Below are 144,179 nucleotides of genomic sequence, written 5' to 3' on the forward strand. Positions count from 1 at the left end.
CATATTGCTCATATTCTAAAATAATATTTTGGATATATTGGGTTATTAAATGGTTAGAATGAATTTCACCTGTTTCTTCTTTCTTCTTAACTACTAGAAAATTTAGAATTCACACATGGCTCACATTTTATTTCAGAGGGTTGCCTTACAAGGCAAATGCCGTCTGAGGAGGGCCTGGGTCAGCTCAGGGAGGAAGCTCTGCCTGAAAAGGCTTAGGGTTCACTCTACATTCAGCCCAGCATCTGAGCACGTCTTCTGTCAATCAAGGCCTGAGGGGGTGGGGCCCTAAACATTATCCAATCAGGGACGCTGGGCTGGGACCCGTCCAATCAGGCACTCAGTTAGAGCAGACAGGACGGCTTCCGGGTTTGGCGGGGCCTTTGTCTCTGGCTGCAGCCGGAGCTCCTAGTGTAGTCTTCACTGGTCTGCGTCTTCTGCTCCTGGAGGCCCAGCCTCTGTGGCCCCGTTACCTGCAGGTATTGGGAGATTCACAGCTAAGACGCCAGGACGCCCTGGAAGCCTAGAAATGGTGAGAGTGCCGGGTCCGACATCCCGAGAGAGGGGGCGGGGCTGGTTGGAACTGGTGGGAAGTGGCTGTGCCGGGACTCTGGCCTCCCGGCAGTTGGCTCCAAAATCCGCGGCCCCGAGTTCTCCTTGGCGCAGCTCGGCCCTCAGTCCCCTTCAGCCATAGGATGGCGGCCGGGCTGACAGCTTGGACCCCGGGCGTCCTGTCTCCTCTCTGCGCAGTGACTGTGCCTTGGCCTGGAGTCCTCTGTGGGCAGCTGTGCCCCCACTGCCGCATCTCTCCCCGATTGTGCAGGGACCACGGGACGGTCGTCAGGGGAGAATACTGACTCGGGCTGCAGAGTTCATGAATGGGAAGAGCTTTGGTCTGCGGGGTTCCCAGTCCCCCTTTTTTTCTATTAAAAATTTGTGGAAGTCTCCGCAAAAATATTAAAGAATTTAATTAAAGAGTAATTCAGGAATTGTGGAGCACCAAGCTATGTTTTGTAGTTTGTGGTTTATGGAAGGGCCTTGAAGAAAACACTTTTATAACGTGCATGACAAAGGAAAGCAAATTCAATAATTGGTTAGGTAAAGTTATGTAGTTTCTTAACTTGTACGATCAAGGTAGAAACCTGGTCATGTAATGAGAGGTTAATTGGCAGTTTATAGTTGGTTAAGCCTGAGTTTTATTTTCCCCCAATGTAATACTTTAGAAAAAAAAGCATTCGAGTTAGATTTTTTTGAAAGTAGCAACCCCAGGACTGGAGCCACCTCAGTCTAATTGCCTGCCACTTAATTATTTTCACACTCCATCGGGCACTGATTTTCCCCTGCATTTTTCGCTTCTGTCTCAAGCAGGGTCTCAAGACTCCTCCCCATTTCCCATTCCTCCAGCCTAACTCTGGCTTGCAGTAAAATACTAAATTTCCAGTTCCTTCTGACATTCCCAAATGCCAATTTCCCCTCCCTAATTCAAGTTATCAATTGTTTGTCCTTTAATGTACACTTTAGTGAACATTTTAGGTACCATATTTTAATTAATCATTTTTTGACAAAGCATTGGCTGGCATTTTAAAAAAGATTTGTTTTCTGTTTGTAAATATTTCCCAAGAGAAGAAAGAATAATCCCCTGACACTGTATTGTAAAAAATGTTCTGTGCCTCCTTTCCTTTTATTGCCTCTAGGCACAGAAACCTTATCAGAATATTTTTGGGTCAGAGTTTCCCTTTGGAAACTTTGTAAGGTAATGTGTCCTCAGCCACCCTTCAGTTTTTTCCCTGGTTCTGGGTTTCAGTACTGTCTGGGGATAAATCAAGATATCCACTGTGGCTGTGTATGCTAGAATGTCTAGTAAATTTCAGCTCCTGGCCTGGAATGAAACTTCGCATATCTGGGAATGGGAGACAGGACAGCCTGAAGTTGGAGTGTAGCCTCTCAAGGGAGCAGGTGGATGCCCTGGGGCTGAGAGGAGTCTCCTGGGGTACTCTTCCTTTGAAAAGCAAACCCTTAGAGAAGTTAAGATTGTCTTCAAGCAACCCGGCTTCCATTTCTCGAAGACACATTGCTGGTCAGCCAATCAGATAGTGGTACTGAGGGAAAAACACAAATAATTACTGCCACCTGGATTCTCCAAGAATTGTGAAAGAGAAAAATAGTATCCCAAAAGACAAAAAAAAAAAAAAAAAAAAAAAAAAAAATCAAACCTGGCCCCAGTGAGATGGTGCAACAACTTGCAAAGTGAAATGCACTTTGGGGCACTCACTGGGGCCTAGTACAGTGTCTCTGGAGAGGGTGGTCACTGAGCACTTAAGTGAGCAGGATGGGAGTGGGAGAATCTCTCAAGGGATTGGGTGGCCTGACTTGACACATGAGTCAGACACACCTGTTTTTTAATGAGCACCGCCGCTCCCTGGGTTCGTCACCTTGAAATGATTTTTTCACTTATTTTGACTACAGTTTTTTAACTGTAACTTGCATTTTATTAGTAGGGCTTAAAAGGTAAGAAAATATTTACAAAGGGCATAAAAGAGGTGGGGCTCAGAAGAAAATCAATGTCTAATCCTATATTCCATTCTTAAGAATACTCATTTAAGGAAGACTCTGTCTCAAAAACAAAAACAAAACACATTTACCTTTTTTTTTCTCAGACCGAGTTTAGAGAATTTTCTCAGGTGTGTATTTTTATTTTTTGTTTTGTTTTGTTTTGTTTTGTTTTGAGACGGAGTTTTGCTCTTGTGGCCCAGGCTGGAGTGCAATGGCTCAGTATCGGCTCATTGAAACCTGTGCCTTCCGAGTTCAAGCGATTCTCCTACCTCAGCCTCCCAAGTAGCTGGGATTACTGGCATGCGCCACCATGCACCAGCTAATTTTTTGTATTTTTAGTGGAGATAGGGTTTTTCCATGTTGGTCAGGCTGGTCTTGAACTCCCCGCCTCAGGTGATCTGCCCGATCTGCCCGCCTTAGCCTCCCAAAGTGCTGGGATTACAGGCGTGAGCTACCGCGCCCATCCAGGTGTGTTTTAATGACTAGGTGACATCCAACAGAATTCCAAGGCTTAGTTTTTAGAGTGCTACAAAGGAAAAGAATAGGGAAAATCTGTCTTCCATTTTGGCTGTAGAAAATGAATACATTTCCATAAGAAAATGTGGTAGATAATTGGTGAGTTACATTCATGAAAACATCAGTTCCTCTTTTTGCAGGGTGCATTTGTTACAGGGAATACCTCTGTTCTATACTCTATCATCTTGATATGTGATGTTAATGCTAAATTTTATGAGAGGAAACTTGGTATCTCCTAGAAGTGCTCCCATATGACTAATTGTTTATACATGATTTTTAATGGAAATAATAATATATTGTCTTAAAGGAATAAATGCTTTTGTATTTGTTATTGAGGTATGATATGTAAGTACCTTAAAATTTCCTTCCCTTATATAAACAATGTGTTTGAGTAATTTTTCTGAATTTTTCAGTTTCAAAAACCAAGTGAATAACTATGACATGGAAATTAAAGCTTGTGCTCAGTGACCCCAAGCTAATGCTAATATTGAGCCTGCAAAAAGCGGGGAGGTTCTTTCTTTCTTTTTCTTTTTTCTTGGCAGAGCCTTGCTCTGTTGCCCAGGCTGGAGTGCAGTGGTGAGATCTTGGATCACTGCAGCCTCTGCCTCCCGGTTCCAGCAATTCTCTTGCCTCAGCCTCCCAGGTAGCTGGGATTACAGGCAGGTGCCACCACACCCAGCTAATTTTTGTATTTTTAGTAGAGATGAGGTTTCACCATGTTATCCAGGCTGGTCTCGAACTCCTGACCTCAGGTGATCCTTGGTATCCCAAAATGTTGGGGTTACAGGTGTGAGCCACTGCGCCCAGCCGGGGAGGGAGGATATTAAAGGCCCAGTTCGTTCTTTCCAGGAAACCTTCCCTGCAGATGTCCCAGCCTGCTCACTCTAGCCATGGAAGAAGCCTTTATACTGAGAGAAGCTACAGAGCCCTGGAAAGCTGGGGACCCACAGGCAGATGCAGTTAACATTAAGATGGAATGGGATTGCGAGGGTCTTACTGAAGATGAAATTGTTACTGTTTTGAGGCAGTTTCTAGACTTTGTAAAATGAGCTAAATTAGGTTTATGGAAAAAAAAATTGAATTCTAAAAGAGTTGCAACAGAAGGAAGTACCAACTATAAAAGTTTTAAGGATTGCAAAGTTTAAACAGATAAAGGCTTTCTTTCTTAGGGAGGAGCAAAAAAGATTAGGTCAGAGGGGAATAGCAAATGGAGGATGAAAAAATCAGATTTTAGATCAGAAATCGTTTTACCATGAAGTCAGCAAGTTTTTAGGAGGAACATAAAATGGGGTTGTATGTTGGCTCAGACTGAGAGTAGCTCAAAGTTCAGGAGCCTGTGGAAAGGAGATAAACTTAAGTAAAGTTTGATTAAGAAGTATTTTAGGCTGGGCACGATGGCTCACGCCTGTAATCCCAGCACTTTGGGAGGCCAAGGCGGGTGGATCACTTGAGGTCGGGAGTTCGAGAACAACCTGGCCAACATGACGAAACTCCTTCTCTACTAAAAAAAAAATATAAAAATTAGCCAGGCATGGTTGCATGTGCCTGTTATCCCACCTACTGTGGAGGTTGAGGCAGGAGAATTGCTTGAACCTTGGAGGCAGAGGTTTCAGTGACCCAAGATCATGCCACTACACTCTAGTCTGGGCGACAGAGTGAGACTCCATCTCAAAAAACAAACAAACAAAAAAGCATTTTATTTTGACCACTGAAGGCAAATTTAGCTAATTTTTTAATACAAAAAAGAAGAAAATGTGCAGAGTCAGTGTCTGGTTATGTGATAAATCGGACAAGAGAGCACCATCTAAGTCATAGTGGAAGGATGTTTCTTTCCATAAACTGTTCCTGGAGAACACAAAGGATAGAGAATTTTATTAACGCTATTTACCAGGATTATCTATGTGCTTCATCTTTCCCCACGTCTTTTCTTTGTCCTATACATTTCTTCCACTTGAGTTTTCTGGGTTGTATTTTGTATAATAAATGGGTAAACATAACTATAATGTTTTGCTGAGTTCTGTGAGTACTCTATAAAATTATTGAACTTGAGAGATTTATGGGAGTCCTGAATTTTTAAACAGTAGCTCAAAAGCATGGATGGACCCATAGGGTTTGTGACTGGCGTCTGCAGTGAAGACAGTGTTGTGAGATTGAGCCCTGGATCAGGGTCTGTGCTGACTCTTGAGTGGGGTCATAATTCAAATTTTAGACAATGTGTTGGTTTTGAAGAATTGCTTGGTGTTCAGCAAGCATTACAATTTTGGTGCCAGAAGAAAGACATCTCAGAGGCCTGGCCTGGAATGGAACTCTGGGTATCTGGAAATGAGAGACTCTGCTCTCCTGTACGCAGGCTGTCACACTGCCCATTGTCCTGGGATTTGAGGTCTCCTCCCACTCCCACTGTGAGAGAGGACTGAAAACTTAGAGGAAAGGAGCTCTTATAACAGACCCCCTTTTCCCACTGCTGCCACCTCAGGATTTCCACCCACTCACAAACATACCCACGAGACATTGATGTGTTCACACCCCTCCCAGGACTAGGCACCACCTTAGGAATTTCACCACAGCATTTTTCATCCTGGTGTTTCTTGCCAAAAACCCACAAAAGTGTCTACAAGTCTCCTGACATATCCCTATTCCCAGACACCGAATCTGCAGTAGCAGCCTGCTCTCTCCACCAATCTAGAGTTCTGGACCACCTGTTCATAATCTCATCTGCCTGCATGGACACAGAAATAAGTCAGAGGACAATCCCACCTGGGCCACTATCTGTAGCACAAACCAGTCCTTACACATACATTATGCTATCCCCCACCCAGGAATTTTTTATTTTTGGTTCAGGGGTACACATGCAGGTTTGTTATGTGGGTGAAATTGTGTCACGGGGGGCTTGGCATGCAGATTATTTTGTCACTGAGGTACTAAGCATAGCACCAAACAGGTATTCTTTGATCCTTTTTGTCCTTTCACCCTCCACCCTAAACTAGGCCTCAGTGACTGTTGTTTCTCTCTTTGTGTCCATGTGTTCTTATTATTTAGCTCTTACTTAGAAATGAGAACATGCATTTGGTCTTCTGTTTCTGCATTAGTTCTATAAGGATAGTTGTCTCCAACTCTGTCCATGTTTCTGCAAAGGACACAATCTTCTTTTTTATGACCACACAGTATTCATTGTATTTATGTACCGTATTTTGTTTTTATTAAATATTTTATTTTATTTTATTTTATTCATTTTTGGAGACAGGGTCTCACTCTGTCACCCAGGCTGAAGTGCAGTGATGTGATCTTGGCTCACTGCAGCCTCAATCTCCCTGGTGCAAACAATCCTTCTACCTCAGCGCCCCCCAAGTTGCTGGGACTGCAAGTGCATACAATTATGCGTGGCTAATTTTTCTTTTTGTACTTTTTGTAGAGATGTGGTTTTGCCACGTTGCCCAGGCTGGTTTCAAACTTATGACCTCAGGCAATCCACATGCCTTGGCCTATGAAAGTGCTGTGATTGGCCAGATGCAGTGGCTCACGCCTGTAATCCCAACACTTTGGGAGGCCGAGGCGGGCAGATCACGAGGTCAGGAGATCGAGACCATCCTGGCTAACACGATGACACCCCATCTCTACTAAAAATACAAAAAATTAGCCGGGCATGGTGGCAGGCGCCTGTAGTCCCAGCTACTCGGGAGGCTGAGGCAGGAGAATGGCATGAACCCGGGAGGCGGAGCTTGCAGTGAGCAGAGATTGCGCCACTGCACTCCAGCCTGGGCAACAGAGTGAGACTCCATCTCAAAAAAAAAAAGAAAGTGCTTTGATTACAGGCATGAGCCACCGTGCCATACCATACTTTCTTTATCCAGTCTACCATTGATAGGTGTTTATGGTGATTCCATGTCTTTGCTATTGTGAGTAGTGCTGCAGTGAATAATTTATATTTTTTTGGGTATAAACCCAATTATGAGGTGCCTGGGTCAAATGGTAATTCTGTTTTTAGTTCTGTAATTGCCACAGTTCTTTTCACAATGGTTGAATTAAGTTATACTCCTACAGGCAGTGTATATGAGGCAGGAAATATAAAAGGAAAAATAAGTAAAGGGAAAACAAGTCCTTCCCTGATCAGTCTGACTTACTCCAAAGTCCTGCTGGAGCTATGATAACATTATCTGCAAGGCCAGGCAGGGACCCCGAAAGAATGGGCTCCAGGAGCAGGGATGAGAAAAACAAGTTCTCCTTATCAGTTTCCCCCTTTGAAATTCTTTCCCCATGCCATTATTCTTTGTTCTGCTCTCACAACTATTTTTGTAACTATTTCTGCAAGTTTGTAAAGATTTCATAAGTTCCTGTTTTTCTTTCTGTAGCACAGCAAGGTCACAAGACATGTTTAAGTAAGATAGGGTCATGTTACAAATCCTGTTGTAAAACCAGTCACAGTATGATTAACTGCCTTTGTTCTGCTTCTGTAAGACTGCTTTCCCGCCTCACAGGTTTCATGCCAAAAACCTGACCCGCCGCTGTTGGTTGCATGTATAAAAGTCAAGCCCTGTCTTTGTTCAGGGCTCAGCCTTTGGATGTTCATCTGCTGGGCCAGTGGTCACCTAAATAAAATCCTCCTATTCCACCAAGTGGTCTCTCCAGCCTCCTGATTCCCGCAACATTTTGGCGAGCCAGCCAGGAGGGGAGACTACAGGTTTACTGTCTCTTTTGGCTGTGGGACTGGAGCCCCGGGCCGGGGAAGACCCATGACCCAAGGCACCATTGGGAGACCTTCAACCCGGAGGGGAGATTGGCTCTCCCACGACCCAGCGCCCCTCTCTGACAGTGCAATGGAACCTAAGGGGCTACAGGACGATTCTAGGACTTCACGCTACAGGACTGCAGTAAGATTTGGGCCCAAGGCAGGACCGGTCCCATAAGGGTGGAAGGGGAGCCTGATCACCTCCTGGGGTGTACCTAGTAATCCGACTGAGGACGTGAGAGGGGCTGGCAAAGTCGGAAGAAACTTACACCCTAACTGACCCGGGACATGAGAGTGGCTCGCTAAGTTGGTTAAGAAAGGAAACTGGAAGTGGGGACGTGTGTGAATAAATGTGAAAGAGATGGTTCCAAAAGGAACCAACATGCTGAGTGACGTGTGTGGAGCTACAGGTCTCTTAGCATAGACTGTGCCATCTCAGCGAAGTGTGGAACCGACCGAGACTAGTGGCAAACATCCTTGGAGGCTATGGCATATGGCTTAGGGAGGTGCCCCACAATTTATAGATTGTGGTGGTCCGGGTTCAGGACTCATACGAACCCTCCATTAAAGCTAAGCAGTGTCTGAAATACTCCCGCAAGAGACACGGTCTAATCAGTCTGAAGTGAAAGGAAGAGGGAGTGGGTTGTGCCATAACTGGGAGGAAAGTCGTCGAAACCCATCCCATTAGAATGTGTGTTAAGGAACTTTAAGTAAGATTATACAGGGGATTATGAGATCAAGTTGACCCCCCAGAGGTTGAGAACTCTCTGTGAAATAGAATGGCCCTTTTTCAGCGTTGGATGGCCGGCCGAAGGAACTATAGATAGATAGGGAAAAAATTGGCCATGTATTTAAGGTGGTGACTGGGGTCGGAGGACAGCCAGGGCATCCAGACCAATTTCCTTATATTGACTCATGGCTAAATAAAGTCCAAACTCGACCTGCATGGCTGCAGCCTTGCCAGGCTTCTTCTTGCAAAACACTCATAGCACGAGACAAGCCTAAAGTAAAAGAAAAATTAGCTTCACTGTCAGCTAAAGAGACAAAAGGAAAGCCACAAGAAAAACCAGTTTTGCAGGAACCACCAGAGGAGATAGAAACCCCTCTTCCCTATGTGCCAATCTATCCCCCTTTACCAAGGACAGCCCCTGAGCAGCCAGACTCAGATGGTGACACACCCCAGGCTACACCTCAAAGGGGGAAGTCTGAGCCCCCGCCTCAGGAGGTCAAGAAGGAAAGTCAGGATGATCAAGCAGGCCGCCTTCGATCTGGCCACACCAGAGTGTTGCAGATGCCCCTCCGTGAAACACGGGGACCTATGTATTATGATGAACAGGGGCAGGTCCAAGCGGGGGCAACCGACTTCTATTTACCAGCCTTTTTCAACCACTGATCTCCTAAACTGGAAACACCACACTCCCTCCTACACGGAGAAGCCCCAAGCCCTCACAGATCTGATGCAGTCCATTTTTCAGACACAAAATCCAACTTGGCCAGATTGCAAACAGCTCCTCCTGACGCTGTTTAACACCAAGGAACGCTGAAGGGTGACCCAGGCAGGCCTTCACTGGCGAGAACACAATGCACCAGAAGGCACACTTAATGTCCAGGCATATGCTCAGGGCCAATTCCCAGAAGCCAACCTACACTGGGACCCAAATGGTGCAGCCCAATTACAGTACCTACAGAGGTACTGGGAGGCACTCCTACAAGGGCTAAAGGAAGGTGGGAAAAAGGCAGTCAACATGGGGAAAATCTTGGAAGTGCTGCAGGAGACTAATTAAAGTCCTAGTCAGTTTTATGAGAGACTCTGTAAAGCATTCTGGCTTTACACCCTGTTTGACCCTGAGGCTACTGAGAACCAGCGCATGGTGAACGCAGCGTTTGTAGGGCAGGCCCAAGGAGACATCAGGCGAAAGCTGCAAAAGCTAGAAGGTTTCATGGGCATGAATGCCACTCAGCTTTTAGAAGTGGCCACCAAGGTGTACGTTAACCATAACCAGGAGACAGAGAGGCTGATCCGACTTAAGAAAAAGGCCAATCTGCTAGTGGCAGCCCTCACAGGAAGGGAAACTAGCATCGCGAGAGGGTGCAGACATAGCCACGGACATGGAGGGGTTCAGGCCAGGCAGATACCTGAAAGCCAGCCAAGACTATGTAGGAATCAATGTGCACAATGCAAAAAGAGGGGACACTGGAAAGGTGAATGTCCAGAGGGCAATGAAGAAAATGACAGAGACTATAAAACTGGAAAACTGCCAGCCAAGGGCTATCGTGTCCCAAGGGAGTCAGATACCCTCTTGATCAGGCTGGCAGGAACTGAAGAATATGAAGACTAGGCCAGACTGGCCTCCTTCTCTTTAGGCCCCCAGGAGCCCATGGTCACATTAGAAGTAGGGGGCCAGCTAATGAACTTTATGGTAGACACTGGGCTGAACACTCGGTAGTGACCCAGCCCATAAGGCCATTATCCAAAGATCATACAACTATTATTGGGGCTACAGGGGTCCCAGGGAAGAGGCCCTTTTGTCAGCCAAGGAGGTGTGTCATTGGAGGATGAGAGGTCCAACATAAATTCCTATATCTCCCCAATTATCCAGTGCCTCTACTAGGAAGAGAGCTCCAAAAATTGCATACACAGATTACCTTTGGGTCACAAGGAGATATTACTTTAAGCCTAACTCAACCGAAGGCCATGGTGTTAACCTTCATCATCCCGCAGGCTGAGGAATGGAGACTATACACGAAGTACAGGCACCAGTGCAGCCTTGTACGCAGGAGGAAGATAAATTATTATTTAAGCTAATTGATAAAATTCCTGGAGTATGGGCTGAAGACAACCCACCTGGGCTGGCTGTAAATCAGGCACTGGTAGTAGAATTAAAACCAGGAGCAACTCCAGTTCGGGTTTGTCAGTACCCACTTTCCCAAGAGGATATTTGGGGCGTTTATAAGTATTTAAAGTGGCTCTATGACCATGGGATCATAATCCAATGCCAGTCACCCTGGAACACTCTACTTTCGCTGGTACGAAAACCATTGCCTGGACCATGATCTGATGAGTATAGACTGGTGCAAGACTTGCATGCTGTAAACGAAGCCACGGTGACCATACATCCAGTAGTACCAAACCTGTATACTTTAATGGGACTTACTCTAGCAAGTGCCACCTGGTTTACAGTCCTGGACTTAAAGGATGCTTTCTTCTGTCTCTGCCTGGTACCAGTTAGTCAGCCCATCCTTGCATTTTAATGGGACGATTCAGTTACAGGCACGGGGAGACAGCTCAACCTGGACTAGACTCCCACAAGGGTTCAAGAATTATCCCACAATCTTTGGGGAAGCACTGGCCTCAGACCTCAAGGCATACACCCACCAAATGACAACTGTGCCTTGTTGCAGTACATAACCTTCTTTTGGCAGCCCCAACCCAAGAGGACTGTTAGTGGGGAACCCAGGACCTCTTCCATCTCTTAAGGAAAGCAGGGTATAGGGTATCCAAAAAGAAGGCCCAAATTTGCCATGAAAAGGTTAAATATTTAGGCTTCATAGTAAGCCAAGGGGAATGCCAGCTTGGCCATGGATGAAAGCAAGCCGTTTGTGCACTTCCAGCTCCAACCAGCTGGCACCAAATAGGGGAATTCTTACGGGCAGCAGCGTTCTGCCATATCTGGATCCCAAATTTCTCACTTATGGCCAGGCCCTTATATGAAGCCACAAAGGAGGGTGAAAAGGAACCCCTCCTCTGAAAGGCTGACCAGGAGAAGGTGTTTAAACAAAGCAAAGAAGCCCTAACTCAGGCTCCAGCCTTAGGACTGCCAGATACAACTAAGCCTTTCTTTCTATATGTCCATGAATTAAAGGGAATGGCTATAGGGGTCCTGACTCAAGTCACAGGATCATGCCATTGCCCAGTGGTGTACTCATCCGAACAGTTGGACTCTGTGGTGCTAGGGTGGCCTCCTTGCTGTAAAGCAGTAGCCGCTACTGCCCTATTGACACAAGAAGCTGACAAACGGACCCTGGGGCAACAACTGACCATCCAGGTACCACACTCGGTTATAACTTTAATGGATCAGAGAGAGCAGCATTGGTTATCAAACCCAAGGATGACTTGATACCAAGGGCTCCTATGTGAAAATCCCCGCATAACTTTAGAAACAGTGAACACCCTTAACCCAGCTACCCTGCTCCCAGTCGAACCGGGAATCACCTTCCATGACTGTAGCAACAGTGGACGAGGTATTCTCCAGTCGAGGAGACCTTACAGACTAGCCTCTCAAGGACCCAGATGTAGAATACTTCACAGATGGAAGCAGTTTTGTGCTGGAAGGGATCTGCTGGGCTGGGTATGCAGTGTTGACCTTAGACTCAATGGTGGAGGCTTAGCCTCTGCCTGCTGGAACATCAGCCCAGAAGGCAGAGCTAGCAGCCCTAACGAGGGTTCTCCAGCTGGCAGAAGACAAAAAGGTCAATGTTTACACGGATTCCAAATATGCTTTTGCCATACTGCGTGTTCATGGAGCTATATATAAAGAAAGAGGACTTTTAACTGCCATGGGCAAAGAAATAAAATAGAAAGAATGAATTCTTCAGCTCTTAGATGCTGTATGGGTCTCAGAGAAAGTAGCAGCTATGCAATGCAGGGGACACCAGAGGGCAGGGACGTCAGAGGCAAAAGGAAACAAAAAGGCAGACAGGGAGGCAAAATGGGCAGCAATGGTTACATCTCATTTTAAAAAAGAAGCCTTAGCTATGCCCCTCCTCCCAGAGCCTCCCCTCCAGGAGGTCTCAAGTTACGCTCCGAATGAGAAGGCCTGTTTTGCCCCAAAAAACTGGAAAATATATTGAAGGAGGATGGTGGAAATTTTCTGATGGGAGATTGGCCATTCCCAAAATGGTGGCCCCCAAATTTGTAAAGCAATTCCATCACGGAACTCATATGGGAAAAATGGCACTAGAAACACTACTAGGACGCCATTTCTACATGCCGCAACTCACTGCTACCACCCAAGCTGTTTGTGAACAATATTTAACCTGTGCCCAGAACAACCCATGACAAGGGCCCACTCGGCCCCCAGGAATTCAGGAAATAGGAACCATGCCCTGTGAAAACCTCCTTATAGACTTTACCAAGTTGCCCCAGGCAGGGAGCTATCGGTACATGTTAGTACTTGTCTACACCTTTTCAGGATGGGCCGAGGCTTTCCCCACCAGAAGCGAGAACTCATGAGAAGTGACTAAAATACTATCAAGAAACATTATCCCCAGATTTGGACTGTCCCTCACTCTAGGGTCAGACAACGGACTGGCATTTCTAGCTGAAATAATTCAGGAACTAACACGACTGTTAAAAATAAAATGGAAATTACACACAGCCTACCGGCCGCAGAGCTCAGGAAAAGTAAAGTGCATGAACCGGACACTCAAACAGCTACTGAAGAAATATTGCCAAGAAACCCCTCTGAGATGGGATCAAGTCCTGCCCATGGTCCTCCTTTGAGTTAGGTGCACCCCCACCAAACAAACTGGGTATTCGCCCTATGAAATACTGTTCGGCCAGCCACCCCCAATCATAAGTCAAATTAAGGGTAATCTCAGTGAACTAGGGGAATTAACTTTAAGGAGGCAAATGCAGGCTTTAGGGACAGCCATGTGACGTGTCCATGGCTGGGTACAGGAAAGAATGCCCAGAAGCCTGATAGATCCAATACACCCCTTTAAACCCAGGGACTCTCTTTGGGTCAAAAAATAAAACTGAACCACTCTGGGACCCATATGGGATGGGCTCCATACTGTAATCTTGTCTATTCCCACTGTTGTTAAAGTTGCAGGAATTGTGCCTTGGATCCATCCATCCAGTCAGCTGAAACCATCAGCCCAGGACAAGTGGACCAGCCAACAGGACCTAGACCATGCAACCCAGCTGATCCTACGACGGAACCAAGGTGCCAGTGAGATGACAACAGCCCTGCTCTGGTCACTCCGGAAGCTGACCAGTCCACGCACGGCTGAAGCTTGAGGAGACAACAGCCCTGCTCTAGTCACCCCGGAAGCTGACTAGTCTACGCACGGCCGAAGCTTGAGTCATCATCAGGGAAGTAAATGTGGTTAGAAATCTGAAGTCCAGTAATTTTCCTTGTAATATTGATTATTTTGCTATTAAGCTGTCACTTTGCTCAGCCTTCTCCCCCTGGGAAAAAGCCTTTTCTGTCCATGCTGGGTATGAACATGCTACTCATCACTTTGTTCTTGCTACTCCCCTTATCCATGTTAAAAGGAGAACCCTGGGAGGGATGCCTCCACTGCACCCACACTACATGGTCAGGGAACATCATGACTAAAACCCTGTTGTATCACACTTATTATGAGTGTGCTGGGACCTGCCTAGGAACTTGTACTCACAACCAGACGACCTACTCAGTCTGTGACCCAGGAAGGGGCCAGCCTTATGTGTGTTATGACCCTAAGTCTTCACCTGGGACCTGGTTTGAAATTCATGTCAGGTCAAAGGAAGGGGATCTTCTAAACCAAACCAGGGTCTTTCCCTCTGGCAAGGGTGTCATATCCTTATACTTTGATGTTTGCCAGATAGTATCCATGGGCTCACTCTTTCCCGTAATCTTCAGTTCCATGGAGTACTATAGTAGCTGCCATAAAAATAGATGTGCATCCCCTGCTTGTTCCACCGATTCCCCAGTAACAACTTGCTGGGACTGCACAACGTGGTCCACTAACCAACAATCACTAGGGCCAATTATGCTTACCAAAATACCATTAGAACCAGATTGTAAAACAAGTACTTGTAATTCTGTAAATCTTACCATCTTAGAGCCAGATCAGCCCATATGGACAACAGGTTTAAAAGCACCGCTAGGGGCACGAGTCAGCGGTAAAGAAATTGGGCCAGGAGCCTATGTCTATCTATATATAATAAAGAAAACTCGGACCCGCTCAACCCAACAATTCCGAGTTTTTGAGTCATTCTATGAGCATGTTAACCAGAAATTGCCTGAGCCCCCTCTCTTGGCCAGAAACTTATTTGCCCAACTGGCTGAAAACATAGCCAGCAGCCTGCACGTCGCTTCATGTTATGTCTGTGGGGGAACGAACATGGGAGACCAATGGCCATGGGAAGCAAGGGAGCTAATGCCCCAAGATAATTTCACTCTAACCGCCTCTTACCTGGAACCTGCACTGTCAAGTCAGAGCATCTGGTTCTTAAAAACCTCCATTATTGGAAAATTCTGTATTGCTCGCTGGGGAAAGGCCTTTACAGACCCAGTAGGAGAGTTAACTTGCCTAGGACAACAATATTACAATGAGACACTAGGAAAGACTTTATGGAGGGGCAAAAGCAATAATTCTGAATCACCGCACCCAAGCCCATTCTCTCGTTTCCCATCTTTAAACCATTCTTGGTACGAACTTGAAGCTCCAAATACCTGGCAGGCGCCCTCTGGCCTCTACTGGATCTGTGGGCCACAGGCATATCAACAACTGCCAGCTAAATGGTCAGGGGCCTGTGTACTGGGGACAATTAGGCCATCCTTCTTCCTAATCCCCCTAAAACAGGGAGAAGCCTTAGGATACCCCATCTATGATGAAACTAAAAGGAAAAGCAAAAGAGGCATAACTGTAGGAGATTGGAAGGACAATGAATGGCCTCCTGAAAGAATAATTCAATATTATGGCCCAGCTACCTGGGCAGAAGGTGGAATGTGGGGATACCGCACCCCAATTTACATGCTTAACCGCATTATAAGATTGCAGGCAGTACTAGAAATCATTACCAATGAAACTGCAGGGGCCTTGAATCTGCTTGCCCAGCAAGCCACAAAAATGAGAAATGCCATTTATCAAAATAGACTGGCCTTAGACTACCTCCTAGCCCAGGAAGAGGGAGTATGTGGAAAGTTCAACCTAACTAACTGCTGCCTGGAAATTGATGACAAAGGAAAGGTCATCGAAGAAATAACTGCTAAAATCCAAAAGTTAGCCCACATCCCAGTTCAGACTTGGAAAGGATAGTCTCCAGATTCCCTCTTCAGAGGTTGGTTCTCATCCCTTGGAGGATTTAAAACCTTAGTACAAATAGTTCTAGCCATATTGGGAGTTTGCCTTATACTCCCTTGTCTCTTACCTCTCATTGTCAAAAATATCCAAACAGCCATAGAGGCTCTTGTGGACAGACAGACTACCACATGACTAATGGCCCTAAGTATTAACCCCTGCCAAGAAAAGAGCTACTTCCTCTTGAAGAACTGAATGAAGATAGTGATGCTTTCTATTAAACTTTACTTATAAAAAGCATCAAAGTGGGGAATGAAGCAGGAAATATAAAAGGGAAAACAAGTCCTTTCCTGACCAGTCTGACTCACTCCAAAGTCCTGCTGGAGCTATGATAATTATCTGCAAGGCCAGGCAGGGGCTCCAAAGGAACGGGCTCCAGGAGCAGGGATGAGAAAAACAAGTTCTCCTTATCAGTTTCCCCCTTTGAAATTCTCTCCCCATACCATTATTCTTTGTTCTGCTCTCACAACTATTTTTGTAACTATTTCTGCAAGTCTGTAAAGATTTTGTAAGTTTTTGTTTTTCTTTCTGTAGCATGGCAAGGTCACAAGACATGTTTAAGTAAGGTAGGCTCATGTTGCAAAGCCTGTTGTAAAACCTGTCACGGTATGATTAACTGCCTTTGTTCTGCTTCTGTAAGACGGCTTTTTCACCTCACAGGTTTTGTGCCAAAAACCTGACTTGCCCCTGCCTGATGCATGTATAAAAGTCAAGCCCTGTCTTTGTTCAGGACTCAGCCTTTGGATGTTAATCCGCTGGGCTGGTGGCCACTTAAATAAAATCTTCCTGTTCCACCCAGTGATCTCTCCAGCCTCCTGATTCCCACAACATATAAGCATTCCTTTTTCTCTGCAACCTAGCCCTCATCTGTCATTGACTTTTTAACAATAGGCATTCTGACTGGATGAGACGGTATCTCATTGTGGTTTTTCTCTGCATTTTTCTAATAATTAACAATGTGAATTTTGTTTTCATATGCTTGTTAGCCACATGTATGTCTTCTTTTGAAAAGTATCTGTTCATGTTTTTGCTTACTTTTTAATTAGGTTTTTGGTTTTCTTGTTGCTATTGTTGTTGTTTTCTGAGACAGTCTTGCTCTGTCACCAGGCTGGAGTGCAGTGGCATGATCTCGACTCACTGCAACCTCCGCCTCCCAGGTTCAAGTGATTCTCCTGCTTCAGTCTCCTGAGTAGCTGGGATCACAGGCGTGCACCACAAAACCCAGCTAATTTTTGTATTTTTACTAGAGATGGGGTTTCACCATGTTGGCCAGGATGGTCTTGATCTCTTGACCTCGTGATCCATCCACCTCAGCCTCCAAAGTGCTGGGATTACAAGCGTGAGCCACTGCTCCTGGCTTCTTCTCCTTTTTTTTTTTTTTTTTTTTTTAATAAATGTGTTTAAGTTTCTAATGGATGCTGGATATTAGACCTTTGTCAGAAGCATAGTTTGCAAATATTTTCTTCTAGTCTGTAGGTTGTCTGTTTACTCAGTTGATTGTTCCCATTGCTGCGAAATAGCTCTTAATTAGGTCCCATTTGTCAATTTTTGCTTCTATTGCAATTGCTTTTGGTATCTTCATCATAAAATTTTTGCCAGTTTTTATGTCTAGAATTTTCTAGGTTATTTTCTAGATTATTTTCAGGTTTTTTATATATATATAATTTTAAGTTCTATGTTTAAGTCTTCATCTTGAATTGATTTTTATATATCGTGTAAGGAAGGCATCCAGTTTCAATCTTCTACATAGTGCTAGCTAGTTATTCCTGTCTCATTTATTAAGTAGGGAATTGTTCCCTCATTGCTGTTGTCAGCTTTGTTGAAGATCAGATGGTTGCAGGTGTGTGGCATTGTGGCATTATTTATTGGCTATCTATTCTGTTTCTTGTTCTATGAGTCTTTTACATATGTGTGTGTGTGTGTGTGTGTATGTGTATGTGTGTGTGTGTGTGTATTGCCTTGGGTATTCGGGCTCTTTGTTGGTTCTATATGAATTTTAAAATAGTTGTTTTTAGTTCTGTTAAGAATGTTTTGGTAGTTTGATAGGAATGACATTAGATCTGTAAATTTCTTTTGGCAGTATGGCCATTTTAATGATATTGATCTTTTTTATCCATGAGCATAAAATAAATCTCCATTTATTTGTGTCATATATGATTTATTTAAGCAGTGTTTTGTAATTCTTGTTGTAGAGGTCTTTCACCTCCCTGGTTAGCTGTATTTCTAGACGTTTTATTCTTTTTGTGGCAGTTGTGAAGGGGATTGTGTTTTTGATTTGGCTTTCAGCTTGGATGTTATTAATGTACAGGGATGCTACTAATTTTTGTACATTTGCTTTGTATTGTGAAATTTTGCTTCAGTTTTTCAGTTTAAGGAGCTTTTCTGCGGAGACTGTAGGGTTTTCTATATATAGAATTACGTCTGCAAAAAATGGGAAGTTTGACTTCCTTTCTTCCTATTTGGATGCCTTTTATTTTGTCTCTTGTCTGATTGCTCTGGTGAGGACTGCCAATTCTATGTTGAATAGGAGTGGTGAGAGAAAACATCCTTGTCTTGTGCCAGTTTTCATGGAGAAATGCTTCCAGCTTGTGTCCATTCAGTATGTTTGTTGTGGGTTTGTCATAGAGAACTCATTATTTTGAAGTATGTACCTTCTATGCCTAGTTTGTTGCAGGTTTTTAACGTGAAAGATGTTAAATGTTCTTGAAAGCTTTTTCTGCATCTATTGAGATAATCTGGTGGTTTTTATCCTTATTTTTGTTTTTGTGATGAATCACATATATTAATTTGTGTATGTTGAACCAGCCTCATATCCCAGGGATAAAGCCTACTTGATCATAGTGGATTTGCTTTTTGATGTGCTGTTGAATTTAATTTGCCAATATTTTGTTGAAGATTTTTGCATCAATGGTCATCAAGGATATTGGCCTAAAGTTTTCTTTTTTTATTATATCTATGTCAGGTTTTGGTGTCAGAATGATGGCGTTCTTATATAATGAGTTGAAGGAGTGTTTTTTTCTCAATTTTTTGGAATAGTTTTAGAAGGAATGGTACCAGCTCTTCTTTGTACGTCTGGTAGAATTCAGTTGTGAATCTCTCTCATCCTGGGCTTTTTTTGGTTGCTGGCTATTCATTACTAATTCAGTTTTGGAGTTTGTTATTGGTCTACTCAGAAATTCAATTTCTTTCTTGTTCAGTCTTGGGAGGATATATTTGTCCACGAATTTACTATTTCTTTTTTTTGTCTTTTATTTTTTTTTCCTTTTTTTGGAGAACAGGATCTCACTATATTGCCCAGGCAGGTCTCGAACTCCTGGGCTCAAGCTATCCTCCCACCTCTTGCCTCCCTGAGAGCTGGGATTACAGGCGTGAGCCACCACACCTGGCTGAATTTACTATTTCAGATTTTTTAGTTTGTGTTCATAGAAGTGTTTATAGTAGACTTCAACAGTTATTTGTATCCTTGTGGGGTCAGGGTTAACGTTCCTTTTGTCATTTCTAATTGTGTTTATTTGAGTCTTCTTTCTTTATGAATCTGGCTAGTGGTTTATTTAGCTTATTAACTTTTTCCAAAGATTTAACTCCTGGATTTCTTGATCTTTTGTATAGTTTTTCACATCTAAATCTCCTTCAGTACAGATCAGATTAGTTATTTTTTGCCCTCTGCTAGTTAGGGATTGGTTTTGTCTTGCATCTCTCATTTTATTTATGATATTAGGTTGTTAAATTGAGATCTTTTTAACTTTTTTATGTGAGCATTTAGTGCTATAAATTCTTCTTTTAACACTGCCTTAGCTGTGTTGCAGAGATTCTGGTATGTTGTACTTTGTTCTCATTTGTTTCAAAGAACTCTTTGATTTCTGCCATAATTTTATTATTTACCCAAAAGTTATTCAGATGCAGGTTGTTTAATTTCCACGTAATTGTATGGTTTCAAGTGGTTTTCTTTGTATTGATTTATATTTTTATCAAGTTGTGGTCAGAGTGTGTGGTTGGTATAATTTTGGGATGTTTGAATTTGGTGATGATTGTTTTATTTCTGATTGTGTGGTCAATTTTAGAGTATGGGCCACGTGGTGATGAGAAGAATGTATATTATATTGCTTTTAGATGGAGAGTTTTGTAGATGTCTATTACGATTATTTGGTCAAGTATTGAGTTTAGGTCCTAATATCTTTGTTAATTTTCTGCCTCAAAAATGTGTATAATAGTTTCTGTGGGGTGTTGTAGTCTCCCAAAATTAGTCTGTCAGAATCTAAATATCTTTATAAATCTCTTAGAACTTGTCTTATTCATGTGTACCTGTGAAAGAAAATTAAATCTTCAGAGCCCAAACTCATTAAACCAAAAAGAAAAGTTAGGCTGGGAACTGGGTCAAACAAACCCACCTATCCTTTTGGTTCTTAAATAAGATGGCTACAAGATGAAAAGTTACATGACTCCCTCATATTTTGCCCACAAGACAATTTCTAGTGAGCTGCAAGATCTTTACCCTAAGGTGTTTCTGTTAAAATTATACCATGGAAATGTTAATTGATGGCTTATCTTTACAGGTTCCACCAGACACAAATGCATATCTGATTGTTCCCCTCCCCATTTTGTCTATGTTATCTTATGTAAAAATGCAGATTACCTGCATTTTTCATCTGCCCCATTTGTCTGTGTCATCTTATGTTAAAAAAAATGCAGATTCACTGACAGACAATGACATGAATGACTGTTTTTCCCTACCTCCCTCTTACATAAGAGTTTTATACTTCTCAGTATCTCATCCTTTCTCCTTTAAATTTGGAGCCCCCAAAATTTTCTCGGGAGAAAAACATAGGCCTTTTTCCTGGCTGTGCATTCTTAACTTTGGGAAATAAGCCTCCTAAAAGGATTGAGACTTTCTTGTCATTTTTCTTGATTGATACACCCATGGATTTTTTTTTTTTGTAACACCTTTCTTTCTTCTGCTTTTTTTCCCATAAACATTTCTCAAGTGCACATGGCATACAAAATTAAGATGTCCAATAGTTCAAAAACATGTCCAGAGACCTGGCTGTTATAGTGGAAAATACAAATTAGAAATAAAAAGCTTTATTCTCCACATGAAAAAAGGGAGGATATTTTCTTTCTTTCTTTCTTTCTTTTTTTTTTTCTGAGACGGAGTCTCGCCTGGTTGCCCAGGCTGGAGTGCAATGGCACGATCTGGCTCACTGCAACCTCCACCTCCTGGGTTCAAGCGTACTAAGCCTCCCGAGTAGCTGGGGTTACAGGCACACACCACCACACCTGGCTAATTTTTTGTATCTTTAGTAGAGATGGGGTTTCACCATGTTGGCCAGGCTGGCCTCAAACTCCTGACCTCATGATTCACCCACCTCAGCCTCCCAAAGTGCTGGGATTACAGGTGTTAGCTACCGCACCCTGCCAGGAGTATATTTTCTTAATTTATTTTTCCTTAAAGCATTTAAATTTTATGTATATTTTTTCTCTGTTGTTTGAAAGATATGTAAATCATATTAACAGTTAAACCTTTTGTCACTGTTTTTGACTTGAGATTATCTTTGTCTAGGACCTCAGGTTCATTGCTTTGGCAAAGGTTTATTTTCCCCATTTGTTGTCTTTTAAGGTAGACACAGATTTGTTTAGATTAAAGTTTGTTTTAAGAGCACACAAAAGTTGAGCATGAAGATAGGATTAAATTTAGCAATAAAAAATGATAAAGACTAAAAGATACTAAGTTCCTTTGATAGAATACAGATTATCCAAGGTAATCAGGTAATATTTGCAGGCCAAAGTACTTTTATTGCAAAAGCATGGTTCAGTGTATGAACTGAACAGTGAAGTCTGTAGTGCTTTGGCTTATATTTATTGAGTACAATTAGCATAGTTATATGTAGTGTTTGTAGACAAACTGCATTCATATAAACAGTATTTTATACACTAGTGTGAATATAACACTACAATATTTACTTTGAATGAATCCCTTAGTCATTTTAATAATGTTATATTCAGCCGGGCATGGTGGCTCATGCCTGTAATCCCTGCACTTTGGGATGCCAAGGTGGGTGGATCACCTGAGGTCAAGAGTTCAAGACCAGCCTTGCCAACATGGCGAAACTCCACCTCTACTAAAAAATACAAAAATTAGCCGGGCGTGGTGGCACGTGCCAGTAATCCCAGCTACTTGGGAGGCTGAGGCATGTGAATCGCTTGAACCTGGGAGGCAGAGGTTGCAGTGGGCCGAGATTGCACCACTGCACTCCAGCCTGGGCAATAGAGCGAGACTCTCTTTCAAAACAAAAAAACAAACAAAAAATAATGTTATATTCATACTTTTGAAATATAAACTTTTAATTGAATTATGGTTGTAGACAATTTTTTAAAATCCTATGTACATTATGACTAGTACAATATTTATACTTAGATATTTATATCTAATATCCAAAGGAAATTTACTACCAAACTATTACAGTAGTATTAGTATGACATGCTTACTAATTTATCCAGTAGAGTTCATTATAGGTAAGCATGATTTTAGTGTCTATCATTTCACTAAATTGGAATGCTGCTATTACAGGAAAAGTAAACAAGAATGATTTGGCCACCTGAAAACCATAATAGCTCTACAGTTCACCATGATGCAAACTCAAATGTATTCCACTATATGAATGAAGTAATATTCTAATTCTTCATCAGAAAGTTATGGTGGTGGGAGGTCCAGGCAGGTGGATCATTTGAGATCAGGAGTTCAAGACCAACCTGGCTAACATGGTGAAACTCTGTCTCTACTAAAAGTACAAAAATTAGTTGGGCGTGGTGGCACATGCCTGTAATCCCAGCTACTCCGGACGCTGAGGCATGAGAATCCCTTGAACCCTGGAGGTGGAGGCTGCAGTGAGCTGAGATTGTACCAACACTCCAGCCTGGATGACAGAGCAAGACTCCGTCTCAAAAAAAAAAAAAAAGTGTTCTTTGGAAATTGTCAAGTGTATTCCATTATAGATCTCTCATTTAATGGCTAGGAGAAGAGAGAGCAGCAGAGATGGAAGAGAATCCTTATAAAATTCTGCTGAGAATATGACCCCTTTCTTCATAATGCTCACGTTTCTCATGCTGAGAGTAGCTGTGCACTTCGGGTGTTTAAAAAAATTGATTAGGGGAATATTTTCTGGCTGACTTGATCAAACTTGTATCTAGCCTGCATTTTTAAAAGATGCTTTTAACTGTTTTTCTCTCAATGCAATTTTTCTCAGACTGAGAGCTGTTTTTCTCTCGAATGCTTTTGGTTTCTGTTTTAGAGGTCCCATTACTATCCCGTGGTGTCTGTGAATGAGGTGGGCTGTCAGAGAGTTCTTGGAGCTATCTCTGTCTGGACTCATACTGAAAATCCAGCAGTATTTTTTCTTTGTCTCTGTTATAAATACAAACTGAGGCTGAAACATTGCTCCTATTCCCATTATTATGAGGTGCAATCCTACCTGGGAAGCCTGCAGGCTCTCCTGCCGCTCAGGCTTCACTCTCTGATGTGGCACTGGAGTGCTGCTGTGGCAGTTGATCATAACCTAAGATGTGTTCTGCCGGCTGTGAGCTCTGTGCTGTGGGTTGTGCCTCAGGGAAGGATGGTAGGAGTCAAAAGAGGACACCAGCCACCAGGACAGAGCAAGCAGGAGTGCTGTAGCCCAGTGCTCAGGGAGTAGAGAGCCATTGCTTTTAAATGAAAATAGCCATAAAGATATTCAACCCTATTCAACAATTTCTGTAGGAAAGAGAGAGCCTACCTTCGGCAGGCACGTGGCTTCAAGTTGCAAAATTACCTTTTGTCATGAAGATGTGAAAAGTTTATTTTGTCATTGATTATAACCAGTTAGCATACAAGTATGTCTTTGCAATCTCTTAAGCAGATTGACTGTGATGCATTCTGGTTTAATTATGTAATGAAACAGTTTTCTTTCTGTTTTATCATTGTGGAGTTACTCTGGGGCTGGATAAAACTTTTCTTTTAATTATATTTTCCAAGCACTGTTTTAAATTACCACACGTGATATAAACATATAAGGTGCCAATCAAGCTTTAATCTAGATGGGCCTTTCCGTCTCAGGCTTCCAGTCAACTCAACGATTGTGCTGCAAAATGCATCCTGTCCCCTGAATATGCAGGCTGAATCGTGCCTCTGCCTATTTGGTATCTAGTCCTGTATAATCACATCTAGAGAGTCTAGACCTGATTTCTAAATACTTCATAGAATAGCAACCAACCATTTTACCTCTTTCAATGACTCTTGTATCTTTAGACCTTGAGCTGATTCATAGACTACCAGGCCCAGAAACCCAATTAGATTAACGTGCATGCATTGAATAGACATGTAGGCATGAGAATCTCACTTTCCCCTTTCTCCTCTTTTTAAAATGCCCACAAATGTGCAGATGACACCTGCTGCTACTCCACCCATCCAGGACCTAAGTTTGCAGCTCCAAATTCTGAATCTAGGTCTTGAGATTTGGGGGAAAAAAAGCCTTTATTTGAGAAATGCAAATTCTTATAGTTATAAGGCTCAGAGACATTAAAATTAGACCACAGTTTTGTCTGTCTCCCTTCTTGGAACTGTGTATTTACTTGTTAAAACTGCTTGCTATTGCCACAAGTAGGTATAAATTAGACTAATAATGACATGCTGCACACCATAACCCACACCCTATAGCTTAACAATGTATATCCAATTAGTAATCAATGTTATTTTTTGTGAATAAAAAGAATTTCTGACAAACCAATATGTATCAGCCCACTCTCTGTCCTCTCATTTTGCCTTCACTGATGCAGTTGTAACTGCTGCTAATCCAAGTGTAGATTCCAGGCATCTTGAATTTTTGCTCCCAGGTTACAATCCTCAAGGTTGGCTCAAATGAACTGTCTACTTATATTCATGTTGCCTCAGTGATTTGCTTTTAGGTAGACATATCATTTAGAATGTGCTAGAGCAAGGTCAGGAGATCGAGACCACGGTGAAACCCCGTCTCTACTAAAAATACAAAAAATTAGCCGGGCGTGGTGGCGGGCCCCTGTAGTCCCAGCTACTCGGAGAGGCTGAGGCAGGAGAATGGCGTGAACCCAGGAGGCGGAGCTTGCATTGAGCCGAGATCGCGCCACTGCACTCCAGCCTGGGTGACAGAGCGAGACTCCGTCTCAAAAAAAAAAAGAATGTGCTAGAGCAACCTCTATGAGGCAATCTCTTTTTTGTTGTACTCTTCTTGCTGTAACACTCAAGAAAGAATACAGAGCCAGGTTGATTCGACCTAGAATCTGCATAAAAGAGCTGGCTTCTGCCTGATATTTATAAAGCACGGTCAGATCGAGAATGTACAGGAAACCAGCAAGTGGCAGGAAACCAGCAGGAGACATTTTCTGCATTGTGAGATTTCAACATAGACATCTTAAAGCACCCCTTTAAGAGCGTGGCTCTTTGAAATTTTCAGATCTTGTTCAGTGACCTGCTACAGTAATGTAAGAGGCTCCAGATGTAAATAGAATCTGATGGTAAAACTGTAAGTGTAAACGGGCATCTTAGGAGTGAGAGATCAAGGTCACAAAGTATCCAGAGCCATGATCACAACTATACCTACCTGTAAAATATGATACTGGAGTATTCTTGTCCTTCCTACCCAAGAGCTAGCCAATCAAGACAGGTGATCCAGGTTCTGGAGGTCCACCAGGGCATTTCCATTTTCTATTTAGAATCAGCCTGAGTCTGCCCTGCTTGGCTTATGCTTAAGCAATCAGCCCAGGTCACTGGGAATCTTCTCACAATCACCTAGGCATCTCTCAGACATTTGAGGATGTCCATGGCAGAACTGTGTCAGGCTGACAAGAGCGGTTAATTCTGCTTCTGTCTCAGTGTAAGAGAAATAAGTCATCCTGTGTCTGTCCCTCCCCTAATATAAGAGCTGTCTTTGCTTGGTACCCAGATGAGAGTTTCTCCAGTTTCCTGGTACTTCAGTGAAAAACAAGGAGGAGGTCTGGAGACTCAAACAGATAAACCAATTGCTACCATTTCATATGGCCAATAGAAAAATAGATGAAGCACCATTGTCCCTACCATCCAGGAACTGTTAGTCTAGACAAGCAACTGAATTCAACATGGTTGAATTAAGCATCATGTGGTTAGCACAATGAATAGATGTGTGAAAGAAAAAACTGGGCTTTATTTGGGCAACTTTCTTTATATTTTTGTAACTTCTGATGTCATCATTTGAGTGGATGTTTATGGACACAAGCGTTGTTATTATCCTTCTTATTTCTTATACCTTGCTAAGAATACATATTTATCTTCTAATAAAATTACCCTACAAAACCCTAAGAGATTTTTTTAAATTGCTTATTAGCATATGTTATAAAGTTGACAGGGCAGTGGCTAAAAAAGATTAAAATTTCACAACTGTGTGATTTAGTTTTCTTTTAGGTAAACTTAGGAAAAACAGAACTGGAAATACCCCAGTGGCATAGAGAGCAGAATTCTACATAGGGTCCACTCTCTGCCCCAGCCCTGTTCAAATTCACCCTTTTTGGAGGCCTTATTTAGATCTGGCCCCACCCTGGAGCCTTGTCTCACAGAACTGATTAGAAGAGATCAGAGTATTGGATGGTGAATCCTGCAGCCTTTCTAGAGCCAGTGCGCACAATTTTCTGAAACCCAAAAGCAGATAAATGGAAAAAATGTGAGTCTTAATTTTTAAATTTTTACTAAAACTGGTGCTTGCAGAGAGATATTCCATTTAGCAACCTGTTTTCTATTCCTGCAGATGCAATAGTTGCTCCACAAGTCACAAAAAATTAAAATAAACACAATTAAAATTTCTTTAAGCTACATTAAACTTTTCCTTTCTGTATCCCTCTCCTCTGTCTATATTTAGCTTTTTATTCTGTACATATTTAAATAAAATCAGTGACAGAGAAACAGAACAAATAAAAATGCTGCACTTTTAATCTAAATCCTGAGAATTATTAAACACTTAGTACCAGCTCCCAAGGTGTTATGAGGATTAAATCACATAATGTGTAATTCCCAGTAAAGTGCTCTGTAATATCCTCTTCAGCACATAGTACCTGCTTTATAAACATTGCATTCGTACATGTGAAAATGTTTTTCAAATGCAGATTTATTCAGATATGGCTGCCTTCTGTTTGTTCTGTAAACTTTAAAGAGCCAGCAAAGAATATGAAAATTGATTGTCTTCATTTGAACTAGAAGTATTTGTGTCGTGACGAGAATGCTGAGTGTAAGGGACTCTGCTGTGCCTGCTTTCTCTAACTAATGCTAATAACGAGCCCAGGAGGAGCATTCACAGGGGACTTGTTTGAAACACCCATTCATGGACCCTTTCCAAACCTGCAGAATCTCATTACATAGAGTGGGGCCAAAATCACCAAGTGATTTATAAGCTCATTAATGCTTGGAAGGCAGTGCTTACCTAAGTGGTTATTAGCCCAGGCTTCTAATTAGGATTACATGACCAATTTGCAGAAATCTCTTTACTCTTGCCCTTTCCACATGTTTATTACTCTGGGTGGAAGCATCCATGTTGTTTTAGTTAAGTTTCTCATGTGACTCTAAGGTGAGGACAGAATCACGTATGAGTTGTTCAAGATACATTCATGTGAATTGAGTTGTGTTTTGTTTTGTTTTTTGAGACCCACTCTTGCCCAGGCTGGAGTGCAGTGGCATGATCTTTGGTCACTGCAACCTTCACCTCCCAGGTGCAAGTGATTCTCCTGCCTCAGCCTTTCGAGTACCTGGGACTACAGGCATTTACTACCATACCGGTAATTTTTTTGTTTTTTTGTTAGAGATAGGGTTTCACCATGTTGACCAGGCTGGTCTTGAACTCCTGGCCTCAAGTGATCCACTCGCCTCTCCCTCCCAAATGCTGGAATTAGAGGTGTCAGCCGCCATGCCCAGCCTGACAGTTAAGTTTTCTTTTTCAGTAAAGGGTGTTCACAGGGCTGGACCTATTTGGATTTGGTAAGGAGAGGGCAGTGTGGCCCATATTTCCATTACTGTAGCAGAAATTACTGGTGTCTGTGGCAGTGGAGGGCACATTAGGACAGCAACGAGGAAACTTATTTTCTTTTTTTTCTTTTTTTTGACACGGAGTCTCGTTTTGTTGCCCAGGTTGGAGTGCAGTGGCGCGATCTCCACTCACTGCAAGCCCCGCCTCCCGGGTTCTCGCCATTCTTCTGCCTCAGCCTCCAGAGTAGCTGGGACTACAGGCCCCCGCCACCACGCCTGGCTAATTTTTTGTATTTTTAGTAGAGACGGGGTTTTGCCATGTTAGCCAGGATGGTCTCGATCTCCTGACCTCTCGATCCGCCCGCCTCGGCCTCCCAAAGTACTGGGATTACAGGCGTGAGCAACCACGCCCAGCCGGAAACTTTTTTGCGGATTGGGGGAATGGAGTCTTGCTCTGTCACCCAGGCTGTAGTGCAGTGGTGTGATCTCAGCTCACTGCAACCTCTGCATCCCGGGTTCAAGCGATTCTTCTGCCTCAGCCTCCCGAGTAGCTGGGATCACAGGCACGCACCACCACGCCCAGCTAATTTTTGTATTTTTAGTAGAGAGGGGGTTTCACCATGTTAGCCAGGATGGTCTCTATCTCCTGATCTCGTGATCTGCCCCCCTCGGCCTCCCAAAGTGCTGGGATTATAGGCGTGAGCCACCGCACCCGGTTGGAAACTTACATTTTTATCTCCATGGAGCAGCTTATTTTTCCTGAATCTCTTCTTTACAAAGGACAAAAATGGGCAGACTTTTTCTGCAGGTCTTGGACATTCTGCCTGTGGGTGTGGTGGTGGCAGGTAAACAAGTGGTGCTGACACCTTTAAAAGCATATTGTCAACATGCAGGTGTAACTTGTCCGTAGAATCTCATCTTAAAAGGAATCCCAGAGAAAGAGGAGAAAGAGGAAGACATGGCCTCTTTTTTAGCTTAATGTGTCTCAGATAGAGAGCTGTGTCCACTCTGCCTCCTGGAATGCCATGCGTTTAGTTCTTGCAAACCTTTACTTCTCTAATGAGTTTGTCTTAACTACTTTTTAAAATTCTTATGATAGTCAAGGGTCTCTGAAAAATATTTTTTCCTACATACCAGAGGCTTCTCTACATCTCTACATCATAGCTCTTTATATGCCATGTAGATATCTCATTATGAATTTATAATCTGCAACATGAAAAATGTTCCCTCTGTGGCTGTTGAACATGGGAAGGTGTGACTACTCAAGATTCCTATTGGGGAAAAGCTGGGGTCTTTAGTAAAGAAGGAGAACATGTAATGTTGAGGATCCATCTCTGTTCTCCATTAGCTCTATGCAGAACACAATTAATAAAATGCTTTTTCGAACAGAATGGTATTTATTACCCAGAAAGTTCTGAAACAAATTATTAGGAGATAGATACCTGCTCTTTAGGGTGCTAAAGAAAGACTACTTAAAATCACTATTAAAAATTACAGAACATACGAATTATCTGTATCTTGAAGTTTCCATAAAACTCATGTTTTTTTATGGTTAAATTCAAACTCTGATTTACTTTTGAGATTGATATCACAGCAGCGATGCTGCATTTTTCTGTGTGCATCAGCACATTACAAAAATTTGTCCTAGTGCGGTTGATGTTAATGATTCAATTGGTTAAAGAGCTCTTGGACAGATTTCTTTACTATAATTATTTTTGTCTTCATTATTAAGTATCTTTTTGCTGCTGATGTGCGTGTAAACCATCACATTTAATCTGGCAGCTGCCTTTCTTTCTTAGGTTTTCTGTGCATATATCTGCCTTAGGAAAATGAAAGCTGTCATCCCTTTTTACAGGCCAGAAAAACTGGGAAAAACACAGGCTCATCCACTTACTGGATGTTTGACAAAATACTCTTCTTGGGCCAAAAACATTGACATTATTGGTCAGCTTGTTAGAAATTTAGAACATCAGACTGTTCGAGATCTTCTGAAAAAATAATCTGCATTAACAAGATCTGAAGTTTATTGTACACATTAAAACTTGCGAGGTACCTTTTAACTCAACATATCTTTTTCATCTCAAAAATATACACAGCTCATTCTGTATGATGCAGATATAGCATTTAAAAATAGACATGTTTGAGTTTATGCCCTAATTTATACTGTATTATCCAGAAAAGTACCATATATACACAGATGTTGTGGCTCTTTTTTTTTTTTTGAGACGGAGTCTTGCTTTTTCACCCAGGCTGGAGTGCAGTGGCACGATCTCGGCTCACTGCAAGCTCTGCCTCCCGGGTTCACGCCATTCTCCTGCCTCAGCCTCTCCGAGTAGCTGGGACTACAGGCGCCCGCCACCACGCCCGGCTAATTTTTTGTATTTTTAGTAGAGACGGGGTTTCACCGTGGTCTCGATCTCCTGACCTCGTGATCCGCCCGCCTCGGCCTCCCAAAGTGCTGGGATTACAAGCGTGAGCCACCACGCCCGGCCTTGATGTTGTGGCTCTTATGCCACTTTCTTTTCTCAGGGTTAGATAATACATTAGAAAATATTTCTGTGTTAAAAATGAATTTATGAATAATTTCATTCACTCCTATGTCAGAACCAGTTTTCTTTACTGTTTTATTTTACTTTGAAATTTAAAATTACGCCCATGACCACTTGGTAAATGTATGTGATTTTGTATATGTATGTGTTTTTGTGTTTTTCAGGGACCATTGATATTTATGGATGTGGCCATAGAATTCTCTTTGGAGGAGTGGCAATGCCTGGACACTGCACAGCAGAATTTATATAGGCATGTGATGTTAGAGAACTACAGAAACCTGGTTTTCTTGGGTGAGGGTAACTTCAATACACATTTTCTAATATACCCTAAAGGTTTTATTTCTCTTTTTTGTAGAATGTTTTTGGTGATTTATGCTTTGCATAAATTGAGTTTCAGATCCTTGTTTTCAAAAAAATCTTTTAGATTTGTCATTGTAGAAAATAGTTTATTCAAGACATTTCATCTTTACCATAACTTTCCACATTCCTGAGCTGATCTTTATCATTCAGTCTTGATTAGTGGTAATTTTAGAAATTTATTGGCATAAAATATTGTTGCACACACCTTAAAATCTAATTCCCGACAACAATTGTTTTGATTCAGTAGTACCAGGTAGTGAAATTAAGAAACTACAAATTTAAAATATTTTCTAAATCTCTAGTAATTTTTGTTATAAATTAGCATTTGGGGATTAATTTACTAGAATATTCTATTACATTATCTTTACTGAGCACATTACTAGGTTGGTAATTGGAGAATATGTGCAATATTTATGTTATTTATTTTCAATAAAACAGATATTGCTGTCTCTAAGCCAGACCTGATTACCTGTCTGGAGCAAGGAAAAGAGCCCTGGAATATGAAGAGACATGAGATGGTAGCTAAACATTTAGGTAAGTGAGAGTGAATACACAGATGGCACAGAGAAGAGGTCAAAGGCCAAGGAGAAGGCCACAGCTTAAAATGTGATTTGGTAAGCTGTGTTCTAAGGAAATAGTTTCTGGAAAGCCTGAGTTTTTTTTTATTTTTCTCTCACAAAGGACATATTTTGTATTGTTTTTCAATTCTCTAAAGATTCCTCTTTCCCTTTAGTGATCTGTCTTCAATTTCACAGTGAAAGCCAACGTCCTCTTCATGGGATATAAAAGACTGCACAATCTGACTGGTTTTTTGTTGTTGTTGTTTTGGGGGACACACAAATATGCATAATTTTGAGAAACTCTATGTTAAACAGTTTTTTAAATTCTGTTTTTGCATCAAGTCTGAAATGTGTGAGTAGTGGTTTCTGTGCCATTGGTTTTTTTGTTGTTGTTTATTTTTCTCCATATTCCATTCTGTTTTTGCTACTATAATTTTGAAATATAGTTGCATATGTAAGGCATATGCAGTGCCAATATACCTTTTCAGGATTTGGCTATTTTGGATTGGCTTTTTCTTTTTATTTGGCAGGACAGATTTGCTGCTGGTATTGTTCTCACTTGACAGCTATTTTCTTCAGGACTTTGACAATGTCACACAGTTCCCTTCTGACCTGCAACATTTTCTTGAGAAATTCACTCATTACCTCATAAGACTATGCTTATAAATAACATGCCACTTTTATCTTGCAACTCACAATATTCTCTTGTCTGTGACTTTTAAAATTGTGCTTACATATGTTCTTGTAAATATTTTTGTGTGTATTCCAGTTTCTTTGTTAACCATTTTCATTTTTACATCAGTTTTTCTTATAATTTTTCAGTTCCTTTTTTATATTTTTTACCTCCACAATTTCTGTTTTTCGATATTTTTAGTATTTTTGTTATCCCAATTTTTATGATTTTTAATAGTTGTCTGTGTTTCTTTTTTTTTTTTTTGAGACTGGAGTCTCGCTCTGTTGCCCAGGCTGGAGTGCAGTGGCGCAATCTCTGCTCACTGCAAGCTCCGCCTCCCAGGTTCACGCCATTCTCCTGCCTCAGTCTCTCCGAGTAGCTGGGACTACAGGCGCCCGCCACCACGCCCGGCTAATTTTTTGTATTTTTTTAGTAGAGACGGGGTTTCACCGTGGTCTCGATCTCCTGACCTTCGTGATCCACCCGCCTCGGCCTCCCAAAGTGCTAGGATTACAAGCATGAGCCACCGCGCCCGGCCAGTTGTCTGTGTTTCTATTTCATTCATGGCGTATTATTCAATTTATGTTAACTTTTTAAAATTAATTTATTTTTTTAATGGTTGCTTTCTGAAAATTTTATAGTATTTGATAGAGCTATGTTGCCCTAAAATTTTGTATACATTGTAATCTTTAATTGAAATTTGAACATTAAAAACAAGCTACCTGTCACAGTGTCTATAATGTAGCTTTGTCCTGGCAAAGTCTGAAACCATTTGTCTTAGCTAGAGATCCATAGAGTCTTTCAAACATGTTCTTAGGATGTGTCTTGTCTGAAATGTTCTAGTTGTTTTTTAGTTAAAAGACTTTATTCATGTTTCTTCTTAATAGTCATCACTTGCTACAACTGTTCCCTCTCTGTAGTACAGCCTCTTTCCTGCTGTAACATTTACCTTTGATCTCAGCAGACTCAAAATGTCACTCCAAAGTATATCACTGTTAATTTCAGCACTTTATGTCATTGGAGACAGAAACCAGTGTCAGCAAAAGCACCAAATAAAGCCAGAAATAAAAATGTGGGTGTGTTATTTTTCTTGTCTTTTGAAAAAGAAAGCAAAAGTTGGTAATGTACTTCTAAAGACACTATGTTATACTGAGGAGCAAAAAGAGCTGTGTTGGGTAAATGTAATAAACTTTTCTTTTCCTTCCATGTGGCTTTTGGAATTGTGCTAACCTGGAACACTGCACACACTTAACTCATTTATAAATTTTCTTTTCTTTTCTTTTTTTTTTTTTTTTGAGATGGGGTCTTGCTCTGTCACCCAGGCTGGAGTTCAGTGGTGCAATCTCGGCTCACTGCAAGCTCCGCCTCCTGGGTTCACGCCATTCTCCTGGCTCAGCCTCTCCAAGTAGCTGGGACTACAGGCGCCTGCCACCACGCCCAGCTAATTTTTTTGTATTTTTAATAGAGATGCGGTTTCACCATGGTCTCGATCTCCTGACCTTGTGATCCGCCCGCCTCAGCCTCCCAAAGTGCTGGGATTACAAGCATGAGCCACCGCTCCTGGCCCCATTTATAAATTTTCTACAAATGCATTTTGGTCAATATGCTTTGGTTACATTTATATGTCTATGAAGGAATTCAAACCTGTGGTATTTTGCTATGTCATCTTGCTTACGTAGTTTGTGTAACTTTATGGGTTAGATTTGTAAAGTATATTCATCTGAGTCGAGCAAGTGAAGTAATTTGTTATTTTTATTTCTTTCAGTTATGTTTTATTATTTTGCCCAACACCTTGGGCCAGAGCAGAACATAAGAGATTCTTTCCAAAAAGTGACCCTAAGAAGATATAGAAAATGTAGATATGAGAATTTACAGTTAAGAAACGGCTGTAAAAGTGTGGTTGAGTGTAAACAGCACAAAGGAAATTATAGTGGACTTAACCAATGTTTGAAAGCCACCTTGAGCAAAATATTTCAATGTAATAAATATGTAGAAGTTTTCCATAAAATTTCAAATTCAAATATACAGAAGATGAGACATACTGAAAATAAACATTTTAAATGTAAAGAATGTGGCAAAATATTTTGCATGCTTTCACACCCAATTCAACATAAAAGAATCCATAATAGAGTGAATTTCTACAAATGCGAAGCATGTGGAAGAGCCTTTAACTGGTCCTCAACCCTTAATAAACATAAGAGAATTCATACTGGAGAAAAACCTTACAAATGTAAAGAATGTGGCAAAGCCTTTAACCAGACCTCACACCTTATTAGACATAAGAGAATTCATACTGAAGAGAAACCCTACAGATGTGAAGAATGTGGCAAAGCCTTTAACCAGTCATTGACCCTTATTACACATAATATAATTCATACTGGGGAAATTCCCTACAAATATGAGAAATGTGATAGAGCTTTTAACCAAGCCTCAAAGCTTACTGAACATAAGTTAATTCATACTGGAGAGAAACCCTACAAATGTGAAGAATGTGGCAAAGTTTTTAACCAGTTCTCAACCCATACTACGCATAAGATCATTCATACTGGAGAGAAACATTATGAATGTGAAGAATGAGGCAAAGCTTTCAACCTATACGTAAACCTTACTACACATAAGAAAATTGATACTGGAGAGAAACCCTACAGGTGTGAAGAATGTGGCAAAGCTTTTAATCGATCATCAAACCTTACTGAACATAAGAAAATTTATACTGGAGAAAAATCCTACAAATGTGAAGAATGTGGCAAAGCTTTTAACTGATCTTCAAACCTTACTAAACATAAGAAAATTCATACTGGAGAGAAACCCTACAAATGTGAAGAATGTGGAAAAGCTTTTAGCCAGTTCTCAACCCTTACTACACATAAAATAATTCATACTGGAGAGAAACCATATAAATGTGAAGAATGAGGCAAAGCTTTCAACCTATATGTAAACCTTACTACACATAAGAAAATTGATACTGGAGAGAAACCCTACAAGTGTGAAGAATGTGGCAAAGCTTTTAACCAAGTGTCAACTCTTACTATACATAAAAGAATTCATACTGGAGAGAAACCTTACAAATGTGAGGAATGTGGCAAAAGTTTTTATCGATCCTCAAAACTTACTACACATAAGAAAATTCATACAGGAGAGAAACCTTACAAATGGGAAAAATGTGGTAAAGCTTTTAACCAGTCTTCAACCCTTTCTACACATAAGATAATTCACACTGGAGAGAAATGCTACAAATGTGAAGAATGTGGCAAAGTTTTTAACTGATCTTCAAACCTTACAGACCATAAAAAGATTCATACAGGAGAGAAATCCTACAATGTGAAGAATGTGGCAAGGCCTTTAACCGGTCCTCAACGCTTACTAAACATAAGGTAATTCATACTGGAGAGAAACTATACAAATGTAAAGAATGTGGTAAAGCTTTTAAACAGTTCTCACACATTGCTATACATAAGATAATTCATACTGGAGAGAAACTCTACAAATGTGAAGAATGTGGCAAAGTTTTAACTTATCCTCAAACCTTGCTGCACATAAGAAAAATCATACTGGAGAGAAACCCTACAAATGTGAAGAATGTGGCAAAGCTAACCTATCATCAACCCTTACTCCACATAAGACAGTTCATATTTGAGAGAAATCCTGCAAATGTGAAGAATGTGGCAATGCTTTTAACTAAATCTCAAACTTTACTAAACATAAGAAAATTAATACTGGAAACTTACAAACCTGAAAGATGTGACAATGATTTTGACAACACCTTCAAACTTTTCTAAACATAAAGGAAATCATACTGGGGAGAAATCCTAAAAATATGAAGAATGGTACAAAGCCTTTAAATGGTTGTCATGCTTAATTGTAGGTAAGATAATTTATACTGGAGAAAACTCCCAGAAGTGTGAAGAATGTGGCAAAACTTTAATTTTCACACCTTATAGCACAGGAAGGCACTTCAGAAAAATTATACAAATATAAATGTGGAAAAGCCATTAATATCTGCTTACATCTTACTCAACATTAGAGAGTTAGTGCTTAATAAAAGCATTATAAAAGCAATTAGTGTAAAATCAGAAAATGAAAGTTTTTTTTTTTTTTTTTTTAAATGGAGTCTTGCTCTGTCACCCAGGCTGGAGTGCAGTGGTGTGATCTTGGCTCACTGCAACCTCTGCCTCCCAGGTTCAAGCAATTCTCCTGCCTTAGCCTCCAGAGTAGCTGAGACTACAGGCGCACACCACCACGTTTGGTTAATTTTTTTATTTTTAGTAGGGACTGGCTGTCACCGTGTTGGCCAGGCTGGTCTTGAACTCCTGACCTCAAATGATCCACCTGCCTCTGCCTCCCAAATTGCTGGGATTATAGGTGTGAGTCACTGTGCCTGACAAATATAAGCCTTTAAAGAGAAGAAGGTTTTCATTTTGAAGACAAACATTAGGAACATAAAGAGGGTTGTAGTGTCTTTACTTGTATCACAGATTTTATTGTACACGTTATGCACTAAAGGAAAATCCTGAAGCAGTGCTCAAACTTTGATCAACATCAGGGAGTTTATATTGGAGAAAAACTGCAAATGTAATATATTTGGAAAAACGTTTTTCAAAAACTACTGCTTAGAAAACACCAGGGGACTTATACTAAAATATATTTTTGCAGATTCAATAAGTATAAAAGAAATTTAATCAAAAATTAAGTGTGTGTAAATATCAGAGAATTCACAGTAGAAATATCTAAGGCACTGACACTTTAGACATTGCACTTAATGAGTGTGCTGAGTACAGAAAATAATCCAAAATTAAAGTTGGTAGATAAATTATTTGTATATAACTTTAAAAGAGGTAGAAATATTTTTAGTTATAATTACATTTAAAGTATACTTTTTTCTTTGAAAAAATTACAAAATTTTTAAAAAGTGAATGATGTAATTCAACTCAAATTACTTCATGCTCTTCATTCCTATTGTATTCACATGTGAAAGCATGTGATCAATTGTTGCCTCATCAAAGATATGAGACATTGTTTTTTGTTAGGTGGGCAATATTTTTTACCTTTTCTATGGAAGAGTAAAGACATTACAGTGTAGGGTGCATGATAAAAATCTAAGTGGAGAGGCTCTTTGTGTTTAATTTATAATATTGAATGATGTATGAGGGAGGCGTTCAGAGGAATATTCTGCATTCTAGTGAAAATATCTTTTATTTTAGTTAAAATTAAATTAAAATTAGTAATATATCATTTTACTAATTGTACTTTTATGTATTAAAATGCAGCACATTTTAAAAATTTTAGATTATTGTGAACTTAATTTTTTAATTAAATTTTTTTTAACATGTTAAGACCATTGTGCATTCAATGAAGTGTTATTATGCCACTAACTTTAACCTATCCCACCTTACTCAAGGGTATTGGTAAAAGATAGTAACAATGTACTATTTAATCACATAGTGGACTAACATCTCTAATAATTTCTCTTGCCAGTGACTTTAAACTAAAGAACTTAAAGAACATTGTTCCCATAGGTTAAATTTTTATTCTTTTTTCTTATTTAAACATATTTTTCTTAACTTTTGTGGGTACATAGTGTGCGTATATATTTATGCTATATATGGCATATTTTGATACAGGCATATGAATATGTATTAATCACATCAGGGCAAATGAAATATCCATCAACTCCAGCATGTATCATTTGTATTACAAACCAATTCTACACTTTTAGTTACTTTAAAATGTACAAGTAAATTGCTATTGACTATAGGGTCATTTTCATGGGTATAATAAAAATTATATACAAGTATAAATAAAATCCTGAGTCTTAAAATTCTGAGTTCTGCTTAAACATTTTAAAAATTTTGTTATGTATTTTTCTTTGAACATGTCTCTCTGCCTGCAAACATAACAGAATTTTAATATTGGTTTACATAGAGTTAACTATACCCATATATTACTCTAAAAATAAACGTTAGGTGCAAGAAAGTTATGGACTCTTTTTGTGTGAGTGTGAGTTTGTACCTATTTTCAAAAGAAAAGAGTAATATTGGAACAAAACAAATATTTTAATAAAGTAATGTACTAGACAACTGACAACTTCAAAAATGCTGAAAGTAAATCTATACTCTGCTTTGTGTTGAATTCATTACTGCCAAATCTTCTGACTTATGATTCAGAATCTCTCCATGCAAATTTTGTTTTTACTTGCCTGTTAGTCATGCTAGACCTATAATTTTCTTGTTTCTTATCATTTTTTTCTTTTATATGTTATGAGGTATTTATTATGTGAGCTGTTCATGGATTATAAGAATGATTTTTATAAAATTTAGTACTGCACACAAGATAAGTTTTAGATATATTTCCAAAATTGTTTATTAATTGTATTTAGTTAGAACATTCCATTTGTTCTTTTAATTGGAGAATCCTATATAAGCCTATATTTCTTATTCTTTTCTCTTGTTATAATTGACATAAGTAAATTTATTTATTTATTGGGCCAATTTGTTCAGGTAAGAACTAGGAATGCTTCATAACTCATGAGGATGTTTTTATATATAAATGTGGCAAACAAATATGACAGTGCTTGCTGTGTAACAGATGCTCCATAATAACCTGTAAACATTCCTGCTGGAGTTAGTTTGTAACTTCAAGTCAGAGATGGAAAATACCAATAGTGAAGAAATAACATTGATTCTTCATGTGCAGATAACATTTTTTTTCCATGCTGCAAAGCTAAATCTTGCTGAATTTAAAAAGAAATTTGGTTCTTTTATTTCCTAATTACTTTTAGTTTTGTTTGTCTTATTATGTGACTTCTGTGTATTCATCGCAGCCCTTCTTCTTTTTCTATGTGATGGCTACACTTTTCTTACTGTTGTCTTCATGCCATGTCATTTTATACGGTATTTTGTAGATTTTGATGAGAAAGTTGGTATTTTTAATGCACTCAAAAATTGCTTTTTATTGGAGAGTGCTTATCAATATAACTTTCTGATCAGTTAACTAAGATAAAAGGCATACATTGTCCATAGGTGAGAGGATTAAATCAGTTAGCATTGTTTTTTTTTGTTTGTAAAAGGGAAAACTTATTAAGTTTTTAAACAGAGTTATTAAACAGAGTTTCACTCTTATTGCCCAGGCTGGAGTGCAAATATATTGTGGCAAATATAAAATTTGCTAGAAAATACATCTTAGAAATTAAATTATAAGAGAGCAAATGGTAAGTGAAGAATTTTAAATTTAATTTTCTATGATATAGCATAACATACATTTCCATGTAGAATCTTTTATTTTTAAGTGTGAATTTAAAGGTTGCAAAATAATAAAATAACTTCTGTTGATGTGATGTTTGGAATAATATTTCTTTTTTACATTGATATTACAATTCCGAGGAATTTTTCACTCATTATTTTTTTAGTGGGTGAAGGTGAATGTACAGTTCTTGCTTTTTGTCACCTAACTATAGTCAGCTTCTTGGTCATTTTCTCTAGAAAACTTTTGAAGATTATGGCAACTTTTGGATTAAACATTTTCTGTTATTTTTATGCAAATTTGTTTATTGTGCTCACAGGGTGGCCAGTCATGAGACCATAAGCAACAGCTGCCCTTTTAGTGTCTTTCATGCCATTATCATTTGTAATAAATAAATGTATACTTTATTCTGCAAAACATGATGTTTGGTAATTCTAGGTAATTAAGGCTTTACCTCACATCATTAACAATTTTGTGGTCAGAGTATGTGACATTGTCAACGTTTTTCAAAAGCACAACTACATTATTATGATCTGTAGTCACTATACTGTACAAAAAGATCTCTTAAACTTATTCCTTGTATTAAACTATAATTATATATTCTTTGACCAACATCTTTCAAAACCCCCCTTTTTTCTAAATACCTTGGTATCTGGTGGTCATCACTTTACTCTCTACTTTAATGGGATTAAGTTTTTTAGAATCCCTGTGTAAGTAAAGTCATGAAAAATAATCTTTGTGCCTGGCTCATGTAGAAAAATATAATGTCCTCTAGGTTAATTCATGTGATTGAAAATAATAGAAATTTCTTTTTTAAAGACGAAGAGTATTCCATTGTGTATATATGCCACATTGTCTTTATTTACTCATAAATTTTGAACTGTTGGTTGTACATTTTGGTAATTGTGAAGAATGGTGCAGAAAACATAGAAGCATAAATGTTTCTTCATTCTGATTTCACTTGTTTTGGATATATAACAGTAAAATTGCTGTACTGTGGTTTAATTTTAAATTTTTTGACAAATTTTTGTTTTTCATAGTGACTCCTCATTCACATTCAAACCAACAGTGTGCAAGCATTCCTTTTCTTCCTACTTTGACTAACACTTTCTTTTCTTTTTAATAAGAGTAATTCTAACAGGAGGGAGTTGATAATCTCCTAGTTTTTCTTTTTACTGTCCTCATTATAGTTGATATTGAGCATTTTTTATATATCTCGACCATTTGTCTTTTCTTGAAAAATATTTAAGCTTTTGCTCATTTTTAATAGTTATTTGTCTTTTGTTGTATAGTCATTTAAGTTTTTTATGTGTTTTTGTTATTAACCCCTTGTCCCACGTGTGATTTGCAAATATTTTCTCCCATTTTTTTCAGTTGTCTCATTTTGTTGATTGTATCAGATTCCATGAAGCAGCTTTTTAATTTCAAGTAATCTAACTTATCTATTTTTCTTTTCATTTCCTTGGATTTTGAGGTTAAATAATAAAACTCACAGCCTAGATCAATGTAATGGGCTTTCACTCTATATTTTTATAGTAATTTCTGAGTTTTAAGCCTTACATTTAAGTATCTAATTTTAGTTGATTTTTATATATAGTGTGAGAAGAGGGTCTCATTTTATTTCTTTGCATGTGGATATAAAGTTTTCTCAACCTCATTTATTGAAGAGACTGTCCTTTTTTAAAGAAATTATAAAATAAATTAGCTTAAATACGTGGATATATTTCTGATGTCTTTTCTGCTCCATTGGTCTATGTGTCTGTTTTTATTCAAGTACCATACTGTTTTGGTTACTATACTTTGTAGTATATTTCAAAGTCAGGTATAGTGATACCTTCAGCTTATTTTTATTTTTTTATATTTTTTCTGCTTGGTTGCTTTAGCTATTCAGGGTCTTTTGTGGTACCATATAAATTTTAGGATTGTTTATTTATTTATTTATTTATTTTTTGAGACAGTTTCACTCTTGTTGCCCAGGCTGGAGTGCAGTGTCATGATCTCAGCTCACCACAACCTCTGCCTCTCGGGTTCAAGCAGTTCTCCTGCCTCAGCCTCCCTAGTAGCTGGGATTACAGGCATGTGCCACCATGCCTGGCTAATTTTGTATTTTTACTAGAGACGGGGTTTCTCCATGTTGTTCAGGCTGGTCTCGAACTCCCGACCTCAGGTGATCCGCCTACCTCAGTCTCCCAAAGTGCTGGGATTATAGGCATGAGCCACCATGCCCTACCAAATTTTAGATATTTTTTTAAAATTTCTATTAAGTATGTCATTGGTATTTTGATAGAGTTTGCATTGTATCTGTAGATCATTTTGTGTAATAACAGTTTTAGCTGTACTGATAAGGCCAATTCGTGAATAAGTACTATTTTTCCATTTGTTTATTATTTAATTTTTACTTTAATGTTCTTTAGATTATAATGTATGGTGTTTTAACATTTTGATTAAATTGATTTCAAAGTATAGTTACTACAGTTATTGTAGATGGGATTGTTTTTTAATTTCATTTTGAGGTAGTTAATTTTTAATGTATAAAGATGATACTATTTAATGTTGATTTTAAATTCTGCAAGTTTAATACATTTGTTTATTAGTTCTAGTGGTTCTTAGTGAAGTGTTAGTTTTTTCTATACTGTAGATTATATTATGTGCAAAGAGGGATAATTTAACTTTTTGGTTTTTTCAATCTGGATTCCTTTTATTTTATTCTCTAATTTCTCTGTCTTGAATATTTAGTACTACATTCAGTAAGTCTGAAGGAAGTGGGCATCCTTGTCTTGTTCTAGCTCTTAGAGTAAAAGCTTACAACACTTTCCTGTTTAGTATGTTGTTAGCTTTGCATTTTTTTGTTATACATGGCATTTATTGGCTTGAGATGCATTTGTCCTGTACCTATTTTTTTCAGAGATTTATTGTGAGGGAATGTTGAATTTTTTTGAAACTTTTATTCTGTATTTGAATGTTAGATTTGTGAAATCACAACTAATCCCATATAAATACAGAACATCCTCAGATACTACTATAAATATCTCTATGCATGCAAACTAGAAAATTTTTTTTTTCTTTTTTTTAGATGGAGTCTTGCTCTGTCGCCCAGGCTGGAGTGCAGTCGCGCAATCTCGGCTCACTGCAAGCTCCGCCTCCCAGGTTCCTGCCATTCTCCTGCCTCAGCCTCTCCGAGTAGCTGGGACTACAGGCGCCCACCACCACGCCCGGCTAATTTTTTTGTATTTTTAGTAGAGACGGGGTTTCACCGTGGTCTCGATCTCCTGATCTCGTGATCCGCCCGCCTCGGCCTCCCAAAGTGCTGGGAATACAAGCGTGAGCCAATGCGCCCGGCCGAAAATTTTTAAAAAATAGATAAACTGTATACACACAATCTCCCAAGACTGAACCAGGAAGAAAGAGAAGTCTTGAACAGAAGAAAAATTTATAATAAAATTAAATTTGTAATTAAAAAAACCCTACATAGTATAAAAAGCCCTGGATCAGATGAATTCACAGCTAAATTCTACCACGTATACAAAGTTGAGCTTGTACTAATCCTTCCTAAGTTGTTATATTAAGTCAGCATCATCTGGATACCAAAATTTAGTTAAGACAACAAAAAAAATCTATAGTTCAATATGCGTGATGAACATTGAAACAAAAGTCATGAAGTACTAGCAAGCTGAGTTCATAAATCAAAAAGTTATTTTGCCACAATCATGTGAGTTTTATTTCGTGAATGCAAGGGTGTTTTATCATATGCAAGTCAATAAGTGTGACTCACCATATAAAGATAATTAAAATGATTAAACCATATAATTATTACAATAGATGTGGAAAAATCATTAAAGGAAATTTAATGTTCATTCATAAAAATATTCTCAACATACAAGGCATTGAAAAAACATACCTCACAATAATAAGAGCCATCTATGACAAATCCTCAGGCAACATTATACTGAACAAGAAAAAGCTTGATGCATTCTTATGAATAAAAATAAGAACAATGTCCACTCTAAATATTCCTATTCAACATAGTTCTGGAAGTCCTAGCCAGAGCAATCCAACAAGATAAAGAAAAAAGAAAAAGAGATCCAAATAAGAAAAAAGGAAGTCAAATTATCTTCACTGATGATATAATTCTCTACTTGAAAAACGTTAAAGATTTCTCCCAAAGACTCCCAAGCCTAAAAAATGATTAAGCAAAGTGTCAGGATACCAAATCAATGTACACAAATGACTGGCATTTCTATACACCCTGAATAACATTCAACACTTGAATAACATTTAAGCAGAGAACAAAATCAAGAGCACAGCTCTATTTAAAATAGCCACAAACAAAAATAATATACGTAGGAATGGATTGAGTCAAGGGGTAAAATATCTTTAGAAGGAGAACTACAAAACACTGCTGAAAGATATCAGGGACAACACATACAAATGGAAAACATTCCTTGCTCATAGATTTGAAGAATCAATAGAATTAAAATGTCCATGATGCCTAAAGCAACCTGTAAATTAAATGCTCTTTCTATCCAACTATCAATGCAACTTTTTGTAGAATTAAAAACAATGGTTTTAAATTCATATTGAAGAATAAAAGAGCCCAAATAGCCAAGGCATCTTTAAACAAAACGAATAAACCTGGAAGCCTCACTTTACCTGACTTCAAACTGTATTACAAGCGACAGTAACCAATATAGCATGGTTCTGGTACAAAAATAAACATGTAGAGCAATGAACAGAAAAGAGAGACTTGAAATAAAGCTACACTCCTACAACCAACTTATTTTTGACAAAGTCAACAGAAACAAACAAAGGGGAAATAACTTTCCATCTAATAAATGGTACTGATAAATAATGGACTATATAGTTAGTCATATGCAGAAGAAAAAAACTGAACTCCTACCTCTCAGCATATAAAAAATGTAACTCAAGATAGATTAAAAACTGAACATGAAGCTTCAACCTATGAAAATCCTATATGGCCTTCCTTCCTTCCTTCCTTTGAGACGGTCTCCCTCTGTTGCCCAGGCTGGAGTGCAGCAGCATAATCTCGGCTCACTGCAACCTGCCTGCCTAGGGCTTCCGTGATTCTCCTGCCTCGGCCTGCCGAATACCTGGGATTGCAGGCGCACACCACCACGCCTGGCTGGTTTTTGACGTTTTTGGTGGAGACAGGGTTTCACCGTGTTGGCCAGGCTGGTCTCCAACTCCTGACCTCGAGTGATCTGCCTGCCTTGGCCTCCCGAAGTGCTGGGATTACAGTCTCTCTCAATGCTCAATGTTGCCCAGGCTGGAGTGCAATGGCGTGATCGCGGCTCGCTGCAACCTCCACCTCCCAGCCGCCTGCCTTGGCCTCAAAAGTCCTAAGATTACGGTTTCTGCATGGCCGCCACCCCGTCTAGGAAGTGAGGAGCGTCTCTGCCTGGCCGCCCATCGTCTGGGATGTGAGGAGCGCCTCTGCCTGGCTGCCCGGTCTGGGAAGTGAGGAGCGCCTCTGCCCGGCTGCCTATCATCTGGGAAGTGAGGAGCGCCTCTGCCCGGCCGCCCATCATCTGGGAAATAAGCGTCTCTGCCCGGCCGCCCCGTCTGGGATGTGAGGAGCACCTCTGCCCGGCCGCCACCCCACCTAGGAAGTGAGGAGCACCTGTGCCTGGCTGCCCCGTCTGGGAAATGAGGAGCGCCTCTGCCTGGCCGCCAATGGGTCTGGGAAGTGAGGAGCGTCTCTGCCCGGCCACCCCATCTGGGAAGTGAGGAGCGTCTCTGCCCGGCCGTCCCATCTGGGATGTGAGGAGTGTCTCTGCCCGGCCGCCCCGTCTGGGAAGTGAGGAGCACCTCTGCCCAGCCGCCTGGTATAGGAAGTGAGGAAAGACTTTACCCGGCCGCCCTGTCTGGGAAGTGAGGAGCACCTCTGCCTGGCTGCCCTGTCTGGGAAGTGAGGAACACCTCTGCCCAGCCGCCTATCATCTGGGAAGTGAGGAGTGCCTCTGCCCGGCCGCCCCATCTGGGATGTGAGGAGCACCTCTGCCCGGCTGCCACCCCATCTAGGAAGTGAGGATCGCCTCTGCCCGGCCGCCCCATCTGGGAAGTGAGCGCCTCTGCCCAGCCGCCAATGGGTCTGGGAAGTGAGGAGCGTGTCTGCCCGACCACCCTGTCTGGGAAATGAGGAGTGTCTCTGCCCGGCCGCCCCATCTGGGATGTGAGGAGCGCCTCTGCCCGGCCACCACCCCGTCTAGGAAGTGAGGAGCGCCTGTGCCCAGCCGCCCCGTCTGGGAAGTGAGGAGCGCCTCTGCCTGGTGGCTGTGCAAACTTCCAAGTGTGAAGTGACAGCCTTTGTAGTAGAATGAGTGAAGACACTGGCACTGATAATGTAACACCTTGACAGCTATCTCAAGTCATTGATGGTGGAGGTATTGGAATTATAGAAGAAAGCAAACACACAAATTTGACTAAAGGCGATTTTGTGACTTCTTTCTATTGGCCCTGGCAAACCAAGGTTATTCTGGGTGGAAATAGCCTTGAAAAGTTGAATATATATATGAACGTATCTGACTTTTTTTCCCCATATAGTTCTTACTTTGTGCATTTGATATTCAGTTGTGTTTGTAATCACGGAAAAATAAAAGCATATATTAAAAAAAAGAAAATCCTATATGAACACCTAGAAAATACTCTTGTAGACACTGGCCTCTGAAAAGAATTTGTGACTAACACCTTAAAAGTAAATGCAACAAAAATAAAAATTGACACCTAATTAAACTAGATCTCCTGCACAGCAAAAGAAATTTGACAAATAGACAAGCTACAGCATGGAGAAAAATATTTGCAAACTGCATACAACAAAAAAATTAATATATAAAATCTATAAGAAATGTAATAGGAAGAAACCATAGAATATATCAATAGATACTTCTCAAAGGAAGATATAAAAGCTGTCAAGAAACATGCAAAAAATTGCCCAACATCTCAAGCCATTAAAGAGATTAAATCAAAATGACAATGTGATAGCATCTCACACCAGTTAAAATGGCTGTTACTAAAAAGTCAAAAAAAATAGCATGTTGTGGAGAACAGGGAATGAATGTTTACACACTCTGTGAGAATGCAAATTAATTCTGCCTTTTGTTGATTACTTCAGCCTTTTGTTGGAGCCTCTACTTCAACAAAAGATGCCATGAATTTCAAGCTATTATGCTGACACATATATTGTCTCTAGAAGGGTTCTGGTTTGTTTGCAATCAAGGTGTAGCATTTCTGGCTTCCCTTGTGCTGCTTTGTTTGTGTGAAATAGGAAGGTAGGAAGTAAAGCATGACATTTCTATTTTCTACAGCCACAGCATGTGAATTCTAGTGTTATGTCAACTAGAAACAATGTCAGTATTTCAAAACTGACAAAAAGAAATTGATACTTTATCTTTTTAAATGTTTTTATAGATTATAAAAATTTATAGTTTCTGAATTATATAAGTTAAACAACCTGAACATGCAGATACCTAAAAGTTTTACCTAGATAATAGTATTAATATTTTAATAGGTTATGATTGTGAGTCACAGCTGCCCCATTGAGTTTACTGGAAAGCAGTTATTTATCTTCTAAGTGTATATAGAGAATAGGCTTTCATAATCCTAAACAAAGAGATCTTTTAAGATTAGCACTATATTTAGATTTGAATAAAATTCATAGGCTTGTAGTAACAGAAATTTTAATATATTTTCTAGTAGAAAAAAGTCAATAGAAATAAGTTATTCAAATGAGTTTTAAAAAAGTTCACGTGTTCATTAAATAACATTTAAAATTACATTGTAAGTGACTGATTTGTAATTCCAATCTATTTCATTTTAGTCACTGAGAAAACAATACCGTAAATTATTCAATCAGAAAAAATATTCTTATATTAGTGTTTCTGAAACTTTCAGAAACTGTAGACCACTCAGTGGATGGGGAGGCATGTGCAGACCACAAATTTTCCATGTAATAATAGGCTCATCTTAGCTTTAATATAAAAATTAAATATATTTCAAAAGTAAAATTAGTGGCTTTTTTAAGTCATGAGAGACATTATTGTTAGAACCCATTTGCCAAATTATTTGTGTTAGGCTTAGTAATAAGTGCTTTGAACCAAAAATCAAGTTCTACATACTATCTCAGGGTAAAAAGAAAGTGGTTTTTGTCTTATTTATTTTTACCAATGAAATATTTTTATTTTTAAACTGTTATTTTAGATTTAGAGGGGGTACACCTAGCCTTTCTAGACTTCCTTAGTAATTGGTAAATTTCTCTTTATTTTGTCATTATTACTTTTTCTGCACTCAGGCTGGAGTGCAATGGTGCAAACATTGCTCATTGCAGCCTTGTACTCCTGGGCTTAACATATTCTCCCTCCTCAGCCTCCCGAATAGCTGAGACCACAGGCACAAGCCTGTGTGCCCAGCCCATTATTATTACTTTTAATGTCTGCTAGTTCCTGGGGTGCACAGAGATTTAAAGGTCACATTCTTCCACGGTTTGCACATAACATGAGCACTGGAATTAAATAGGTAGGTCCCACAGGGAAGGCAGTGCCCAGGAGAATAGAATCTAGGTGTGGGTGTGACCATTCTCCTTCTCAACTTGGCTCTTTCTTGTTGTTTGAAGAGACAGAGTAATACTGGGAGGCAAAAAAGGACCTTGGGCTTGGGGTCGGAGGGTGTGATTTGAGGTCTGGAGTTGATCTCTTAAGGCTATGTGAAGTTGGCACTGTCCCCAACCTCTCTCCTGCATATGCAAAATGAGAAAAACAAGGCTGGATGAACTGAATTCCCTTTCAGTCTTTTTTTTTTTTTTTTTAAGTTTTTTATTTCCATAAATTTTGTGGAACAGGTGGTATTTGGTTACATGAGTAAATTCTTCTTTTTTTTTTTCAGAATTAAATTTTATTTCACATTGATAGGAATCATGAAAAACATTTACATTTTCCCATGTTACAGCACAACATTTCAACGGAATATTTCTCGACAGAAATTATATCTTGCTGATTTGTAGAAGTGAAATGTTTATGTTCTTCAAGGTAAAGAAAAATGACATAGTAAATGATTGTTTAAAATTTTTAAATCCAGACATAAACATGTGGCTTCATTAACATCCTATGTAGTCCATTACTAAATTATTTCCATTATTGATTAGCACCCATTTATAAAGATGCATTCTTAATATTGTTTTGGTCAGCTGGAATACAGAAGAAAAATTAACGCAGTTCAGAAATATCAAGCATACATTTTTGCTACATATTAATCTGTATGGTAACTACAATTTATGTATAGGGTTCTGACTAGCCTTTATTACCCATAAGTTTGTTTTCAAATAATTTTTACCAGTAATCTGGTAAAATTTAAAATTGACAATTTAAAATGATTGCTATTTTTATGTTTGCATGAAAAACTAATACAAAAAATAATTTGACTAACGTGAAAAATTCCAAATAAGTCCACTGGCAGATGAAAATAAAGCAAAAAATTACAATAGATTCCTCATCTTCTACAGTAGTTGGTTTCAAACGTGTACAAAGTAAACTCTATGCTATGAGAAGATGAAATCATCTTAGAAGTTAGTTTTTAAGATCAGTCTTAAAGATATTTCAGAACATACTAGAATATGATCTAATTATTCTTTCAGTTGTTTACAGAAAAATAAAACCACAGAATTATTCCTGTTACCTGGGTTGAGGATCATAATAGCTAGGTGTAAATTTGGATAACGTACAGTAATTTGAAATAAGTAGTGCATGAAGTTTTAATGTCTGGTTTCTCTATAAATCATAAATAGATTTTAAATACCTTATATCTGTGACCCAGAATGTCAAATTACAGCATGTATTGACAGTAGCTGTCTATGGCAGAGAGGCAATACTTGGTCTGCTATGAAGGACAATAAAGAAAAAACAAACTTTTTTTTCCTTGAGAGAAAAGAGTATTAAATAGAAATAATATCAGGGAAAATAAAAGCCTGGTCCCAAAATAAAAGGGCCATTAATTGAAGAGAACAATTTTACTTTTTCTTGACAATAAACAGCATTATCCCTATTATTAGGAATAATGTAATACCACCTCATTCTTATTATGTATTAGAATCTATGTATATATGAACACATATATAAAAATACAGACACTGCATGGTGACTAAGAAATTTTGGAATAAATTCATAGACTAAGTCACAGCATGCATAAGTTGTTTATATCTTAACTGCTCATTTATACCTGAACAAATTTTCATTAAGCATACTGCTAATTTTCAAATGATGTAATAAAAAATCTGGTGGCAGTACTGTATTATTTTGATGAATTACATTTGAGAAAAAAGAAGCTACCTGCTTCATCTATTCTAATATAGTATATCCTGGGTCTTCTTATAAGAATACATGCATAGAAACTTAAAAGATCATAAATTTCTCATGAGGAGACATTATTTGATCTGTGTCACTGGCATGTATTTGCAAAACATTTTAACACTGCAAAACATTAGAAATTTGAAGACTGGGTATGGGAAAAGGTTTATACTCTACTACAGTGATGCTGGTGTACTTCTACACAAGGCCTCAGTGACGTCAATCAATTGGAGGTAGGAGTTTATCAATGAATTGCTTGACATCCATCATTTCCTGTTGACACGAACTGTGCATCATACCTTCATAGGTTTTAAAGGTCATATTGGCTGGATTCACCAATGTTTTTAGTTTTTCAACCTTAAGAGAACCAAACATCAGGGGAACTAAAAGGTCACAATCCCCGTGGCACTGGAGAACAGAAATATCTCTATTAGCACCACCGATAGGACCCTGTGGAAAGGAAGCCCGAAGTGGAAGCCAGCAACTGAGTGCAGTAACACCTGACAGTTTCTGCTGCATGGTAAGGGCAGTATATAAAGACAAAGCTCCTCCCTGAGAAAACTCTCCCCAAATAATTCTGTTAGAAGGAATGCCATTCTTCACTGCTTGATCAATCAAAGCTTTTATATTTTCTGCTGCCTGTTTAATCCCAGATTCATCCTCCTGTGAATCTGGTGAAAGCCCAATAATATCAAACCATGAAGGTATAGCCATGTTCATATTTAATGTAACAGGCCTAACAGGCCTGCAAAGGCTTCTGCCCATCCATGCCCAGTATCTCCCAATCCATGCAGGAAAATTACCTTGTAGGACACTCAATCTTCAAACTTCTTTCATTGAGGACAAGAGTGCGAGGTGACAATAAGGCGATTTCCTGGCGGACTTAGGTTTCCCTCACCCACACACCAGGCAGAAACACGCTGCAGAGGCTGACTCCGTTCCCTAGGCCTACCCGCGGGGTCCCGGGGCCGCACTTCCTCAGCAATGCAGGAAGGAGCTGGGGACTGAGTAAATTCTTTAGTGGTGATTTCCGAGATTTTGGTGCACCTATCACCTGAGTAGTATACACTGAACCCAGTTTGTAGTCTTTTACCTGATGCCTTTACATCCTTATAGTTTAGCTCCCACTTATGAGTGAGAACATACAATGTTTGATTTTCCATTTCTGAGTAGTATTCAATTATATATATATATATATATATATATCTCCACAGTTTCTTTATCCACTTGTTGATTGATGGGCATTTGAGTTGTTTCCACATTTTTGCAATTCCAAATTATGCTGCTATAAACATGCATGTGCAAGTATTTTTTTTTTAAATAATAACTTCTTTTCCTCTGGGTAGATACCCAATAGTAAGACTGCTGGATCAAATGGCAGTTCTCCCTTTAGTTCTTTAAGGAATTCCCACACTGTTTTCCATAGTGGTTGTACTAGTTTACATTCCCACTAACAGTGTAGAAGTGTCTCCTTTTCACTCCATCCACACCAACATTTATTATTTTTTTATTTTTTTTATTATTGCCATTCTTACAGGAGCAAGGTGGTATCACGTTATGGTTTTGATTTGCATTTCCCTGACCACTAGTGATGCTGAGCATTTTTTCATGTGTTTCCTGGCCATTTTTATATCTTCTTTTGAGAATTGTCTATTTATGTCCTTAGGCCACTTTTTGACGAGATTTTTTTTTTCTGGCTAATTTGTTTCAGTTTGTTGTAGATTCTGGACATTAGTCCTGTGTCAGATATATAAATTGTGAAGATTTTCTCCCACTCTGTGGATTGTTGTTTACTTTGCTCACTTCCTTTGGCCATGCAAAAGCTCTTTAGTTTAATTAAGTCCCAGCTATTTATCTTTGTCCTCATTGCATTTGCTTTGGGGTTCTCGGTCATGAAATCCTTGACTAAGCCAATGCCTAGAAGGGTTTTTCTGATGTTATCTTCTAGAATTTTTATAGTTTCAGGTCTTAGATTTAAGTCCTTGATCCATCTTCAGTTGATTTTTGTATAAGGTGAGAGATGAAATCAAGTGTCATTCTTCTACATGTGGCTTGCCAATTATCCCAGCACCATTTGTTGAATAGGGTGTCCTTTTCCCACTTTATGTTTTTGTTTGCTTTGTCAAAGATCAGTCGGGTGTATTTGTGTTTATTTCTGGGTTTCCATTCTGTTCTGTTGGTCTATGTCCCTATTTTTATACCGGTACTGTGCTGTTTTGGTGAGTGTGGCCTTATTGTATAGTTTGAAGTTGGGTAATATGATGCCTTTTGATCTGTTTCTTTTGCTTAGTCTTGCTTTGTCTATGCAAGCTTTCTTTTGGTTCCATATGAATTTTAGGATTGTTTTTTCATAGTTCTGTGAAGAATAATGTCAGTACTCTGATGGGAATTGCATTGAATTTGTAGATTGCTTTTGGCAGTATGGTCATTTTTAGAGTATTGATTCTACCCATCTATGAGCATGGGATGTGTTTTTATTTGTGTCATCTATTTCTTTCAGCAGTGTTTTGTAGTTTTTCTCGTAGAGGTCTTTCACTTCCTTGGTTAGGCATATTCTTAAGTATTTTATTTTTTGTGCCGCTATTGTAGAAGTGGTTGAGTTCTTAATTTGGTTCTCAGCTTGGTCACTTTTGGTATATAGCAGAGCTACTAATATGTGCATGTTGATTTTGTATTCTGAAACTTTGCTTAATTTATTTATTGGTTCTAGGAGCTTTTTGAAGGAGGCTTTAGTGTTTTCTGGGTATACAATTATATCATATGGAAACAATTAGTTTCAGCTCCTCTTTACTGATTTGGATGCCCATTATTTCTTTCTCTTGTCTGATTGTTCTGGCCAGGACGTCCAGTACTATGTTGAATAGAAGTGGTGAGAGTAAGCATTTTTGTCTTGTTCCAGTTCTCAGAGGAAATGCTTTCAACTTTTCCCCATTTAGTATTATGTTGGCAGTAGGTTTGTCATAGATGGCTTTTATTATATTAAGGTATGTCCTTGGTATGCCAATTTTGCTGATGGTTTTAATCATAAAGGGATGCTGGATTTTGTCAAATGCTTTTTCTCCATCTGTTGAAATACTTATGTAATTTTTTTTTTAATTTCTGTTTCTGTGGTGTATCACATTTATTGACTTGGGTATGTTAAACCATCCCTGAATCATTAGCTATAAAACCCACTTGATTATGGTGGATTGTCTTTTTAATATGTTGTTGGATTCATTTAGCTAGTATTTTGTTAAGGATTTTTGCATCTATAGGCTGGGCCCTTTGGCTCATGCCTGTAATCTCAGCACTTAGGGAGGCTGCAGCAGGACAATCACTAGAGGTCAGAAGCTCAAGACCATCCTGGTCTACATGGTGAAACTACATGTCTATTAAAAATATATGTATATTCTGCAGTTGTTGGGTAGAATGTTCTGTAAATATCTGTTAAGTCCATTTGGTCTAGGGTATAGCTAAAGTCCATTGTTTCTTTGTTGACTTTCTCTCTTGATAACCTGTCTAGTGCTGTCAGTGGAGTATTAAAGTTTTCCACTGTTATTGTGTTGCTCTCTGCCTTATTTTTTAGGTCTGATAGTAATTGTTTTATAAACTTGAGAGCTCCAGTGTTGGATGCATACATATTTAGGATTGTGGTATTTTCCTGTTGGAAAAAGTCTTGCATCATAATAAAATGTCCCTCTTTGTCTTTTTTAACTGGTATTGCTTTAAAGTTCCATCTGATATAAGAATAGCTACTCCTGCTTGCTTTTGGTGTCCATTTGCATGGAATATCCTTTTCTTCCCAATACCTTAAGTTTATGTGAGTTCTTATATGTTAGGTGAGTGTCTTGAAGGCAACAGATAACTGGTTGTTGAATTCTTATCCATTCTGCAATTCTGTGTCTTTTAAGTGGGGCATTTAGGCCATTTACATTTGATGTTAGTATTGAGATGTGAGGTACTATTCCTTTTATTGTGCTATTTGTTGTCTATATACCTTTTTTATTGTATTTTGGTTTTATAGATCCCGGGAGATTTATGTTTTAAAGAGGTTCTGTTTTGACGTGTTTCCAGAATTTGTTTCAAAATGTAGAGGTCTTTTTAGCAGTTCTTGTAATGCTGGCTTGGTAGTGGTGACTGCTCTCAGTATTTGTTTTTCTGGAGAAGACAGTATATTTCCTTCATTTATGAAGCTTAGTTTCACTGGATTCAGAATTTTTGGCTAATTATTGTTTTATTTAAGGAGGCTGAAGATAGGGCCCCAATTCTTTTTAGCTGTAGGGTTTCTGCTGATAAATCAGCATTAATCTGATAAGTTTTTCTTTATAAATTACTGGTGATTTTGCCTCACAGCTGTTAAGATTCTTTCTTTCATCTTGAGTTTAGATAACCTGATGACAGTGTTCCTAGGTGATGATCTTTTTTAGATGAATTTCCCTGATGTTCTTTGAACTTCTTGTATTTGGATGTCTAGGTCTCTAGCAAGTCCAGGAAAGTTTTCCTCAATTATTCCTCCAAATATGTTTTACAAACTTTTAGATATGTCTTCTTTCTCAGGAATACCAATTATTCTTAGGTTGGCCACTTAACATGTCCCAAACTACTTGGAAGTTTTTTTATTTGTTTGTTTATTTGTTTTCTTATTCTTTTTTCTTTGTCATTGTTAGATTGGGTTAATCCAAAAACCTTGTCTTTGAGCTCAGAAGCTCATTCTTCTGCTTGCTTGATTCTATTGCTGAGACTTTCCAGAACATTTTGCATTTCTCTAAGCAAGTTCATTATTTCTTGAAGTTGTGATTGTTTTTTATTTATGCTTTCTATTTGACTGAAGATTTCTTCCCTCATTTTTTATGTTTTCTGATTTCCTTAAATTGGACTTCATTTTCTCTGGTGCCTCCTTGATTAGTTTAATAACTGAACTTCTGAATTCTTTCTCAGATAAACCAGAGATTTCTTCTTGGTTTGGATCCACTGCTGGTGAGCTAGCATAATTTTGGGGGCATATTAAAGAATCTTGTTTTTTCATATTACCAGAATTGTTTTTCTGGTTCCTTCTCATTTGGGTAGGCTATGTTAGAGGGAAGTTCCAGGGCTCAAGGCTATTGTTCAGATTATTTTGTCCCATGGGGTATTCCCTTGATGTAATGCTCTCCCCCTTTTCCTAGGGATGTGGCTTCCTGAGAGCTGAGCTGTAGTGATTGTTATTTCTCTTCTGGATCTAGCCCCCAAGCAAGTCTACCAGGCTCTGGGCTGGTAGTGGGGGTTGTCTGCACAGAGTCTTGTGATGTGAATTGTCTTCAGGTCTCTCAGATGTGGATATTAGCACCTGCTTCAGTAGAGGTGGCAGGTGGTGAAATGGACTTCTTGAGGGTACTCAGGTTTGGTTGTTTAATGCACTATTTTTGTGCTGGTTGGACACCTGCCAGGAGGTGGTGCTCTTAAGGGAGCATGGCTGTGGTAGTATAGGGAGGATCAGGTGGTGAGTGGGGCCCTAAGACTCCCAAGAGTGTAACCTATTTGTCTTCAGCTACCAGAGTAGGGAGGGACCATCAGGTGGGGGATGGTTAGGCATATCTGAGCTTAGACTCTCTTTGGGTGGGGCTTGCTGCAGCTGCTGCAGGAAATGGTGGCGTGGTTCCAGGTCAATGGAGTTATTTTCCCAGGAGGATTATGGCTGCCTCTGCTGTCATGAAGGTTGTCAGGGATGTGGGGAAAGCCAGCAGTTACAGGCCTCACCCAGCTCCCACACAATCTGAAAGACCAGACTCACTCCCACCATGCTCCACACCAAGAGCACCGAGTTTTCTTTCAGGCAGTGGGTGAGCAGGGCTGAGAACTTGCCCCAGGCTACCAGCCTCCTACCTGCAAAAGCGAGCAGGCCTTTTGTGCCTCGCTGACTTTGCAGTCTGCACACCTGATTCATGCCGTCCTGCAAATTCTGGCCAGGTGAATTCATGTTTGGTTAGAATTGTTAGAAAGTTCAGCTGGAAGTTTCCTTCTCCCTGTGGTCTTTTCCCACTTCCCTTGACAGCCCTCTCCAAGGACCCCTTTGAAACAAGTCTTTAAAAGCTTTCCTGAAGACACAGAGAGCCCACAGGGCTTTTTCTGCCTCCTCTACCTCTGTATTTAGCTCATCTCTAAATTGACTTAGCTCGAGGTAAGGTCAGGTCCTTATCCCATGATCCAGACTTTCAGGTTCCCAAGTGAGGGTGTGTGTATGAGAGCAGATGATTCCTTTTTCCCACTTTCACATCTTGGGCACTCATAGTGTTTGGGCTACCTCTGAGATCCTGCAGGAGAAATTTGCTTCCTTCAGAAAGTCTGTGGGTTCTCTCAGCTTTCCTGGTTCATTCCTGCAGTAGTTCTGAAGCAAAAGTTCATGATGTGAGTTTCCACACACTGCTCTGAGTGGGAGCTGCAATCTGTTTCTGCCTCCTGTCTTATTTTTGTCAAAAAACTGATTTTAAAATTCCTCTTTATTTCTACTAAATTAGAAAATTAAAAGCCAAAATGTGAGATCAGGAATAACAATTGGATGAGAGGGTGTTGGGCATATGGTTAAGATTGAAACTTAGAATCAGGTGGTTTCTGATTGCATTCCCGTTCTGCCATTTATGGGCTGTATGATATGAATACAGTTTCTTGACCTCTCTGTGCTTGACTCTTCATCCGTACAGTGAGTATCATACTGCCTAAATCCTAGGGTTTTGGTAAAATTAAAGCAATTAGTACAAATAAGGGTGCCCAAAGTTTGCCCAGCACATAACAAGTGTACAGGAAATTTATTAACTCTTATTTGTTGATTCTGTTAGATCATGAGCAATATTAAGCCTGAAAACAAGGTGGCTACATCAGTGATTTGTAACTCATGTTTATTCTAGTCAGTCTGGGGCTGTAATAGTAGTCAAATGTTTATGATACTATCTTTTTTTTAAAAAAACTATTAATATTTTTATTGGCAAATAAGAGTTGTATACATTATGAGGTACAATGTGATGTTTGAATATATGTACATAATATGAAATGATTATGTTGAGTGAAATAACACATCAACTCACCTATCATTTTTTGCGGTGAGACACTTGAAATTTACTCTTAGTTATTTTAAAATATACAGTAACTATTGTTTACTGTAGTCACCCTGCTTTACAATAGATATCAAAACGTATTTACCCTGTCTATGTGAAACTTTGTATTCTTTGATCAACAACTCTCTGTTTTCTTCCCACCACACCCAGCCTCTGGTAAAGATTATTCCACTTTCTACTTTTTTGAGTTAAACTTTATTCTTGCAGTATTTGTCTTTCTGTCCCACGGTTATTCCATCTAGCATAATGTCTTCTAAATTCATCTATATTGTTTCAAATGATGGGATTTACCCATTTTTAAAGGCTGAACAATATTCCATTGTGTATCCAATATTTTTTTAAAAAAATTAATTTAAAAGGCCAGGCGCGGTGGCTCACACCTGTAATCCCAGCACTTTGGGAGGCCAAGGGGGGTGCATCACCTGAGGTCAGGAGTTCGAGACCAGTATGGCCAACACGGCAAAACCCTATCTCTACTAAAAATAACAAAAATTAGCTGGGTGTGGTGGTGGGTGCCCGTAACCCCAGTGACTTGGGAGTCTAAGGCAGAAGAATCACTTGAACCCAGGAGGTGGAGGTTGCAGTGAGCCGAGATGGTGCCATTGCACTCCAGCCTGGGCAACAAGAGTGAAACTCCATCTCAAAAAAAAAAAATTAAATATATTTATTGATTGAAAAACTCATGTTATGGAAGGATATTTCTGTGTTAAAGAACATATTAATGTAATTCAGCATATACATATCTTAATAGCTAATTTGTACAGAGCACTAACCATAATACTACTTACGTGTTAATAAATTTAATTCTCACAGTAACTGAATAACATAGGTATTACACTTATCCTCATTTTGCAGAGAAAGAACCAGAGCCACGGATAGAAATGACTTGCTCATAATAGTAGAATATTAAAACACAGGCAAATATGTCTGCAGAGATAACACTCCTGAGTACAACAATAAAAACCATCTTTAACCAAAAAAGAAACAATTAACACTCACTTTTAATAAAAATTAACAAAAATTGAATAATTAGATACATTTTCATTGTTCTGTGTGTTTGTGAATGTATCAAATGGTACATAAGAAATAAGCCAGAAAAAATGTTAGTTAATATTTTAATGAATAAAATTGGAAAGTAGTTAATTATTATTTGCAGATGATATCTTTGTTTGCTTTGCTTACAAAAGCAACTAAAAGACGATTTTAAAGGTCTATTCAGGTGGGTAGGCAAAATTTTAAGATATTCCCCAGGATTGCCAGTCTGTTGCACACCTGCTGTGGAATCCTTTTTCCTTGATTGTAAAAGAATGTGTGACTATGTTGGAAAATCATTCATAAAATTTGGTTGTTAATGTGTTGCTTTTGGGTTCATCAAAAGAGAGATTATCCTGATTGGGCCAAACTAAATCAGAGATGCTTTTAAGAGAAAGGGACACATGATAGAAAAACATCCCAGGTGGCCTGGAAATAAGTGACTCCTACGTGGGCCATGCTGTAAGCTGCTTATAGAGGCCGCATGGCAGGAAGCATATTTGCATATTGTCATCATTTCTGCCTCCCACATGTTGTTTCCAGTAGGGAGGACAGGAGAATCCCATTGCAGAGGAAAAAAAGGGGGGTCTTAGTCATGCAATAAATAATCACCTTATCTGAGATAGCTTAAGATAAACAGAGGAGACCACAACACAACCACATCAATTAGAGGAAAAAGGCAGTCTGGTTGAAAGAGCCCACTGGCATTGAAACGGGAGAAGTTCCCTTGTCCCCCTCACAGAGTGTGTGATGCGGGTGTGATTCACTTCTTCGGTGCTCCACTGCGCTAGGGAGGCATACAGACAGGCAGACCGACCCCACCAGCAGTGTCTAGGGGTAAATGTTTACAGTTCCTGAAGCCCCAGTGGGCATGTGTTAGAGGGCGCTCTATTAGTTTGCCGTCTATAGACAGCTTATATTAACCAGCTCAATTAGACCCCCTTCCTTATCACCAGGACAGGGTGATTTCTGTATCCTGGGGTTTCTTGCCTTGCTGTACCAGAATAATCGGATCACACGTGGGCTTGGAGAATGAGTGTAAAGTTTTATTGAGTGGCAGTAGCTCTCAGCCAATGGGGGAGGCAAAAGGGAGATGTTCTTTCCCTGGAGTTGGGCCGCTTGGTGGCCCTGGCTCTCCTCCGACTGCCTGTACCAAACTCAGCCTAGTCCTACCAGTTGATGGCCTGCTGGTGTGCTGGTGCCTGCGGGTGTGCTCTTCTGCCAGCGTGCTCCTCTCGACGTCATCTTGATGACCAGCCACTTGCATCTTCTTCTACCGATGTGCTCCTCTCTAAGTCTGGTCACTTGTGTCTCTGCCTTGGTAGAGTCTCGGGTTTTTATAGACCCAGGATGGGGGCATGGTGGGCCAGGGTGGTCCTGGAAAATAAATTTGGGCACAAGGGCGGAAGTGCCTGTCCTCACTTAGGTACGTGGGGGTGGAGCCCTGGCCGGTGACTGCGCCCTCCTCTACCCAGCAGTTCCCTTCCCCACTTCCATATTATTTAAAGGGACCATGCTCTTCCCTTCCCAGCACTCCTGTATCAGCCTTATGAGGCAACATTTAGTAAGCTGTAGTGAATGGTCAGCCTCTTGGATACCAATAGTCTACCAAAAAGGCTGAACTCATTCTAATTAAATCAGCATGTCTGCATCATTCTGGTGACCCTGTTTTATATTATCCTAGGTACCCTCCTAGAATTAAAATTATCATGAAAAAGCATACCTAACTTTTCATTTTCACAATTGAAAAATTTTGAAAACAATAAATTTAATAATGAACTTCTGCTAATTTTAGAGGGTTCTACTATACTGTAATCCAACATATATATTTCTCTTTTTTTTTTGGAGACAGTCTCACTCCGTCACCCAGACTGAAGTGCAGTGGTGTGATCTCAGCTCACTGCAACCTCAACTTCCCAGATTCAAGCCCTTCTCCTCCCTCAGCCTCCAGAGTAGCTGGGACTACTGGCATGCACCACCACACCTGGTTAATTTTTGTATTTTTACTAGAGATGAGGTTTCATCATGTTTGCCAGGCTGGTCTCAAACTCCTGACCTCAAGTAATCCACCCACCTTAGTCTCCCAAGGCTGGTCTCGACCTCCTGACCTCAAGTAATCCACCCACCTCAGCCTCCCAAAGTGCTGGGATTACAGATATAAGCCACTGCACCTGTCCATAATATTAGTATTTCTTGAAAGCATGAACAGTTATGTGGATATTTACTCTTAGATTAACATAATAAAAGTAACAAAACATTTAAAATTGGATAAAATTAGTGGAAACCACATCTTTTCAATGGCTTAGCATAATTGCCATGCTTTTGAAATGGCCAGATTACTAACAAGAAGCAAAGACCAGATTTAGGATTTGCTCCGTTATTAAGTTCTTGATATTTCAGGGCAGTACAAGAATTTCTTTTTTTTTTTTTTTTTTTTTTTTTGAGACGGAGTCTCGCTCTGTCGCCCAGGCTGGAGTGCAGTGGCGCGATCTCGGCTCACTGCAAGCTCCGCCTCCCGGGTTCACGCCATTCTCCTGGCTCAGCCTCTCCGAGTAGCTGGGACTACAGGCGCCCGCCACCACGCCCGGCTAATTTTTTTGTATTTTTAGTAGAGACGGGGTTTCACCGTGGTCTCGATCTCCTGACCTCGTGATCCGCCCGCCTCGGCCTCCCAAAGTGCTGGGATTACAAGCGTGAGCCACTGCGCCCGGCCCAAGAATTTCGATAGGTAGGAAAATGCATACAATATACACACATGGCTTTTCTCTGATTTGCTTTAACATTAAAAAATTGAAGATCGCAAATCTAATCTCTTAATTTACAGTAAATTTAAAAAGGATTTTTCCGCCAAGAAAATAATTATATAAAATTAATGGGTAACAGATGCCTTTAGCTGCCAGAAAATAGCATGACTAGATTCAGTAAGTATGTAGCCATGCAAATAACAGTCCATTAAATTAAGACCCTAATAGGTGCATGTGGAAAACATTTCTGTGCAATGTTGTGCACCTTCACTCTGCACTTTGTTCTGCCTGTTTACAGAGATACCAATTTCCCCTGAGTGACTCAGAGTGAATACTGGGAATTGAGAATGCTGTGTTCAGAGGGATTACTAGAAACATCATTAACACATTTTCCATATTATAAAGACATTTTGTAAATCTTACTCTGCCTCACAAAGGCTTTTAGTAAAAAAAAGTTGCTTTACAGTGCTCAAATTGGATTCATGAAAAATTTCAACATTCTAGGTAAGTCAGAGACACTTAAGTGTCAACAAAATTTCATAATACATACTTGAATAAGATAAACTCTTCTTAACTAAGAGTTTTATTTTATTTTATCACTACATTTAGAGAAGTATAAAAAACCAGTACTTTGAGCCAAATAACAGTGTTTGGCACGTGAGTACCACCCAAACAAGTGCTCTTCATCATCATCATTAAAATGGCAATCCACGTGCTTTCCTGGCACCAGGTGGCCTGTTTTCCACTGATATACAGTGGAGAAGGCATTGAAATAAGGCGGGTGATATAAATTGAATACCTGTATGAAATACAGCTTATAATAAAAAGTAGAAAGAAATCTTACCACTAATGCATCTCCTATAAAATATCACCAGAAATTAACTGGTTATTATCCTCAGTTTTCCTTCCATGAAAAATGGCAGGGATGCATTGTAAGGAACATCAAAAGAGAATAGATGAAGTAGCCAAAGGAAACAGGTTATCTGATCAGACAGCTAAGTCAAAGGTGAGGAAGCCTCAAAGAATTAACACACTTCAAGCCCTTCGAATATAGGAAGGCTCTATAAGAGAAATTAAACCTCAGTATTTCTCTGCGGAAATAGAATGGGCCGCTTCTTGAGGGTATATTTTCATCTCTCAGGATGGCTACAGTCAGAGGACAGAGGATGGCAAACTCCATTTGCCAGCCTCAAACCAATGGAAAGTCCTTAAAATCCTTCAACAAGCTTTTCACTTAGGAAAGGATAAATCTTATCATTGTGTTCAGAGATTCTTTTCAGGCAGAAAACCTCTAAGTTGGTTAAGCATGTAACCTCTCTAGCTCACTTCCAACAGGAATTGACACAACTGGCAGAAGCCCAACCCCAGGAAATAGGAACACCTCTGTTTAACTCAAGAGATTTGGTATTAGTGAAAACTCTCTCCTTCCCTAAACTCCAACTGGGAAGGGCCCTACACTGATTTTCTTTCAAGTCCCTTGGCAGTAAAATTTACAGGTATCAAATTCTGAATGCATCACCCTCAAGTCAAAGCCTGAAGAGCTGAGGGAGCAACCTCTGAGATCCCAGAGGAATGTCCTGAATATCAATGTGGAGAAATAGGAGATCTTAACCTGAAAATCATAAAAGATAAGTAACTGAGTGAGAGCTACTCATCTTAATCCCATCTACCTCACCAGATACTTTTAAAAAATATACATTTCCTCTCAAAATTCACCACCAAATATTAGAACTTCTTTTTAATGCATATTTGCCAGAAATTTCAATTATACATAGAATTGCATTTGTAACTTCATAAATTCCCAAAGGAAAATGTTATCTCTTGGCAAGTAAAGTTTTAAACAGAAACCATTTACTACATCAATTTTGCAGGAATTGTTATATTCACGCTATTATTTGCAATAGAACTGTACACTGTGGCACCCACAATGTGGAATTCCAGTTGTAAAATTCTAATTGCTGAAATAATTTGCCTAATTATTATCTTTGTAAAAGGATTAGCAGTTGCAGGAAATATTTAGTCAAGGTTGTTTTGCTTATAGCAGGAGTAATAGTTATGGATAGGAAGTAAGAATGAAAGTTTTACTATTGTTAAGTTTGATAGGACTTTGTATTAAAGATTAGTAATATGGTGCACTCTAAGCTATGGAAAGAAGGTTATAAAAAGATTTTATATAAGAAAATATCTTGTATGGTAAATTCTTGTCCTGAAAGGAAATGACTGGTTGTTTAAAGGAAGGATGTTTAGGACAAATCAGAAATTTTAAGAATCTTGTAAGAGGGCCTGTCATGAAAGAATTTAATAATTAAAGGAAAGAAATTGCTCAGATTAACACTAAAGTTATTTTAGCCACCCAATAACGTATTCTCCCAATGATATTGTAAGTTATAAAAGATGGCCTAAACCTAATATCATTCCCTAATATCAAGTCATGGGGGAAATGTATGTTTTCTCTAAAGAAATGTTACTTTTATATTAACATTTCTGGCAATGTACAGCAACATCTAGTGGAGGCAAACTGGTATTACAATCCATTGGTGTAGCTAACAGCTAACAAACTCTGCTGTCACAGTTATGGTCTATAGGACCTCTACTAACAATGGTAAGCTAAATACTCATATTTTAACCCAATATTTCAAGCCTTCTTGAAAAATTTATCTCTTTTCACCTAGAAACAATTAAACTTCAAATGGTGCTATGAACAGAGCCACACAAGAACACACCATTCTTTTGAGAACCCTTAGATCAACTTCAGAAGGAGCCCCAACTGCTGTCCCCCTGCCACAGCACTCCTTTTCTTTCTTTTCCTTTTTTCTCTTCTTTTTTTTTTTTTTTTTTTTTTGAGATGTAGTCTCGCTGTGTCACACAGGCTGGAGTGCAATGGCGTGATCTCAGCTCACTGCAACCTCTGCCTCCCAGGTTCAAGTGAGTCTCCTGCCTCAGCTTCTTGAGTAGCTGGGAATACAGGCAGATGCCACCACGCCTGGCTAATTTTTGTATTTTTAGTAGAGATTGGGTTTCACCATGTTGGCTGGTCTTGAACTCCAGACCTCATTATCCACCCACCTTAGCTTCCTAAAGTGCTGAAATTACAGTTGTGAGCCACTGCGCCTGGCCCACAGCACTCCTTTCCAACAGGAAGTACCCAGAGTTATGTTTGCCAAGACCAGCTCAGTCATGGCGACCCTAACCCAGCAGCACTAGAGGAATTAAAGACACACACACAGAAATATAGCATGTGGAGTGGGAAATCAGGGGACTCACAGCCTTCAGAGCTGACAGCCAAGAGCAGAGATTTACCCACATATTTATTGACAGCAAGCCAGTGACAAGTATTGTTTCTATAGATTATAGATTAACTAAAAGCACTCCTTACAGGAAACAAAAACATGGGCCAAAACAAAGGGATGGTCTCTGGCTGGTTATCTGCAGCAGGAACTTGTCCTTAAGGCACAGGTTGCTCATACTATTGTTTGTGGTTTAGAAATGCCTATAAGTGGTTTTCCACCCTGGATGGGCCAGGTGTTCCTTGCCCTCATTCCAGTAAGCCAATAATCTTCAGTGTGGGCATCATGGCCATCATGAACATGCCACAGTGCTGCAGAGATTTTGTTTATGGCCAGTTTTGGGGCCAGTTTATGTCCAGATTTGGGGGCCTATTCCCCAGCATGTCCCCCTTCTTGTTTTTGCAGGGCAATAAAAGAAAAGGCAGCTTTATCACGGTGAGCTACTTCTCGCAAGAGTCAGGATCTGCATCTGCAGACTACACAAAGACAAACAACACAGATTAATAACACAATCATCATTGAAATCACAGAGCTTCCAAGCGTTTTTATCCATTTTAATGGGTTACTGGCTGCTAATCCATCTGCAGCTCCTTCAAGCACTCCAGTTCCTGGTATTAAGCCCAGGGTGCCTGGGATGCTTTAAATATTTGTTCTTTTAACTTTGCAATATCCAAAGACCAGTTTGTAGAGTGTCCTTCTAGATGCTTTTTTATTCGTTCCCAAATTTTGATCTTATTAAGAGCCATTAATAGTTTCCACAAATCCTTATGTTAAGCTCCTACAGCGGGCCATATCATTTGAGGTTGAGGTGCCACTATACTGCCAAGTTTCCAGATAATAGGAACTCTTGCCATACTTCTTACCATTTCTACCATCTGACTGTTTTGTTCAGACCAGCTGAACATAGTGTGGCCGTGGCACACAGACTCAGAGGTGCAATTCAAGCTCAACATCCCCTTAGGAGACCAATCAATAATGATTCCATAGGAATCATTGTGCAGCACCTCTGCCTGTTCTGCAATGCAGTCTTCCCAAACAAGTACATTGATTTTTTCTGGCCAGGTCCAATTCTGTTTACAAATAGGTTTTTGAGGGTGGTATGCCTTAATTATAGGAGCAGATTCATTATGGTAAATACTGAGATCAGAAAGCATGTGTAGCTGTGTCATAGAGTGATTACATCCAGGCATTATTGCCAGCCAAGATTGATAGATACGCCCAATAAGTATAATTGTTCTCTGTGTCAGCCCTTGCTGAAGGAATACTCACAGCAATGGTGATCACCGCTCTCGTAGCTATCATTAAATTACTCGTTGTGACTGGTTGTCCCGCTTTCCTCAGGTTTTCTTCCACCATCTGTGACAGCTTCTTGATCTTTCCCCAAGTAGGTGGCTGTGTTGGACGGGTGTTGCTCGTGACAGTTGGGGTCCTCCTCAGCGTCAGTCTTGACATGGCTGCAGCCGGGGGGTCCTCAGGATTCTCCCAGAATCTCTTCCTCAGCATCTGGCTCATGATAAGGTTTTAGGTGTCTTGATGGTATCCGAATCGGCTGCTGGTTCTGGCCTGAAGAAACACAAGCATAACCTCTACCCCAAGTTATTATTTTACCTATTTCCCAACTTTTTGTTATCAGATCTCTCCACCAAGCAAGTTGTTCTGCTTCTGTCTTTGCAGCTGGTTTCTGTAGATGCTGTTCAGCTGCTGATAGCATCTGGCCTTTAGGCAGGCTCAAAAAATTTAAAGTCAATAATGCTAGATTCAAATGTATATGCAGTGTCCCATAGTCCCTGTTTCCCCCCGCCCCCTCTGTTTTTGCAACTGCTGTTTCAGGGAGAGATTCATTCTTTCCACTATGGCTTGTCCTTGAGAATTATATGGGATAGCAGCAATGTGTTTAATATTCCACATAGAGAAAAATGTAGCTAGAGCTTGGCTAGTATAGCCTGGGGCGTTATCTGTTTTGATAGACGCTGGAATGCCCATCACCTCAAAACATTGCAAAAGGTGACATTTAACACAGGCAGAAGACTCTCCTGTTTGGCATGTAGCCCAGACAAAGTGAGAAAAGGTGTCCACACATACATGTACATAAGATAGTCTCCCAAATGAGGGAACATGTGTGACATCCATTTGCTAAAGAGAATTAGGTTCAATCCTTGAGGATTAACTCCTCCTGTAAAAGATGAGGAATGCACCATTTGTCAAGTTGGGCATCACTGGATAATAGCTTTAGCTTCATTCCAGGTAATGCTGTATCTGCGTTTCAGACCAGAGGCATTAACATGGGTTAAATTGTGAAAGTGTCTAGCATTCGATATTGCAGTAGCAACTAGGCGATCAGCCATTTGATTCCCTTCAGTCAAAGGTCCTGGAAGAGGTGTATGAGCCCAAATGTGAGTGATGTAAAAAGGGTGCATTCTACTCCTAACTGCTATTTGCAATTGGGTAAATAAAGTCATCAGCTGTTCATCTGTATGAAATCATAACTGAGCATTTTCAATTAATTGTGTGGAATGAACCACGTATGAAGAATCAGAAATCACATTAATAGGCATATTAAAAGCAGTCAACACCTCAATTACAGCTATAAGCTCTGCTTTTTGAGCTGAAGTATAGGGCATCTGAAAAACTTTACCTTTCCAGCCAGAATAAGAAGCTTTACCATTACTAGACCCTACAAGGAGCCCAGAAACCCCAAAGCAGGGAGCAAAGGATGTTTCTCCCACCTGGAGCGCAGCCCTGTTGCAGAAGGCGCAGTCCCAGCTCGGGGAGCCGGGCAGGGATCCAGGCCTGGTGGAGGAGGGGACGCCCTGTCTGAGCTCACCTGCCGCAGTGGGTCGTAGGGTCCCCGACTTGTGGAGAGAGGCTGGCGCTGTTCCTTGGCTCCGCTCCCCAACCGACAAAGCGCCAGGAAGTCGGGCTCCCGGCGTCTCCAGGCTCTAGCCCACCCGCGCCCAGGCTGCACCCACCGCGTCCCCTCCGCCCCCACACACGGTGCGGAGTGTCCCGACCCCGCGTCGGCCGGCGGGCCCTGCAGCTCCTGCGGACGCCCAGAAGCGCGGAGCCCCTTCCCACTCTGGCCTGGAGACCACTCCAAACTGGCTCAGCGGCCCTGGGACTCGGGCTCCGGCTCGCATGGTCTAACCCCTCCTGGAGACTGTGTCCTCGCGGGACGCCAGGTCGCTGGAGACCTCTGGGTCGCCCTGGCTCCTGGCGGCTCCTGGTGCCACGCGGTCCGGAACTGGCTTGTCTGACCTGAGAGCGACAGAGCGATGCGGCTGGCGGGGCTGGGGGTCCCCGCTCGGTGGGAGAGCGGCGGGGCTGCTGCTGACTGGAGCAGCCTGGGTCTGTTCGGAACCGTCGCCCTGAGGCCCCTCCGCCCCGCAAGCCCTCTAGGTGCGGTTTGGGAGTGAAGCCAGACACCAAACACCATCCACGCTCAGCCCCACGGGGGTCCAGGAGTCCCGAGCCCAAGTCCCTGCACCTGTATTTTAATTTTTTTAAAAAACCTGAGGGTTAAAGTCAGGCAAGTCAGCTGACTCAGTGTTTGCCTCCTGCTGCCTAGATGTGACCAGCGTCTTTTGCTGGCAGTCAGAGACCAAGCCCCCCCTGGCCCTCCAAGACCCCCTGATTGGTGAGGACATCCTCTGCAATTATGAGCAGCACTGAGGTGCTCCCTACCCAGGGTTACTGCCTAAGCCGGCTAGAGGCCCAGCAGGGGGCACTGGAGCTGTGAGACCCAACCTCCCAGAACCTGCCTCCTCCTGCCCAACGAGGCTGCGCATCCTCACTCAGGGCTGTGAGGGGGAATCAGGGCAGCTCACAGGCTAAGGGACCACTGAAGGCAGTTTTTGTGGACAGGTGACTTTGGAGCCTGGAGGAAGAGTTAGGGTGTGTGTGTGTGAGAGAGAGAGAGAGAGAGAATTATTTCATTTGAAGACATCTACGTGTCTCAGTAGAGTAGGAGTGAACAGCAGCATCCCTGCAGAGGAGCAGCATGTGGACAGAGTCACAGGCTGGTTGGATCACAACAAATCCTTGTGGGTTAAGGAGAGCGGGTTCCCTGGTCAGCTGCGGTCTGGGTTTTGTGTTTGCCTTTTCCTGCTGTTCCAATAAGCCAGGGCACTGGGGCCAGATTGCCCTCAGCCATGGCCAAGTGTCCCCTGACAAGCTGGGGAGGACGAATTCCCTTCCCAGCCCAGGGGCACAGGTCAGAGCAGCCTCTTCAGTGTGGATCTGAGCTCAGAGAGGGGAAGCAACTGCCTCAGAGTCACAGAGCAGGTCAGTGGCAGGGCCCGTGTCCCTGACCCCCAAGCTCTCTGTCTGAGGAAATATTCCACCCAAGAGTATGAGAGTTCTCTGAGCATGGACTCCCTGGCAGGTGAGGTCATTTTACCCGTTATCTCTTTTCATCCTCATTGTGTGTGTGGTTTGTATCAATGTCCCCATTGTATGGCAGGAAACTTAGGCACAGTGAGGAGCAAAAGCTTGTGCAAAGCTACAGAGCTCAGAAGTGGCTGAGCTGATCAGACAGGCTTCCTTCACCATTGCTCTGCTCCATTTGGAGGTTGGACAATATGCCTTGGGACCAACAGCCACAGCTTGTGTGGGCTCAGGGAAGATATTCATAAAAAACTAGAATCCATGAAGCTTCCAGCCCCACTCATTTCTGCAGGGGCAGGTGGCTGTGCTTGGCACGGGCTCCTTCTTGCTCAAAATAGAGCCTCCTCTTCCAGATAGAGCCTGTTGTCCCGAAGGTGAATGAGGTTGCAGCCCAACCTGGGCAGGGTGATATCTTCCGGGCTAGACTGGAAACTCAAGCCTTGCAGCTGGACAAGTTATGACTTCTGTCCTGCCTCAGTCACTCCTAGGCTGAATGACTCTGGCCACATCGCTCTCTAAGCTGCTGTTTCCTTATCTTTAAGATGGTGACAATGACATCTCTTTCCCACCGTAGCTATTGGTGTTTAATAAGACGTCAGCCTTAGGAGTTGCCCTGCTATTCTCTGGCATTACCCAATGGCTGTGAGTTTTCCCTGGTCTATGGGGACCTTCCTGAGGGCAGAGGGCAGGGACCAGGTGTCACTTGACTCAGGACCCAGGCAGACATAGCACAGCCAGAACCAGAGCGGGCAGGGCCTGGGTATGGGTTGGAATCCAGGCATCTGGCCCAGTTTTTCTGGCTCTGTCTTCTTCCCCACCTTTTCCAAACTGATCTGAGGATCAGATTTGCCATGCTGCCCAGGCATCCTGGTGGCCCTGTCTGAAGAAGCAACCTCAGAATTTCTCTGGTGCCAGCTGGACGACTCAGAGGGAAAAACTGGTCACCAATTTCTGCTTCAAGTGGGTAGGGAAGAAAGCTACCACGTGCAGCTACTTATTATGTATCACCAGCCAGGCACTTTTCTTATTTAGTGGTCACCTCAGCTAAGTCATAAAGACACAGAAAGGAGTGCCTTGCCCCAGGTTCACAGCTAAGTGGGGTGTGGGAGAGGAGGTGCTGAAATCCACATTTATCTAAACCTTTCAGACTCGTGCATTTCTCCATTTTTACCACATTGTCCCCTCCTTGGTGACAGCCTGGGCTGCTGCTCCTGCCTCTCACTGGCCTCTCTGCCTCCAAGCTGCCTGTGCCTTAGGAAGCTCCATGTTGTGCTTTCAAACCAGCAGCCCAATCCATCCCTCACCTACTTGTGCCTTTCGATGACTCTCATTGTCCTCAGAAAATGACCCTGGCTTCTAGGTGTCCACACCTTAGTGGCCCTGGGCACAGTGGCTCACACCTGTAATCCCAACACTTTAGGAGGTCGAGGTGGGTGGATCACCTGAGGTCAGGAGTTCAAGACCAACCTGACTAACATGGCAAAGCCCAGTCTCTACTAAATATACAAAAATCAGCCAGGCATAGTGGCGAGCACCTGTAATCCCAGTTACTCGGGAGGCTGAGACATGAGAATAGCTTGAACCTGGGAGGCGGAGGTTGCAGTGAGCAGAGGTCATGCCATTGCACTCCAGTCTGGGCGACAGGGCAAGAGTCCATCTCAAAAAAAGAAAAAGCAAAGAAAAATGAAAAAATGAAATAAGGTGATCTAAACCCCTTCTTTCAGAATCCTGAACCTGATAATCCTGTTGCTATTTGGTGTTAAAAAATGTGCTTTGAGATGTTTCTTTTTCGGGGGGGGGGGCGGGGGGATGGAGTCTCACTCTGTCACCCAGGCTGGAGTGCAGTGTCACAATTCAGAGATTTTTCTTTAATGATAATCTCAGCCTCTTTAATGATAATTCACCGGCCTTTGCTGCACTGCCAGGAAACCTTGAGATGTCTCCCTTCCCTCTTTATGAAAATGTGCTATATTTCTAGACAACATGGAAAAATAGAAAAGTACAATTATAAATAAAAAAGCAAGTCACAGATGAAAACTTATGGTAGACTTTAAACCCCCAAAACAGGCAACACTCAAATGTATATTGTTTATAGATAAAATTGCATAAAGTAAATGATAATACAAAATTCAGATAGTGGTTACATTGGAATAGGAGGTTAATAGGAGACTTCGGAGGTATCCACTTCTCAGGAGTGTGTGAGGGTTTTATGTAGCCAGACTGAAAGTTTCATGAGAGTAGAGACCAATATTTTCTTTTCTTCATTTTATTTCCTAAGCCTAGCAAAAAGGATGGCACATCGTGTCTGCTAACACACACTTTTCAGTTAAATGAATAAATACACGCCCTTGTAAACGGTCAAGCTATGCAGATCAAGACTTTATTATTATTAGTTACTATAGCTAATTAATAGATTCAAATAGAAGGTAATAAACCATAGGATTCAGAAAGTAAATTAAAACTCTTAGTTTCGGGCCGGGCGCGGTGGCTCACGCTTGTAATCCCAGCACTTTGGGAGGCCGAGGCGGGCGGATCACGAGGTCAGGAGATCGAGACCAAGGTGAAACCCCGTCTCTACTAAAAATACAAAAAATTAGCCGGGCGTGGTGGCGGACGCCTTGTAGTCCCAGCTACTCGGAGAGGCTGAGGCAGGAGAATGGCGTGAACCTGGGAGGCGGAGTTTGCAGTGAGCCGAGACTGCGCCACTGCACTCCAGCCTGGGTGAAAGAGCGAGACTCCGTCTCAAAAAAAAAAAAAAAAAAAAAAAAAAAAAAAAAAAAAAAAACTCTTAGTTTCTAAATTTGTGACCATTATAATTACATTTAAATTGCCACGAGTATGAAACATGAAATCTGACTGAAGGCAAGCATAATTTAGAGGAAAAAGCAAAAAAAAGGAAAAAAAATGAAAACTGACCAGGTCAGATCTGCAAGTTCTACTCTGTGCTGTTTTTTTTTTTTTTTTAAAAGACAGTCTTGCTCTGTCATCCAGGCTGGAATGCAGTGGTGCGATCTCGGCTTTGCCTCCTGGGTTTAAGCAATTCTCTGCCTGAGCCTCCCGAGCAGCAGGGATTACAGGCGCCCACCATGTCCGGCTAACTTTTGTATTATTAGTAGAGACGGGATTTCACCATCTTGGCCAGACTGGTCTCGAACTCCTGACCTCGTGATCCACCTGCCTCAGCCTCCCAGAGTGCTGGGATTACAGGCATGAGCCACCGCGCGGCCTCTGTGCTATTTATTTTATTTATTTATTTTTGTATTTTTAATAGAGACAGGGTTTCACCATGTTGGTCAGGCTGGTCTCGAACTCCTGACCTCGTGATCCGCCCGCCTCGGCCTCCCAAAGTGCTGGGATTACAGGCGTGAGCCACCGCGCCCAGCCCTCTGTGCTTCTTTTAAGGAAATAGTTCTCTCTTCTCCTGGTGGAGAGGGAGGCTGGCTGGAGGACCCTGGGCCCCTCTGTCCTCCCAGAGGTGGCAGTCGCTGACCTCTGCTCAGGTGTGAGGGGCGCCGCGATGCCCTGGGCCTGAGGCTGCCAGGCCCCGCTCCTCCTCACTCCCCTGGACTCTTCCACGGTGGATGTCTCTGTGCCCCTGCGTCTTCCCGTGCGTCCTTCTGATGAAAGGGGCGGTGGCAGCATGAAGCTGGTGGGAGGAACTGGCCGCAGGCTGAGGAGGGCTCGCCCAGCTGCGGGAAATGCTCTGATTGACCTTGGCTTTCTGTGCACGGAGCTGGGTCTCGCCCCAAGGTTGCAGCCGAGGCGTCCCGGGGCTGAGCGACCCTGGGCGCGGGTACTCGGGCTGCTGCTGCGGTTCCTGCTGTGCTCGGCTGGGCGGCGGCTGATACCAGCGCCCACCAGAAGTGCAGGAGCCATCCCGCAGGCGGGAGGAGGTGCTAGCTAGCCATGGTCCCTGAAAACCAGGCTGTGCTGACAAATCTCAGACGCCAGGAACAGAAGAACCCAGAGAAACTGCCCGAGAAACTTGAGCCAAACGGATGGACTGTTGGAGTAGCTGAGGGTGAAGCTGCGGTAACTCCTCTAAGTGGAACAGCAAAGCCAGCACCAGTGATAGACAAGAAAAATAAAATTTCAAAGAAAATTAGAAGAAATCAAAGGCAGATGCTAAAGCAGCGAAAAACCCTCCACACCACAATAGAAACGGAGTTGATGAAGGGGTCTGAGAAACGAATCTTAGTCACGAAGGACAGCAGTGAACATGGTCAGGTGCTGAGGATTCTGGTCCACTGGATCCCACCATCCCTGGGACAGTAAATACCATCCCAGTCATCACCCAGCAAGTTACCACCACAGCATTTCCTGTGTGTTCCAAAATGAATAAAGGTGATTCTCATCACAAGTGCAAATAAAAAGTCATTTATCATGTTTTTAATCTAAACTGTCACAGTTTACTATTTTGTTCTTTTTGTGCTAAAACATTTGTTTTTCATTGAGACAGTCTCGCTCTGTCACCCAGGCAGGAGTACGGTGGTGCAATCTCAGCTCACTGCACCCTCTGCCTCCCAGGTTCAATTAATTCTCCTACCTCAGCCTGTCCAGTAGCTGAAAACTACAGGCGTGTGCTACCACACCTGGCAAATTTTTGTATTTTTAGTGGAGACGGTTTTTCACCGTGTTTGCCAGGCTGGTCTCAAACTTCTGACCTCAGGTGATGCACTTACCTCGGACTCCCAAAGTGTTGGGATTACAGGCGTGAGCCATCCCATCCAGCCAAACATTTGTTTTTCATATATTTTTATTTTTTTAAGGCAGAGTCTCACTCCTGCCCAGGCTGGAGTGCAGTGGCATGATCTCAGGTCACTGCAGCCTCTGCCTTGTAGGTTTGAGCAATTCTCCTGCATCAGCCTCCCAAGTAACTGGGATTACAGGTACCTGCCACCACGTCCAGCTAATTTTTGTGTTTTTAGTAGAGACAGAGTTTCACCATGTTGGCCAGCCTGGTCTCGAACTCCTGACCTCAGGTGATATACTTGCTTTGGCCTCCCAAAGTGCTGGGATAACAGGCATAAGCCACCACGCCCAGCCACATTTGTTTTTTAAAAGTGGCAGTCACAGTTCCTGTCTAGATATATTTTGAACTTTTGTATGTTAAGTGTAACATAAAAAAACTGTTATGTTTTAGGTAAGATTGGTGTACACAAACTTTACAGATTACTGTAGGGTTCAGCAAATGATGTATATAATGACATTTATATCTCTAGTTTTTGATGTATAAATCTTCCTTGAGAAAAGATTGGCTTCTTTAAAAAATGACTCCACAAATTCAGGTTTATTTTATAAAATGGCACAGTAGTAAAAAAAAAAAAATTATTTATTTATTTTTTTGAGACAAGGTTTCACTTTTTTTGCCCAGGCTGGAGTGCAATGGCATGATCTCAGCTCACTGTAACCTCCACCTCCCGGATTCAAGTGATTCTCCTGCCTCCTCTTCCTGAGTAGCTGGGATTACAGGCATGCACCACCGTGCCCAGCTAATTTTTGTATAATTAGTAGAGACAGGATGGTTAAGCTGGTCTTGAACGCCTGATCTCAGGTGATCCGCCTGCCTCAGCCTCCCAAAGTGTTGGGATTACCGGCGTGAGCCACCGCGCCTGGCCTAAAAATGGATATTTTTAATTAATAATTTGTGTTTTCAAACATGCTGAAGTCTTGTTTTAGTAAGTCTGGGGATAGCTGACTAATTTTTTGTTTTTTTATGGGGTGTTCAAAAATTTTGATTGATGAGTAAACAAATCATTTTTTTTCAAATTTCATAGATCTATGAAAGTGTCAAATATATTTTTAATTAAAAAATGTCTTTCAGTATTGTTTCAGGGATTTAGGTCTAGTTGAATCTGCTCAACCTGCTAATCATTGTCTCCTGCCAGATTCCAAATCACTGTCAGTGTGCCTGTATGACTCTTCTTTCCATAGTCTTTGAATTAAATTTGTGTTACTTCTTTGAATGTTATATAATACAGCTCATACGTTTCAAATGAAACCACAAGGTAAAATAAAATGAGTTATGACTTAGTATAGAGAAGCTGTTAGCAATTCAGTATTACGTATACAGATGGATGTGGCTCAACAAGAATTTAGACAAAAATATTGAACTATAACAGGTTGCCATGACTTAGTCTCTAATGAGTTTATAGATAAATATATATTTCAGCACATATATCCAGTGGTGTTCAGTACCTCTGAAGGTGGTGTATCAAGAATTCCTATGTTACTGGCTGAGAAAACAGACTCTGCTGTTACCTAAGAAGTCAACCGGAAGGCGGGCCGGGCGCTGTGGCTCATGCCTGTAATCCCAGCACTTTGGGAGGCCAGGGCAGGTGGATCACCTGAGGTCAGGAGTTCGAGAACAGCCTGGCCAACATGGTGAAACTCTGTCTCTACTAAAAATACAAAAATTAGCCGGGTGTGGTGGCACACGCCTGTAATCCCAGCTACTCAGGAGGCTGAGGCAGGAGAATCGCCTGAACCTGGGAGGCGGAGGTTGCAGTAAGCAGAGATTGCACCATTGCACTCCAGCCTGGGCAACAAGAGCAAAACTCTGTCTTGGGGGAAAAAAAATACATCAACTGGAAGGCATTTTTATAACCTTGCACCACATAGCTAAAAGCTGAAAGGTAGTACTAATAAATGCAAACTACATCACCTGGAAAACGGTAATCCAGAATGTCACTTTCGATATTTAAGTATTTGAACTTTTGATACAAAAATTTTGGTAAAATGAAGCTTTTGGTAAGCTTTGTGTAGCTTGACATCAGCATAAAGTAGGAAAATATCTTAAAAACAAAAACCTACACCAAAAAAAACTAACCAATGCTTATATATTGACCTTTGTGCTGTGGGAGTCCAAAGCAAAACATTTGGTGAACTTGATATTTATTTTGAGCATATTGGCATACTGATAAAATTATTTGAGTGATACATGTCCACATCTCAAAAATACAGCCTTGTACTATGAATAATAAATGCAAAGTCTTTTTCCTCAAGAGGATCCTGATTTTCAACCCAATATACATGGTAATGCTTTCTATTGGTTCCTCCAAACTGAGGCCTCATTAAGGCTCAAATATGGAGTGAGAGGGACCCAGCAACAGACAATGTGAAACAAGAAGGATGAGGTAAGATGGTCAGCTCTTAAGGCTCAGGAATTGCCTGGGGAATCCCAATGTAGTGATGTCAACTATAAAGCTTACTGGGTTAAAAAAAAAAAAAGCTGAAAATTCCATGAGTTGACTTTGGTGGGAAGGAGACTCTAGAATTTTAAGCAGTTGTGCCAAAAGGATTGAGTCAGAATGACATTTATCTAAGGATTATTAAGGCAAAGGTTTACAAACACATAAGTATTTGTTGCAAATCTTATTACCATAGCAATATTCTTTTCTGTAATGTCAGCTTCCCCAAGCTAGGGATGCCATAGACAAACTAAGACAAGTGCCTAATATGTTGTAGGTAATTAGTTTCTAATTTCAACAAACTTTCAATAAACTCTGTTTCATGTATAAATCTCACTGAAAAGCACTATGCAGTAGCTATTTCTCTCAGTGATTTCTGGGATTTTCTGTTGCTTGATTCAAAACCAACCTTATTTGAACCCAATCATTTCTAAAGTTCCAAATGTAATAACAAAGGAGAGTAGAAATGAAACCAAGTCACCCCACGCACTTCATGTCCAATATATTTGGTTCTGCAAATGAACCAAAAACCACACAAGCTAAATAGTGAGTTTAAAATTCAACCTAATTTCAATTGTAGCAGTCAAAACCATATGCTAAAATTAGCAAAGCCACAATGCAGAATCCCTTAGGCTGTTATTCCAGGAAAAATAATAAAATTCTCATTTTGGCATTTTTCAGAAAGAATACACTAAATATGACAAAATATACCGTTATTAAAAATCTTTGAAATATAAACTCTTATTCTTAAATATTTGCTATATTTAGAAGAGCCTTTCAGTGAAAAATGCTTATAGCTACTATGTATAAATTAAAACAGCCTTGGAAAAATAGTATCTTTTATTAATAATGTAGATTGAAGCTCCAAGGATGTAAAATAATTTCTTTTGGGCACATAGCTCATGTCCCAAATCAAGCTCAAATGAAGATATGTAACAGTCATAAGTTATATTATTAAATTAAAATACTTCTAGAAATAAAAATAAAAGCAGAGTTATAAAAACAAAAACAAATTTAAAAAAGTGGATTCCTCACAATTACTCCTAAGGTATGAACTAAACCTAAGTGTTAATCAACTGGTGAATGAATATAGAAAATGTGGCATATTTACACAATGAAATGCTATTCTGCCCTTCAAAAGAAGCAACTCTTGTTATTTGCAACAACATCAATGAACCTGGAGGACATTATGCTAAGTAAAATAAGTCAGTAGAGAAAAGAACCCACTTAATATTATTTCTTTTCTTTTCCTTTTTTTTTTTTTTGAGACGGAGTTTTTCTCTTGTTGCCTAGGCTGGAGTACAATGGCGTGATCTTGGCTCACCGCAAACTCCACCTCCCGGATTCAAGCAATTCTCCTGCCTCAGCCTCCAGAGTAGCTGGGATTACAAGCATGCGCCACCATATCCGGCTAATTCTTCATTTTCAGTAGACAGGGTTTCTCCATGTTGGTCAGGCTGGTCTCGAACTCCTGACCTCAGGTGATCTGCCCGCCTGGGTTTCCCAAAGTGTTGGGATTCCAGGTGAGAGCCACCTGCCCGGCCACATAATATTATTTTCTATGTAGAGTGTACAAAAAATTTAAACCATAGAAGCAGAGAGTAGAATGATGATTGCCTGGAATTGGGGGTGGAGGAGATGTTGGTCCAAAGTAATGGGTCTTCCTTATGTCTCTTACCTTAACATATAAGCTATTCTTCTCTGTTTCGATTCACCAGGGAATGGAATTATATCCTGAAAATCCAAACTGAAGGAATTATGTATTTGTTAAAGCAATGCAGGTTGTATACTGAAATTTCAGAGGCTTAGAAAAATAACATATCTTCTGCTCACATCACCATCCCCTGTGGTTTTCTTTTTTCCTTTCTTTTTCTTTTCTTTTCTTTTTTTTTCTTTCTTTCTTTCTTTCTTTCTGGTTAAGAGGACTTCTTCGTGATCTTTCAGGAATCACATTATATTTTATTTACTATCTGCATTCTTTTTCTTCAGTGACTACATTTAAAAAGAGATGCAGAGAAGACACATTTGCTTCTTATCCACACATCACTTTCACTCACTATTAGTCAATGTTGGTAGAGCTGAGAATAGCAGTTTCCTGGCAGGACAGCCACTTCTTAGCAATATAGAAATCACTGAAAGAAAAGTATAAGTCTTTCATAAAAAGCTAATGTATTTTAGGCAAAATAAGCATATGAATCATAGTAAAATGCTTCTGGTAAAATAAAGACTCATTTTGTTGATTTCTATTGCGCCAGGTAATATTTCAGCAAAGGCTGGCAAATGTATAGCCAAAAAAGTAATATCGTTTAAAATAAGAATATTGTGAATAAAGTTATTCTGTCAATAGAACAACATTACGACTTCATACAAGTCTTACCTGTAGCTGTACAACATCAAATGCTTTTCATTAAAAATTGTATTTTATACAAGTATTCAATTTCTATCACCTTTCTTCTCTATTTCAATGCCTTCTTCACTTTACACCAATAAAAAACAAGCCAGCTGGTGCCAGGAAAGCACATGGTGCTATTGCCATTTTAATGATGACAATGAAGAGCACTCATTTGAGTAGCACTTGTGTGCAAAACACTGTTATTTAACACAAAGTACTGGTTTTCTATTTTTCCCTAAATTTACTGATAAAATTTTTAGCTAAGAAGACTTTATCGGCCAGGCGCGGTGGCTCACGCTTGTAATCCCAGCACTTTGGGAGGCTGAGGCAGGCGGATCACGAGGTCAGGAGATCGAGACCACGGTGAAACCCCGTCTCTACTAAAAATACAAAAAATTAGCCGGGCGTGGTGTCGGGCTCCTGTAGTCCCAGCTACTCGGAGAGGCTGAGGCAGGAGAATGGTGTGAACCTGGGAGGCGGAGCTTGCAGTGAGCCGAGATTGCGCCACTGCACTCCAGCCTGGGTGACAGAGCGAGACTCTGTCTCAAAAAAAAAAAAAGAAGACTTTATCTCATTCAAGTGTGTTTTATAAAATTTGGTTGACATTTAAGAGTCTCTGACTTACCTGGAATATTATAATTTTTCATGAATCCAGGTTGAGTATATAAATAAACAATCTTTTACTAAAAGCCTTTCTGAGGTAGAGTAGGATACATCAAATTTTATTATAATATGGTAAAAGTGTGTTAACCATGTTCCCAGTAATCCCTCTGAACACAGAATTCTCAGTTCCCAGTACTCACATAGAGTCACTTAGGGGAAATTGGTATCTCTGTAAGCAGGCAGAAGAAGGTTCCCAGTGGAGGTGCACCACATTACATGGAAATGCTGTCCACATGCACCTATGGGGTCTTAATTTAATTGGGCTGTCATTTGCATGGCTACTTACCGAATCTGGTCATACTGTTTTTGGCAGCTAATGGCATTTGTTCCCCATCAGTTTTCTACAATTATTTGCTTTGCTGAAAAATAAATCTTTTGCTAATTGAAAGACCAGATTTGCAATTTTCAATTTTTACATGTGAAAGCAAATCAGAGAATAATAATATGTGTATGTAGCATGCATTTTCCTGCCTATCAAAATTCTTCTTGTATTGCCTTGGAAACCCTAGGAAGCCACCTAAAGAATTCTCCCTTCAAATTGTTTAGCCAGGATTTTAGATTTCAAAAGATCCAGAACTTAATAATTGAGCAAAGCAAAAATCTTGTCTTTGCTTCTTTTTAGTAATCTGGTCACTTCAAAAAGCATGGAAATTATGCAAAGCTATTGATTTTTTATCAATTTTTGATTAATTTTATCCCATTTCAAGTGTTTTCTTTAACTGTTACTTTTATCTTGTTAAACTAAGAGAAACTATCTACATAGCTGTTTATGCATTCACCCCTGTAATCCCAACACTTTGGGAGGCTGAGGTGAGTGGATCACTTGAGGTCAGGAGTTCCAGACCAGCCTTGCCAATATGGCGAAACCCTATTTCTACTAAAATGTAAAAATTAGCTAGGCATAGTGGTGTGCACCTGTAATCCCAGTTACTTGGGAGGCTGAGGCAGGAGAATAGCTTGCGCCCGGGAGGCAGAAGTTGCAGTGAGCTGAGATCATCACTGCACTCCAGCATAGGTGACAGAGCGAGACTCCGTTTCAATAAATAAATAAAAAATAGGTGCAGAATAAGCGTTTGGCAAAATTCAACATATGCTCATGATAAATCTCTGAATAAAATAGGTATAGGACAAATGCACCTCAAGCCAATATATGCCAGATATACCAAAAAAATGCACGGCTAACAACATATTAAGCAAGGAAATGTAAGCTTTTACTCTAAAAGCTAGAACAAGACAAGAATGCCCACTTCGGTCAGTCTTATTAAACATAGTATTAAACGTCCAAGTCAGAAAATTTAGAGAATAAAATCAAAGGCATCCAGCTTGTAAAAAAGGCTAAATTATCCCTGTTTACAGATGACATACTCTTAGGTATAGAAAAGCCTAAGACTTCACTTAGAACTAATAAACAAATTTATTAAACTTGCAAAATACAAAATCAACACACATGAGTCAGTAAGTGATTAAAGAAATTGTCTTTCTACACAAGAACAATTAACTATCTCAAAATGAAATTAAAAGCAATCTCATCTACAATAAATGTAATAACTACACTTTGAAATCAGTTTAACCAAAAAGTTAAAACACCTTACATTATAATCTAAAGAACATTAAAGGAAGAAATTAAATACTACACCAATAAAAAAATAGTACTAATTCATGAAATGGCATTAATATTATTAAATATCCATATTACAGAAAATAATCTGCAGATATAACACAATGTTTATCAAAATACCAGTGACATACTTAATAAAAATTAAAAATATATATATCTAAAATTTATATGGTATCCCACAAAAGATCCTGTATAGCCAAAGCAATCAAAAAAAAAAAAAACACTAAAGTTATTACCCTACCTGACTTTGAAATATACTACCAAGCTATAGTACTCAAAACAGTAGCCGGGCGCGGTGGCTCACGCTTGTAATCCCAGCACTTTGGGAGGCCGAGGCGGGTGGATCACGAGGTCAGGAGATCGAGACCACAGTGAAACCCCGTCTCTACTAAAAATACAAAAAAAATTAGCCGGGCGTGGTGGCGGGCGCCTGTAGTCCCAGCTACTCGGAGAGGCTGAGGCAGGAGAATGGCGTGAACCCGGGAGGCGGAGCTTGCAGTGAGCCGAGATCGGGCCACTGCACTCCAGCCTGGGTGATAGAGCAAGACTCCGTCTCAAAAAAAAAAAAAAAACAGTATGGTACTTGAATAAAAATAGACACATATGCCAGTGGAGCAGTAAAGACAAACCACGAAAATATCCATGTATTTACAGCTAACTCAATTTAAATATAGGTAACACTTTCTTATGGAAAGGGTAGTATCTTCAATAAATGGTGCTGAGAAAATTATAGCAACATGCAGAGCAATATAATAAGACCCTCATTTCACACTATATATAAAAATCTACTCAAATAGTTTAATTACTTAAATGTAAGGCCTGAATCTCTGAAACTACTACAAAAAATATAGAGTAAAAGCCCCATTACATTGGTCTAGGCAGTAATTCTTTTGATTTAACCTCAAAATCCCAGAGAACCAAAAGTAAAATTGATGTCAGATTACTTCAAATTATTAATAAAAAGCTGCTGAAAAAAGTCCAATACAACAAACAGGACAAGAAAAGTAAAAAATGGGACAAAATATTTGCAAACCATACATGTGACAAGACATTAATATAAAAAAATATGTAAGAAACTTGGCCAGGCTGCAGGCTCATGCCTGTAATTCCAGCACTTTGGGAGACCAAGGCGGGCAGATCACCGGAAGTCAGGAGTTAGAGACCAGCCTGGCCAACATGGTGAAACCCCGTCTTTACTAAAAATACAAAAATTAGCCAGGCATGGTTGTGGGTGCCTGTAATCCCAGGTACTTGGGAGGCTGAGGCAGGAGAATCACTTGAACCCAGGAGGCAGAGGTTGCAGTGAGCCAAGATTGCACCACTGCACTCCAGTCTGGGCAACAGAGTGAGACTCTGTCTCAAAATATGTGTGTGTGTGTGTGTGTGTGTGTGTGTGTGTGTGTATGTTATGTATATATGTATCTGTATACATATATATGTATATACATATATACATATATGTATGTATGTGTGTATATATATGAAAGTCAAATGACTACACAATAAAAAACAAATAACTATTAAAGATGAGTAAAAGGCCTAAGTAAATATTTTTCAAGAAAAGGCATACATATGGCCAACAGATACATTTAAAAATGCTAAATGTCAATTATTATTAGGGAAAAGCAAGCCAAAAAACCAAAAAAAACCTATGAGATGTCAACTTACTCCTGTTACAATTACTCCTATTAAAAAGAAAAAAAGCATTGGTAAACATAAGAAGAAAACGAAATGTTTGCACACTATTGGCTTAAATGTAAATGAGGACAGCCATTATGAAAAACAAAACAGAGATTCCTTAAAAAATTAAAAATCAAACTACTGTATAATATAGCAATTCCACTATGGTATATATATCCCAAACAAAATCAGAATGAAGAAACATCTGCACTTCTATGTTGTTTGCAACACTCTTCACAATGGCCAAAACATGGAATCAACAGTTCAACATCTAATGAGTAAATAAAGAGAATGTAGTGTATGTACACAATGGAATACTATTCACCTTTTAAAAAGAAAATTGTATTATTTTCAATCACATGGATTAACCTGAAGGACTCTATATTAGTTGAAATAAACCAGGCAGAGAAAGATTAATATCTCATAATTTCACTTACACATGCTTTTTTTTTTTTTTTGAGACGGAGTTTCACTCTGTTGCCCAGGCTGGAGTGCAGTGGCGAGATCTTGGCTCACTGCAAGCTCCGCCTCCCAGGTTCACGCCATTCTCCTGCCTCAGCCTCCTGAGTAGCTGGGACTACAGGCGCCCGCCACCACGCCCGACTAATTTTTTGTATTTTTAGTAGAGACGGGGTTTCACCGTGTTAGTCAGGATGGTCTTGATCTCCTGACCTCGTGATCCGTCCGCCTCAGCCTCCCAAAGATTACAGGCGTGAGCCACTGCATCCAGCCTACACATGCATTCTAAAAAAATTAATCTCACGGAAGTACAGAGCAAAATGGTGATGACCAGATGCCAAGGTATTTAGAAGAAAGTGAGGTTTGGAAAGATGTCTGTCAAAGAATATATAATCATAGTTAAATAAGAGGAATAAGTTCAAAAGATTTTTCTGTACAGCACGGTGACTATAGTTCATAATAATGTATTTGTATATGCTAAGACAATACTGAAAAAATGAAAAGTGCTAAGAAAATGTGAAGTGCTCTCACCACAAAATGTTAACTATGTGAGGTAAAGCACTAACCTGGAATTAAGCATTTGACATTGTATACATACTTCAAAACATCATGTTTGACAGAAAAAAATGCACATTTTATGTCACCTCAAAAAATTCATTTTTAAAACATTATAGAAAGATAACAATGTTTCAAATACTGTGTCTTTTTCATAAACTTGGCTGAATAATATCAAAAATACTTAGTTCTTGTGTGGTTTTTGTCATCTATCATAATCACAGAAACTCTGATATTTAACAGCATGTTCTGGACCCAGTACAGCCCATGGGAAAAGCCAATGTACTTTATGGTTTTTACTTCAAGCTTGGGGTACCTGGAGTTTCTGGTACAGATGGTAATGGTATGAAAGACATTAAAAGGGCAGGTGTTGCTTATGGTCCCATGACACCACTCTGTGAACGCAGAAAACAAATATGCCTTCAAAAAAATAGAAAACATTTTAATCCAAAAGTTGCCCTGATCTCCAAAAGTTTTCCAGAGAAAATGAACAAGGAGTTGGCTACAGATAGATGACTAAGAATAAAAACTGTAGACTGAACTTCACCAACCAAAAAAAATACATGTATATTAAGAAAGTGAGACCGGGCGCAGTGGCTCACGCCTGTAATCCCAACACTTCGGGAGGCTGAGGTGGGTGGATCATCTGAGGTCAGGAGTTCGAGACTAGCCTGGCCTACATGGCAAAACGCTGTCTCTACTAAAAAGTACAAAAATTAGCCAGGCGTGGCGGCAGGTGCCTGTAATCCTAGCTACTCAGGAGACTGAGGCAGGAGAACAGCTTGAACCTGGGAGGCGAAGGTTGCAGTGAGCCAAGATTGCGCCACTGCACTCCAGCTTGGGTGACAAGAGTGAAACTCCATCTAAAAAAGAAATTCCTCCAAATTGTATTATCAATATGGAAAAGAAATACTATTCCAAATTTCAAGTCAACAGAAGTCATTTTATTTTGCAATGTTTTACAGTCACACTTAAAAATAGATTCTGTGTGAAAACGTTACTCCCGCATTCAAATGATTCTCCTGCCTCAGCCTTCAAAGTAGCTGGGACTACAGGTGCACACGACCACAGCTGGCTAATTTTTGTATTTTTAGTAAAGACAGGGTTTCACCATGTTGGCCAGGCTGGTTTCGCACTCCTGGCCTTAAGTAATTCACCCAGCTCAGGCTCCCAAAGTGCTGGGATTACAGGCATGAGCCACCGTGCCCAGATTTACCATTAGCTGTCTTAAAAATTTAATTTCTGGCCGGGCGCAGTGGCTCGCGCCTGTAATCCCAGCACTTTGGGAGGCAGAGGTGGGCGGATCACCTAAGGTCGGGAGTTCACGACCAGCCTGACCAACATGGAGAAACCCTGTCTGTACTAAAAATACAAAATTAGCCAGGTGTGGTGGCACATGCCTGTAATCCAAGCTACTCGGGAGGCTGAGACAGGAGAATCAAACCCGGGAGGTGGAGGTTGTGGTGAGCCAAGATCACGCCATTGCACTCCAGCCTGGGCAACAAGAGTGAAACCTCATCTCTAAATAAATAAATAAATTTCTAACATATTTTCTAGCAAATTTTATATTTGCCACACTTTGTTAAGAATCTAGTAAGATTTTTTTTTTTTTTTTTTTACAAACAGTTAAAAAAAATGCTAAGTGATTTAATCCTCTCACCTGTGGACAGTGTATGCCTTTTATCTTAATTAACGATCTGAGAGTTATATTGATAAACAAACTCACCAATTAAAACCAATTTTTCAGTGCACTAAAAATACCAAATTTCTCATCAAAACTTACTAAATTACCATGTGAAATGACATGGCATAAAGACAACAGCGAGAAAACTGTAACCATAACACAGAAAAAGATGAGCTGTGATGCATACATTGTTGGAATACACATAAGACAAACAAAACTGAATATAATTAGAAAATAACCAGAATTTCTCTTTATATTCAGCAGAATTCAGCTTTGCAGCCCGGAAAAAAAATGTCCTCTCCACAAGAAGAATCAATGTTACTGTTTCACCACTGATATATTCCATTTCTGACTTGAAGTTACAAACTAACTTCAACAGGAATATTTATGTCTTACTATGGAGCATCCGTTATAGAGCAAGCACTGTCATGTTTGTCTGCTATGTTGATATATAACAGCATCCTCATGACTCAGGAAGCCTCCCTAGTACTTACTTGAACAAATTCAATAGATAAATAATTTTACTTATGTAAATTATGAAAAGTGAAAGAAAGAATAACTTTTAAAAAGTAGGCTTACATAGGGTTCTCCAATTAAAAGAACAAAGGGCAATATTTTAACTAAATAAATAAAATATAACTTAATAGACTAATAGTAAAATTACATCTAAAAATTACTTTTTGTGCACTACTAAATTTTATAAAAAACCCAAAACCAAAACCAAAAAAACATGAATTTGAGAGTTGAATTACATTATTATTCACTTTTCAAAAAACCTGTAATTTTTTTCCCAAGAAACGTGTACTCTGAATGTAAATATACCTCTGCAAAAAACTTGTTCACTATTGGTTATCTACCAACTTCTGTTTTGGATAACTTTCTGTACTCAGCACTCTGATTTTGTGTAATGTCTGAAGTGTCGGTATCTTAGATATCTGTACTGTGAATTCTCTGATATTTATATAAACCTAATTTTGGATCATTTCTTTCATATTTACTGCTGCATTTGCAAAAATATATTTTAGTGTAATTCCTCTCATGTTTTCTAAGCTGTTGTTGAAAAAAATATTTTTCCAAATTCATTACACTCATAGGGTTTTTCTCCAATATAAATTTCCTGGTATTGAACAAAATTTGAACAACTGCTTCAGAGTTTTTCTCTAGTACAAAATGTGTACAATAAGATCTATGATACAAACAAAGGTACTACAAACCTCTTTGTACTTTTCATGTTTCTCTTCAAAATAAATACTCTGCTGCACTTCGCAGGCTTATATTGTCTGAAAGATCTTTTGACAGTAATTTCATTGATAATGCTTTTTTTATTAAGTACCAACTCACTGATGCTGAGTAAGATATGAGCAGATATTAATGACTTTTCCATTCTTTATACAATTTTTCTTAAGTATAAATGCTTTCCTGTGCAATAAGGTATGAGAATTAATTGTTTTGTCATATTTGTCACACTTCTGGGAGTTTTCTCCAGTATGAATTATCTTATCTACAATCAAGTGTGACAACCACTTAAAGGCTGTCACATTTTTCACATTTCTAGGATTTCTCACCCGTATGATTTCTTTTATGTCTAGAAAAGTTTGAGATGTTGCCAAAAGCACTGTCACGTCTTTTAGGTTTGTATGGTTTCTGTCCAGTATGAATTTTCTTATGTCGAGTAAGGTTTGAGGACCGGTTAAAAGCTTTGCCACATTCTTCACATTTGTAGGGTTTCTCTCCAGTATGAATTCTCTTATGTTTAGTAAGAGTTGAGGACCAGTTAAAGGCTCTGCCACATTCATTACATTTGTAAGGTTTCTCTCCAGTATGAACTCTCTTATGTTCAGTAAGGGTTGAGAATGCCCTAAAGGCACTGCCACATTCTTCACATTTGTAAGGTTTTGCTCCAGTATGAATTGTCTTATGTTTAGTAAGAGTTGAGAATACACTAAAGGCTTTTCCACATTCTTCACATTTGTATGGTTTCTCTTTAGTATAAATTCTCTTATGTTTAGTAAGAGTTGTGGACCGTTTAAAGGCTTTACCACATTCTTCACATTTGTACGGTTTCTCTCCAGTATGAACTATCTTATGTCTAGTAAGGGTTGAGGACTGGTTAAAGGCTTTGCCACATTCTTCACATTTGTAGGGTTTCTCTCCAGTATGAATTCTCTTATGTTTAGTAAGAGTTGAGGACCAGTTAAAGGCTTTACCACATTCATTGCATTTGTAGGGTTTCTCTCCAGTATGAATTATCTTATGTTTAGTAAGGGTTGAGAATATACTAAAGCCTTTGCCACATTCTTCACAATTGTAGGGTTTTGTTCCTGTATGAATTATCTTATGTTTAGTAAGGACTGAAAATACACTAAAGACTTTGCCACAATCTTCACATTTGTAAGGTTTCTCTTCAGTATGAGTTTTTTTATGTTTAGTAAGAGTTAAGGACTGGTTAAAGGCTTTGTCACATTCTTCACATTTGTAGGGATTCACTTCAGTATGAATTCTCTTATGTTTAGTAAGATTTGAGAACTGGTTAAAGGCTTTTCCACATGTCTTACATTTGTAGAAATTTACTCTAGTAGCAGTTTTCTTATGCTGAGTTAGTTGTGAAAGTATGCAACATGATTTGCCACATTCTTTACATTTGAAAGGTTTCTTTCCAGTATGTCTTTTCTTATGTATATTTGAATTTGATAATTTATGAAGGACTTTAACATATTTATCACATTGAAATATTTTGCTCTGGGTAGTTGTCAAACATTGGTTAAGTCCATTACAACCTGTTTTGTGCACCTTATGCTCATCCACACTTTTACAGCCTTTTCTTAATTGTAAATTCTCATGTCCATATTTTCCATATCTTCTCAGAATCACTTTTTGAAAAGAATCTTTTAAGCCCTGCTTTGGCCAAAGGTCTTGGGCAAAATGAGAACACACAACTGAAAGAAATAAAAGTAACAATTACTCCACTTACTAGACTCAGATGAATATACTTTACAAATCTAACCTATAAAAATATACAAACTACATAAGCAAGATGGTATAGCAAAATACCACAGGCCCTAATTCCTTCACAGACATATCAATGTAACAAAAACATACTGACCAAGATACATTTGTGGAAAATTTATAAATGAGTTAAGTGTGTGCAGTGCCCCAGGTGAGCACGATGCAAAGAGCCATATAGAACAAAAAGAAAAGTCTACTGCAGGTCCAGTGCAGTGGCTCATGCCTGTAATCCCAGCATTTTGGGAGGCCGAGGCAGGCAGATCACAAGGTCAGGAGTTCAAGACCAGCCTGACCAACATGGTGAAACCCTGTCTCTGGTAAAACCACAAAAATTAGCCGGACATGGTGGCACATGCCTGTAACCTCAGCTACTCAGGAGGCTGAGGCAGGAAAATCCCTTGAACCCAGAAGGTAGAGGTTGCAGTGAGCTGAGATTGCACCACTGAACTTCAGCCTGGGTGATAAGAGCAAGACCCTGTCTCAAAAAAAAAGGAGTAAATTGCCAACTCTTGGTTTCTTTTTGAACAGAGAAGAAAAATAGTGGCACACACATATTCATTTCAGACTTCTAGGGGCCTTTCCAGACACTGGTTTCTGTCTCTCCTGACAAATGCAAAAGAAATGGTGATATACTATGGAATAACAGTTTGAGTCAGCTGAGACCCAAGGTGAATGTTGCAGCAGCAGAGAAACTGCAGTACCACAGACAAGGAACAGGTGTAGCAAGTGATTACTGACTATTAAGAAGAAACATGGCCGGGCGCGGTGGCTCACGTTTGTAATCCCAGCACTTTGGGAGGCCGAGGCGGGTGGATCACGAGGTCAGGAGATCGAGACCACGGTGAAACCCCGTCTCTACTAAAAATACAAAAAATTAGCCGGGCGTGGTGGCGGGCGCCTGTAGTCCCAGCTACTCGGAGAGGCTGAGGCAGGAGAATGGCGTGAACCCGGGAGGCGGAGCTTGCAGTGAGCCGAGATTGCGCCACTGCACTCCAGCCTGGGTGACAGAGCGAGACTCCGTCTCAAAAAAAGAAGAAACATGAACAAACTCCTTTAACTAAAAAACCCAAAAACTTTCAGAAAAGACACATTTTAAGAACATGTTTGAGAGACTACCAAAATCTCTAGCCAAGACAGTTGGTTTCAGACTATGCCAAGACAAAGATACGTTATAAAGATTGGGATGGGTAGCTTGTTTTTAATGTCCAAATCTCAATAAAAAATTATAATGCATACAAAATATGAAGGCAACATGGCCTCATCAAAAACATTATAAAATTTTCTGAAAGCAACTATTAAAGAATGAAGCTGTAAAAATTAATTTTAAAAATTTAAAATAAATTGAATAATAATGAATTAAATAGGAACACAGACAACTATTGAAAATCAGAAATATGAGGATAAAAACAAGTGTCAAAATTATCAAAAACAAATTGTTAAGGTAAAATGACAAAAAAACTAAAAAATTTTAAAAGTAGGAAAAACTGATGTAAAAATGAAGATACTCAACAAACTAGGATACACACAAAGATATTTATAACACACACATATATAAGCACGATTTCAACAGTCACAGGGAAGACAATCTTGGGAGCTGTAAGATGAAAGTGATGTGTCATTTACAAGGATAGTCTTATGAGAAAACCAGTGAATTTGTCAAGAAAATTTTGCAGGCCAGAAAAAAACTGTGTGATATAGTCAAAGTCCTTAAAAAAAAAAAAAAAAAAGCTGCCAAGTGAGAATAATACCATCAGCAAAACTATCCTACCAGATAAAAAGGAAAAGATCTTCCAAAATAACCAAATCCTGAAAAAGTATATTGGCACTCCATTTGCCCTACATATCAAAGATGGTGAAAAGGAGTTATTTCCACTGAAAATAACATGATGCAAGAAAACAACACATAATCATATGAAAATACATAACTTTCTGGGAGATATATGCACATACACAAAAATACTATTCCTTAGCATTATCATAATGGTGCAGTACACATTTTTAATTATTCTCTAGAACTTGAAAGATAAAAGCATAGAAATTATTATAAACTGTTAATGGACATATAGCATTAAAAGATATAATTAGCACCATCAATAACAATGTTGCGGGCAGATATAATGAGGAAAAAACTTTGTATGCAGCCAGGCATGGTAGCTCATGCCTGTAATTCCAGCACTTTGGGAGGCCAAGGCGGGTGAATCGCAAGGTCAAGAGTTCGAGACCAACCTGGCCAACATAGTGAAACCCTGTCTCTACTAAAAAAATACAAAAATTAGCCAGGCATGGTGGCGCGTGCCTGTAGTCCCAGCTACTCAGGAGGCTGAGGCAGGAGAATTGTTTGAACCTGAGAAACAGAGGTTGTGGTGAGCCGAGATTGTGTTACTGCACTCCAGCCTTGGCAACAGAGCGAGACTCTGTCTCAAAAAAAACAAAAACAAACAAACAAAAAAAACTTTGTATGCAACTGAAGTTAATTTTTTTTAACAGGTTAAACTATGTTGTTATATCTTTTAGAGGTTTTATGTAATCCCCAAGGTACCCCCAAAAATATCCGCATGGATACACAAATAAGAAAGAAATGAAAGCATATCACTACAAAAATCGCAAAGACACAAAGATAAGGAAAATGAGAGACAAAGATACAAGAATCAAATAAAACAACTAATAAAATGACATCAGTAAGACTTTCTCCTTCAGAAAATTATTTGAATATATATAATTAACTTTCCAATCGAGAGACATACATTCAATAAAGCGATTTATTTAAAAAATTGAAAAATCGGCCAAGCGCGGTGGCTCATGCCTGTAATCCCAGCACTTTGAGAGGCCGAGGCGGTGGATCACCTTAGGTCAGGAGTTTGAGACCAGCCTGACAAACATGGCGAAACCCCATCTCTTCTAAAAATACAAAAATTAGCCAGGCATGGTGGCGGGCGCCTGTAATCCCAGCTACTTAGGAGGCTGAGGCAGGAGAAGCGCTTGAACCTGGGAGGCAGAAGTTGCAGTGAGCTGAGATGGTGTCACTGCACTACTCTAGCCTGGGTGACAGAACAAGACTCCCCCCCCCAAAAAAAAAAAAATTGAAAAATCAAGATCCTTTCTACAAGAGTCAGCAAAGATCTAATAATAAAAAGACTGAAAGTGGCAAGATGGAAGTAACATTCCATGCAAATATTAACAAAACGAGAGCAGCAGACATCAAAATAGTATTACACAAGCTACATCTTAAGTAACTGTCATATTTTATAAAATGTACTTTAAGTCAAAACTCCAAAGAGACAAGTAAGGACATTAAACAATAATAGATTCATGAGAACCTATGACAAATTTGCGCACACGCACGTGTGTGTGTGTATGTGTGAGTGTGTGTCTCACATTAGGGTTCCAAATATATAAAGCAAATATCAACAGAATTGAAGAAACACATAAAGAACAATATAATTATAGACTATTTTAATATCCCATTTTCTATAGTAAGAATAAAACAAGACAGAATATTAGTAAGAGAACAGAGGACCTGAAGGCAGTATAAAACAAATATTCCTAACATAGGTATACAAAACTCAACATTAAGATACACACCCTTATCGATAGCTCATACAACTTTCTTCTTGATAGACCACCAAATAAGTCAAGTCTTAAAAAGTATTTTAGAACTGAAATTTTATGGATTACTTTCCATAACAAAAATGGAATGACAATATAAAACAATAATATTAAAAGCTAACAAGTTTACAAATATATAGTAAATTAAACCACATTCTTTAGCATGCTTTTGTTCAAAAGTCAAAATTAATATTGTGAAGATGTCTATACTGCTCAATGTAATCTACAAGATTTAATGCAATGTTTTCTCAATTTCTCATTGCATTTTTGAAGACATAAAAACAGCAACCCCTAAAGTATATGGAATCTCAAGAGACAATAAAGTACCTAACAATCTTCAAAAAAAGGAACAATGTTGGAAGCATTATAGTTTCTGATTTTAAAACATATTACAAAGTTACAGAATTAAAACCATTTGCTACAAGTATAAAGGTAAAAAAAAAAAGTAGACTAATAAAATAGAATGCAGCACATATATATACTTTCACATATATGGTCATATGAAAAGTCATTTTCATACCCATAATTATTATACCATTGCTACTGAAAGCCAATAGGTAAAAGCAATGCAAATTTCTGTCACCAAATCATTCAGTACATATGATCTGAAATATAAAAATACTTGGCCAGGCACTATGGCTCATGCCTGTAATCCCAGCACTTTGGGAGGCTGAGGAGGGCAGATCACACAAGGTCAGGAGTTCGAGACCAGCCTGGCCAACATGGTGAAACCCTGACTCTACTAAAAATACAAAAATTAGCTGGGCATGATGGCACTCGCCTATAATCCCAGTTACTCGGGAGGCTGAGGCAGTAGAATCACTCAAATCCCAAGGGGCAGAGGTTGCAGTGACCCAAGATCACGCCACTGCACTCCAACCTGGGTGAAAGAATGAGAATCTGTATAAAAAATAAAAATAAACACACACACACACAAAACAAACAACAACAACAACAACAAAACTGGACTGTCACTCAGTTTTCAAAAAGCAGAAGATATTCTAACAACTATAACGATACATCTTGATGACATTATGCAAAATAAAATGAGCCGCCACAAAAATACAGAGTTTGTATGAGATATATGATGCAGTTACACTCCTAGAAAAAAAAGAGTAGTGTTTGAAAAGTGCCATGAAAATGGGAAAAGTTGGTAGTTGTTTAATATGTGTTGAGACTTAGCTTTGTAAGATAAAAACACTTAGTGAAATGTTGCATAATATAATTAGTATGACTAAACTGAATATTTAAGAATATTTATTGTAAATTTTGCGATTTTCTTTTTTTCTTTTTTTTTTTAATTTTGAGACACAGTCTTGCTCTTTCACCTAGGCTGGAGTGCAGCAGCACCATCTCGACTCACTGCAGCCTCCACATCCTCAGCTCAAGCAATTCTCATGCCTCAGCCTCCAGTAAAGCTGGGATTACAGGCATGCACCACCACACCTGGCTAATGTTTTTTATTTTTAGTACAGACAGGGTTTCACCATGTTGGCCAGGCTGGCTTCGAACTCCTGACCTCATGTAATCCACTTGCCTCAGCCTCCCAAAGTGCTGGGATTACAGGTGTGACATGGACTAATCACTTGATCCCAGGAGTTTGAGACCAGCCTGGGTAACATGGCAAAGCTCTGTCTCTACAAAAAATACAAAGAAACTAGCCAGGCACAGTGGCTCACACCTGTAATCCCAGCACTTTGGGAGGCGGAGGCAGGAGGATCACTTGAGGTCAGGAGTTCAAGACCAGCCCGGCCAACATGATGAAACCCCATCTCTACTAAAAATGCAAAAATTAGTCGCTGTAATCCCAGCTACTCAGGAGGCTGAGGAAGGAGAATCACTTGAACCTGAGAGGCAGAGGTTACAGTGAGCTAAGACCATGCCACTGCACTGCAGCCTGGGCGACAGAGGAAGACTCTGTCTCGGGGAAAAAAAACCAAAAAAACAAAAACAAAGAAACTAACTGGGTATAATGGTACATACTTGTAACCCAGATACTTGAGGGACTGAAATGATAGAATCATCTGAGTTTGGAAGGTTGAGGCTGCAGTGAGCCATGATCACACCACTGCAAACCAGCGTGGTTGACAGAATGAGACCTTATCTCGAAAATAAATAAATAAATACAATTTAAAAAAAAAAAAAAAAGGAAATAGAATGCCAGAGTGGCTTAAGAAAAAAGCATAAAATATGCTGCCCACAAGAGACTCATTTTAGCATTGAGTCAAATAGGCTGAAAGTAACCGATTGGAAATATCTATGTTCCGTGAAAATAGTAACCACAATTGGGTGAGGTGGTCATAATCATATCTGACACAATATGTTTTAAGTATTAGTGGCTGGGCATGGTGGCTCACACCTGTAATCCCAGCACTTTGGGAGGCTGAGGTGGGTGGGTCACCTGAGGTCAAGAGTTCGAGACCAGCCTGGCCAACATGGTGAAACCTCATCTCTACAAAAACACAAAAATTAGCCAGGCATGTTGGTGGGGGAGTGCCTGTAATCCCAGTTACTTGGGAGGCTGAGGCAGAAGAATCACTTGAACCTGGGAGGTGGAGATTGCAGTGAGCCAAGATCGTGCCATTGCACTCCAGCCTGGGCAAGAGAGCAAGACTCTGTCTCACAAAAAAAAAAAAAAAAAAAAAAAAAAAGAAAGAAAAGAAAGCATTAGCATGAGGCAAAGATTGATATTATATAATGGTAAAATAGGTCAATTTACCAGGAATCCGTAACTATTATATGTATCTATCTGTGTATGTATGCATAACATCAGGGCTCCGATATATACATAGCAATTACTGACAAAAGTGAAGCAAGAAATACATACCAACATAATAATAGTAGACATCAAGACCTCATTTTCAAAAATAGAAAATTCAAATAAATTAATAAAACAAAGAAAACTTGAGGCTAGGTGTGGTGGCTCACACCTGTAATCCCAGCACTTTGTGAGGCTGAGGTGGGCAGATCACCTGAGGTCAGGAGTTCAAGACCAGCCTGACCAACATGGCAAAACCCCATCTCTAACAAAAATACAAAAATTAGCCAGGTGTGGTGGTGGGCACCTGTAATCCCAACTACTCGGGAGGCTGAGGCAGGAGAATTGCTTGAACCCAGGAGGCAGAGGTTACAGTGAGCCGAGATCGCAGCATTGCACTCCAGCCTAGGTAACAGAGCAAGACTCCGTCTCAAAAGAAAAAAAAGAAAGAAACCTTAGATATTATAGACCATATTAATTATTTTGCATATAGAGGAATACCTGAGAGGGGATAATTTATAAAGAAAATAAAGTTTACTTGGCTCACCCTTTAGCAGACTGTACAAGAAGTGTGTGCCAGCATCTGCTTCTGGTGAGGGTCTCAGGAAGCTTACAATCACGATGAAAGGCAAAGACTGGACATATCACATGGTAAGAGAGAGCAAGTGTGAGGTGAAGGAGCCAGGTTCTTTTAGTGAACCAGCTTTCATTTGAATTAGTAAAGTGTAAGCTTTCTGATTACCAAGAGGATGGTGCCAAGCCATTCATGAGGAATTTTGCCTCAGACCCAAATACCTCCCATCAGCTCCCATATCCAACATTAAGGATTACATTATAGCATGAGGTTTGGAGAACATGGACATTCACACCATATTATAGATCAACTAGGCTTAACAAACACATAGAAAACTTACCAGTCAAATGCAAGAGATTACACAATATTTTTATTTACACCTAGTGTATTCTGTTAGGATACATATCAACTCATTTAATTTAAGAATACCATAGCCGGGCACGGTGGCTCACGCCTGTAATCCCAGCATTTTGGGAGGCCGAGGGGGGCGGATCACAAGGTCAGGAGATCGAGATCATCCTGGCTAATACAGTGAAACCCCATCTCTACCAAAAATATAAAAAAACAATAGCTGGACGTGATGGCTGGCGCCTGTAGTCCCAGCTACTCGGAGAGGCTGAGGCAGGAGAATGGCGTGAACTTGGGAGGCGGAGCTTGCAGTGAGCCGAGATTGCGCCACTGCACTCCAGCCTGGGCGACAGAGCGAGACTCCGTCTCAAAAAAAAAAAAAAAAAAAAAAATTAGCTGGGTGTGGTGGTGTGAACCTGTAATCCCAGCTAATCAGGAGGCTGAGGCAGGAGAATCGCTTAAACCTGAGAGGCAGAGGTTGCAGTGAGCCGAAACTGTGCCACGGCACTCCAGCCTGAACATATAAATTCAATATAATTTCTATAAAAAATCCCAATAGCACAGATTTTACAGAAATATTGTTAAATTTTGATTATGAACTGTAGTCAAATATCCATGAAAAAGAACAAACAGGCATTATACTTTCTGATTTCAAAACATATTAAAAGATACAATAACCAAAACAGCATGGTACTAACACAAAAACAGATAAACAGATGAAAGAACAGAACAGGGAACTCAAAAATGAACCCTTCTGTATATGAGCAAATGATCTTCCACAAAGTTGTCATGAGCACAATAGAGAAAAGATATTCTCTTCAAAAAATAATGTTGAAAACTGGATCTCAACACTGATAACAGAAGATTGGATTATTTCCTTGAACCATATATGAAAAATATTTTAAATAAGATATTTAGAAAACTGATCAGGTGCGGTGGCTCACGCCTGTAATCCCAGCACTTTGGGAGGCCTAGGCAGGAGGATCACACAGTCAGGAGTTCGAGACCAGCCTGGCCAACATGGTGAAACCCCATCTCTACTAAAAATACAAAAATTAGCCAGGCGTGGTGGCGCACACCTGTCTACCTACTCAAGAGGCTGACGCAGGAGAATTGCTTGAACCTGGGAGGCGGAGGTTGCAGTGAGCCAAGACCACGCCACTGCACTCCAGCCTAGGTGACAAAGCAAGAATCTATCTCAGAAAAAAAAAAAAAAAAAAAAAGATACTTAGAAAAAAAAAAAAACCAACAAATCTCTTAGAAAAAAATATAGGGCAAAGACATGACATTGGTCTTGGCACCATTTTCTTGGATACGACATTAAATGCATAAGCAACAAAGGTAAAGAATAAAAAAATTTAACTACACTATATTTCAAAATTTTTGCACATCAAAGAAAACATTGAATAATGTGACAATGCCTCTTACTAAATGAGTGAAAACATTTGCAAATCACATGTGATGGGAGTTAATATTCAGAATATATAAACAACTCTTAAAGCGGAAAAATAAAGTTGAATAACTTGATTTAGAAATGGATGAATAATTGAATGATATTTTCATCAAAGAAGATACACAGGCCAGGCACAGTGACTTGTGCTTGTAATCCCGGTACTTTGGGAGTTCGAGGCAGGAGGATTATTTAAGGTCAGTAGCTCGAGACCAGCCTGGCCAACATGGTGAAACTCCATCTTTACTAAAAATACAAAAATTAGCCAGGTGTGGTGGTGCACACCTGTAATTCCGGCTACTTGGAAGGCTGAAGCAGGAGAATCTCTTGAACCCGGGAAGGCTGGAGGTTGCAATGAGCTGAGATCATGCCACTGCACTTCAGCCTGGGCAACAGAGTCCATTTCAAAACACACACATACACACACACACACACCCCTACAGACACACACACACGGGAAAAAGCATTTGAAAGGACACACAAAATCACTAATTTATAGAGAAATGCATAAAAATCACAATAAAAAACAAAATCATGTCACATCCAACAGAATGGCCACTATTAATTTTTAAAAACATCAAATCTGTTTATCATTTTTATTGGAAAATAAAACCCATGTTGATGGTTGGTGAAAAACCAGATGCAGCCATTATTTAAAAATGTTATAAATGGTCCTCAGAAAATTAAAAATGAAATAATCATCAAATACAACAATCCCATCTATGAATCTGTATCCAAAACATGCAACACAGGACCTGAAAGACATATTTGAACATTCACGTTTATTGTACCACTATTCACAAAACCCAAAAGGCTGAAGCAACCCAGATGTTCCTTGAAGACATCAAAAAATGTAACATATACATACAATGGAGTATTATTCAGCCTTAAAAAGGAAATCTTGACACATTTTAAGATAAACTTTGAGAATATTATGTCTCCTGAAATAAGCCAGTGACAAAATGATGGATACTATATGATTCCACTTATATGAGATATCTTAAGTATCACACTGTATTTTTAGTAGAGACGGTCACACTGATCAAAACAAAAAGTGGAATGGTGCTTGTCAAGGGCTAAAGAGAGAGTAAAATGGACAGTTGTTAATGGGTATTGAGTTTCAGTCTTACAAAATATAAAATTTCTAGAAGTTTTCAGCATAACAATGTGAATATACTTTACATGTCTGAAATGTACAGCTTTTTTTTTTTCTGAGACAGGGTCTCACTCTGTCATCCAAGCTGGAGTACACAATTTTGGCTCAATGCAACATCAAACTCTAAGGCTCAAGTTATCCTCCCTTCTCAATCTCTCTAGCAGCTGGGACCACACGTGCACACCACCATGCCTTGCTATTATTAAAAATTATTTGTAGAAAGGGCGTCTTCATATGTTGCCCAGGGTGGTCTCAGACATTTGGGCTCAAGTGATCTTTCTGCTTTGGCCTTTCCAAAACCTGGGATTACAGATGTGAGCCCCCACCATACCTGCCCCTGAAATGTACACTTAAATAGATTTAAGAGGGCAAATTTTATGTTATGTGTTTTTTGTTTTTTTTTTTTTTTTTTTTTTTTTTTGAGACAGAGTCTGGCTCTTTTGCCCAGGTGGGACTGCAGTGGCGTGATCTCGGCTCACTGCAAGCTCCGCCACCCGGGTTCACGCCATTCTCCTGCCTCAGCCTCCCGAGTGGCTGGGTCTACAGGTGCCCGCCACCGTGCCCGACTAATTTTTTGTATTTTTAGTAGAGAACAGGGTTTCACCATGTCAGCCAGGATGGTCTCGATCTCCTGACCTTGTGATCCACCCGCCTCGGACTCCCAAAGTGCTGGGATTATAGGCGTGAGGCACCGCGCCCGGCCTGTTATGTGTTTTTACAAGAATTATTTTTTTAAAAGAAAAACTGAAAAAAATACACAATTATAAATCTTTCCAAAAATCACCTTCAAACAACAAGTGTTTCTCTTACATAAAGAAAACATATATTCAGGCCAGGTGCGGTGGCTCACACCTGTAATCCCAGCACTTTGGGAGGCCGAGGTGGGCGGATCACGAGGTCAGGAGATCCAGGCCATCCTGGCTAACACAGTGAAACCTCGTCGCTACTAAAAATACAAAAAAATTAGCTGGGTGTGGTGGTGGGCACCTGCAGTCCCAGCTACTCGGGAGACCGAGGCAGGAGAATGGCATGAACCCGGGAGGCAGAGCTTGCAGTGAGCCGAGATCTCGCCACTGCACTCCAGCCTAGGCGACAAAGCGAAAAAAATTAAAAAAAAAAAAGAAAACATATATTCATTGTTAAAAACACATGGTGAAAAGAAGACTATTTCTATGACTACTCACCTAGATAAAACAACTATTAAAAATCGTCTAAGAAAGAATATATACAAGATAAGCCATAACCAAAATTGAGGTCATATTTATAGGCAATAACACATATATATAATCTGATTGTGATAGACATGACTAATTTATCTCTTAATTAAACCTCACATTGTCTTAAAGTATACAAACAGAATTGTAAATTGTCTAAAATTATATGTAAGTAAAAACAAAAAATGCAATAAACTGATGTTAAGAAACCAACAGTAAAATAACACTAATCTGGAATGGCAAAACAATAAGAGAAATGTTTACTCATAAACTCTGGTATGCAATATTGATGTACAATTACAAAAGAATTTGTCAGCTGGGCGTGGTGGCTCACACCTGTAATCCCAGCACTTTGGGAAGCCAAGGCAGGCGGATCACGAAGTCAAGAGTTCGAGACCAGCCTGACCAACATGGTGAAACCTCGTCTCTACTAAAAATACAAAAATTAGCTGGGAATGGTGGCAGATGCCTGAATCTTAGCTACTCGGGAGACTGAGGCAGGAGAATCGCTTAAACCCAGGAAGCGGAGGTTTCAGTGAGCTGAGATCATGCCATTGCACTCCAGCCTAGGACACAAGAGCTAAAAATTCTATCTCAAAAAAAAAAAAGAAAGAAAAAGAAATATAAAATAACAGAAAAATTTGAACTAGCAAATAGAAAGTAAAACTATGTAGGGAGAGTGACATCAGTAAGAAGCAAAAATAAAAGGTGCCTTATTCGTTTATCCGCTCACAACAAGAAAATTTGTCAGCCATCCCTGACAAAAATGCCTCTATGAGAGAATCAGACATCATGGCTCACACCTGTAAGGACAGCCGCATGGTACATTAAGGTTGGAGAATCGCATCAGGCAGGAATTTTAAGACCAGCCTGGTTTATGCAGCAACACCCCGTCTTCAAAATAAGTGCCTTTAAAGAATCTTTCAGATCCAGGGAGGGAGTTATGAAACTCTGCTAAAGCCCAAGATTGAGGAGTGTTCTTTCCAGGAGGCAGGCCCTCATTCAGGAGGCAAACTACAGGACCCCTGTTCTTTGCTACAGACCATGAAATGGCCCACCCAACTTGGTCTCACTGAGAATTCTGAACTTACTCTGTAACCATCCCAAACTCCTCCCAGCCACAGTCTGGGAGAGGTCCTGCCCTTCCAGAGGCCTGGAGGAAGACATGCATTTATAGCCATGCGGACAGGCCTGCAGACCTTGGGCTTTACTATGGTCCCGGAAGCAGTTCAATGACTCAGTTCCAGCTCCCTGAGCTACAGTTCATGGCCAGTTCTGCCTACATAGAAATCCACACAGTGACCTGGGAAAATCCTCTCTGGTACTCTGTGAAATCCATACTCACCCATATCCTAATAAAAGGCCCACCATATATAGACCCAACTGTAAAAACCTGCCCTGGTGTCTGCCCTACAAAGCAAAGTCCTGAAAGATTCAGTCTGTCCAAAAATATAATGGGAATTGCAACTACCCAAGCTCCTTGTAACAAGGCAACTAAAGGTGGACCCTAGTGCAGACCCAGCATCCTTGTGAGCAAGCTACAACCCCTCTCCACTACAAACCCAGAGGGCAAACCATCACTCTGGCGGCCCAACATAAAAAGATCTTTACCCACTGAAACCAGGTTATAAAAACTTGAAGAGGTGTTTGTTTCTTCAAATTCACAGACACCAGTGCAAAATTATATTGTGCCATTGTCAATTGCTTCTATTTTAACATAGCACTGGAAGTACGTATTAGAAGAATTAGTTTAAAAAAAAAAGAAAGAAAAATAGCCATTGAAATTGAGGACAAATAAGTAAAAAGTTGCTGTTGTAGATCATATGATCTTATCTTTTAAAAACCACAACTAGTACATGAAAACCTGTTTAATAAATACACTGAGTATATCAGCAAAATATAAAATTAACATACGAGCGTATGTTATGGTTTCATACACTTAAACTATCTGGTAAAATAGAGAGAGAAAACAATCTTATTTACATTAGCATTAAATCATAAATTTCTGAGAAGAAATTTAACCAAGCAGGTAAAAAATCTTTTTTGACCATTTTGCTCTGTTGCCCAGGATGAAGTGCAGTGGGGTGATCTCAGCTCACTGCAACCTCCGCCTCCCAGGTTCAGGTGATTGTCCTGCCTCAGCCTCCCAAGTAGCTGGCGTACACCACCACGTCCAGCTTATTTTTTGTATTTTTAGTAAATACAGGATTTCGCCATGTGGGCAAGACCGGTCTCGAACTCCTGACCTCAAGTGATCCACCTGCCTCAGCCTCCCAACATGCTGAGATTACAGACGTGAGCAGCCATACCCAGCCTAAAAAATCTTTACAATGAAAGATGTATCAATGAAAAAAATTAAGGAAGACGCAAATAAACTTAAAAATATTTTATGTACATGGATTCAAAGAATAAATATTGTTAAAGTGCCATTTATCCAAAGTGACCTACAGATTCAACGAACACCCTATCAAAATTGCAATGGTATTTTATTCACAGTAATGGAAAATATAATCCTAAAATTTACATGAAACTACAATAAATTTTTAATAGCCAAAGCAATCTTGAGGAAAAAGAACAAAGTAGAAAGCCATCATATTTTATAATTTCAAACTATATTTCAAGACTATAGTAACAAAAACAGGATTGAATGTACAGAAAAATGAACAAAACCCAATGTAATAGAAACTACTCTCACATATTTCAGACGTGATGCAAAAAGAGAACTTGAAAAATAGTTTAACACAGAGTTTCTCAAAATTATGCAGGTATCTGTGTGTCCCCCAAAACAATGGAAAAGCAGTAAGATTGTGCAGTTTCCTATATGCCAGGAATAGGACTTTAGCTTTCACCATAAACTTGAAGGAAAATCACTGAAGGGAAAGTAGAACCCTTACAGAATTTAAAAGCATAAGACAGAATATGCTCCTGTGTGAGAGCAAAGGAAAAAAAAAAAAACCCCAGCTCCCCAGAAACTACTTTTTTTGAACGCAGCTTCCCAAATCACATTTTTTTTTTTTTTTTTTTTTTTTTGAGACAGTGTCTCACTCTGTCTCCAGGCTGGAGTGCAGTGGCACGATCTTGGCTCACTGCAACCTCTGCCTCCCTGGTTCAAGTGATTTTCCTGCCTCAGCCTTCCAAGTAGCTGGGACTACAGGCGTGTGCCACCACGCCCAGCTAATCTTTGTATTTTCAGTAGAGACAGGGTTTCACCATGTTGGTCAGGATGCTCTGGATCTCTTGACCTCATGATCCGCCCACCTCAGCTTCCCAAAGTGCTGGGATTACAGACGTGAGCCACCGCGCCTGGCCCAAATCACATTTTAAGAACTGGCTTTCTCCTTGACCTTTAGACCTTCATCTATGTCATCTGTTATATTCACTATCACTCTCACCTACCTGCGGGTTTGGCTACCATCGCATGTCTCTTCATATTGCAGGGCTCTTTTCCTTGCTCCAGACAAGTGATCAGGTCTGGCTTAGAGACAGCAATACCTGTTTTATTAAAAATGAGTAACATGAATCTTGCTCATATTCTCCAATTATCAACCAGTAACGTGCTCAGTAAAGAGGATGTAATTAAGTATTCTAGTAAATTAATCCCAAAATACCTAATTAGTAACATAAATTTCTAAATATTTTGAAAATATTTTAAATTTGTATGTTCTTAATTTCACTACTCAGTACTACTGAATGAAAAATTGGTGATGGCAATTAGATTTTAAGGTGTGGGTAACTTTTATGTCACTAAATTTTTGGAATTACCATTAATCTAGAGTGAAGGATACAGAGTAGCTCAGGAATGTGGAAAGTTCAGGTCAAGATGAAACATCTTGAAGAAATTCATTTCTAAATGAACAAATCCCCAGGATTTTGTTGAAAACAGGGATTAAAACTTATTTATGCAAAGCAGAAATTTCCAAAAAACATTCTACAGAAAGGAGAAGTGAAACCTTTAAATTAGCTATTAAAATTATCCTCACCCAGGAAAACCAGGCTTCTGTAGTTATCTAACATCACATTCCTATACAAATTCTGCTGTGAAGTGTCCAGGCACTGCCACTCCTCCAGAGAGAATTCTATGGCCACATCCCTAAATGTCAGTGGTCCCTGAAAAACACACACACACAAAAACTATTTACCAACTTGCCCTGGACAGAATTTTTAATTTGACTCAAGGTGGAATGTGAAAGTAAAGAGAACTGGTTTTTACTTATAGGTGACTAAAATTATCCAATAAAATAATTTTCAAAACAGAAATATTCTCAAATGTGTTCTCTAACTCTGAAAAAAGAGTAAAATAAGATCCACAATAGCAGTTTATATATGATACTTTTCTAGATAATAAAGTATAAAATTAGTAACACAAACATAAACATGTACATTTGTGAGTGCTATATTTACATCATACAGAATGAGCTGTGTATATTTTTCAGATAGAAAAGAAATGCGGTGTTACAAGCTAGCTGTAAAATTTTAATGTGTACAGTAATAAACTGGAGATCTTTTTTTTTTTTTTTTTTTTTTGAGACGGAGTCTCGCTCTGTCGCCCAGGCTGGAGTGCAGTGGCGCAATCTCGGCTCACTGCAAGCTCCGCCTCCCGGGTTCACGCCATTCTCCTGCCTCAGCCTCTCCGAGTAGCTGGGACTACAGGCGCCCACCACCACGCCCGGCTAATTTTTTGTATTTTTTTTTAGTAGAGACGGGGTTTCACCGTGGTCTCGATCTCCTGACCTCGTGATCCGCCCGCCTCGGCCTCCCAAAGTGCTGGGATTACAAGCGTGAGCCACCGTGCCCGGCCTGGAGATCTTGTTATGCAGATTTTCTTTCCAGAAGATCTGGAATAAAGTCTGAGTTTCCAAATTTTTAACAAGCTCACCAGTAATGCCAATGTTTTTGGCCCAAGAAGAATATTTTGTCAAACATCCAGTAAGTGGAAGAGCCTGTGTTTTTCCCAGTTTTTCTGGCCTGTAAACAAAGATGAGAGCCTTTATTTTCCAAAGACAAATATATACGAAGGAAACCTAAGAAAGAAGGGCAGCTTCCAGATTAAATGTGATGGTTTATGCACATCAGCTGCATAAAGATACTTAATAAAGAAGAGAAAAATAATTAACTCCATAGTAAGAAAAATAAATCTGTCAGAGAGCTCTTTTATTTTATTATACTTTAAGTTCTGGGTTACATGTGCAAAACATGTAATGTAGGTTACATGTTCTGTTACATAGGTATACCAAGTGAATCATGAACATCAACTGAACTAGGACAGATTTGTATGATGTGCTGAGGCACACAGAAAAACACAGCATCACTGCTTCAATATTGCCCCTTGCAAAAGTAAATTATAGTCTGAATTTAACCATACAGAAACATCAGTTTTATGCCCTCTTCAAGATACAGATAACTCTTATGTTGTTGTTTTGTGTGTATGGTGTTTTTTTTTTTTTTGAGACAGTTTTGCTCCCTTGCCCAGGCTAGAGTGCAATGGTGTGATCTCGGCTCAATGCAACCTTCACCTCCCCAATTCAAGCGATTCTCCTGCTTCAGTCTCCCAAGTAGGTGGGATTACACGCACCTGCCGCCATGCCCAGCTAATTTTTTTTTTTTTTTTTTTTTTGCATTTTTAGTAGAGATGGGGTTTCACCATGTTGGCCAGCCTGGTCTCCAACTCCTGTCTGCCACAACCTCCCTAAGTGTATGGGATTACAGGCGTGAGCCACGCACCTAGCTTATGTTGTTATTTTTAATAGTAATTTTAAGTAGTCTTTAACACTGTAGAGAGCAGTTCTCTCCTAATAATTTTTTTGTTGTTGCCCAGGCTGGAGTGCAGTGATGCAATCTCTGATCACTACAACCTCTGCCTCTCAGGCTCAAGCGATTCTCCTGACTCAGTCTCCCTAGTAGCTGGGACTACAAGCATGTGCCACCACACCCAGCTAATTTTTGTATTTTTAGTATAGACGAGGTTTCACCATGTTGGCCAGGCTGGTCTTGAACTCCTGGCCTCAGGTGATTTGCCCACCTCAACCTCCCAAAGTGCTGGGATTACAGGCATGAACCATCATGCCTGGCCATCTCTGAGTAATTATTTTTTAGAACTTTTTGGGTAATAAATGTTATCCTGTTTAAATAAGCATTTTGTTAATTCTGTTCTGCATAGAGCTAATGAAGAACACAAATGAAACCCCAACATTACATGTTCTCCATATTTACAAAGGACCCCAGCTTGTTGGAAACAGGCCCCCCAAAATCTGGCCATAAACTGGCCATAAACAAAATCTCTGCAGCACTGTGACATGTTCATGATGGCCATGACGCTCACGCTGGAAGGTGCTGGGTTTACCGGAATGAACACCTGGCCCACCCAGGGTGGAAAATCGCTTAAAGGCGTTCTTAAGCCACAAACAACAGCATGGGCGATCTGTGCCTTCAGGACGTGCTCCTGCTGCAAATAAGTAGCCCAACCCATCCCTTTATTTCCCATAAGGAATACTTTTAATCTATAATCTACAGAAACAATGCTTATCACTGGCTTGCTGTCAATAAACACGTGGGTAAATCTCTGTTCGAGGCTCTAAGCTCTGAAGGCTGTGAGACCCCTGATTTCCCACTTCACACCTCTATATTTCTGTGTGTGCATCTTTAATTCCTCTAGCGCTGCTGGGTTAGGTTCTCCCAGACCGAGCTGGTCTCGGCACCAGCTTTTCCCCAATAGGAATTTTGAGTATCCACAGCCACAAAGGAAACATTTTTAATGTTGCACGTCACAAATTCATGGCGAGAATTCTGCATGGAATATAAGAAGGCACGATGTAGAGAAAGTAGAGTAGGCTCTGGTATATAGGAAAGAAGTATTTTTCAGAGACGCTTGACTATCATAAGAATTTTTTAAAGTAGTTAAAATAAACTTATTAGGGAAGAAAAATGCAAGTAGAGAAGCAAAGGTTTACAAGTACTAAACGCATGGCATTCCAGGAGGCAGAGTGGACAAAGCTCTTGATCTGAGACATGTTTAGCTAAAAAAAAAAAAAAAAAAAAGGCCATTTTTTTCCCCTTTTCTCCTCCTTCTCTGGGATTCCTTCTCAGATGAGTCTTCGGACAAATTACACCTGCATCTTGAGAGTATGCCTTTGAAGTGTCAGCACCACCTGTTTATCTGCTAGCACCACACCCACAGGCAGATGACAAGAAAAAGTCCAAAACAGATAAAGTCCACCCATTTCTGTTCTTTATAACAGCAAAGATTCAGGAACAATGAGCTGCTCCACAGAGATAAAAATAAAGTTTCTCTTTATCTGTCCTCAGGTGCCCTCCCTTGCCACAGACACCGCAATTTCTGCTACAGTAATGGCAATATGGGCTGCACTGTCCTGTTCCTACCAAACTCAAACAGAACTGGCCCTGTGACCACCCTTTAGTACAAAGGCAGAAATTAACTCTCATGAATGTATTTTGAACCCCTCATAGCTGATTCTGTTCTCACTCTAGAATCACATGAGGCACTTATTAGGTTGGTGTGAAAGTAACTGTGGTTGTTGCCAATTTTTTTTTTAATGGCAAGGTAAAAGAAATAAAAATAATAAGTAATAATAATAGTGTTTTGTTGTTTTTTTTTTTTAAATAGCAGAAACAGGCCAGGTGTGGTGGCTCATACCTATAATCCCAGCACTTTGGGAGGCCAAGGTGGGTGGATGACCTGAAGTCAGGAGTTCAAGACCAGCCTGACCAACATGGCCAGACCCCATCTCTACTAAAAAAAAAAAAAAAAAAATTACCAGGATGTAGTGGTGCATGCCTGTAATCCCAGCTACTGGGGAGGCTGAGGCAGGAGAATCGCTTGAACCCAGGAGGCGGAGGCTGAAGTAGCCGAGATCGAGCCATTGCACTCCAGCCTGGGTGACAGAGCAAAAATCTGTCTCAAAACCAAAAAAAGGCGAAAACGACAATTACTTTTTCAACAATCTAATAATTAAAACAACATATATGCTTCCATCAAGAACATTAAACAGAACTTGTGGAAAGGGCACAAGTAAAAAGATTTCTGCAAATTGGCCAGGTAATCCTCATGAGAAGCCTGAGCTGATAACCACTTAGCTAAGCATTGCCTCTCAGACTTTAACAAGCTTATAAATCACTTGGTAATTTTGACCCGACTCTATGTAATGTGATTCTGCAGGTTTGGAAAGGGTCCATGAATGGGTGTTTTAAACAAGTCCTTGTCAATGCTGATGTTCCTCCCCTTAGGATCATTATTAGCACTAGTTAGAGGAAGCAGGCACAGCAAAGTGTACCTTACACTCAGCACTCTTGTCACAACACAAGTGAAGACAATCCATCTCCACCCTAAAGTATCTTCTTCGCTGTCTCTTTAAAGTTTACAGATTAAACAGAAGGCAGCAATGTCTGAATAAGTCTGCATTTGAAAAACAGTACGTACACATATACTACTGCAATGTTTATTAAGCAGACACTGTGTTCACCGTGTTCTCACTCTCAAGAGTATGTTACACAGCGCTTCGCTGGGAATCACACATTATGTGATTGAATCCTCGTAACACCCTGGGAGCTAGTACTAAACGTTCAATAATTCCCAGGATTTAGATGAAGGGCCCAGCATTTTTATTTCTTCTTCTGTTTCTCTGTCATTGATTTTTTTAAAAATGCATAGAATAAAAACAAAATATAGACAGATGAGAGAGACACAGAAAGGAAAATTTCAATGTAGTTTAAAGGAATTTTTATTGTGTTTATATTTACTTTTTTGTGACTTGTGAAACAACCACTGGATCTGCAGGAATGGAAAATAAGTTGCTGGCCGGGTGTGGTGGCTCAGGCCTGTAATCCCAGCACTTTGGGAGGTCAAGGCAGGAGGATGGATCTCCTGAGGTCAGGAGTTCGAGACCAGCCTGGCCAACATGGCGAAACCTCATCTCTACTAAAAATACAAATATTAGCTGGGCATGGTGGTATACACCTGTAGTCCCAGCTACTCAGGAGGCTAAAACAAGAGAATTGCTTGAACCCAAGAGGCGGAGGTTGCAGTGAGCCAAGATCGCACCACTGCACTCCAGCCTGGGTGACAGTGCGAGACTCAATCTCAAAAAAAAAAAAAAAAATCCTGAGTCAAAAAGAAAAACAAAGGGTTTATTTAGCTGTTCATATGATTTACATATATTTCAAAAAAGCAGAAAAATATCTACAGATAATCTAAATGCTTTAAGAAAACAGAGAAGAGCAAAATATTCTCCCTTATTTTCAGGAAACAGAATCATAAAGCCTCTTATTTCTAATTTATATTTTCTCCTACAACAGCCAGGCCTCAGGACATGCTCTTGAACTCTTGGAAATCTGAACTCAGTAGATAACTGGATTCAGGCATCTAAGGAGTAGACTTGGGCACACTGTGTGCACTTTAAAGAATGTTTATGGGGGGGAACAGAAGAAAAGAGGTGTTATTCATGAGTGCACATGAATAAAGCAAGTTCTTAGAAACCTATGAAGAGAGTTCAATTCTAGCACAGTAATAGTGGGAGACAACACCACCCCACAGACACTATTAGACAGATTATTGAGGCAGGAAATTAACAAAGATATTAGGACCTAAACTCAATACTTGATCAAATAATCCTAATAGAAATCTATAGAACTCTCCATCTAAAAACAACATAAGTGGCCAGGCATGGTGGCTCACGCCTGTAATCCCCATACTTTGGGAGGCCGAGGCGGGCAAATCACCTCAGATCTGTTCAAGACCAGACATGGTGTCTGTTCACCAAGACATGGTGAAACCACGTCAACTCTACTAAAATTACAAAAATTAGCTGAGTATGGTGGCGGGCACCTGTGATCCCAGCTACTAGGTAGGCTGAGGCACAAAAATCGCTTGAACGCAGAAGGCGAAGTTTACAGTGAGCCATACAATTACATGGAACTTAAACCACCTGCACTTGAATGATATTTGGGTAAATAATGGAATTGAGACAGGAATCAAGAAGTTTTTTGAAACAAATGAGAGCAAAAATACAACATACCAGTATCCCTGCAACACAGCTGGGCAGTGTTAAGAGGGAAATTTATGCCATTAAATGCTCACATCAAAAAGTTAGAAAGTTCTCGATTTAACAACCTAATATCACAAATAAAAGAATAAGAGAAGAGCAAATTCCTAAACTAGCAGAAGACAAGAAAAAACTAAAATCGGATGTGAACTGAAGGAGATTTAGACATAAAAAAACTATACAAAATATTAAGAAATTCAGAAGTTAAATCTTTGAAAAAATTAATAAAATAAACCAATAGCGAGATTAATGAAAAAGATTCAAATAAATACAATTAGAAATGACAAAATGAACATTATCACTGAACATACAAAAATACAAATAACTTGGCCAGGCACGGTGGCTCACACCTGTAATCCCAGCACTTTGGGAGGCTGAGGCGGGTGGATCACCTCAGGTTGGGAGTTCGAGACCAGCCTGACCAACATGGAGAAACCCTGTCTCCACCAAAAATACAAAATTAGCTGGCATGGTGGCGCATGCCTGTAATCCCAGCTATTTGGGAGGCTGGCGCAGGAGAATCACTTGAACCCAGGAGGCAGAGGCTGCAGTGAGCTGAGATCATGCCACTGCAACCAGAGTGAAACTCCATCTCAAAAAAAAAAAAAAAAAAGCTAGTTCACTATAATCAAGTAGGCTTTGTCTTTAAAATGCAAAGTTGGTTCACCATACACAAATCAATAAATGCTATTTATCACATAAACAAAACTAAAGACAAAACCCACAAGATTATCTCAATAGATGCAGAGAAAGCTCTTGACAAAATTTAACATACTTAATGTAAAAAACCTTCAACAAACTAGGCATTAAAGGTACATACTTTAGCCCAGCACGGTGGCTCACTCACACCTGTAATCCCAGCACTTTGGGAAGCCGAGGTGGGTGGATCACCTGGGGTCAGGAGTTTGAGAACAACCTGGCCAACACAGCGAAACCCCATCTCTACTAAAAATACAAAAATTAGCCAGGCATGGTGGTGCACGCTTGTAACCCCAGCTACTTAGGAGGCTGAGGCTGGAGAATTGTTTGAACCTAGGAGGCGGAGGTTGCAGTGAGTCGAGATTGTGCCATTGCACTCCAGCCTGGGCAACAAGAGCAAAACTTCGTCTCAAAAAAAAAAAAAAAAAAAAAAATTTACAGATTTAATGCTATTTTATCAAATTACCAAAAAGATTCTTAACAGGAAAAAAAACTATTTTAAAATTCATATGCAACAAAAACAAACAAAACAAACAAACAAAACTCAAATAGTCAAGGCAATCTTAAGCAAAAAGAACAAAGCTGGAGTCATTACATTACCCAACTTCAAACTATACTACCAGGCTACAGTTACCAAAGCAGCATGGTACTGGTACAAAAAACAAAACAAAACAAAAAACAGGCTCATAGACCAATGCAACAGGATAGAGAGCCCAGAAATAATGCCACACACCTACAACCATCTGATCTTCTTCTACAAAGCTGACAAGAGGAATGTGGGAAGAATTCCGTTTAATGGTGCTGGAATAACTAGCTAGCACTACGTATAAGATTGAAACTGGACCCCTTCCTTACACTACATACAAAAATCAACTCAAGATAAATTAAAGACTTAAATTTGAAACTTAAAATTATACAAAAGCCCTGGAAGATAACCTAGGAAAGACCATTCTAGACATAGGAACTGGCAAATATTTCACGATGAAGATACCAAAAGCAATCGCAACAAAAGCAGAAATGGACAAATAAGACCTAATTAAACTAAAGAGCTTCTTCACACCAAAGGAAACTATCAACAGAGTAAAAAGACAACCTATAGAACAATAGAAAATATCTGCAAACTATGCTTGAGTAAAAAGACAACCTATAGAACAATAGAAAATATCTGCAAACTATGCTTCTGCCAAATGTCTAATATCCAAAATTGATAAAGAACTTAAGCAAGTTTACAAAAAAAAAAAAAACTAGGAAAAAAGCATGAACAGATGTTCTTCAAGAGAAGACATACATGTGGCTAACAAGCATATTAAAAAAATGCTCATTATTAATCATTAGAGAAATGTAAAGAAAAACCACAGTGAGATACAATCTCACACCAGTCAGAATGGCTATTAATAAAAAGTCAAAAAAAAAAAAAAAAACAGATGCTTACAAGGCTGCAAAAATAAAAAAGAATACTTATACACTGTTAGTGGGAGTATAAATTAGTTCAACCATTGTGAAAGCAGTGTGATGATTTCTCAAAGAACTAAAATCAAAATTACCATTTGATTCAGCAACCTGAATACCCCAAAAATACTCTATATACCTCCCAAAATATATTCTATTGTAAAGACACATGCACATGCATGTTTATTGCAGCACTATTCACAATAGTATTTGTGAGCAAAGACATGGAAACAACCTAAATGTCTATCAATAGTAGAACTGGAAGCAACCTAAATGTCTATCAATAGTAGACCGGATAAAAAAAACATTATGGCTGGGCGTGGTGGCTCACACCTATAACCCCAGGACTTTGGGAGGCCAAGGTGGGCAGATCACTTGAGGTCAGGAGTTCGAGACCAGCCTGGACAACATGTTGAAACCCTGTCTCTACTAAAAAATACAAAAAAAATTAGTCAGGCATGGTGGTGCATGCCTGTAATCCCAGCTGCTTGGGAGGCTGAGGCAGGAGAGTTGCTCGAACCTCGGTGGTGGAGGCTGCAGTGAGCCAGTATCGCGCCACTGCACTCCAGTCTGGGCGACAGAGGGAGACTGTCTCAGAAAAAAAAAAAAAGAAGAAAACATATTGTTGGGTGCAGTGGCTCACACCTGTAATCCCAGCACATTGGGAGGCCAAGGCAGTTGGATTGCCTGAGCTCAGCAGTTTGACACTAGCCTGGGACAACATGGCAAAACCCCGTACGTACAAAAAATACAAAAAGAAAAACTAGCTAGGTGTGGTGGCATATGCCTGTAGTCCCAGCTACTTTGGGGGCTGAGGTAGGAGGATTGCTTAAGCTCAGGATGTTGAGGCTGCAGTCAGCCAAGATCATGCCACTGTACTCCAGCCTGGGCAATAGAATATCCTGTCTCCAACATAAAAGAAAGTATTTAATAAAAACAAAATATGATATATAAACATCATGAGATACTGTGTGGCCCTAAAAAAATAATAAGGTGATGTCCTCTGCAGCAACATGGTTGGAGCTGGAGACCATCATCTCTAGCGAACTAATGCAGAAATGGAAAACCAAATACATGTTCTCATTTATAAGTAAGTGCTAAATAATAACACATGGCACCTTGGGAGGCAGAGTCCAGCAGATCAGTTGAGGTCAGGAGTTTGAGACCAGCCTAGTTAACATGGTGAAACCCTGTCACTATTTTTAAAAATAAATAAATTAGCCAAGCGTGGTGGCAGGTGCCTGTAATTTTAGCTACTCAGGAGGCTGAGGCAGGAGAATCACTTGAACCTGGCAGGCAGAGGTTGCAGTGAGATCATGCCACTGCACTGTAGCCTGAGTAACAGAGCAAGACTGCATCTCAAAACAAACAAACAAAAACACATGGACACAAAGCGGGGAACAACAAACACAGAGGCCAAGTTGAGGGTGGAGGGTGAGAGGACAAAGAGGATCAGAAAAAGTACCTATTTGGTGCTATGCTCACTACCTCAGTGACAAAATAATCTGCACACCAAAGCCTCACAAAACAATTTTACCTATATAACAAATCAGCACGTGTACCACTAACCAAATATAAAAGTTAAAAGGAAAAAAATCCATGAGTGGAGAATAGTGCAATGTAAGTGGATGGATTTGTTTGTGCTATCAGATAGTGGCCGGGGGGCGGGGCTGTACTCTGATTTGTGTCCATGCAGGCAGACGAGATTATGAACAGGTGTGCAGAACCGTTTTGGTAGAAGAAGCAGGTTGCTACTGCAGATTCAGTGTCTGGGGGTAGGGATATGCCCAGAGACATGCAGACACTTTTGTGGATTTTTGGCAAAAAATACCAGGATCAAAAATGTTGTGGTGAAATTCTGAGGGTGGTGCCTAGTCCTGGGAGGGGTGTGGACACATCAATGTCTAGTGTGTATGTTTGAGAGTGGGTGGGAATCCTGTGGTGGCAGCTGTGGAAAAAAGGGGTCTGTTATCACAGCTCATTTCCTCTAAGTTCTCAGTTCTTGCTCACCCTGGGAGGAGACCTGGAATCACAGGACAATGGGCAGTGTGACAGTCTGTGTACAGGAGAGCAGAGCCTCCCATTCCCAGACACTCAGAGTTCCATTCCAGGCCAGGCTTCTGTGATATCTTTCCTCTGGTACCAAATCTCTAGAGTTTGTAGAATACCCAGCAATTCTCTAACACCAACTAATTGTCTAACATTTGAATTCTGACACCACCCAGGGTCAGCAAAGACCCTGATTCAGGGCTCAGTCCCACAACACTATCCTCACTGCAGATGCCAGTCACAAATTCCATAGGCCCATCTATACGCTGGGGTTACTGTTTAAAAATTTGGGACTCCCATAACCTCCCTCAAGTTCAATAATTTGATAGAGCTACTCACAGAACTCAGCAAACACTGTAGTTATGTTGACCAGTTTATTATAAAAGACACAACGCAGGAAAACTCAAATGGAAGAAATGTATAGGACCAAGAAAAGAGGTGGGGAAAGATGAAGCACATAGATAATCCTGGTAAATAGCTGTGATTAATAAAATTATCCATCCTTTGTGTTCTCCAGGAACAGTTGATGGAAAGAAACACCCTCCCATTATGACTTAGATGGTGCTCTCTTTTCTTACCTATCACATAACCAAACACAGACTCCACATTTCCTTTTCTCATTAAAAACAAACAACAAACAAAAAACAGCTGAATTGGTCTCAGTGGCTAAGAGAAAATATTTCTTAATCAAACGTTACTTAAGTTTCTCTTCTTCCCACAGGCTCAGAACTTTGAGCTACCCTCAGTCTGAACCAACATACACCATTTTATGTCCCAGCTAAGAACACGCTGACTTCAGGGTGAAACATTCTCTGATATAAAATCTAATTTTCCCACCTTCTATTTGCCATCCCCTCCCACCTTCTTTCTAATCTTGTCTGCCTAAACTTTGCAATCCTTCAAGATCTTATAGTTGGTACTTTGCCTGTTGCAATACTCTTTTGGAATTCAAATTTTTTTTACATAACTTTGTTTTATTTTATAAGTCTAGAAACTGCCTTAAAACAGTAACAACTTCATCTCCAGTAAGACCTTACTAATCCCCTTGCATGTTAACCTTAACTGCATCTGCCTGTGGGTCCCCAGCTTTCCTGGGCTCTGTAGCTTCTCTCAGTATAAAGGCTTCTTCCATGGCTGATGTGGGCAGGCTGGGACATCTGCAGGGGCGGCTCTCCAGAAAGAACCTAACTGGGCCTTTAATAACCTCCTTTTGCAGGCTCCATATTAGCCTTAGCTTAGAGTCACTGGGCTGAAGCTTTAATTTCCATGTCAGAGGTATTAACTTGGTTTTTGAAAGTAAGTGTTTAAAAAATCCAGCAAAATTACTCAAACACAGTGATCATATAAGGGGAAGACATTTTAAGGTGTTTACATTTTATATCTCAACAAGAAAAGCAAAAGTATCCATTCCTTTTAGATGATAAATGTATTATTTTATAATTTTTATTAAAAATCATGTAGTAAACAATCAGTCATATGGGAACACTTCTGGGAGGTACCAAGTTTTACCATATAATTCAGCATTAAACTCAGAAATCAAGATAACAGGACATAGACTAGAGATATTCACTGTCACAAATGTACTCTGCATAAAGAGGAACTGATGTTTTCACAAATCTAAGTAACTCACCAAGTATCTACTACATATTCTTGTGGAAAAGTATTTATTTTCTACAACCAAAATTAAAAAGAGATTCTCCCTATTTTTTTCCTTGGTTAGCATTCAAAAGCCAAGACTTGGAATTCTGTTTGATCTCACCCATAAAAGACACACCCGAGAAAATTCTTAAACTCATTCTGGGAAAGAAAAAGATAAATGAGAATTTTTAACAAATGGACTACATAATTAGATACGATTTCTCTCCCTGAAACCCACCTTTTTGTAAATGTTTTACCTTTCAAGTTTTACTAATAAAATGCAATTTACGGTAAAAAACTGAAGTCAAAAAAAGTGAACAAATCTTTTCAAGATGATAAACCCCCAGAGAGTGGCAGTGCTGATTAGAAAACTGATGTGTTTGACTCATGTCAAGTCAGGCCACAATCCCTTGATTCTCCCACCCCATCCTGCTCACTTAACTGCTCAATGACTACCCTCTTCAGAGACACTGTACCTCAGTTACTGCTCTAGATGCATTTTAGTTTGCAAGTTCTTGCACCATCTCACTGGAGTAAGTTTTTTTTAGTTTTTTTGGTACACTATTTTTTCTTTCACAAATGTTAGAGAATTCAGGGGGAAGAAATTATTTCTGTTTTCCCCTTAATACCAGCATCTGATTGGCTGACCAGCAATCTGTCTCCAAGAAATGAAAGCTGGGTTGGGTGAAGACAATCTTAATGTCTCAACGGGTTAGCTTTCCAAAAAAAAAAAAAAAAAAAGTGTGGCCAGCGTGGGGTGCCTGTAATCTCAGCACTTTGGGACGCCAAGGTGGGCGGATCACTTGAAGCCAGGAGTTCAACGCCAGTACTGCCAACGTGGTGAAACCTCGTCTCTACAAAAAAACACAAAAATTAGCCAGGTGTGTCGGCGTGCACTTGTAATCCCAGCTACTTGGTAGGCTGAGACTAGAGAATCGCTTGAACCTGGGAGGCAGAGGTTGCGGTGAGCCGCGATTGCCCCACTGCACTCTAGCCTGGGCGACAGAGTGAGACTGCCTCAAAAAAAAAAAAAAAAATGCACCAGGAGATGCCTCTCAGCCCCACGACATCCACCTGCTCTTTTGAGAAGCTACACTCCATACCTGAGACTGTCCTATGGGAGAAAATGACCCAGGAGCTGATACTCACTAAACATTGTAGCAGACATAGCGATTGTGGGTATCCTGGTTTATCCCCAGACAGTACACTAAAACTCAAAACCAGGAAAACACTGAGGAGTGGCTGAGGAAACATCACTCCATAAAGTTTCCAAAGGGAAACCTTGACCCAAAAACATTTTGGTAAGATCCCTGTGCCTAGGGAAGATGTTTTTAAAAAGAGGCACAGAGATTTTTTACAATACAGTGTCAGGGGATGATTCTTTGCTTTCTTCTCCTGGGAAATATTTTCAAACAGAAAAAAATTTTTCTACAGTGCTATCCAATGCTTTGTCAAAAAATGATTAATTAAAATACAGTATCTAAAATGTACACTAAAATAATGTGAATTAGGATGAGGAAGTTGGCATTGCGGAATGTCAGAAAAAACTGGAAATTTGGTATTTTACTGCAAGCCAGAGTTACGCTGGAGGAATTGGGGGTGGGGAGTAGTCTTGAGACTCTGCTTGGGCCACATGTGAAAATTTCAGGGGAAAATCTATCCCCTGTAGAGTGTGTACATAATTAAGCAGCAGGCAATTAGACTGAGGTAGCTCCGGTCCCAAGGTCCCCATTTTTTTAAAAATCTAACTCAAACTGGCCAGGCGCAGTGGCTCATGCCTGTAATCCTAGCACTTTGGGAGGCGGAGGCGGGTGGCGCCTGTAATCCCAGTTACTTGGGAGGCTGAGGCAGGAGAATTGCATGAACCCAGGAGGCGTTGGTTGCAATGAGCCGAGATCCCTGCCATTGCACTCCAGCCTGAGCGACAGTGTGAGACTCCGTCTCAGAAACAAAGAAAAAAAAATCGAACTCAAACTTTTTGTAAATTACAACATTGAGGGAAACAAAATTCAGGCTTAACCAACCATAAACTGCCAATTAACCTCTGATGACATAACCAGGAAATGTCCACCCTGAATTTACAAATTAAGAAACTACATAACGGTACCTAACCAATTATTGGTTTTCTTCATCATACACCTTATAAAAGTCTTTCCTTCAAGCCCCTCGCATGGACCACAAACTACAAACCACAGCTGGGTGCTCTATAATTTGTGAATGACTGTCTGATTAAATTCTTTAATATTTTCGCGGTGACTTCCATACATTTTTAATAGAAAAAAGGAGGGTCTGGGAACCCCATGGACCAAAGCTCTTCCTATTCATGAACCCTGCACCCCGAGTCATCGGGGAGAGATGCGGCGCTGCGGGAGCAGAGCTGCCCAGGGAGGGCTCCAGGCCAGGTAACAGTCACTGCGCAGGGAGGAGACAGGACGCCCGGGATCCCAGCTGCCAGCCCAGCAGCCATCTTATGACTGAAGGGGACTGAGGGCCGAGCTGCGCCAAGGAGAACTCCCGGCCGCGGATTTTGGAGTCTACTGCAAGGAGGCCGGAGTCTCGCCACATCCACTTCCCACCAGTTCCAACCAGCCCCTCCCCCTCTCTCGGGATCTGGGACCCGGCACTCTCACCATTTCTAGGCTTCCAGGGAGTCCTGGCGTCTTAGCTGTGGATCCCCCAATACCTGCAGGTAACGGGGCCACAGAAGGTGGACCTCTAGGAGCAGAGGACACAGAGCAGTGAAGACGACACCTGGAGCTCCGGCTGCAGCGAGAGACAAAGGCCCCGCCAAATCCCGGAAGCCGTCCTGTCCGCTCCAGCTGCGTGCCTGATTGGACGGGTCCCAGCGCAGCGTCCCTAATTGGAGGATGTTTAAGGACCCGCCCCCTCAGTCCCTGAACGACAGAAGATGTGCTCAGTTGCTGGGCTGAAAGAAGATAGAATGAAACCTAAACTGCAGGCTTTTCAGTCAGGGGGCTTTCTCCCTGAACTGAGCCAGGCCCACCCACAGGGTATTTGCATTTAACCTTATGTATAAGGTCATATGCATTTATATTAATAAATAGTATAGTGTGTGAAAGGAAAATAAATATTGGGGCCCCAAAATCACTAAACTATAGGGAAAAGTCAAGCTGGGAACTGCTTAGGGAAAACCTGCCTTCCATTCTATTCAAAGTCACCCCTCTGCTCACTGAGATGATTGCATATCTGATTGCCTCCTTTTCCCAGGCTAATCAGGAACTCAGAAGAATGCAACCATTTGTCTTTTATCTACCTAGGACCTGGAAGCTCCCTCCCCACTTCCAGTTTTCTTTCTTTTTCTTTCTCTCTCTCTCTCTTTCGGAGTCTCGCTCTGTCTTCCAGGCTGGAGTGCAGTGGCACGATCCGATCTCTACTACTGCAACTTCCACCTCCGGGGTTCAAGCGATTCTCCTGCCTCAGCCTCCAGAGTAGCTGGCTAATTTTTCTATTTTTAGTAAAGAACAGGGTTTCACCATGTTGGCCAGGGTGGTCTTGAACTCCTGACCTCAGGTGATCCACCCGCCTCGGCTTCCCAAAGTGTTGGGATTACAGGCGTGAGCCACCGCGCCTGGCCTCAAAATAAACTTTCTAAATTAACTGAGATCTGTCTCAGATATTTCAGGTTCACAATTATATGGCTATTAACAAATGGAAAAAATATAATAACATTATTTAATTTCCGATTTTACGACCTTCCTAGCTTCTGGTCCTTTAAGCAGGCAGCCTGAGATTTTAAAACGGAAGCAATCCTCTGAAATAAAATGTAAGCCACATGTGAATTTTAAATATTCTAGTAGCCAAACTTAAAAAAAAAAAAGGAAGAAACAGGTGGACTTTATTGTAACAATTTCATCGTTATATATTCTAATTCTAGAATTCAAATATTCTAATATTCAAAATATTATTTTAATATGTGAGCAGTATGTAATTTTTCATGTAATAATATTATTGTATATAATAATATAAAATATGTATAATAATATATAATATTATGTATAATATTATACATGACCTCAAGTGATCTGCCCGCCTTGGCCTCCCCAAGTAGTGCTAGGATTACAGGTGTGAGCCACCGCGCCCGAAGCAGCGGTGCTTTTTTTTGAGAAGGAGTTTCACTTGCACGATCTGGGCTCACTGCAACCTCCACCTCCAGGTTCAAGCGATTCTCCCACCTCAGCCTCCCGACTAGCTGAGATTACCAGCATGCGCCATCATGCCTGGCTAATTTTGTATTTTTAGTAGAGACGGCATTTCTCCATGTTGGTCAGGCTGGTCTCGAACTCCCAACCTCATGTGATCCGCCTGCCTCGGCCTCCCAAAGTGCTGGGATTACGAGTGCTTTTAAGAGAAAGAGACATGTCATAGGAGGATCCCATGGCAGAGAAAAGAAAAGAGGGTCTCACGGAAGAAATAATCACCTATCATCTGGAATAGCATAAAAAGACAAGCAAAAGAGATCACGACATGACTACATCAATGAGAAGAAAAAGTCAACCTGGCTGAGGACTCATTGGCATCATGAAGCTACATTTAATAAGCTGCAGTGAATGGTCAGCCTCTGGGATACCAATAGTCTACCACGAAGGCTGAACTCATTCTAATAAAATCAGCATGTCTGCACCATTCTGGTGGCATAGGGTTACAGTATCCGTTACAGAAACTCCATAAAGACCAGTGAGTACCCTTCTAGAATTGAAGTTATTATGAAAAAGCATACCAGTGCCAGGCACGGTAGCTCATGCCTGTAATCCCAGCACTTTGGGAGGCTGAGGCAGGTAGATCACCTGAGGTCAGGAGTTCGAGACCGACCTGGCCAACATGGTGAAACCTCATCTCTACCAAAAATACAAAAATTAGCTGGGTGTGGTGGTGTGCGCTTGTAGTCCCAGCAACTCGGGAGGCTAAAGTATGAGAATTGCTTGAACTCAGGAGGCGGAGGCTGCAATGAGCCGAGACGGAGCCACTGCACTCCAGCCTGGGAGATAGAGCAAGATTCTGTCTCCAAAAAAAAAAGCATACTAGCTTGGTGCCTTGGCTCATGCCTATAATCCTCACGGCATGGAAAACTAGAACATGGGCACACACAGAGTTAGGTTCAGAGCAGAAGTTTATAGGCAAAAGAGAGAAAAGAACTCTCTGTGACAGAGAGGGTTCTTGGAGAAGTGGGTTGCTGGTTTCACGGTGAAATGCAAGGTGTTTTATAGATGATCTTGAGAAGGTAATGTCTGATGTACATAGGGTATGAAAGATTGATTGGATTAGGTGTGCCATTTGTATACGGTGCAAAAAACTGGTTAGGACTAGTTGTGCCATTTGTATAGGTGCGAAAATCTGGCCGCCCCCACCCTAATTTTTTGTTATGCAGATGGGTTCTCTGCCTGGCCAGCAGCCATGTTGCCTATTTCTTTAACGTTCACATGATGAGGAAAGGGAGGATGGAGGCTCCATGTTGAACATACCTGGCTAGCTGCTGGCATTCACTAGTGCAAGCTTCCGGTTTTCTTATCCATGTTCGCTGCTCGATTTTTCAGGCTGCTTTTGGTTAAAAGGGAAACTTTGCCAGGGACTCTTTTACCCTCGATATCTGCCTAAACAATTTCTTTCTATCTCCTGTACCACTAGCATTTTGGGAGTTCAAAGTGGATGGATCACTTGAGCCCAGGAGTTTGAAACCAGCCTGGGCAACATGACAAAACACCATCTCTACTAAAAGTACAAAAATTGCCCGGCATGGTGGCACAAGTCTGAGGTGGGAGGATCACTTGAGCCTTGAAAATGGAGGTGGCAGTGAGCCGGGATTACACAACTGCACCCCAGCCTGGGTGACAGAGCGAGACTCGGTCTCAAAACAAACAAACAAACAAAAAAGAGAAAAGAAAAAGCATAAAGCACACCTAATCATTTGTTTTCGCAGTTAAAAACCCTTGAAACCAGGCCAGGTTGTGGTGGCTCATCCCAGCACTTTGGGAGGCCGAGGCAGGCGGATCACATGAGGTTGGGAGTTTGAGACCAGCCTGACCAACACGGAGAAACCCCATCTCTACTAAAAATACAAAATTAGCCAGGCTTGATGGCGCATGCCTGTAATCCCTGCTACTTAAGAGGCTGAGGCAGGAGAATCACTTGAAACCGGGGGGCAGAGGTTGCTGTGAGCCAAGATCACGCCATTGCACTCCAGCCTGGGCAACAAGAGCAAAACTCTGTCTCAAAAAAAAGAAAAACCTTGAAATTACAATGAACTTCTGCTAATTTTAGAGAATTCTGCTATACTGTACTACAATACTGAACTTTAAACACCTTAATAGAAGTATTTTTTCTTTTTTTTTTTTTGAGATGGAGTCTCATTTTATCTCCCAGTCTGGAGTGCAGTGGCAAGATCTTGGCTCCACTTCAACATTTGTCTCCCAGTTTCAAGCAATTATCTTGCCTCAGCCTTCCAAATAGCTGGGATTACAGATATACACCACCACACCTGGCTAATTCTTGTGTTTTTAGTAGAAATGGGGTTTCACCATGTTGGCAAGGCCAGTCTGGGACTCCTGACCTCAAGTGATCCATTCACCTTGGCCTCTCAAAGTGCCGGGGATTACAGGCGTGAGCCACCGCGCCTGGCATAATATTTCCTGAAGGCATAAATAGTTATGTAGATAGTTTCTCTCAGATTAACATGATAAAAGTAAAAATTAAAGACAACATTTTACATGGGATAAAATTAACCAAAACCACATTTTTTTTCCAATGGCTTGGCATAATTGCCATGTTTTCTGAAATGACAGATTACTAACAAGAAGCAAAGACAAGATTTTTGCTTTGCTCAATTGTTAAGTTTGGGATCTTTTGAAATTTAAAATTCTGGCTAAACAATTTGAAGGGAGAATTCTTTAGGTGGCTTCCTAGGGTTTCCAAGGCAATACAAGAAGAATATTGATAGGCAGGAAAATGCATGCTATGTACACATATTGTTCTTCTCTGCTTTGCTTTCATCTTTAAAAATTGAAAATTGCAAATCTAGTCTCTCAATTTAGAGTAAGTTAACAAAAGATTTATTTTTCAGCAAAGCAAATAATTGTAGAAAACTGATGGGGAACAAATGCCATTAGCTGCCAAAAACAATATGACCAGATTCAGTAAGTATCTAGCCATGCAAATGACAGCCCAGTTAAATTAAGACCCCATAGGTGCATGTGGACAGCATTTCCATGCAATGTGGTGCACCTCCACTGGGCAGCTTCTTCTGCTTGTTTACAGAGATACCAATTTCCCCTAAGTGACTCAATGTGAATACTGGAAACTGAGAATGCTGTGTTCAGAGGGATTACTGGGAACATGGTTAACACACTTTTACCATATTATAATAAAATTTGATATATCCTACTCTACCTCAGAAAGGCTTTTAGTAAAAGATTGTTTATTTATAGTACTCAATGTGGATTTATGAAAAATTATAATATATTCCAGGAAAGTCAGAGACACTTAAATGTCAACCAAATTCCATAAAACACACCTGAATGAGACAAAGTCTTCTTAGCTAAAAATGTTATCAGTAAATTTAGCATAAAATAGAAAACCAACCAGTACTTTATGTTAAATGAACAGTGTTTGGCACGCGAGTACTACTCAAACGAAGAACACTCAAATGAGTGTTCTTCATTGTCATCATTAAAATAGCACTAACAACACGTGCTTTCCTGTCGCCAGCTGGCTTGCTTTCCATTGGTGTAAAGTGAAGAAGGTGTTGAAATAGAGAAGAAAGGTGATAGAAATTGAATACTTATATAAAATACAATTTTTAATAAAAGTGGCATTTGATGTACAACTACAGGTAAGACTTGTATGAAGTCATAATGTTATTCTATTGACAGAATAAGTTTATTCACAATATTCTTATTTCAAACAATATCCCTTTTTTAGCTAAATATATGCCAGCCTTTTGGTGAAATACTGCCTGAGCTCAGTAGAAATCAACAAAATGAGGCCAGGCGCGGTGGCTCACGCCTGTAATCCCAGCACTTTGGGAGGCCGAGGCGGGAGGATTACGAGGTCAGGAGATCGAGACCATGCTGGCCAGCACAGTGAAACCCCGTCTCTACTAAAAATACAAAAAATTAGCTGGGTGTGGTGGCGGGCGCCTGTAGTCCCAGCTACTCGGGAGGCTGAGGCAGGAGAATGGCGTGAAATGGGAGGCAGAGCTTGCAGTGAGCTGAGATTGCGCCACTGAACTCCAGTCTGGGTGACAGAACAAGACTCCGTCTGAAAACAAACAAACAAAAACATTAGCTTTTTCTGAGAGACACACTTTTCTTTCAGTGATTTCTATACTGCTGAGAAGTGGTTGTTCTACCAGGAAACTGCTATTCTCAGCTCTACCAACATTGACTAATAGTGAGTGAAAGTGATATGTGGATAAGAAGCAAATGTGTTTTCTCTGCATCTCTTTTTAAATTTATTCATTGAAGAAAAAGAAGAATGCAGATAGTAGCTGAAAAATAATATGATTCCTGTAAGATCATGAAGTCCTCTTAACCTGAACAAAACAAAAAACAAAACAAAACAAAAAAAGAAAAAAACCACATATGATGTGAGCAGAAAATGTATTATTTTTCTAAGCCTCTGAAATTTCAATATACCACCTGCATTGCTTTAACAAATATATAATTCCTTCAGTTTTGACTCCTCAGCATATAATTCCATTCCCTGGTGAATCAAAACTGAGAGAAGAATAAATTTTATGTTAAGGTAAGAGACATGGGGCAGACCCATTACTTTTGACCCACATCTCCTCCACCCCCAGCCCCAGGCAATCATCATTCTACTCTCTGCTTCTGTAGTTTTTGTGCTGACTTATTTTACTTAGCATAATGTCCTCCAGGTTCATTAATGTTGTTGCAAATAACAAGAGTTGCTTCTTTTGAAGGGCTCAATAGCATTCCGTTGTGTAAATATACCACATTTTCTATATTTATTCACCTGTTAATTAAAACTTAGTTTGATTCCATACCTTAGGAGTAATTGTGAGGAATCCACTTCCCCTTTTTTTCATTTGCTTTTAACTCTTTTTATTTTTATTTCTAGAAGCATTTTAATTTAATACTATAACTTATGATTGTTACATATCTTCATCTGAGATTGATTTGGGTCATGAGCTATAAGCCCAGATTTACATCCTTGGAGCTGCAATCTACATTATTAATAAAAGATACTATTTTTCCAAGGGCTGTTTTAATTTATACATAGTAGCTATAAGCATTTTTCACTGAAAAGCTCTTCTAAATATATTATAGTAAATATTTAAGAATAAGAATAAAATCATTTATATTTCAAAGATTTTCTTATACTTGACTGGGTATATTTTGTCATATTTAATGTATTTATTATTTCTGAAAAATGCCAAAATAAGAATTTTATTATTTTTCCTGGAATAACAGACTGGGTTTCCGTATTGTGTCTTTGCTAATTTTTGCATATAGATTTGACTGCTACCATTGAATTTAGGCTGAGTTTTAAACCCACTGTTTTTTAGTTTGTGTGGTTTTTGGTTCATTTGCGGAACCAAATATATTTCATTTGCGGAACCAAATATATTAGACATTTAGTGTTTGGGGTAAGTTGGCTTCTTTTCTACTCTCTTTTTGTTATTACCTTTGGAGCTTTAGAAATTGCTAGGATTCAAATAAGGTTGGTTTTGAATCAAGTGATAGAAAATTCCAGAAAAGACTGAGGGAAATAGCTACTGGATAGTGCCTTTCAGTGAGATTTATACATGAAACGAGTTTATTGCAACTTTGTTGAATTTAGAAAATAATTGCCTACAACATATGTAGGCAATTATTGGTGACAGAGTGAGACTCCATCTCAAAAAAAAAAAAGAAAAAAGAAAATAAAAGCTTTATTTTACCAAATTTTTCATACTGAAAGTTCAAATTCTTAAATATTGACAGTGACATTCTTTTTTTTTTTTGAGACAGAGTCTCGCTGTTGCCCAGGCTGGAGCGCAGTGGCACGATCTCGGCTCACTGCAGGCTCCACCCCCCGGGGTTCACGCCATTCTCCTGCCTCAGCCTCCCGAGTAGCTGGGACTACAGGCGCCCGCCACCACGCCTGGCTAAATTTTTTTGTATTTTTAGTAGAGACAGGGTTTCACTGTGTTAGCCAGGATGGTCTCGATCTCCTGACCTTGTGATCCGCCCGCCTCGGCCTCCCAAAGTGCTGGGATTACAGGCGTGAGCCACCGCGCCCGGCCGACAGTGACATTCTTGATTACCATTTTCTAGGTGATGTAGTTTGCATTTATTAGTACTACCTTTCAACTTTTCCTTTTGTGGTGTAAGGTTATAAAAATGCCTTCCAGTTGATTTCTTGGGTAATAGCAGAATCTGTTTTCTCAGTAGCCTAAGAATTCTTAATATACCACTCTTAGAGGTACTGAATACTTAGGCACTTGTCTGAGTTTGTTTATGACATCCCTTGCTTGGGGTAGCTGACATTAAAGAAAAGAATATTGCTACTGTAGTAAGAGTTGGAACAAATACTTATGTGCTTGTAAACCTTTGCCTTAATCCTTAGATAAATGTCATTCTGACTCAGTCCTTTTGGTACAACTGTTTATGATTCTAGAGTCTCCTTCCCACCAAAGTCAACCCATGGAGTTTTCAGCTTTTGATGTTTATTTTTACCCAGTAAGCTTCATAGTTGACGTCATTACATTGGCCTTCCCCAGGCAATTCCTGAGCCTTAGAGCTGACCATCCTACCTCTTCCTTCTTGTCTTACATTGTCTGTTGCTGGGTCCCTCTCACTCCGTATTTGAGCCTTCATGAGGCCTCAGTTTGGAGGAACCAGAGGAAAGCATTGCCATATATGTTTGGTTGAGAATCAGGATCCTCTTGAGGATAAAGACTTTACATTTATTATTCATAATACAAAACTGCATTTTTGAGATGTGGACACGTTTCACTCAAATTAAATAAAAATGATTTTATCAGTATGCCAACATGTTCAAAATAATTGTATAAAGTTCACCAAATGTTTTGCTTTAGACGCCCCCACATAAAGATTGATATGTATGCATTGGATACGTTTTTTTTTGGTGTAGGATTTGTTTTCATTTTTAAGATATTTTCCCACTTTATGCTGATTTTAAGCTCCACAAAACTTATGAAAAGCTTTATTTTGGCCGGGCGCAGTGGCTCACACCTGTAATCTCAGCACTGTGGGAGGCCGAGGCAGGCAGATCACCTGAGGTCAGGAGTTCCAGACCAGCCTGACCAACATGATGAGACCCTGTGTCTACTAAAAATACAAAAATTAGCCAGGCATGGTGGCATGTGCCTGTAATCCCAGCTAGTTGGGAGGCTATGACTGGAGAATCACTTGAACTGGGGAGGCGGAGGTTGCAGTGAGCCGAGATTGCGCCATTGCACTCCAGCCTGGGCAACAAGAACGAAACTCTGTCTCAAAAAAAAAAAAAAAAAAAAAAGAGGCCAGGCACAGTGTCTCATTCCTGTAATCCCAGCACTTTGGGAGGCTGAGGCGGGTGGGTCACAAGGTCAGGAGTTTGAGACCAACCTGACCAACATGGTGAAACCCCATTTCTACTAAAAATACAAAAATTAGCTGGGCATGGTGGTGTGCACCTGTATATCCCAGCTACTTAGGAGGCTGAGGCAGGAAAATCGCTTGAATCCGGGAGGCGGAGGTTGCAGTCAGCCGAGATCATGCCATTGCACTCCAGCCTGGGTGACAGAGCAAGACTCCATCTAAAAAAAAAAAAAAAAGAAAAAAGAAAATAAAAGCTTTATTTTACCAAATTTTTCATACTAAAATTTCAAATTCTTAAATATTGACAGTGACATTCTAGATTATCATTTTCTAGGTGATGTAGTTTGCATTTATTAGTACTACCTTTCAATTTTTCCTTATGTGGTGTAAGGTTATAAAAATGCCTTCCAGTTGACTTCTTGGGTAATGGCAGAATCTGTTTTCTCAGTAGCCTAAGAATTCTTGATATACCAATTTTAGAGGTATTTGAACACAACTGGATATATGTGCTGAAATATGGATTTATTTATAACCTTATTAGAGACTAAATCATGGCAACACATTATAGTTCAATATTTTTGTCTAAATTCTTGTTGAGCCACATCCATCCGTATATGTAATACTGAGTTGCCAACAGCTTTTTTATACTAAGCCAGAACTCATTTTACCTTGTGGTTTCGTTTGAAATGTGTGAGCTGTCTTATGTAACATTCAAATAAGTAATAAAAATTTAATTCAAAGACTATGGAAAGAAAAGTCATACAGGCACACTGTTAGTGAATTGGAATCTGGCACATGACACTGATTAACAGGTTGAGCGGATTCAACTAGATCTAAATCCCTGAAACAATATTGAAAGACAATTTTTTGATTAAAAATATCTTTGACAATTTAATAGACCTATGAAATTTGAAAAAACTCAATGTGTTTACTCATCATCAATCAATATTAGGTTAAACTAAAAATTTTTGAACACATCATAAAAAAATAAAATTAATTCACTATCCCCAGACTTACTGTGATTAACACAAGACTTTGGTGTATTTGAAAGCACCAAATTTTTAATTAAAAATCTCCATTTTGAAAAGATCTTCAAATTTTTTTTTTTCTTGAGATGGAGTCTTGCTCTGTCACCCAGGCTGGAGTGCAGTGGCACGATTTGGACTCACTGCAACCTCTGCCTCCTGGGTTCAAGTGATTCTCCTGCCTCAGCCTCCTGAGTAGCTGAGATTATAGGTATATGCTGCCACACCCAGCTAATTTTTTTTTTTGTATTTTTAGTAGAGATGGGGTTTTACTATGTTGGCCAGGCTGGTCTTGAACTCCTGACCTCGTGATCCATCCGCCTCAGCCTCCCAAAATGCTGGGATTAAACAAGCGTGAGCCACTGTGCCCGGCCCAATCTTTCGTGTATAACTACTACGTAAAACCTAATACTAATATGCTTGATTTATGAAAGATTTGTGAATGCCTATCACTGTAGTCAAAAATCATAAAATTATATAAATAGACTGTCTAAATAATTTTGATTAAAATAGTTGGTATTTGATTTGAGTACCAGTATTTATATAGTATGACAAATTCAGTCTTGTTTTATGAAATGGCAAAAGAGTATTTTACTTTTTTAGAAAGGTAAAAATTATTATTTTTTTTACTGTTGTGCCATTTTATAAAATAAGCCTAAATTTTTGGAGACATTTTTTTAAAGAAGCCAATCTTTTCTAAAGGAAGATTTATACATAAGAAACTAAAGATATAAATGTCATATTATATACATCATTTCCTGAACCCTACAGTAATCTGTAAAGTTTGTTTGTGTACACCAATCTTAGATTACCTAAAACATAATAAAGTTTTTTAGTGTTATATTTAACATACAAAAGTTCAAAATATATCCAGACGGACAGGACCTATGGCTGCCACTTTAAAAAAACAAATGATTGGCCGGACATGGAGGCTCATGCCTGTAATCCCGGCACTTTGGGAGGCCGAGGCTGGTGCACCACTTGAGGTCAGAAGTGTGAGACCAGCCTGGCAAACACGGTGAAACCCTGTCTCTTCTAAAAATACAAAAAGTAGCCAGGTGTAGTGGCACACGCCTGTAGTTTCAGCTACTCTAGAGGCTGAGGCAGGAGAATTAATTGAACCCGGGAGATGGAGGTTGCAGTGAGCCCAGATTGCACCACTGCACTCCAGCCTGGGCGACAGAGCAAGGCTATGTCTCAAATAAATAAATAAACAAAAACAAATGTTTTAGCACGAAAAGAACTTAAAATAGTAAACTAAACTGTGACAGTTTAGACTAAAAACATGAGAAGTGACTTTTTATTTGCACTTATGCTTAATTACCTTTATTCATTTTGGAACATGCAGGAAATGATGCGGTGGTAACTTGCTGGGTGGTGACTAGGGCGGTATTTAGTGTCCTAGGGATGGTGGGATCCAGTGGACCAGAATCGTCAGCACCTCACCATGTTCCCTGCTGTCCTCTCTCTGTGACTAAGTTTTGTGAGAGAGGAAGGGAAGGGAAGGGAAGGGGAGGGGAGGGGAGGGGAGGGGAGGGGAAGAGGAGGGGAGGGGGACAGGAGGGAGGAAAGAGAGCAACTCACCATTGCACCTCCCATGCTGGCCACGACATCCATTTATGGTGGGCTTACTGTGGGTTGCTTGGAGACTGTATGACGTGTTCATATCGGCCCTCAAGATGCCATCAATAGGGGAGCCAGATAAGTAAGCAAATAATTAGCATACATGAGCTGCTATTCTCTGCTTTAAAGCCTGCTTCTCTTACTTGGTATCTACTTGTAAGGAAAATGATCCATCTCTAAAGATTTCTATTTACTGAAAGAAAACAGAACATGATGGACTGTTCTGGCACACAGCTTCTTTTAAGTTATGGAAAGATGTTCATGAGAGATTGTGTTCAGTGAAAAAATGGTATGCAATGCATGCTCAAAGTTGTGAAAAATATACACTTTTGGAAAGGGTTATATCAAAATGTCACAGTGTTTTGTTGTCTCTGAGTGATGAGTCTTAATGATACAGAAAGTAGAAAAAAATTATTTGACAGATAGTGAGCATAAAAGAGTACTTGGCAGAGCTTCCCTTTAGCAAAAGGAAGACAAATAGTTTTTTTTTTTTTTTTTACTGACAAACATCAGCCTGAAAGATGGAGCTGCAAACATAGATAAGCAAGCTGGAAGCTTGGAAGGGTGAATGCCGGCAGCTGTACCAATAGAGAAGGGCTACCTGCGAGCCAGGCATGTCCAACATAGAGGCTCAATTTTTGTTGTTGTTGTTACGACGTGTAAAGGAATGGGCAATATGATGCAGCTCAGGAAGAAGACCCATTTAAGACCCACTTACATAATACAAGATTAGGGTGGGGATGGACACAAATTTGCCTCCTGTGCAAATTTTCCATGATCCATGCAAATGACGTACCTCTAACCAATTTTTCATGCTCCATGCAAATGACATACCTGGTCCAACCAATCTTTCGTGCCCTATGTAAATCAAACACCGCCCCCCTCATCAGGCATCTATAAAATCCCCTGCATTTCACTGTGGATCCTGCAGCCCATTTGGGACCCCTCTCTCTGCAGCAGAAGGAGCTTTTCTCTTTCTTCCACCTATTAAACTTCTGCTTTTAACCTCACTCTTGTGTGTTCACATCCTAGTTTTTTATGACCATTAGGCAACAAATCTCGGTTATCACCCCAGAAGAACAAGGCTGCTTCATTAGGTTCCTTGAAAATGACACTGAACCCCTGTCCTGGGGAAGACAGAGGATGCCCATCTAAGGTCATGGATTCATTCCTAGCTTCTCTTCTATTTACGATAAAAACAAGAATAGCTGATACTACTGAGCACTATGAGCCAAGCGCTGTTGCTAAGCAAATTACATAATAACTCGTTTAATCCTCCCTCAGCAACTCTGGCAGGTCTAGCTGATTCCAGTGTTTACTTTCCATTGTTTTTCCAAGTGTGGCAGCATTTAAGAGAATTGTTTTCTTTCTTTTTAGTGTTGAATACTGTTTTTTATCTATGAAAGAGGATACTCTGATTTCTCCTAAATGATTGATAAGTTTAAATTTTGTTGCAATATCCAGTGATTTCTTTTCACTGGAAGGAAAGGAGGCATGCAGTTTTATTTTTGTCAGCATGCTCAGGGCCACAAATGTGTGGACACCTAGGAGCCAGAGTCATTTTCTGAGGATGAGAGTCACTGAAAGGCACCAAGTAGGTGAGGGATGGATTGGGCTGCTGGTTTGAAAGCGCAACATGGAGCTTCCTAAGGCACAGGCAGCTTGGAGGCAGAGAGGCCAGTGAGAGGCAGGAGCAGCAGCCCAGGCTGTCACCAAGGAGGAGACAATGTGGTAAAAATAGAGAAATGCACGAGTCTGAAAGGTTTAGATAAATGTGGATTTCAGCACCTCCTCTCCCACACCCCACTTAGCTGTGAACCTGGGGCAAGGCACTCCTTTCTGTGTCTTTATGACTTAGCTGAGGTGACCACTAAATAAGAAAAGTGCCTGGCTGGTGATACATAATAAGTAGCTGCAAGTGGTAGCTTTCTTCCCTACCCACTTGAAGCAGAAATTGGTGACCAGTTTTTCTCTCTGAGTCATCCAGCTGGCACCAGAGAAATTCTGAGGCTGCTTGTTCAGACAGGGCCACCATGATGTCTGGGCAGCATGGCAGATCTGATCCTTGGACCAGTTTGGAAAAGACGGGGAAGGAGACAGAGCCAGAAAAACTGGGCCAGATGCCTGGATTCTAATCATACCCAGGCCTAGGCCCCTCTGGTTGTGGCTGTGCTGTGCCTGTCTGGGTCCTGAGCCAAGTGATACTTGGTCCTTACCCACAAGAAGGTCACCATAGACCAAGGAAAACTCACAAATACACCATCTTCTCATGCTGAGGCCTTATTAAGCCCCAGTGGCTACTCTGGGAGAGAGGTGCCATTGTCTCCATTTTAAAGGTAAGGAAACCACAGCTTACAGAGAGATATGGCCAGAGTTGTCCAGCCTCGGAGTGACTGAGGCAGAACCAAAGTCATAATTTGTCCAGCTGCAAGGCTTGAGTCTTCAGCCTAGCCCAGAAGACATCATCCTGCCCAGGCCTGGCTCCAACCTCACCCACCTATGACTCATTTCTGGGACCACCAGCAGGAAGAGGAGGCTCTATTTTGAGCAATGGGGAGCCCATGCCAAGCACAGCCACCTGCCCCTGCAGAAATGAGTGGGGCTGAAAGCTTTATGGTTTCCAGCTTTTCATATCTACCCTGAGCCAACAAAGGCTTGTGGCTGTTGGCACACAGGCAAATTGTCCAACCTCCAGATGGAGCAGAGCAACGGTGAAGGAAGCCTGCTGGTTCTTGTCTCAGCTCAGCCACTTCTGAGCTCTGTAGCCTTGCACCAGCCTTTGCCCCATCACTGAGCCTGTTTTCTGCCTTACAATGAGGACTTTGATACAAACCACACACACAATGAGGATGAAAACTGATTAACAGGTAAAATGACCTCACCTGCCAGGGAGTCCATGCTCAGAGAACTCTCATGCTCTTGGGTGGAATATTTTCTCAGAGAAATAGAGCTTGGGGGTCAGGGACATGGGCCCTACCACTGACCTGCTCTGTGACTCTGAGACAGTGGCTTCCACTCTCTGAGCTCAGATCCCCACTGGGCAGGCTGCTCTGATCTTCTATGTCCCCGTGTTGGGAAGGGAGTTCATCCTCCCCAGCTTGTCAGGGAACACTTGGCCATGGCTGAGGGCAATCTGGCCCCAGTGCCCTGGCTTATTGGAACAGCAGGAAAAGGCAAACACAAAACCCAGACCGCAGCTGACCACGGAACCCGCTCTCCTTGACCCACAAGGATTTGTTGTGATCCAACCAGCCTGTGACTCTGTCCACATGCTGCTCCTCTGCAGAGATGCTGCTGTTCACTCCTACTCTACTGAGACACACAGATGTCCTGGCATGGGAGAATTCCCTCTCTCTCTCTCTCTCTCTCTCTCTCTCTCACACACACACCCACACACACCCCTAACCTGCTTCCTCCAGGCTCCTAAATCACCTGTCGACAAAAACTGCCTTCAGCGGCCCCTTAGCCTGTGAGCTGCCCTCATTCCCCCTCACAGCCCTGAGTGAGGGTGTGCAGCCTCCTTGGGCAAGAGGATGCAGGCTCTGGGAGGCTGCGTCGCACATCTCCAGTCCCCACTGCAGGGCCTCTCACCGGCTGGGGCAGTGACCCCTGGTCGGAAGCACCTCAGTGCTGCTCATGATTGCGGAGGATGGCCTCACCAGATAGGGGGTCCTGGAGGGCGTGGGGGCTTGGTCTCTGACTGCCAGCAAAAGAAGCCGACATAGAGGCAGCAGGCGACAAACACTGAGGCAACTGACTTGCCCGAATTTAACCCTCAGGTTTTTAAAATAAAATGCAAGTGCAGGGGCTCGGGACTCCTGGAGCCCCGTGGGGCTGAGCGTGGATGGTGCTCGGTGTCCAGCTTCACTCCCAAACCGCATCCCGAGCGTTTGCGGGGCGGAGGGGCCCCAGGGCGACGGCTCCGGAACAGACCCAGGCGGCTCCGGTCAGCAGCAGCCCCTCTGGCTTTCTCACAGCGCGGGGACCCCCATCCCCGCCAGCCCCATCTCACTGTCCCTCTCAGGTCCAGAGGAGACCGTGGAGGACCGCGTGGCACCAGGAGCTGCCAGGAGCCAGGGCGACTTAGAAGAATACGGGAACCTGGCGTCCCGCGGGGACGCAGCCCCAGGAGAGGTGAGGCCACCCGAGTCCGAGTGGGAAGGGGCTCCGCGCTCCTGGGCACCCGCAGGAGCCGCAGGGCCCTGCCAGATGACCCCGGGTCGGACCCTCCGCACCAGGTGTTGGGGCGGAGGAGACTCGGTGGGTACGGCTTGGGCACCGGCGGGCGAGAGCCTGGACACCGCCGGGAGCCCGACCTCCTGGCCCTTTGCGGGCGGGGAGCAGGGCCAAGGAACAGCGCCAGCCCCTCTCCACAAGCCGGTGACCCCATGACTCCAGGGGCTGCCGCTGCCAGCAGGTGAGCTCAGCCCAGGCGTCCCCTCCGCAACCAGGCCCGGATCCCTGCCTGGCTCCCGGAGCCCGGACTGTGCCTTCCGCAAAAGGGCTGCGCTCTAGGTAGGAGAAACGTTCTTCGCTCCCTGCTTTGTGGACACTCGGTTCCTTGTAGGCGGTTCTGCTTGGCCCCTTGCCCTTATTAACCTTGACCACGGCGGCTGGGTGGACAGGGGCTGGACACCCTGGGCTCCACCAGAGTTTTCTCTTGCTGGGTGACTTGGGCTGTGGCACTCAGGGCCTCCGTTTCCCTGGCAGATAGATGAACATGGCTTGAGCAACTTTGTGTTCAGACGGTTTCTTCTTTCCAGAAAGTGGCCTCCACAGTGCCCTACCAGGCAGCATGGAGTCGGCAGTGGCAGCGTTTCTATCCGACTCTGCGGGGCTGGATGTGAAGAGGACTGTCCCATCCCGCTGTCCTCCAGGAGCGGGACCTTTCTCCCCGCAGACTTTGCTGAAGACGCGGCCCCCTGGTCAGGGGCAGAAAACAGATCCAGGCCGCCCCGCTCCTGCTGGGTGGTGGAGAAGGTGGAGGGCGGGCAGGTGCTAAGTGCTACTGTGAAAATAAAAATCATCATAATAAAGAACGAATGGGTTTCGTATCTCTTAATTCTCACCATCAATAGGGTATTCGTGGGCCCATTTGACAGAGGAGGAAGCCACCTGGAGAAGCTCCCTTCCTTGAGAGCCAGGCCCTTCCCTGTCCAGCCCCGTGTCACCTGCTTCCCTTACAGCTCGCTCTCTCCCCCTCTCATCTTCATAACCCGCTTCCCTCTGGGAGCAGGAATTTGAGCTCAGAGGTGTTGAGCAGCCTGTGCGAGGCCACAGAGCTCACAGCAGGAAGGACGCCCATAGTGACAGGGACATCTGACGAGGGAGCGCCCTCCTCTGGCTGGAGGGTGGGGCAGCAGCAGCAGCCAGGCTTCAGGCAATGGGGTGAAATGAGGGCCCCGGGAGCTCCCCAGGTGGAAGAAGCACAGGTCTGGTAGAGGTTCCCAGGTGACAGGAGTTTGAGTGAGGGTCAGGGAGGTGTGTGAGGAAGGTGGAGACAGGTCCCACTCGGGCAGGTCCTGCCTGAGTGCCAGTATTGGGGCTGGGACTTCTCAGGGATGGGAGAGTTTTCCGCCTGCCCTGGGGCTGGGGTTATGCCCTCCAGGGCAGGTAGGGCTTCCTGCTTCCCCCATCAGGATGCAAGTTCTGGATTCGCACAAGGGTGAGGAATCAGTGACCCACCCGACCACCCCTCTGAAATGGGTCAAGGGGAACCCTGGGGCAGGACACCCTGCTGAGAGTCAGAGCCCTGAACTATTAAGAAAAAAAAAAAAAAAAAGACAGGGCACGGTGGCCCATGCTTTTAATCCCAGCGCTCTGGGTGGTCAAGGCAGGCAGATCATGAGGTCAGGAGTTCAAGACCAGCCTGGCCAACACAGTGAAGCCTTGTCTCTACTGAAAATACAAAAAGATTAGCCGCATGTAGTGGCAGGTGCCTGTAATCCCAGCTACTTGGGAGGCTGAGGCAGGAGAATCGCTTAAACCTGGGAGGCAGAGGTTGCAGTGAGCGGAGATCGCACCACTGCACTCCAGCCTGTGCAACAGAGCTAGACTCCATCTCAAAAACAAACTAACAAACAACAAAAACACTGCACAATGGAGCAGTTGTCCTTCATCCAGAGGACACTGGCCCTCTCCACTCACTCCAAACTACCAGATGACAGGTTAGCATGCGCCCTGCCTGCCATGCAGGGCCACATGGAAGGAGGGAGACCCACGTGGAAGGAGATGATCATGAGGCCAGATGAGAACATACAAAGGGCAATTACAGGGGCTGGTCTGAGGTGTGGGAGGAGTTAAGTTCGTAAGGCAGGCTGCGCATTTTAGAGAAAGCTGCCTGTGTCAAAGACTTACAGGTGCACACATTCACAGCATGGCCTCCACTTCATCCATCAGAAAATAATGATAGACCTAGCTTTGCACACACACAGGGATTTGACCCAGATGAGATCTCAGTCCAAACCCAGTACCGACTATGGAAAAGTAGTCTCTGTAGGGGCCCCAGTGTCCTTGGGACATAACACTTTTGTGAAGAATAAGTGAAGGGACATCTGTAAAGTGCTTGATATCGTGCCCAGCCTGGTAAATGCCCAGCACAGATCTGCTGCCACTATCATAATGTGTGCAGGCCAAGGGAGAAATGGACAGGAGACTTCCACATGGGGACCATGCTCATCTCTGGGAGACAACATTGGTGATAATGTGTGTTTTCCATTTTCATTCTCTTCTGTGGTTTCCTTCTTGTACCACAATGAGCAGCAATTACTGTTTTGATGGAAAGTAAAATGCATCATAGGTCACCTCATGCAGCAGGGGTGAGTTCCTTTTGCATTGAGAACTCCACTGTACCTGGCTTTGGTTAAGATCCTTCACCACCTTGGTCTCAGTCTCCTGAATTGTACTGTGGAGATTGGGGATTACCTCAGACAGGTGATGTGTGAGGGTTACGTGAGATGACAGTGGTTGAGTTTGTGAGTGCACATTGACTCTGCAGGCTCAGTGCCACTGCATCAGATTATAATGGCAGATTTCTTAGCCCTGCACCAGGCGCCCAGTAAACATGTAGCAATTATCAGTTTATATTAGTAGAGTTAAATTTTCTCCACCAAGTGCAAATTTAGTTTCTTCTGTGCCGTTTGTGACAGTGAGCTCACTTATCTTACTTTCCAGATGCAGCAGAAATGCCTACATTCTGTTCAGCTCCATTCCGCATCCTGATATGTCTACCCCACCCCACTTTAAGGAGAAAACCAGCTCAGTAAGGTGAAGTAACCTTCCCGGGGTCACACAGCAAGCAACAGTTCAAATGTTCCGGGCTCATTCAACTGAGTAAGGGAGGCCTCTTCAGAGCCTACTGTGTGCTGAGCTGGGCCTGTGAACCTTGTTTCTTCTTCAAAACTGCTCTGCAACAGGTGGCTGTGTCCTCACTGAATAGGTGAGGAAGCTGCCTTACAGAGGTGGAAATCCAGAGTACCTAGTCAGCATCAGTGTGGTTTCTCCCACCTAAGCCTGCATAATTGTCACAGTAGCTACCTTTCTGGTCTCAGTCTCCCTGCTTCTGCCCAAGGCTCCTGCAGTCTTTTCTGAGCTCAGTGGTAAGCCAGAGTGATTTGTTTAAACCAAGATCTCAGCCCTGTGAGAATTTGAGTAATGAAAACCATGCTGGTCTAGGAAGAAGAGCACATCAAGGTCTGATCTGGGCCTTCCCTTTCCTTCTAACTTTCTCATCTCCTCCACTCCCTCCCAGCTGACGTCTGCCTTGGCCAGTGGCACTGTGGCCCCAGCACCACCTTACCCATCTTTAGAAGCTTTTCCGTGGGCGAGTTTCTCATATCCAGTGAATCTTTTGTGATCCTGTCCCTCCTGCATCACCAAACCCCAGATCCCCTATTATGCCTCCTCACTTCCTCTCCTTCTCTCCTGTAATTGCTTCTCCCTCTAGTCTCAGTATTAACCCAGGGCGACCTAGAGGTCTGGAGGTGCAAGTGCGAAGTGACCCTGGGATGAACACACACAGATTCATGAGACTCTGCAATTCCTAAAGGGTAGAGAGTGGGACCTCATATCACCAACGTGAGGACTTTCCCACAGGACAGGTGACTTAATGAGTAGCAAATGTGACCAAGAGGTACCATTTTACCAGGCAGACAGTGAAGGGGCGGAAGAGAGGAGGGCTGGAAGAACCTTTTCTGTTTTCTCTCTGATCCATTTATCCCTGTCCTAAAAGAAGGCCTGCAGGAGAGGCAGTGACTTGCTTAAGGTCACAGCACCTTGGAGGAGGCAAAGCCAGGACCACAGAGAGAGCTTGGGGAGGCCTTGGGGCACTGTTGACGATTCCTAAGGCTGGCTCATCCCTGCCTTCTCCTGGGATCGTGGGACTATCCCGTGGATCCCCCAGAGAAGAGGAGCGAGAGTCCAACGCCGACACATGTCCACAAAGGTCCCCTGGTCCACCAAGAGGGAGAAACTTGTCACCAGGCAACGGTGGCATACACTGACTCGCGAGCCAAGGCTCACCGCTCGCGACAGGTGCCCCGCGACTGGCGCATGCGCATCTGCGAGGCAGGCGCCGGGGCCAGGCTGTCAGGGCTGTCAGGGCTGTCAGCCTGCCTGAGCAGAGGAAAATGGGAAGGCAGAGCCGGCCTAGTCTAAGGAAAATGCTGCCTGCGACAATCACTGTGGAAGCCTAAAATAACTACCATAGGGCATCCACGGTCTGTCTCATTAGTCGCGTGCCGCTGGAGGAAAAGGCGATTGGAGAATGTGAGTCGGGCGCTGGGAACTTCTCTTTGGACTCCACTCCCGAAAGAGTCTGTGTGCAAGAATCCGGTCCCAGGGAGAAGGGAATACAGTCTGGTGAGTTGTTGAGGGATCTCCCGGTGATGGAATCATACCTGAGACCCCAGAGGAGGGTGTCAGCGGAAGATTGCGAGGCCTTTGAGCTCACTGCCTCCGTTCATCCAGGGCCTCCCAGGGGGTCCTGCTTCTCAGCACGGCTGTCTGGGTAAGGCAGGAACGACAATAAAGGCAAGTCCAAGAAGAAGAAGAGGTCTCACACCTGGAACTGGCATCCAACAAGGGCACATAAGGTTGAGAGAGTGTTTCAGAAACAGTCTGGAGTGATTGCAAGACTGAAACGGGTGCCCAGGAATGCTGTTGAGGGGCACTGTGTATCCCCCATGAAAGCAAAGGGAAATAAAGGCTCAAATGGGAGAATGAGAGGGTTTGTGCTGGAGTCAAACCCAAGTTCATGGATTCTTGGCAGAGGACCCAAGAGATTACTGTAAAGTGCATCAAATCCGGGCTCCAAAAATGAGACGACTACCCACAACCTGGAGTGCGGTCAAACTACCGAAAAACCCGTGAGATCACTAAAATCCCAGACAAGCAAAAGATCTGTGGTGAGAGGCACTCACACCCAGCAACAGCCCAAACACCGACGAACTACACAATGAGAAAAGAAGTGCAGATGAAATGAAAAAGGGCCTAGAATACCAGGCAAAAGCCAGACTTGGCAGCCTAGATCCCATCATATAGGAATCAGGCCGCAATCCCATAGAAGTGGGAAACAAGAGTTTCGTTGTTGGCGGATGTAACGGGAATTTACTGATCCAAAAGTATCACAGCTGCCAAGTACGCAAAACGTGACAGTGTTTAGACGGAAACACTCATACAATGGTCCCCATGAGGGTCACGAGGATCCCCCCAGAGAAGACAGACGAGAGCCGAACGCCCACGCCGGTCACAGAGGTCCCCCTCCGCTAAGCGGCACGGAATTGTCGCCAGGCAACGAAGGCTTTCACTGTGAAGCAAGCCAATGCTCACCGCTGGCGCCTGGTGCCCTGACACTGGCGCATGCGCATTCGTGAGGCTGCCTCGGGCGCCAGGCTATCGGGGCTGTCAGTCTGCCTAAGCAAGGACAATGCTGCAAGCAGAGCCGGCCTGGTCTCAGGAAAAGGGCTGCCTGCGACTACAATTGCGGGACTATAAAGTCTCGACCAAAGGGCCTCCTGGGGCCGTCTCCGTGGTCGGCTCCGCTGCAGGAGGAGGCGATTGGAGACCGTGAAGTGGGTGCTGAAATCTGCTCTTGGGGCTCCCTTCCCGAAAAAGACTGTGTGCAGGAATCGGGTCCCAGGGATTTGGGAATGCCGTCTGGTGAGTTGTTGAGGGATCTCAGGGTGATGGATTCACACCTCCGCGCCCAGAGGAGGGTGTCCACGGAAGAATGCGGGGCCCTTGAGCTCAAGGCCTCCCTTCATCCCTGGCGGTTGAGGGGCTCCCGCTTCTCAGCACCCACGGGCAGTCGAGGAGAAGCAGGAACCATGACAAAGGGAAGGACACCGTGGAGAAGAGGTCTCACCCCTGGAACTGGCATCCCACGGGGGCACGTGAGGATCAGAGAGTGTCTCAGAGGCCCTCTGTGTCGATTGCAAGACTGAAATGGGGGCCCACGAGTGCTGCTGAGGGGCACGGTGGATCCTCCGTGACAGCACAAGAAAATCAAGACTGGCCTGGGAGAACGAGGGGGTCTGGGCTGGAGTCCAAGTCAAGTTCACGGATCCTTCCCACAGGACACAAGAGCCTCCCGCAGAGCGCATACAACCCCAGCCCTCACAAAGAGACCACGACCCACTACCTGGAGTGAAGTCAGCATACTCCAAGTCCCTTGTGCCCCCTGAAGTCCCTGGCAGCCGAAAGATCTGGGGCGAGAGGAAGTCCCACCCACCAACAGCCCCTCCACAAGGACGATGGATGTGCACATGAAATGAAACAGAGCCTGGATTACCCGGCAAAAGCCAGACACGGTTGCCAGCTTCTCATCCTACAGGAATCATACAGCAATCCGATAGAAGTGGGAGAACCAGAGTTTCCTTGTTGGTGGATATAACGGGAATTTACCCTTCCCAAAGAATCACAGCAGCCTAGTGGTTAAACCGTGACAGTGTTTAGAAGCAAACACTCATGCCATGGTCCCCATGAGGGTCGTCTTCCGTGAACAGGGAATCGTTTCCTGTGGAAGCCTTTGAGCCAGACCCAAGAAACCCTAGACCCACGAGAAACAAGGGAGTCAGAAAAAGAGGAGGCCGGTGTGCAGGCCACATCTCAACCAGCCTCAGTCCATCCCACTCCCCTGTGACTCCGGGAATGACAGCCGAAATCGGGAGCAGGCCAGAAGGGCCCGGGTTTGCACTCCAACTGTTCCCCGGCACCTTGGAGTCCTCCTAGCTGGGCAACGGGCCACGATGTGGACGGCTTGTGCGACGAAGTGAATGCGGGGGTGGAGTGGGAAGTAACTTCACTATCATCTGTCACCACCTACTTAGCAGGTGAACGTGCGGGACCCCATCCACACCTCACCAGATTGCATCCTCATCCCATCTGACCTAACTGCCGCTCACACTCTCCGTCCCCGGAATGAAATCCCGAGACGACGGAGGAGTTCCCGCCTCACGAAGTGAAGCGCCTGCTCGGCTGTGAACCGAATTCGAGGTGGATTCAAGGAGCCCTGCGCACAGCACCACTAGGGTCTGGCCCCGGTTTCGCCACCCGGAAAGGAGGCACTCGAAGGTTTCCGTTCTTGGGCGTGCTGTACTCCTCTTCTTTATAGAAGAGTTGCTGCTTAGCAAGGGGGAGATGGTTTGGGCTCCTGAGCGTCTCAGCCAGCCCCCAATTTACCGCGGATTCAGGAAAGACGGAAAAAATAGAGAACGCCGGGACCCGCAGCCCAAGCAGAGCCGCACAGAAAGGCATACCACAAGGTAGGGCCACTCGGAAAAAAAAGAAAAAGCGCTGAAGTGCTTGAGCCGTATACCGTTCAGCGGATTCCCCCTTGACGCACACAAACACCCACACACACCCACACACACAGAGACACCCATACACAGACACACACACACACAAGCGCTCACACACACGCACACACACACGCAGCCGAATACAAACGCGGGCAGCCAACACTCGCAACACTCCCGCAGAAACACACAGCCCGGTAGCTTCTGAGACAGCGCGGTTCTGCTCCGCCAGGAAGCCCCTCCCGGGAGAGGGCAGCCCCGGGGAACACAGCCCTGCTGTAGTCAGAAATCACAGGGGGGCAACGTTTAAGGAGACTCACCCCCACTCCGTCTAGGCAGACCTGACGCGTCCCGCGGATCCTTTGGGATCCTGAGGGATTTCGCGGTGTATCCCTGGGCCTTCCCTTGTGGTTTCCTCAGGCTGGCTCGCCCCTGCCCTGTCCTATGTGGTGGGAGTATCCCGGGGATCCCCCCAGAGAAGACAGGTGAGAGCCCCTCACAGAGCTCCCCCTTTCCGCTAAGCGGCAGGGACTTGTCGCCAGGCAACGAAGGCGTTCACTGTGAGGCAAGCCAACGCTCACCGCTGGCGCCTGGAGCCCTGCCACTGACGCATGCGCTTTCGTGAGGCTGCCTCGGGCGCCAGGCTATCGGGGCTGTCAGTCTGCCTAAGCAAGGACAATGCTGCAGGCAGAGCCGGCCTGGTCTCAGGAAAAGGGCTGCCTGACACTACCATTGCGGGACTATAAAAGTCTCGACCTCAGGGCCTCCTGGGGCCCTCTCTGTGTTCGGCTCCGCTGGAGGAAGAGGCGATTGGAGACCGTGAGGTGGCCGCTGAAAGCTGCTCTTGGGACCCCCTTCCCGAAAAAGGTTGTGAGCAGGAATCGGGTCCCAGGGGGTTGGGAATGCAGTCTGGTGAGTTGTTGAGGGATCTCCGGGTGATGGATTCATACCTGCGACCCCAGAGAAGGGTGTCCGCGGAAGACTGCGGGGCCCTTGAGCTCACGGCCTAGCTTCATCCCCGGCCGTTGAGGGGCTCCCGCTTCTCAGCACCCACGAGCAGTCCGGGAGAAGCAGGAACCACGACAAAGGGAAGGACACCGTGGAGAAGAGGTCTCACCCCCGGAACTGGCATCCCACGGGGGCACGTGAGGATCAGAGAGTGTCTCAGAGGCCGTCTGCGGCGACTGCAAGACTGAAATGGGTGTCCACGAGTGCTGCTGACGGGCATGGTGGATCCCCCGTGAAAGCGCAAGAAAATCAAGACTCGCCTGGGAGAACGAGGGGGTCTGGGCTTGAGTCCAAGCCAAGTTCAGGGATCCTTCCTAGAGAACCCAAGAGCATCCCGCAGGGCGCAAACAATCCCACCCCCACAAAGACACCAGGAACCAAGACCTGGAGTGACGTCAGCCTATTCCAATTCCCTTGTGCCCCATGAAGTCCCTGGCAGCCAAAAGATCTGGGGCGAAAGGAAGTCCCACCCACCAACAGCCCCTCCACATGGACGATGGATGTGTACATGAAATGAAACAGAGCTTGGATTAGCCGACAAAGGCCAGACACGGTTGCCTGCTTCTCATCCTACAGGAATCATGCAGCACTCCGATAGAAGTGGGAGAACCAGAGTTTCCTTGTTGGCGGATGTAACGAGAATTTACCCTTCCCAAAGAATCACAGCACCCTAGTGCTCAAACCCTGACAGTGTTTAGAAGGAAACACTGATGCCATGGTCCCCATGAGGGTCATCCTCCGCCAAGAGGGAAACGTTTCCTGTGGAAGCCTTTGAGCCAGACCCAGGAAACCCTAGGCCCACGAGAAACACGGAAGTCAGAAAAAGAGGAGGCCGGTGTGCGGGCCACATCCCACCCAGCCTCAGTCCGTCGCACTCCCCTGTGGCTCCCGGAATGACAGAATGACAGCCGAAATAGGGAGCTGGCCAGAATGGCCTGGGTTTGCGCTCCAACTCTTCCCCGGAACGGCACTTTGGAGTACTCCCAGCTGGGCATCGGGCCATGGTGTGGACGGCTTGTGCGACGAAGTGAATGCGGGGGTGGAGTGGGAAGCACCTTCTGTGTCATCTGTCACCACCTGCTTAGCAGCTGAAGGTGCGGGACCCCATCCACACCTCATCAGATTGCATCCTCACCCCATCTGACCTAACTGCCGCTCACACTCTCCGTCCCCGGAATGAAATCCCGAGACGACGGAGGAGTTCCCGCCTCACGAAGTGAAGCGCCTGCTCGGCTGCGAAACGAATTCGAGGTGGATTCTAGGAGCACTGCGCACAGGACTGCCAGGGTCTGGCCCTGGTTTGGCCATCGGGAAAGGAGGCACTCGGAGGTTTCCGTTCTTGGGGGTACTGAACTCCTCTTCTTTCTAGAAGAGTTGCTGCTCAGCAGGGGGTGGTGATTTGGGCTCCTGAGCGTCTCAGCCAGCCCCCCAATTAACCGCAGATTCAGGAACCACGGAAAAAGTACAGGACCCCGAGCCCCGCAGCCCAAGCAGAGCCGCACAGAGAGGAGGACCACAAGGTCGGTCCACTCCGAAAAAAAACAGCGAGCGCTGCAGTGCTTGAGCCATATACCTTTCAGCGGACGCCACCTTCACCCACACAGACACCCACACACAGACACACACACAGAGAAACATCCACACACAGACACACACACAGAGAGACATCCACACACAGACACACACACACGCGCGCGCACACACACACAGACACACACACACACACAGCCGCATACACACGCCGGCAGCTAACACTCGCAACACTCCCGCGGAAACACACAGCCCGGTAGCTTCTGAGACAGCGCGGTTCTGCTCCGCCAGGAAGCCCCTCCCGGGAGAGGGCAGCCCCGGGGAACACAGCCCTGCTGTAGTCAGAAATCACAGGGGGGCAACGTTTAAGGAGACTCACCCCCACTCCGTCTATTCAGGCCTGACGCCTCCCGCGGATCCTTTGGGATCCTTAGGGCTTTCGCGGTGTATCCCTGGGCCTTCCCTTGACGTTTCCTCAGGCTGGCTCGCCCCTGCCCTGTCCTATGTCCTGGGAATATCCCGAGGATCCCCCCAGAGAAGACAGGCGAGAGCCCCTCACAGAGCTCCCCCTCTCCGCTAAGCGGCAGGGACTTGTTGCCAGGCAACGAAGGCGTTCACTGTGAAGCAAGCCAACGCTCACCACTGGCGCCTGGTGCCCTGCCACTGGCGCATGCGCTTTCGTGAGGCTGCCTCGGGCGCCAGGCTGTCGGGGCTGTCAGTCTGCCTAAGCAAGGACAATGCTGCAGGCAGAGCCGGCCTGGTCTGAGGAAAAGGGCTGCCTGACACTACCATTGCGGGACTATAAAAGTCTCGACCTCAGGGCCTCCGGGGGCCCCCTCCGTGTTCGGCTCCGCTGGAGGAAGAGGCGATTGGAGACCGTGAGGTGGCCGCTGAAAACTGCTCTTGGGACCCCCATCCCGAAAAAGGCTGTGTGCAGGAATCGGGTCCCAGGGGGTTGGGGATGTAGTCTGGTGAGTTGTTGAGGGATCTCCGGGTGATGGATTCATACCTGCGACCCCAGAGAAGGGTGTCCGCGGAAGACTGCGGGGCCCTTGAGCTCAAGGCCTCCCTTCATCCCTGGCCGTTGAGGGGCTCCCGCTTCTCAGCACCCACGGGCAGTCCGGGAGAAGCAGGAACCACGACAAAGGGAAGGACACCGTGGAGAAGAGGTCTCACCCCCGGAACTGGCATCCCACGGGGACACGTGAGGATCAGAGAGTGTCTCAGAGGCCGTCTGCGGGGACTGCAAGACTGAAATGGGTGTCCACGAGTGCTGCTGACGGGCACGGTGGATCCC

General features: G+C 41.7%; 6 protein-coding genes across 7 annotated transcripts; 3 read left to right on the forward strand and 3 right to left on the reverse strand.

Moving 5' to 3' along the window:
- The first annotated feature begins 381 nt into the window (after positions 1-381).
- On the forward strand, positions 382-35,938 carry ZNF117 (zinc finger protein 117). The gene is given in 7 exon segments (XM_063608894.1): positions 382-529; positions 30,568-30,694; positions 31,202-31,297; positions 33,762-35,312; positions 35,315-35,393; positions 35,721-35,760; positions 35,762-35,938. Coding segments are annotated over 7 exon segments (1,944 nt in total). The 5' UTR covers positions 382-526; the 3' UTR covers positions 35,810-35,938.
- ERV3-1 (endogenous retrovirus group 3 member 1, envelope) lies at positions 13,621-16,663 on the forward strand. Its single transcript, XM_055293028.2, has one exon. It carries the CDS (start codon positions 14,009-14,011, stop codon positions 15,821-15,823), a length of 1,815 nt encoding a protein of 604 aa, XP_055149003.1. The 5' UTR covers positions 13,621-14,008; the 3' UTR covers positions 15,824-16,663.
- Positions 35,939-49,438: 13,500 nt separating the features above from the next.
- On the reverse strand, positions 49,439-50,562 carry LOC129489873 (acyl-protein thioesterase 1-like). The gene has a single exon (XM_055293051.2). The coding sequence runs from the start codon at positions 50,350-50,352 to the stop codon at positions 49,807-49,809; it is 546 nt and encodes a 181-aa protein (XP_055149026.1). The 5' UTR covers positions 50,353-50,562; the 3' UTR covers positions 49,439-49,806.
- A 13,100-nt stretch (positions 50,563-63,662) lies between these two features.
- On the reverse strand, positions 63,663-68,730 carry LOC134731392 (uncharacterized). The gene is made up of 4 exons (XM_063609252.1): positions 68,670-68,730; positions 66,542-67,226; positions 64,987-65,280; positions 63,663-64,193 (listed from the first exon to the last, which is right to left on the reverse strand). Exons 1-3 carry the CDS (start codon positions 68,728-68,730, stop codon positions 65,226-65,228), a joined length of 801 nt encoding a protein of 266 aa, XP_063465322.1. The 3' UTR covers positions 63,663-64,193; positions 64,987-65,225.
- A 6,670-nt stretch (positions 68,731-75,400) lies between these two features.
- Positions 75,401-117,140, reverse strand: LOC129489852 (zinc finger protein 273). 2 transcript variants are annotated; one of them, XM_055293029.2, is made up of 5 exons: positions 116,974-117,140; positions 102,434-102,560; positions 101,850-101,945; positions 85,907-87,277; positions 75,401-77,422 (listed from the first exon to the last, which is right to left on the reverse strand). In XM_055293029.2, exons 1-5 carry the CDS (start codon positions 116,974-116,976, stop codon positions 77,340-77,342), a joined length of 1,680 nt encoding a protein of 559 aa, XP_055149004.1. In that variant the 5' UTR covers positions 116,977-117,140; the 3' UTR covers positions 75,401-77,339. The 2 variants fall into 2 exon arrangements, with proteins under 2 accessions (XP_055149004.1, XP_063464974.1); XM_063608904.1 differs by lacking the exon at positions 102,434-102,560 and having other exon boundaries at positions 116,974-117,045.
- A 15,253-nt stretch (positions 117,141-132,393) lies between these two features.
- LOC134731482 (uncharacterized) lies at positions 132,394-137,050 on the forward strand. Its single transcript, XM_063609964.1, is given in 10 exon segments — positions 132,394-132,513; positions 132,515-132,577; positions 132,579-132,697; positions 132,948-133,064; positions 133,313-133,600; positions 133,786-133,981; positions 134,189-134,214; positions 135,723-135,810; positions 136,300-136,367; positions 136,951-137,050. Coding segments are annotated over 10 exon segments (1,185 nt in total).
- Positions 137,051-144,179: the final 7,129 nt, after the last annotated feature.

This window comes from Symphalangus syndactylus, chromosome 9, assembly GCF_028878055.3.
Source record: "Symphalangus syndactylus isolate Jambi chromosome 9, NHGRI_mSymSyn1-v2.1_pri, whole genome shotgun sequence".
Classification (NCBI taxonomy): Eukaryota; Metazoa; Chordata; class Mammalia; order Primates; family Hylobatidae; genus Symphalangus; species Symphalangus syndactylus.

Bases quoted from the DNA above. Each gene is read 5' to 3' on its own strand.
- LOC129489852 (XM_055293029.2), bottom strand. The intron at 87,278-101,849 runs GTAGGTGAGAGT...TATTTCTTTCAG, and splicing joins GATGGTAGCCAAACCCGCAG to TTGTGTGTTCTCATTTTGCC. The intron at 77,423-85,906 runs GTGAGAAATCCT...CTTTTCTTTCAG, and splicing joins ACATAAAAGAAATCATACGG to TGATTTCTATATTGCTAAGA.
- LOC129489873 (XM_055293051.2), bottom strand. From the start codon at position 50,352: ATGGGCAGAAGCCTTTGCAGGCCTGTTAGGCCTGTTACATTAAATATG.
- LOC134731392 (XM_063609252.1), bottom strand. From the start codon at position 68,730: ATGCCAGAGAATAGCAGGGCAACTCCTAAGGCTGACGTCTTATTAAAC. The intron at 67,227-68,669 runs GTGGGAAAGAGA...TTTAACCCTCAG, and splicing joins ATTAAACACCAATAGCTACG to GTTTTTTAAAAAAATTAAAA. The intron at 65,281-66,541 runs GTGAGCTCAGAC...GTGTTTCTTCAG, and splicing joins CCTACGACCCACTGCGGCAG to GCCAGAACCAGCAGCCGATT.
- ERV3-1 (XM_055293028.2), top strand. From the start codon at position 14,009: ATGCTGGGTATGAACATGCTACTCATCACTTTGTTCTTGCTACTCCCC.